This window comes from Acomys russatus, chromosome 19 (genome assembly GCF_903995435.1).
Source record: "Acomys russatus chromosome 19, mAcoRus1.1, whole genome shotgun sequence".
NCBI lineage: Eukaryota > Metazoa > Chordata > Mammalia > Rodentia > Muridae > Acomys > Acomys russatus.
In genome coordinates this window covers 52,052,696-52,168,789 of record NC_067155.1, presented here as the reverse complement: position 1 = coordinate 52,168,789, position 116,094 = coordinate 52,052,696, and the positions used below count along the sequence as shown (strand labels likewise).

Here is a 116,094-nt window from a genome sequence, read left to right as displayed (position 1 = left end):
ATCCCCTAGAGCAGGAGTTACAGACAGTTGTGAGCTGCCATGTGGGTGCTGGGAATAAATACATCTTTTAAAAAAATAATTAGAAGCAGCAGCAGCAGCTGAGCGTATGGGCAAGAAAGAGAAAGCCCACTGCTCCCCTGGACACTGCCCAGAGAGAGTATCCAGAGTCATCTCCTTCGGGCAGAACAGGAATTGCAAGGGCTAGGAAAAGCACTTTCTGTATTAATTTTTGTATTTCCATGACTGTTAACAAAACCAAGCAGCTCCTGGGACATGAAAACCATCATTAAAAGCCAGTTCTCACAACCAGTATGAAGAAACTCACAGATACCACGAAAGCTCATATCCACAAATATTTATTGAGTGCCTGGATGCAAGACGGAAGATGATATGGTCCCTGCTCTCACGGAGCTTACAGCTTCATTACTTCAGTATTTGACAAAGACTTTAAAAAACAACCACAACAAGCACTTGTCTGACCATCAGCAGCACTGTATGAAGGAGCAACTGTTTTTCACATTTTGGGTCACTGTTACAGTGAAGGTATACAGTGTAAGGAAAACAGAATTTGAGATCTGTGGTCATAGTGAAGGCGTGGTAGGTAATGTTCAGCAAATGCAGATATGGCTTGATTCCTCATGTATCTGAGGAGTGAGAGACGGGGCACGTCAGATGGGGAGAGGCGTTTAGTGAGGTCCTAAGAGCACTGGACTAGTTTAACAAGGCATTAAACTTCCATATTGCTCCTTGACAGGGAAGGAAATAATTTCTGGCATAATCTATGCAATGCCAGGGGCTTAATCAGACTTGCAACATCCAAAAGTATGCATGATCCATGGAAGAATGATTTAGCAACTAAAAGTCTCTCTACCTGTCACTTAACATCTTTAAGGATCTCAAAGACTTGCAGCACAAAGTGGCTCATTTAGAATGAGTGAAAACTGTTCTCTCTCTCTCTCTCTCTTTTTTTTTTTTGTGAAAACTGTTCTTGAGACAGATGAAACTTAAAGATTATTAAAATGTCTGGTATTTGGGTGCAGAGTTCAAAAGACAAGCAGCATTTGGCAAAGTACCTGGCTTTTCTAGGTTGAAAGTGAAACAGTCTCTTGATGGTTATAAATCCATATAAGTCTAACACCTCTTCCAGGTGTACCATCGTCTTTAGCGGCATAATCACGGAACACTTGAAGGAAAAGTTATTTTGGATAAACCAACAATAAACTATAATTTTAAAAGCCAATATTTATACTCAATAAATCCAATTCATTTATTAAAATCAAAATACTTTCTGAATTTACATTTTATGGGCTCACTTTTTACATTTTTTAGTCAACCAATAAATAAGTAACATACCAAGGATGTTCATTTAAAATCCAGAAAACCCTTGATTTTATCAAAGAGCAAAGACAACACAGACCACCTAATACAAAAGAGAACCCAATGTAGTGACTGGGATAAAAATCATCAACTTTAAAAAACCACCACTGGGTTGGGAATATAGCTCAGCGGTGGCGTTGTCTACCTGTGCAACGCCCTAGTATGCCTTTTGAAAAGAACCATGGAGCTGGAAAAATAGCTCAGTGGTTAGAGCACTGCCTGCCCTTCCAGAGGACCCAGGTTCAATTCCCAGCACCCATACAGCATCTCACAGCTACCTGTAACTCCAACTGCAGGGGATCTGACACCCTCACATAGACATATATGAAGGCAAAGCACCAATGCACATAAAATAAAAATCAGTCAATCAACAATTTTTAAAAAATCACTATCTCAAAACCAAAGTCGCAGTAACTGATGAATCTGGAAAATGCTTTTTGGTGCACACAATAATAAATGCACTGGCCTATCTGTACTGAAAGGAAATTTCCTACCATTTGGTCTTGAACTGAGGAAAGCAGGGTTGAGCCAGGGGGTGACCTAGGTCTGGCTGGCTCCAAGGCTCCCTTCCCAGCAGCGGCGCTTTGGAGCTTTAGTGCTAATGCTTTGCCTGGAGCCTTCCTGTTTAGCGCCTACATACTGGCTCTGTGAGAAGGAAGGGGCAGATCTCCATAGTGGGAGAGTTTACTTTCTATGTACATTTTAAAAGGCACTTCCCAGAAGCTGCAGGCTCACTGAGGAATTTTTTTTTTCCTAGCTGCAGCACATCCCAGCACAGAAACAGTTTGCCTCTCTTAGGTAACAGATGCCCTTTAAGACTGCTACCCTCCCTGCTTTTAGGCTCAGTTGCTTTTTAGTTGAGTGTTGGTAAGATATGCATTACTTAGGGGAGAGGCAGCTGCAAGAATTTTCCTTGGTGCCTTTCTTCACAGCTATGAAGAGAAGAAAGGAATAAAATTTCTTTTTCAAATAAGTAATTGATAGTTTAAATCTATTACACACTTCAAAACCCCAAGCATATGCTTTCTGAGAAGCACAGAAGATGTTTTGATGGCGCTTAATGCCTTTTTTGGAATAAGCCAATTACAGGCACCTAAGAAGATAACTCCTTGGCAAGATAAAGCCACCACCTCATCTGAAGTGGCAATTTCCTTCTTCTTGAGTGTGGTAGACTGTACAATAAAAGGAGAGAACAATGAGATCTGTAAAAACATTGTTAGCGTCTTCAAGTAGTCTTGTTTGTTGGTGCTGGGGCAGAACCTGTGCCCTCACATGCAAGGTAAGCGCTCTCACCACTGTGCTATTACAGCCCCAGTTTATTAAGTCTGTATGCCACATACAGGGACAAGGTCATATTTAAAAAAAAGACTATCCATGTATAAGCTCTAGACACAGGCGGTACAGGAGCTTGTTTAAAATGAACTTTTTTTTATTTTTTAAACTGTAAAATAATTTTTAAAAGGCTAAAAGAAAATTCAAAGAATAAAGGCACTTGCTTTTAATGATAAGAAATCCTGATTAAGTCTTCAACTGGCTCCTGGAGATGAACTCAAAGGTTCAGTCCCATTCGCAGGGTCCCCTTCTGCCTGAGAGTTCCCACAAGTCAAACAGGGCCCAGGCCTATGGCCAGGTGAAGCTTTGGTGAAAAAAATGCTCAAACACCACCTGAAAGCATGCTGAGACACACACGATAATGGAATTGCCCAGGTGTCTTGGCTCATTGTAACTACACAGGAGAAGCTACATAAGGAGAAAGAACTCAGAGGCAAATCAAAACCAAAACCTGAGCACTGGCCTCAGCAATCAACGAGAGCTCAGATGAGTCTGTCTGCAGATTCTGAGGACAAATATGTGGGTGCTGGGTTCGGACTGGTCACCAGAACAGAAGTGGGTGAGCAGCCCAGACAGCACCAACAATCCCAACACAAGCAGGATACTGGCTGCTCCTAGATCAGAGCAGCTTCTCCTGCCCACACAGTGCTCTTAGACAGAGCTAGGGGACGCCACCCAGGTGGCAGCTCCAGTCCGCAGCCAGGCCCTGGCAAAGGCACCGGGCTCTATCTGGATCCATCCTCTGTCTGTTATCAGGCAGAGTACACTGCTCTGAGCAGAGCGGCAGTTACTACAGCAGCTACGGTTCTTTTTGGCAAGGGTAGAGTGGTGGGTCAGGTGAGGTTAAGAGGGTGAAAATGTTCCCACGATGACTTTGGGAGCTGAGCTTTATGCTAATGGAAACTGTCTGGGGTGTGACACAACTCAGCTCATGGCAATGGATAGAAATCTCCAGCTCTCCACCTGCTGCCCTCCAGCTCTAATCCTTCTCTTTCCTCACAAAATACTTTAGGAAAATAGGTTATATGTATGCAGTTTTTCAACTCTCCAACAGTCAAATTATTACTAATTTTTAAAAATGTACTTACTTACTGGGGTGGGAAAGGGTATGAACGTGCCGCGGTGGATGTGTAGAAGTCAGGGGACAACTTGCGGGAGTCATTTCTCTCTAATGTGTGGGTAATGGAACTCAAACTGGCTTGGCAGCAAGCACTTTACCTGCTGAGCCATTTTTCTGGCCCAATTATTCTACTATATTCACTACAAGGCATATTTTCACATAGGAATTGTGTTACCATTTCTTAAAAACTTCTACAGAACTAAATGCAAACTATACTATAATTTTTTAAATATTCAGCGTGTTAGTCTATCCTTATGAAGCTGTTAAGCATTTATTTTAAAAATGAATTATACTTACAATGTACAACAAGTTTATAAAATTGGTGTGCAAAGTTCATTGTAAAAGGATAACACTACTTCTTTAGAAACAGGTTGTCTCTCCTGTTTACATGTCCTTATTGTTGATAGAAATCGAAGACTTACGCTATTTAAAAATAATGCTTTTTAAATAGTAAAATATACAAGAGGTTCCTGAGCATAACAAAAATATCTTGAAAATATGTGGCCATTTTAAGTATAAAATAGCAAGTGTAAGAATACCATGATTGTAAACCTACTGTTTGAAGGCTTATAAACAGTACAAAAGAGCTTGCCTTTTCCAAGTGCATAATTGTACATTAGTGCAAATAAAAATGTCTCAAATTTAATGGCTACCAATGTCAAAGATTTGCAGAGCTTCGCAAAATATGAAACTTCTTGAGTGTCATTCGAACTGAACCCAGTTCACGATTGATCCTTTCCAAGCGATCTTCCAAGGCTTCCTAGGTACAACGGGAAAGGTGTCATGAGACTCCACATCAAGCCCTCTGGGTCTACAGTTAACTGCCACCCACACAGCTCCAGGTTGAGAGCAAGAACACACATCAAAACGTTAGATTTTGCTTTCTATACAAATCATCTTATTGACATGATTTTCTTCTTCTTTTTTTTTTTTTTTCCCAAGACAGGGCTGTCCTGGACTCGCTCTGTAGACCAGGTTGACCTTAAACTTACAGCAATCTACCTGTCTCTGCCTCCTGAGTGCTGGGATTAAGGGCATGTACCACCACGCCTGACCATGATTTTTCCACCACACCAACCATGATTTTTCTTAAACTGAACAGTGAACTGGCTTCTCGGCCCTTCCAAATAAGCAGGGAACTTTAAGTATCCCTGTCTGCTTGGCATGGTAGCCATATAGGAATTCTGTACAGCAGCACAGGCACAAGTTGGTGACAACCTGAGAGCATTATGTGCAGAGCCTAATGGTGCTCTCCACGGGTCACCAGAGAAGTGTGCACACTGGACACAGCTGTAGGTACATACACATATTCCAAATAAACTGACAAAAGCTTCTCCCTTAAAAAATTTGCAGAGACTCCAAGAAAGAAGATTTTACAATTAATGATGAAGAAGTGCAGTTAATGATACCTGGAATATGTATTTACCATTCTAGATAATTTATTCTGTACTGAGTCAAATGGTATCCTGAAATAAAACTTGCAATTTTTAAGTTTAACAATTTTTTTAAAAGTGTTGAATATTCACTGTAGAACACTGAGAAGACAGATGAACAAAGGGAAGGACCACCCTCTCTTTCCCTGTTTCTCTTGCATTCATGCATATCCTTTTGATAAAGGAAAAACCCAGAATGGAACGTTTCAAAAATTGTTTCCTTTGAACTCTCCTGGCATGTTATAAAGTGCCTTCCAACAACATCCTCCTAAATTAATGTACAATATTCCTTCACAAGTAACACGTTTAACCAGGAATCTTTCGGTAGAAATTTAGGTTGCTTCTAATTTTGGACACTATAAATAAGGCCGCAGTACATTTCTTAAACATATCTCTTGGAGGTATCTATAAATACTGTCTTTGCAATCACTGGCAGACAGAAAAAAAAGAAGAGCTTTGGTTCAAAGAAATGCAAAATTCTGCATTCCAGAAAGTCTGTGAAGATTTCTACTTCCATCTGCATTGTCTACACTCTATGAGTTGCTTTGAAAAATAAAACCCCTGATAACCAGACATGGTGGTACAGGCTTATAATCCCAGAGTGAGTAAAGTGGAGGCAGAAAGCTGATGAATTCAAACCAGCCTAGGACCTGTCCCAAAGGATCCAAAAACTAAATCTAGTCATGTATAAAGGGGTGGCGGGGGATGGGGAAAATTTAAAAAGTGTATTAGCAGAGTTCCTCTTTTTTTTTTTTTTAACATTTATTTATTACATATACAGCATTTGTCTGTGCACCAGAAGAAAGCACCAGATCTCGTTATAATGCTTGTGAGCCACCATGTGGTTGCTGGGAATTGAACTCATGTTGGCCTTTGGAAGAGCAAGAGGTGCCCTTAACCTCTGAGCCATCTCTCCAGCCCCTTTTCTCTCTCTTTTCGCTAACTCAAGTCTCTGTAGCGGATGGGAAGATGGCTCAGCAGTTAAGAGCACTTCCTGCTCTTGCAGAGGACATGGTTTTGATTCTCACACCTACATGTTGGCTCATAACTGGCTATAGCTGTAGTTCCGGGGGATATGATGCCTTCTTCCGGCCTCCTTGAACACCGGTCACACATGCGGTGCACAGACATACATGCAGGCAAAACAATTCCAAGTGCTGGGATTAAAGACACGCACCACCACCTGGCATGAAATAATTTTTTAAACAATTAAAAGTAAAGCTGGGTTCCAGGCATGATGGTGCATACTTTAACCCCACCCTGGGTAGGTAGAGGCAGGCAGATCTCTGTGAGTTCACGGCTAGCCTCATCCAAGACAGCCAAGACTAGACAGAGAAACTCCATCTCAAAAAACAAAACAACACAAGCCATTGTTTTAGGGCTGGAGAGATGGCTCAACAGTTAAGAGCACTCGCTGCTCTTCCAGAGGAACCAGGAGCAATTCACAACTGTCTGTAATTCCAGTTCTAAGGAGTTATACTTCCAACACCCTCATACAGACATATATGCAGGCAAAATATCAACGCACATGAAATTTAAAAATAAACAATTAAAAAAATAAAGCCAGTGGTGGTGGTGGTGGTGGTGGCGGCGGCGGCGGCGACACACCCCTTTAATCATAGCACTCGGGAAGCAAAGATAGATGGATCTCTGTGAGTTCTAGGACTGCCTAGGCACAAGAGAAACCCTGTCTTGAAAAGCCAAAGATAAAAATAAAAATAAATAAATAAAATAAAATAAAGACAAGTCTGAAGTAGTGCATGCTAACCATGAATTTAACATATTGTTGATGACCTTGAACTTTTTTTTTTCAAGACAGGGTCTCTCTGTGTAGCCTTAGCTGTCCTGGACTCGCTTTGTAGTCCAGGCTGGCCTGGAATTCAGAGATCCACCTGCCTCTGCCTCCTGGAATTAAAGGCCTGTGTCACCACACCCAGTGACCTTCTGGTCCTGCCTCTATATCTCAAACACTGGACCCTATAAGTTCATTACCATATCCAGTTGTGTGTGCGTGGATGGTGATGGGGATGGACTTTACATGCTAGGCAAGTACTCCATCAACCTAGCTGTATCCCCACCCTCTGTCTTACTTTTTGTTTGTTTTTTGAGACAGGGTTTCTCTGTGTAACAGAGCCCTGGCTGTCCTGGTCTCACTGTGTAGACCAGGCTGGCCTTGAACTCACAGAGAGTTCAAGTAAAGGCGTGCACCACCACGCCCGGCCCCCCTGTGTTACTTTTTGAGACAAGGTCTAACAGCCTAGGCTGGCTTTAAACTTAGGACTGACTGGCAAAGCCTGCTGAGTGCAGAGATGATATGCGGTGCGCCACCATCTCTGCTTCAGTGAGGTTAAGAGCAGGCTGAGCGTCTTTATTGCTGCTGCATGCTACATAGGTACTGACCACGGTGCTATTCTAGAGTGAGGCTGGAAACTTTTCTCCCCTGGGCCCAGTTTTACTTTTGCACTTAAGTACATCCTCAATTCCTTGTTTGCTGTCACTTATTTTCTTAGTGACGTGGCCTTCGTGAAGAGAAACTAACTTTCAGCAGGAGCCTTGTAAGAAGAGAGCGATGACGTTCACTATATAAAACACACTAAGGATTCACCACACTTTCCCTGTTTCCTAGTAGAGTGCTGCTGGTTTCTTACGTTGGGTTTTACAAGTTATTCGATAAAAAGCTTCAGAACAGGGGATGGTGAGAGGGCTCAGCAGGTAAGATTTCTGGTCTTCAACCCCCACAACCTGAGTTTGGTGCCTGAGATCTAAGAAAAAGTGGAAAGACAGAACTGCACAAAGTTGCCCTTTGACATCTACGTATGTGTCATGGCATGTGCATGCCCTCCAACATCATGCACACCCATGTACACAATAATAGTAAAGAAATCAATGTTTAAAGGAAATTTCATGGAATGATCTGGCTGCTCTCCATGTAGCCCTTCAAAAGCTGTACCTTTAGTCAAAGAGGACAACCTTCCCCAAGTAGCGGGGGCCAGTCTTCCACCAAAGCTCTAAGTAGCTGAGGTTCCCTTGTCAGAACCTCCAGACGAGCTCTCACAGGCAATTCTGCTAGCTGGAGAGCTGGCTCAGTGGTTAAAGGCACTGCCATGGGAGGCTGGGGACTGAGCTGACCTCCACAGACAGCAGGCACACGTAAGCACGCAGGTAAACCCCGCACATAACCCAACCATCCCTGCTGGGTGTGGAACCGCAGCTCCCCAGCTGTCGCTCCCTCTGTAAAGCACAGCTGTTTTCAGGCACTTGCTAGATGGAAAGGGGTTCAAAGTCACGGACAGACGGTGAGGGAGGAAGACAACACATCACTCAGCAAGGTAAAATCTATCTCACAGGGATTTTGTTGGGCTGAGGACAGGGCCACCTAGCATGTCCAAGGCCCTGGGTTTGTCTCCAGTGCCTTACGAAACAAACAACAAAAGGCATGCTATTTACTGCCACGAACATCATTTTCTTTTCTTTTTTTGGTTTTTCAAGACTGGGTTGCTCTGTATATCACTGGCTGTCCTGGAACTTGCTCAGTAGACCAGGCTAGACTGGAACAACAGAGATCCACCTGCCTCTGCCTTCCAAGTGCTGAGATTAAAGGCATGTGCCACCACTACTCTGCAGAACACCATTTTCTTAAAGTCTAAAGGCAAAAATTAATTTTATTCCTGAGAGCAAACATATAGCTATGAAATAATTATAATTGTCAAAGACTACTGCTTTAGTAGCTATGGTGGTGTAAATAAGATGGCCCCACAGGCTCATACATCTCAATACTTGGTCCCCAGTTGGTGGAACTATTTGAGAAGGATTAGGAGAAATGGCCTTGTTATAGGAGGCGTGGCCTTGTTAGAGGAGGCGTGGCCTTGTTATAGGAGGCGTGGCCTTGTTAGAGGAGATGTGGCCTTGTTGGAGAGGGGTCTAAAGCTGCAAACACTTGCTGCCATCCAAATTACACTCTACTTCCTGTTTGGTGTTCCAGATGTGAGCACTCAGCAGCTGCTCCAGCCACCTACCTTTCACTTTGCCTTCACAGACTAACCCTCTGGAACTGTAAGCCCCAAATCAATGCCTCCGTCTGTAAGTTGCATCTGGTCATGGCGTTTTATCACAGCACTAGAAAAGGAGCTAACACACGAGCCATGCCCTTAGACTCTTCTTGGAGCACTGGCTGGCATCCAGCCTCTAATGCAGCTCCCAGCTAAGCTGTCTCACCTGATTAAGTCTAGTTTGTAAAGTGATTCTTCCTCCAGGAGAAGGCATTCGGCTTAGTGCTGCCTCAATCTGTTAACAAGAGAAAGGATTCAAATAAAAACAAAAGAATTCTAATTACTGGCAGTGAGCTTCCTGAGGCAGATGGGAAAGAAAAGATTGCAGCTGAGCACTCTCTTGTCCATTTTGGCTTAAGTTCCGTCAACAGTGTGGCTCAGGGACATTTCCCGTGTAGTTTTGGTGCCCCCCAGTATATTCCCTAGGACAGGTCTGACACAATGATGGCCTTTGTGGTGTTTGAATAAGAACGGTCCCCATAGGCTCACATATTTAAATGCTTAGTCATCAGGGAGTACCAATACTTGAGAAGGACTAGGAGGTGTGGCCTTGTTGGGGGGAAGTGTGTCACTGGGGATGCGCTTTGAGGTTCAAAAGCGCATGCCAATCCTCTCCTTGCTGCCTACAAATCTAGACTAGAAATCTTAGCTATTTCTCCAGCACCATGTCTGCCTGCATGTCACATGTTCCATGCCAAGACGATACTGTAAGACTAACCCTCTCAAACCATAAGGCAGCCCAAGCTAAATGTTTTATTTTATAACAGTTGCCTTGGCCTGCTGGGTGGTGGTGGCACACACCTTTAATCTCAGACTTGGGAGGCAGAGACAGGCAAATCTCTGGGCTACAGAGTGAGTCCAGGACAGCCAGAGCTACACAGAGAAACCTTGTCTCAAAACAGAGTCGCCTTGGCTATGATGTCTCCACTGCAACAGAACAGTGACTAGGACAGCCTTATTTTTTGCTTTTTTTGTTAGTGGTTTGGGTTTGTGTGTTTGGATTGTTGTTTCTATTGAAGACAGGGTCTCACCATATAGCCCAAAGTGGCTTGGAACTTATGATGCTCCTGCCTCAGCCTCTCAAGGGCTAGGCACAGGGATGTGCCACCATGCCCAGCTCTGTAATTCCCTTCTGACTGTTCCCTAGACATAAACATTTGGGTCAGAAAAATATTTTTTAAAATATTATGTTTGTTTTACCTGGTCTTTTTCTTTTGTAAGTTCATCAAAAAATCGCTCCGTTTCAGCTAGGGTCCTAATTTTTGCTGTATATTCAAAATCATTACCCTGTGGTGCTGCTGACACTGGCTTACACTGCTCAAGGCTAACTGATTTACTCTTCTCCCAGGCTTGTCTTGCCGATGCTCTCTTCACTCCATTTGGCAAGGGTTCAGGACAAGAACTCTGGTTAACAGGGTCATCACTTGTTTGTTCTGAAATTTTTTTTCCTGTCAGAAAAGAAAGAAATTTCTTATGTTTCTTATTACTTTTTCAGATAGAATGAATACATATCATGCTCAACCTCACTTCCTGAAAGGAATTGCTCTATGGCCTAAAACACAGCAACTTTTCTTTCTTCTCCTCCTGGTTTCCTGAGACAGTCTGCCCTGGAACATACTAAGAAACCCAAAATGGCCTTCAAGTCGTAGCAATCCTCCTGCTGCAGCTATCTGAGTGCTAGGATAAAAGATGGGAGCCCCCACTCTCAACTGAAGAATATTTAGTCTGTGCTTTATCACTAAGGAATTCTAAAAGGTTTACCCTCAGCTTAACATTTTTTACAAATTCTCTTAATGACCTAAAGCAAACTTTATGTAAATATAACTCAGTTTAAGAAAAATGTAAAAGCCAGGCACAGTGGCGCACACCTGTAATCCCAGCACTTAAGAGGCAGAGGCAGAGGCAGACAGATCTCTGTGAGTTTGAGGCCAGCCTAGTCTACAAAGAGTCCAGGACAGCCAAGGCTACATGGACAAACTCTGTCTCGAAAAAACCAAAAAGAAGAAAAGATTAAAAAGAGTAATTTATCACATTTGGGAGAATTACCCCAATGCTAAGACAGTCAGTGCAATCTACGAAATGACTTGATGGGGAGCTGTATAACAGTGTCCTGGTGATGACCAGCAGCCCCGCCCCCTCAGCATCCCCACCTGTCCACGAACACAGCAGCACATAGTGAGTGCTCAGGGAGAGGCCACCCTCAGAGCCTGGTGAAGACACCAGAACCTTGGCAAACAAATCCCTCTAACTGTACTAGTAATTTTAGGAAAAGATACCTTCCGAGTCGTCTAGAAGAAACTGGAGCTGTTTCCTTGGATTGGTTCGTTGTAATGTGGACACAGGAACAGTATCTAAATCATCCAAAAGGATATCAAATCTAGTGAATGAAGCAAGTTTCTCGTGAGAAAACTGTGAAGTGAGTTTTCCTATCTCACTAGAGAGCTGAGCCAGCACCCGGGAACTCACACAGCCACATATTTTAAAAGACAGCTGGTCGTATGGTTTTCAAAGCTGAAACTGAACGAGGCTCTCCTGACACCAAGTTCTGTTTTCACATCAAAGACTTATGCGTGGGCCATGGTGCATCACTGACCTCCATGTGAGCTTCTGGGACAGGCGGGGCATGCAGCAGGACCCCATTGGCCAGAAGGAGAAAGTGAGGCTCACTGTGCTTAGGCCATTGGGTCTAAAACCAGGAGGCAAGTCCTTTCCAGCTCATCACTCGGGGCTGGCCTACTTCAGGAGCGCATGCATCTAGAGACAGGTACCTTGCCTGCCACCCTCACACCCACTGTCTGGCACCCAAAATGTCCCTGAATCACACACCTTGTCAGGAACACAGAAAAACTCTTCTACATGTGAACTCTGTGAGGTGCTGAGGCAGCATTTAAGATCTAGCAGTAGCACGCTTCCATGGTTGAAAACTATTTTCACATTATAATACTTGATTTTTAATATGATATTCACATAAATGACATAAAGCCACAGAGTCCTCTGATAACTGAATAATCAGTAAAAGCTAGAGCCATATTGATGATTCAAAACCAACAATAAGGTCAGTAAGATGGCTCTGTAGGTAAAGGCACCTGCCTCCAAACTGATGCCCTGAGTTCAATACCAAAAACCCACATGGGGGAGAGAGAAAGCCAACTTCCAGAAGTTGTCCTCTGCTGTACACACATCCGACACGGCACACACATTCACATGTGTGGACACACACACACACATGATAAATCAGGAAAATGTTTTTTAAACCAATAATTCAATTTTTTTTTTAAACTCAACTTTACAGAGCTTACCGAATTGGACTGCTTTCATTTTTGCTAAGTAGATGACTAAATCCTGGGGACAAGTTTTCTTTAGGGGACCGCTTAGGACTATAAGCCACAGTCATGGGCGATAACATAATCTCTCTTTTTGCTAAGGAAGAAAACAAAGAAGAAATGTGGTTTTTGTCTGTATCATATTCGCAGGACTTCCCCTAATTTAAAAATAATGAAATTCCATAGCAAAACATGATGGTTTTGAAGAGGACCCAAAGTGAAAATACAACAACGCATAATTCTAATGTCAAGAGGCAACCCCTGCTGACGTTTTAGCATACCAGACTATAGTTTCAGCACTCTGACTCAAAACTGGTTTTTCAAGATTTTAGAAGTGGAAATAAGACAGAAAGGCCAGGGTATTAGTGATTGCTGCTGGCACACGGGAAATCACACTTGCCTGAGCTGTGGGAAAGTGGACACTGAGGCCATGGAAAGTCAATGCTCAGGCTTTAGAACAAGCCTGCAACTGTGAGGAGGACAGGCTACGAAAGGAGCATCTTCTCCAGCCTTGGAGTCATCTCAGTTAGTGCTTACCGGCGACAGATGCGCTCTAGCCTTTCGAGAGCTTTTGGCTTTTCTGAGTCAACTTCTTTTTTTTATGGTACTAAGGATGCTGTTCACGCTAGGCTAGGGCTCTACCACTGAGCTACATTCTAAGCCCTTTTTACTTTTCATTTTAAGACAGGGTCTTGCTATGTTACAGGCTATCCTTGAGCTCAATAGCTCAGGAAGGCCTTGAACTTTGATCCTTAGGCTCAGGTAGCTGGGATGACAGACCTCCACCTGGCATAGAAGGCTTCTTAGGCTACATTTATAGCATCCGTATACTCAGGCAATTTCACTCTCTGGTACCCCACACTCAGCATCCTCTGCTGGGACTGACAGCAAAGTGAAATAGGAAAAGCTACTCTCCCCAGCCCAAGGCACACACACATTTCTTACTTGGAGTGTTGGCTTTACGATTGGAGGGCGGGAGGGACGACGACCTTTGTGAAGCTGAACTCTGTCTCTTTGGTTTCTGCTGGGCACATTTCTCTGGGGAACGGCCTGTACTGGCTGAAGGTTCAGTTTGCCGAGGATTCACTAACTCTGCATCAGACAAACACACACACAAATAAGCCAGACCTGGTTTCCATCATCTGCTTAACCACCGCTGTGGCTGCACAAGGCCCTCCACTGAGTGCACGCCCAGCTCAGAGCACTTCATCTAGGCTGCAATAATGATCTGCAAATGTGCCGCATTACGACATAAAAAATGCTTGAGAGGGAGTTTATAATGAACACACCGCATCCTGGCTTCCTGGTGCAACTGGCGTTCAAGGTGAGGCTCACAGCGAGTTTATTTTTAGGAAGCAGGGTACTAATTTATTTACTAGGAGACACTGCTGCGGGATGCAGCACCACAGATCCAAGGGAGTTCCTGGCAGGGCTGAGAAGTGAGCGTGGTCAGAAGTAGACGGAGCAAAAGAGCCAGGCATGGTGGTGAGCACCTGTCGGCCCAGCACTGGGGAGGTGAGGCAGGAGATCAGAAACCAGGGTTATCCTCGGCAACATAGGAAGAGTTCCAGGCTAGCCGGGCTATATAAGATCTTATCTCAAACAGAGAGAGGATGGAGTGGGGAGAGATAAGGATGAAGGGCAGAGACAGAGAGGAAGACTACTGACCTAGACATGTGGGGAAAAGCGCACCTGGAAAGATCTTCCTCTTCCTCTCTACAGAAGCTCAGTAACCAGGAAAAAGGAGGAAGACAGGAAAGAGTTCTTTTTGGTTTTCTGTATTTTTTGGCACTCTGGCTTCTGTTGCATCAGCTTCTGAGTACTGGGACAATGGGTATGTACACTCATCCTCGTCTTTCTGTTGTTGTTTTAAATTTTTATTTATTTTTATTTTATATACATTGATATTTTGTCTGCATATATGTGGGAGGGCATGAGGGTATCAGATCTTGGAGTTATAGACAGTCATGAGCTACCACATGACAGGTGCTGAGAGTTGAACCCAGGTCCTTTGGAAAAACAGTCACTGCTCTTAAACACTGAGCCATCTCTCCAGCATCACCATCCCCATCCCCTCTTATTCCTCATCTTACGAATTTCAAATGATGGCTACAATTTTCCAACATGTACAAGTAAGACAAACAGATGGAGGCAAACACACTCCATAATCCAGGCAGGCTGTGATTTCACCCCTACCTTAGACATATAACTGGATTATACACCTGTAGAGTGCAGCTCATATGGCCTTTTTTTGTTTTGTTTTTTTGCTTTTTGAGACAGTTCTACCTTGGCTGTCTTGGATTCGTGTTGTAGACCAGGCTGGTCTTGAACTCACAAAGATTCACTTCCTCTGCTTCCTGAGTGTTGGGATTAAAGGTACAAGCCACCATCACCCAGCCTTCTTTATTATTTTTAATTATATGTAGGTGTATATGTCTGGACACTGGTATGTGCACATGACTGCAGGTGCCTACAGAGGTATCAGATCCCCTGGAACCTGAGTTAACAGTTAGTTGTATGCCACCATGGAGCTGCTGAACCCAGGTCCTCTGCAAGCATAATTGCTGTTAAACACTGAGCCATCTCAGTGTAGGCCTTTTAAATAATCAGAACATAATATGCAGTTTGCTTTGTTTGAAAGGTACATGCTATGCCGGGACAAAAATAAACTATTCTTAGGGGCCAGTTATCTAGGCAATGGCACTAGAGTAGTATCATAAATTAGGACTTCATTTCATTATCTGAGAATTTATCTTGCTTTATTTTTTGAGGCAAGTTCTCACTATGTAGCTCTGACAGACACGGAACACACTATGTAAACCAGGCTGACTTCAAGCTCTTGCCTCTACCTTGAAAGTGCTAGGATTTCATGCCTGGCTGAAATTTAATTTTAAAGAATATAAAATAAATTAAGGAAAAGGGCAGACACCTCTTTCCTTTAACATCAAATGAGGAAGAAAATACTAATGGGGGTGGGAGCGAGGGGGAGGGGGCGGTAGGCTAGAAAGATCAGTTAAGAGTCCTTACTGCTCTTGCAGAGGGTTTGGTTCAGTTCTCAGCACTCACACGGCAGCTCACCAACATTTGTAACCCCAGTTCCAGGGACTCCGATACCTCCATGTGCACCAGGTTCACATGTGTTACACAGTCATACATGCAAGCAAAACACTCACAGATGTAAAATAAAATTAATAAATCTTAAAATTAAAAAAAAAAACTTACTACTTGAGGTATCCTCTTTCTCTGTCTGTGTCCCCCAATTTTTAAATATTCTTTCTTCATTGAGCTCCTTTAGAGCTTTCATGATTGGCGTGTCTGGAGCGTCCCTCTGCTTTTTAATCAACAAGCTTGCTGGTGACCGTCCAAGGGAAGCGTCCTTTTCTGGAGGAGAGTGGTATCTAAAACAGAAGCCGCAACTATAACTGCTGAGGACTGAACACTGGCTTGTCTCCTATGCCAGAATGCACAGGTAACAGCCTAACCTCACTGGGAGTGCTTGGAGTTGGGGCCTTTAGTAAGAAATGGAGATTGGACAGGTCAGGAGAGAGCAGCACCTCCTAAAGAGAGAAGGGCAGGCCTGACAGGCACACATGCCGGTAACCCCAGCATTCCGGAGGCTGAAGCAGGAGGATGGTCAGAAGTTCCAGGCTAGCCTGGGACATACATCAGGACTCGCCTCAAAAACCACAACAAACAAACCCCTCTGGCCTCAGGGGGTCCCTGTACTCACATGTGCGTGCACAAACACACACAATTAAAAATGAAAATAACATATAAAACAAGGGAGAAAGAGGAGAAACTGGAGAGCACTCTGATGCACACCAAAAGCCAGGAAGTGGGCCGTCGCCAAGACCTCTGCTGTGCTCGCACCTGACCTGGAGAGATGCACAAGTGTATGTAAGCCTATGTTCATTTGTCACAGCAAACCACGCCAAGTTTACTAGGACAGTCAGGGGAATAACAGGAGAGTTGACATTTAACCCCCATATCTGTCTTATTAAACTGCAAGTAATTAAAACTGAACCTGCACAGAGCAAGCCAGTGCTGCCCAGTCCTTAACCACCCTAGCAATTGCAACCTTTCTATCAATACGGTGCCCAGCGTACATGGCTGAGCTTGCCCAGGCTATCCCAGAGAGCATTAGCCTATTGTCCTAATGACAAACCTGCGCTATGCCTCTGAGAACAGGCAGAAGCAACGCAGAACCTAGGAAGGGAAAGCATCCTAACAGTATTAGCCTCCTGGGGACGGGGAGATGGATCCACGGCTAAGAGTGCTTACTGTGCAAGTGACAAATGAAACAAAAACACATCGAGCTCGAAAATTTATGACAGTAGAAGATTAACGAGCTGAGTGTGGTGGCACCTGCTAGGATCCCAGCATACGGGGACAAAGAGCAGAGGAGCAAGGTGTCTTGTGTACACACACACACACACACACACACACACACACACACACACACAGAGAGGCTGAGCTCTGCTGAAACATATCACCCAGCTGCATCTACTCTTCAATACAATCTTGAGTGGACAACCCCCTTTCCAGGATGGGAAAGCCCCACTTCTGCAAGACAGCTGGTTCATGCCCTGTCCACTCTCCTCCAGTCCGTCCATCCTGCCTTTCACAATCCAGGAAGAACCTCGGCTCCAACTTCAAAGAGAAGGCAGAAATCCCAAGACAAGACCTGTTTCTGTCCTGCCCCCTCTTCCTTCCACAGCCCACACGGAGGGACTTTTGACTAATCTCCCTCTATGAAAGCGCTCCTCAAGCGACCTCTGCAGTCAGTCATCTCACCCAGGAACCCCGGTTTCCTCCAGCTGGTTATCCAGCTTCCTGTCCCTGGTGTCCAGAGGCTGCCCGGTGAAGATGGAGTACTCTGCTCCTGGAATCAGCCACTTCCTCCTGCTGACATCTGAGGTTGCTAGCGTGCTGAAGGGATAAAAAACATTCCACAGCATCACAAGGTTTGCATTTCAGTTAAAAACACACACACACACACACACACACACACACACACACACACACACACACACACACACATATATATAAAATGGGTGGATGCTTTCTCTGTGTACTTTATGTGGTGCGTGGCACCCAACAAGACCAGAAGAGGACATCAGATTCCCTGGGATTGGAGTTACAGATAACTATGTGGGTGTTGGGTCTTGAACCCAGATCTTCCGGAAGAGCAGCCAGTGCTCTTAACCACAAAGCCATCTTTCCAGCCCCTTGCACTTCAATTTAGATAAAACATTTATATCAAAACAACCCATCTCTAAGTTTGCTATATTTATTTGTTCAGTGACTTAGCAACTACATATGGACAACCTACCTTAAAAAATGAATTCTAGGCCAGGCAGTGATGGTGCACACCTTTAATCCCAGCATTTAGGAGGCAGAGGCAGGCAGATCTCTGTGAGTTAGAAGCCAGTTTGGTCTACAAAACAAGTTCTAATATAGCCAAGATAATACAGAGAACCTCTGTCTGAAAAAAACAAGAACAAATAAACAAACCAAAAAGAAATCCTGTCTCTTCAGTAAAGAAGAAAAAAAAAAGAATTCTATTTTAAGACTTCTTGGGGCTAGGGAGATGGCTCAGAGGTTAAGAGGGACTTCTCTTCCAGAGATTCTGAGTTCAACTCCCAGCAACCACATGGTGGCTCGCAACCATCTATAATGTAACCTGATGCCCTCTTCTGGCCTGCAGATGTACTGTAGACCACTGTATAAATAATCAAATAAATCTTTAAAAAAAAAAAAAAGAAGAAGAAGAAGACTTCTTGTTAGTTAGGACTTTTTGTTTGTAAGGGTGGGTTGAGACAGGGTTTCTCTGTGTAGCCCTGGCTGTCCTAGAACTTACTCCTTGGACCAGGCTGACCTCAAACTCAAGAGATGCACTTGCCTCTGCCTCTGAGTGCTGGAATTAAGGGTGTGCACCACCTGGCTCGTTTAAGGTTTTAAGATTCAACTGAACTATTGAACGTTCCTAAGACAGAGGAGAGTCTGGTACTCACGGTTCTACATAGCCCCCTACCTGCACTCTGGCACACTCAGTCCCCTTTTCTACACTAGCTCACAGTAAGAGATAAGGCATGGCTGTTTTCCTACTCCCTACACACACTAGCTGCACTTTCCAGTATCACAGTCACAAGAGTCATCCATCTCCTCAGAGTGGCATGCATGCACGCACACACACATGCATGAATGCACACATGCACACACACAACAATGATGAATAAATAAAATGCAAACGATAACATTTTTAAAGCCTAGCTTCCCCAAGGTTCACCTCACTTAAATAAATTAAATCAATAAATAAGCCAGCTTTCCAAGGTTTGCATCTAGCTAAGCCCTGCCCTATACTAAACTTTGAGCCAGTGCAAGGTGTGCTAGCCTATGCCTTAAACTCTAGCATTCAGGATGCGGAGGAGATGGATCTCTGAGCTCTGGGCCAGTCTGGTCTACTTAGGGCAAGGACTTAAGCAGTAACCTAGAGGCAGGAAATGAAGCAGGGATCTTGAAGGAGTGATGCTTACTGGCTTGCTCTCCAGGTTCAAGTTCAGCCAGCTTTCCTATACACCTCATGTCCACCTGCCCAGGAGTGGCACTGCCCACAGTACACTGGGCCCTCCCACATGAATGCCAATCACTTTCTGCAGACTTGCTTAGAGAGGTATTTTTTCGGCTGAGGTTCCCTCTTCCCAGATGGCTCCAGTTTGCACTGACAAAACCAACCAGCACAAAGCTATCTCATCACTAGACATGCTGTCACCACACTGGGCAACTTCCAGAGCTATCCTTGACCTCTAGACCCAGTGACTCTGTCTACAAGACATGACCAGACTCTGTCATAATCAGAGAGCCCAGCTCTAAGGAAACTAACACTCCTTATGCCCCCTCCCCTCCTTCCTGTTCCCGTTGCTGCCGAGCACCACCCCAGCAACCAGCCAGAAAGCCCACGCTCTTCCCGCTCACTATTCAATCCGATGGCGCTGGTTCCTCTCTGTCCCTCTGGACTGCACAGCAACCACCTCAACTACTCACAACCCTGATTCCCACTCTCACATCTGACCTGCAGCAGAACCCCAGGCTGGATGGATAACAGTGGCCTTACTCCCTGTCCACAGTCCCATGGCTGAGCTTTGCTGGAAAAACAGGCCCTAACTGTGCCTATGCATCAACCCAATCCTTAGCGGACACGCCCTCCCCTTGCCCTTCATAGCGGCCTTCAGTCAGGAGATAACCTCAGGCCCAACCTCAAAGATAAAGCAAAGCCTGAGAAAACCAACGCACTGTCTTCCTCTGCTCCAGCCATACTTAACCTGCTGCAACTAGTCCTCCTCTATTTCACGTCAACCCCAGGTCACATCTGACCTTTCAGAAAAGATGTCTTGATGCCCCGGGGCCTTGTTCACTGCTCAAAAGGCTCTTGGCCACTGAGCAACACCCCAGCCCTTTCCCCTCAATTTTTCAATGAAGAAACATTTCAAACATTCTTAGAAAATTACAGAGACTATTACAACAAGCACCCACCTACCTACTCTCAGTCTTAACAGATGCTTAGATCTTGGCCATATTTGTTTTTAATTGTGAGCCATAACATTGTATACATATGTATAGCTGCATTTGTTAAACAAGGGCATGCTATCCACACCCTTTAATGCTTCTCCTCAACAGTATGGTCATGATTATTCATGCTGGCGTGCAGAGCTGTCAGTCACTTCTCCAGTCTGAGTGCATGCTGCTGACTCTGTCTCCTGGTGGTAGACGCCATCTCACCAATGCTACAGTTAACATGTGGGAGAACTAACCTAAAGCAAATTTCTAAAAACACAACTAGGACATCTGGGACGTATCCATTACCTCCATTCTTTTGGCTACTGCCAAATCCCTGTCTAGGCAAGCCCTACCAACCTGCAGGTGGCCACCGGCGAGTTCCTTTCTGCACCTCTGCCAAATCTTGGAACAAATTAAATCTGGCCTGTCTGATGACAGAATTAATGTTGTTTTAACTGGCATTTTCTTGATTTCTTAGGACAATGAGCATCTTTTCATTGCTGTTAGCATTTAAGCTTCTTTTTCTGTACAGCTTCACATCTCTTTACCATTTTATCGTGGAGGAATTTGTCTCCTACTGAGTTATGATAGATCTTTTGTATTCTAAATACTTATCCTTTATTTTTGTAGTTCATTAAAACAAATTACTTACACACACACACACACAACCCACATGGGTCTTGAACTGACCATTCAAAGTTGTCCTCTGGCCTGCACACATAAGCAGTGATGAGCACATATTCGTGCACACACAATTTTAACATGTATCCATTTCTTTTAAAGATTCTAAGCATGTACAGACACAGAGGTAATGCTCAATGCACGCATACTGAGCATAAGGTCTTCTTTCGCTCTGGTCTATACCCCTTAGACTTTTCACTACAAGTACAGCTAAAGCCCTGCTGAGCCTCTTCAGTCCTATGGTTCCTTGCTCACAGCAGCCATTGCTCTCAGCTGGTGCTCAGCACTCCCATCATGGTCTTAAGACTTTGTATTTGCACCAGGCATGGTGGTACATCTGTAATCCCAGCACTCAGGGAGGCAGAGACAAGTGGATCTCTGTGAGTTAGAGGCCAACCTGGCCTAGAGATCAAATCCAGGACAGCCAGGGCTACACAGAGAAGCCTGTCTCAAAGGGGGGGGGGGGGGGGGGAAAGACTTTGCGTTTGCAAGGTCCTAAGAGATACTCAGAACTATTTACTGTACATGCTGATGTTGCTGTTCATTATGTCCTATAGGCGGTCGGAAGATGTAGCTCATTGGTCACACTGTTAACGCTAGCATTTTCCAGGCCCTGGATCCATTACCAGCTTGTTAGCAATTTTGTTGTAGTATCTTCAGATTGCTTTATGGATAACAGAAGAAATGGTTACAGCTTCCCTGGACAGCACAGCAGCTCAACTTGGAACAGACTTAAAAGAGCACGTAGTTATCTTATAATGTGAAAAGATAGTTTGACAGGAAGACCCTAGTGACTCACTTTCCTTTACAGGAACCTCCTGTCTCTGCATGTCTGGGTGTGTGTAGTGGGAGGGGTAAGCACACGCCATGGACCACTGGAGCAGCTCTGAGCACAACTTGCAGGAGTCAGGTCTTTCCTTCCACCATGTGGGTCCTGGGATCAGATTCATTTCGGGCTTAGTGGTCAGGGCCTTAACCCACTGAGCCATCTTGACAGCCCCATTTACCAGCACTTTGAAAAGAGAAAAAGAATATTCTATTTCTTCCTCAACTAGCTCCCCCCCTGCACCCCCCGACATAGGGTCTCTTTGTGTAGCCTTGGCTGTCCTGGACTCACTTTGTAGACCAAGCTGGCCTCGAACTCACAGAGATCCACCTGCCTCAGCCTCCCAAGTGCAGGGATTAAAGGTGTGCGCCACCATGCCCGGCCTCAACTAGCTTTTTATAGTTCTATATTACACTTTTTATAAAAGACTTATTATATATACAGTGTTCTGCCTGCATGTATACCAGCATGCCAGAAAAGGCACCAGATCTCATGATGATGTTGCAAGATGGTTATGAGCCATGATGTGGTTGCTGGGAATTGAACTCTGGAAGACAAGCAGTGCTCTTAACCTCTGAGCCATCTCTCCAGCCCTATATCACACTCTTAAAGTTACTACAAATTGACAGTCCAGAGGAGACATTTGTAACATCTTTTTCTACAAAGGGCAACAGAATAAAATCAAGTATTTTAGGTTTCATAGGACAGGAATATAATACATGAGCTACCTTGCTACTTTTTCCTTTAAGGCAACATCACAATAGAGCCCTTGAGCCCTGGCTGTCCTGGAACTCACTGTGTAGTTCAGGTGAGCCCTGAAGACCTGCCTGTTTCTGCCTCCTGAGTACTAGAATTTAACATTCCAGCCCCAAGTATCTCTTAAGCATGTGTGTGCATCCACACAGAGGCCAGAGGGCAACCTCAGAAGTCTTCCTCAAAAAGGCTGGCCACCTCCTTTGAGACAGGGTCTTTCATTGGCTAGACTGATGGCAAATGACTACCAGAGACCTCCTATTTCCAAAATCCCAGTGCTAGGATTAAAAGAGACACTATCACATCTGGCATTTTAAAATGTTATTATTTTATTTTATATGTATGGGTGTTTTGCCTGCATGTATGTCTGTGTCTCACATGCATGACTAGTGCCCTTGGAGGCCAGAAAAAGGGTGTCCGATCTCCTAGAACTAAAGTTATAGATGGCTGTGAGCTATCATGTCGGTGCTGGAATCGAACCCTGGTCCTTCAAAAGAGTAGCAGCCAGTGCTCTAACCTGCTGACCCATCTCTACCTAGCATTTTCATGAGAGTTCTAGGGGGCTTGAACTCAGGCCCTTGCTTGAGCTTGTAAAGCAAGTGCTTTACCAACTGAGCCACATAAGCCTCAGCCCTGCCCACACACTGAGAACTCCTCAGTCATACACACACACAAAATGGTAGCATAGGCTGGCTTTGGCCTAAAGGCCTCAACCTGCCAATCCTTTCATGGCCGGCCACCCTGAATAAGCAGGTCCCAACAAATGTGCTTCCAGCTGCTAGACATGTAGGCTGTCTTCAGTGCTCTTCAAACACACCTCTCACTCTTCTGAGTCAACACAGCCTCCACCCTGCAGATCCAACAGGCCTCATCCATCCTCACTGCCCAATGTCTCAGAGGCACTTAGTGACTGTGGCTGCTCTGGTTCCCCCCTCACTTCTAGCAGCTGTCTCACAGGCTCCTCTGCCAAACTCCTCTACCCAACAAGCATTGGGGTTCCCAAGACTCCATCCTGTACCCACTCTCACTGACTCTCAGCTCCTATCAGGCCTGGAGCTGTAAGCACAGCTGGGAAATAACTGGCTCCGAGGCCTGACGCTCTCATCTCAAGCCTGTGCTTACTGCTGCCCACTCGGCTTCTGCTTCAAGCCCATGGGAGTCCCAAGCCAAAGTCTCAGTGGTCACTCTGTCGGTCTGACCTCTTAGGTATGCTGAGCTGTCCCTCTCTTGCCTCACCAGCCACAACACAACCATGCTCTATGATTCCACCGGCAGAACCTTTCAAATTCTCTTTGCTTATAATGAAAAAAGACACTCTTATATTCCATTTATTTATTTTGTGTGTGCACTGACATGCCACATTGTGTGTGTAGAAGTCAGAGGACAACTTTTGGAAATCGGCTCCCTTCGTCCACCTGAGGTTGAGACACCTGGCTGCAAGCACCTCTGTCCGCTGAGCTACGTCCCCAGCCCACAACTTTTATTCCTATAGATACCAGACACCCAGATACCTGCTTTCCTACCACCGGGATGGCGCAACTCATCTCACTGTTTCCGTGCTTTCCTGTTTCATCTTTCTCATGGCAGGAATTTTACAAATTTGAAAGTCAGGTGACAGTGTTTCATTATACTGAAATCTTCAGGGGCCAGGGAGATGGCTGGGTGGATAATGCACTTAGCCCAAAGACTAATGCTCCCTAGAATCCAAGTAAATGAAGAAGCAGAGACAGCCAGGAAATTACCCTCTCGCTTCCACGTACACCATGGCAAATGAACACATACACGCACGCACGCACGCACCCACACACTATAGACTTTTCACATCTGTGTCAGGCACAGTGGCACACACCTTTAGTCGCAGCACTTGGGATAAAGAAGCAGGAGGATGAGGTTGGGGCCAGCCTGGTCTAAATAGCAAGTTCTGGGACAGCCAGGGCTGCACTGACAAATCCTGTCTCAGAAAACTTAAAATAAACTCTTCTAGAGGATTCTCAATGGACTAAAGGTTAAAGCCCAGACTCCTGACGATGACTTAGAAAGCCATGTCTAATTAGTCCACAGCTTCACCTAGGGCTCCGTGACCCTGCTGTGACTCTCCAGGCTGTGTATCATGCTGTGAGTGTGCAGTGTCCCCTGCAGGCCTCTGAAGTCATATGCACACTTGGCCCCTACCTGTAACAACAGGAACGAGCAGCCCCTCACAACCCTGCCACCTTGCATCCCACCGTAAAAGACCTCCCTCTGCTTTGCCTTGTTCTCAATTCAATTTTCACCTTGGGTTCCTTTGGTTTGCTCATTTTGTTTGTGACAAGGTCTTACATAAGCCAGGCTTGCTATCAATCAAGTTGTGCAGCCAAGGATGACCCGGCTGATCCTGCTGCATCCACCTCCCAAGAGCTGGAATTACAAGTGCATGCACCACCACATCTGGCTAATGTTTCATTTTTGTACTGTGGGGTTAAGTACATGTGTATGTCATGGTCACAAGTGAGGGTCAAGCTCAGGTCATCACACTTTGTGGCAATTGTCTTTACCTGCTGAGACATATCACCAGCCCTCATATTTCCTTACTTTTCAAAACATTTTATTTTTACTTTTTAATTATAGGTACATGTGTGTGTGTGAGTGTGGGCTTATGTACAGGAGTGTAGGTCCACGGAGTTCAGAAGAGGGGGTCACATCCCCTGAAGCTGGAGTTGGAAGCGACTGTTTGCTGCCAACATGGACAATGAGAACTCTGCTTCTCTAAGTAATGAGCACCCTTAAGTATTACGTCATCTCTCCAGCCCCCGACGGTTCCTTTTTTTTTTTTTTTTTTTTTTTTTTTTGCCTGCATGTACATTTGTATAAGGGTGTAGAAGCCTCAGGAAATGAAGCTACAGACAAGTGTGAACTGTCATGTGGCTGCTGGGAATTGAACCCAGGTGCCCTGGAGGAGCAGCTAGTGCTCTTAATCCATAAACACTGAGCCATCTCCCCACCCAACCGCCACCCCAGACAGGGTTTCTCTGTGTAGCCATGGCTATACTGAACTCACTTTGTAGACCATGCTGGCTTCAAATTCACAGAGAGCCACCTGCCTCTGCCTCTGAAAGTACTGGGATTACAGATGTATACCACCAGTCCCAGCACACTTTACTTTTAAATATAAAATTTTTACTCAACAAAAATATAAAAAGTGTTTTGACAATTACAGCTTAGGAAGGTTAGAAATCACAAATTAATTTTTTCTGACAGATATCGTTATAAAATAACAATCTACTTACTAATATACTTTAAACCAAAATCATAATTAAAAACTGAATTCTAAGCTGGGTGTGGTGGTGCACGCCTATAATACCAGAACTCAGGGATCAGAGGCAAAGGCAGATTGTGAGTCGAGGCTAGCCTGGTCTACAAAGCATGCCCAGGACAGCCAAGGCTACACAGAGAAATCCTATGTTGAAAAAAGCAAACACTTGGATTCTGATAGTTAATGCCATCTCCTGTCACTGGGTCATCCAGCTAACCCTGTGCTGGGGCAGCACATTCCTGCAATCTTAGCATTTGGGAGGCAGAGGGAAGAGGACCGTTGCAAGCTTGAAACCTGCCTGAGCTAGAGTACTAGGCCAACCAGAGCTACATAGTAAGATTGTCTCAAACATAAAAACTAAACCAGACAAAGATTACAGTAAAGCTAATTCTGAAAAAACAAAGGAGAAAACCACAACTTAATATAGATCCATCCTCAACTGTTTTTCCATTAACAAAAGATAAGACGTCTGGATTTTATTGCTAAGGCTTTAAGATGTTCTCCAGTGCAGTGTCTTTGTTCCACTGGGTAACAACCTGCACTCCCTTTGCAGCTCTCACTGGAGAGGCAGCTGCTAAAATGGAGTTCCATCCCTTTGCAAATTCTGACTGAAGAAGGAACCATAAAAACAATTCAAGGCTGCTTCTCCCACTCAGAAGGTTTTGTTTCCTTTTTTTTTTTAATTTTAATTTTAATTTTTTTTTATTTTTTGGAAACAGGATCTTATGTAGGCCCAGCTATCCTGGAACTCACTCTGTAGACCAGGCTCGCCTTGAACTCAGAGATCCACCTGCTTCTGCCTCCTGAGTGCTGGGATTAAAGGCTCGCTCCACTACGAGCAACTGTTTCTCTTAAAAGATGTGGGGCACAGGACAATGTTGATCTACACCCAGAAAGCTGATGGAGTTCAGGTTGTGGGAGGACAACAAAGATCAGCAGACTGGCAAAGTACTCCAGTTTATCGAAAGAAATATGTTGTTCACAATGGTGTTTGTTTTTGTTTTGTTTTTGAAACAGGGTCCTGGCTTGCCTAAAACTCTCTATGTAGACCAGGATAGCCTTAAAATCATAGCGATCCTTCCAGCCAGGCATGGTGGCACACACCTTTAATCCCACCACTCAGGAAGCAGAGGCAGGCGGATCGCTGTGAGTTCAAGGCCAGCCTGGTCTACAAAGCAAGTCCAGGATGGCCAACTACACAGAGAAACTCTGTCTTGAAAAAAACCAAAAAAGAAAAAAAATCATATCGATCCATCTGCTTCTACCTGTAAATGCTGAGATTAAAGGCATACACCACCCATGCCTTGCTGTCATCCACACTTGCGGGTCGGGGGCTAATGGCACAACAGTCCATGTGGACATTTACCTCAGTAAAAGAACAAAGACCACAGATTCTGAAATGAAAAGCCAAGATGGAAAACATGAAGAAACACTTGAAAAGATGTGAAAATCAGGCAACTTCATATAGTAGTCTCATTAAAATGCTTAGGAAGCCAGGCATGGTGGCGCACACCGTTAATCCCAGCACTCAGGAGGCAGAGGTAAGCGGATCTCTGTGAGTTTAAGGCCAGCCTGGTCTACAAATCAAGTTTAGGACAGTCAAGGCTACACAGAAAAACACTGTCTCAAAAACAAAACAAAAACAAAACAAAACAAAACAAAATTGCTTAGGGTAGAGAGACGGCTCAGAGCTCACTGCTCTTGCAGAGGACCCAAGTTCAGCTCCTAGCACCCACGCTGGGTATCTCACAGGCTCACAGACGCCAGTAACTCCAGCTCCAGAAATCGAACACCCACTTCTAAACTCAAGTGCACATGCCTGCACAAATTAAAAACAATAGAAATAAATCTTTTTAAAAATTGCTTACAGTAAATAAAAAGTTTCCTCTGTAGAAGAAGAAACCCTTTTTTGTTTTGTTTTGTTTTGGTTTTTCGAGAGAGGGTCTCTCTGTGTAGACTTGGCTGTCCTGGATTCACTTGTAGACCAAGCTGGCCTTGAACTCATATCGACCCACCTGCCTCTGCCTCCCAAGTGCTGGGATTACAGGCATGCACCACCACACCCGGTTGAAGAAAGACTTTTTTAAAAGTAAGAGAAAGACTGGAGAGATGGCTCAGTGGTAAGGAGCACTACCTGCTCCTCCAGAGGTCCTGAGTTCAATTCCCAGCAACCGCATGGTGGCTCACAACATCTATAATGAGATCTGGTGCCCCCTCCTGCAGATAAAGCACTCATCTACAGTAAATAAACTTAAGGGAACTGCTTATGGCCGCATGGAGAGTGGTGGAAGAAGAATGAAGAGCACAGAGCATGCCCAGTCCTCTCCACCTGACTACACAGCGCATGCCCAGTCCTCTCCACCTGACTACACAGCGCATGCCCGATCCTCGCCACCTGACTACACAGCGCATGCCCAGTCCTCACCACCTGTCTACATAGCGCATGCCCGGTCCTCGCCACCTGACTACACAGCGCATGCCCGGTCCTCACCACCTGCCTCTGCTTTCCTGCCTCTTTGTAGGGATGTGGATGACAGCGACAGTGACCTCAATGCACATACAAGACTATATGGATATAAGCTGGCTTCCTGATTAACAGAGGGCTTCATTAAAGGCATGCACTACTCGTCACTGCACAGATACTAAGTGAAGTCACTTACCTGGCCTGGGATGGCCTCGAGGGAGATTTAGTGCTGTGACGAAGACTCAACATGTTCTCGTGCTCCACCTGCTTCACCTGAGCTTCCAGTTTGGAGACCATCCTAGGTCCAAAGCAGTGAGACAAATGAAACGCACGCAACAGGCAGAAAACAGCTCAGCTGCCTCGTGGTACTTAGCTGTCCTTCTTCAGGAAGGCAAAGATAGCCTGCTGCCCAGAAACCTCCCTCAAATGAAGGGCAGCAAATACACTGGGCTCTGCAAAGCAGCATTTCATAGACTATAACTAAAGAAAAAAAAAAAGGGGGGGGGGAGAAGACAAGCAGGATTCTATGAAGCATGCAGGACAAATTTTAAAAAATAAGTAACGCCAGGAGTGGTGGTGCACGCTTTTAGTCCCAGCGGTGGATCGCAGTGAGTTCTAGGACAGCCTAGTGAGTCTAGGACAGCCAAGGGCAACACAGAGGAAAAAAAGAAAAAAGAAAAAAAAATCCTGAATTGTTTTTGTTTTGGTTTTGGTTTAGTTTGGTTTTTCAAGACAAGGTTTCTCTGTTTTAGGCCTGGCTATCCCAGATTTGCTTTGTAGACCAAGTTGGTCTAGAACTTAGTGATCCACCTGCCTCCGTCTCCCCGAGTGCTGGGAAAAGAGGCATGCACCATCACCGGCTGGCTTAGCATCCTGATTTTTAAGAGGCAAAAGCTAAAATATTCCTAACAACTCTCATCCCAGAGATGAGGTAGCAATTCATCCCATTTGTGCCATGTTCAGAATAAAAGCCCCCTTCAATGTCCTCACCAGAAAATAACTACCAACAACAACTATTTCCAGTTGGCTTGACCTTCCTTCGTGTGTGTGTGTGGTGTGTGTGTGTGTGTATGTGTGTGTTCACACATGCATGTGTCACTGTGGGTATGTGAAAGTCAGAGGCCAACTCTCAGGAGTCAGTTCTCTCCTTGTGGTGCCTGGGAATGAAACTCAAGTCATCAGGCGTACACGCAAATGCCCATCTCGTGCTCTTTCCATTCTTTTAAACTTCATGTATGGGGGCCAGCAAGACAGCGCAAAGAGAAAAGGAACTTGCCACCGAGCTAGAGAAGGAAGAACTAACATGACAGGTCCTTCCTCCAGCCTGGTAAGGAATGAATGGGTCAGGCAGCTGGACACCCGCTGTCCTTTTCTAAGTAAATCCTTCAGACTGAAGTGAATCTCTAACTTTGGGGTATAATTATTTTTCCTTTGGTTTCTCTGTGTAGCATTGGCTATCTTGGACTTTTTGTAGGCCAGGCTGGCCTCGAACTCACAGAGATCGCCTGCCTTTGCTTTCCTGAGTGCTAGGATTAAAGGCATGCGCCACTGCACCTGGTGCTATTCCTCTTCTTAAAGACTTAGTTTCACTAAGGTGTACATGTAGGTGTCTATGTGTAAGCACGTACTCACGGGTGCAGGAAGGAGGCTAAAGAACAAAGCTGGGCTCCCTGGAGCTGGGGCACGGGAGGTTGTGATATACCTCACGTGGTGCTGGAAGGCTGCTCTGGAAGGCTGTTCTGGAAGCCTGATGTGTGCTCTTAAGCACTGTGCCATCTCTGCAGGCCTAGTTTAGATATTTCTTATCACTGCAATATGGATCATCTATGACTGCAGCTGCCTAGGAAAGCAAGTCAGACCATGGACACTCTCCACACCAGGTCTTTAAGGAAGTGACATCTGCAAATGGCGAGTTTCATTTTCTTCCGGAGCACCAGAATAACCCAGTGAACTAGCTGGCTTCTTCCAGGTCCTTCTAGTACTGGCCATTCAGGCTTCTCATTATGCTGGAAAAAACCACATGTCTGGGGAAACGCAGGCACCTGCAGCTCAACCACCAATGGATCCTGATCACTTAAACATTTCCCAAGCTAAAATGTAATGTATTTACATGTCCAAGGATTAGGACAAAACCAGATCTCACACTGCTTTAGAAGTCCTCAGAGGAGAGTTTCTTTTCCTCACTGTCAATACAAACACAAAGCGCAATTAACAGCATGTTTTGCTAGTAAAACACTTACCTTTTCAAATCAGAAATCTGAGTGTGTGCATCAAGCAATTTGTTCTCAGTCGTGTTTAATGTATCCTGAGGGAGAAGGAATTTGCATAACTGGAGATTTGTATAACTGGAGATAAGTACGCAGATGGAAACTTTTACTTTCAAACATGTAACATAAAGCAAATGTAAGGCCAGCAGCCGGCTGTTAATTACAATGGCATCTCAAGGATGGCATTGCTGTGCAGCCAATCCAGGAAACTCAAGGGGGAAGCGATAGCATAAACACTGGTCCATCCCAGAAACTCTAACAGATGCAGCCCAATGCCTGCTCAACTAGAAGCAACCCCGCATTAAGATGGGTCTATTTTCGCTACAAACGTGACTGAAGGCTTAGCAGAATGGCACAACAAAACTGTGGTTTATTTCTGAAACAGTCTTAGCTGTAGCTACACAGGCCTTCCCAATAGCCTTGCAAAGCCACGATCCTCTACTGCATGCAATAGCCTGGCTGGAAACACTCATGGCTGACTGTGGGGCTTCACTGAGTCCAGATACAGAACCCCAAATAGCTTCAGTTAAGAATCCAGACACAGTGGATAAACTCCTACCACTCCGTAAAAAACCTAATGCTTCGAAACGTCTACCTGTACATTTGCAGGGGTGAGATGGCCATCTGAGCCTATGTAGTGCCTAAATTGTCTGCCTATTTTCATCTCAACTCTCATCAAGCACACCAGACACCCAACAGTATTTGGTAAATTAACAGCTTCCATAAACATGCCAGTCAAGTAGGACAGCCATTTGAAAATAAAGAAATCCACACAAGCAGGGTGAATGCACGAGCTGCTTCAAGTCGCTATGGGTGGAGAGTAGGAAGAAGGGCCAGGCCGTCTGCTTCACAGGCCGCTGCCCTTAGCCCTACACACGCCCAGGCAGACTCTCCCCCTTACCTTCACTCGCCCATGCTCCTTCCCAAGGGATTCATACTCTCCTAAGAGCTGCAAAGAAAACAGAGAAGTGTATCACAGAGCTGCACAGATCACAGAGGGGCAGCACCTCAAGCTGCCTGTCAGAAAGGAGAGCAGGAGCTCTGGAAAAGGGGGTGGGATGTTCCTGATAAATGCCTGAAAGCCTTTTAAGTCTGAAACAATAGCAATATAAGGCCTTGACAGAATAGTAAAATGTATTTGTACTGTCCTTAAAATTTTTTATTACATAAAATTCATATACTTTCTTATTTACTTATTTATTTATTTAATTCTATAGTGCATTGACGTTTGCCTGCATGTATGTTAGATCCTCTGGAACTGGAGTCACAGACAGGTGTGAGCTGCTTTGTGAGTGCTGGGAATTGAACCTGGGTCCTCTGGAAGAGTAGCCTGTGCTCTTAACTGCTGAGCCATCTCTCCATTGTAAAAAATACAATGCTAAAAAACCTAGCATTATTTAAAAATGCACATGGTGGTACATCCTGTGATCCCAGCATTCGGGAGGCTGCAGGAGGCTGGTAAATCTGAGGCCAGTGAGACCTTACACAACACAGTAAGAGCCCCAGAAAGGCCCAAAATGAGAACAGAACACTCTTCTATGGAAGAAAGTACAGAAATGGCTTTTATATTTGGGGGGGGGGGTTTCAAGACAGGGTTTCTCTGTGTAGCCTTGGCTGTCCTGGACTTGCTTTGTAGACCAGGCTGTCCTTGAACTCACAGCGACCTGCCTCTGCCTTCTGAGTGCTGGGATTAAAGGTGTGCGCCACCCACCCGGCCAGAAATGGCTTTTAAAATAACAGAAACGTGTTCAAAAGGCAGAAGAATTGCAGGACCTGTCACATCCTGTGCCACTAGGTGACTGCCCAAATCAGCTACAAGGTACAACTGAAAGCACACACACAAAAAAACCACACACTGTGGGAAAAGCCTAGGTTAAGACTCCTGCCTCTAGCCTTCCTACCGTCTTTTGCCTGAAACTGGATCCTGGTGCCAGGCCTGGCCCCTCCCAGGCAGGTAAGCAGCAGAGCCAACTCTAAGATCTACAGGAACTGAGACAGCTCTGCAACCCATTTCCAGGATGCCGCCCTGCCCGGCGCTACAAAGCTTCATTCTCTTTTCTTTTTCTTTTTGATTGATAGAATATCGTTTATTTAATGTTAAGAAATGCATAAGTCACTTTGTCTTATGGGACCATGTCACCTGCTCTGTGAGTGGCAGACAGGAGGTGAGGCAGGGGACAGCATGGTGTGTGTGCAGTGAACCTGGGCAGAAAGCAGGGAGGCTCCTCTCTCCTCAGTTAAGCCATCCAATGGGGCTTTAAGGAGGTTTAAGAGAGTACCAGGTGGGTTCTGACGTCCTAAGATGTTCCAGGGACACCACCTAGAGGACACAGCCACCACACATGGCAGCCAGGGAGCAGAGGACCTTCTCTGAGGAGAGTGGGGGCAGAGGCTTGGAAAGACTAAGGAATAAAAGGGTGGAAATCCCATGAAACAAGGAAATACACTGGATTTACGGCAGCTGGGTGCTGGCTCTCTAGTTGGTGATAAAAGCTGATGGCCTTGACTATAATGAGGGCACAAGAAGATGCTGACTCAGATAATGGCCCCAGGTAATCCATGCATAAGTACAGGGGTCTGGGGAGTACCATAGGATGCCCAGGTACTGAACAGTGAGCACCATTTCAACACAAGAGATGGCTCAGTGTGGGTGATGGATCACTTACAGGTTTCCTAGCCTATTAGTTGTGTAATTAAAACAAAAACAAAAAAAAAAGCATTCACATATAAAACATACCTGCCCAGGTGGATGACATGAGCATTCTGGCCCAGGATGAAAGCTGGGGAGAAAGGGTGCCAATAACAACTTCTGAAGGGGGGGAAAAGCACAGCAAAGAGAAATGAGGTCCCTCCAAGGCTGGGAGGGTGTGTGAGGAGGGGGTGGGGCACCACAGCTGAGATCCTTCAGGCAGTACAGGCTGGCTGCTGGCTCAAGGGACACAGTGTGGGGCTCTGAACATGCCACCAGCTCTCAAAGAGGTAAATGCCAGAGACAGCTGGGGTTGCTGGGTTGACTCAGAGTTTGGGAAGAAGGAAAGGGGCAAACACTGGAGGGCTGGGATCACAGGCATTATGGTGGCTCACATACCACCCGATATTTCTTCTGTAGTGATGGGTCCCTCACTACAGGCCTTGCTGAACTGGTTGGAGTCTTGTCCCCAACTTGGGGACACTGGCTGGAAATGGCACTGGCAAGAGTGGGGAAGATTGAAAATTAGGAGATAGGAATCCAATGAAACAAGGAAATGCACTGGATTTCATAGCAGCTGGGCAAACGTGAAGAGCTAGAAGAGGGACTGGCTCTCCTGGGGCTGGAGGTCCCGAGTTCCCAGAGGTGGGGTGCTGCTTAAGAGCACTTGTTGCTCTTCCTGAGGACCCCAAGTCTGTTCCCAGCAAAGCTATTTTCTAATTAATTTGAAGAAATCAATCTTAACAGAGAATGCATCTTTCCATATAGAAAAGGCTAACATTAAAACATAAGAAAGAAATGGGAGGAACAGAAGGCAGGGCTGAAAATAAAAGTACATTTTAAAAACTGATGGAAGTGGGTGGTGTGGAAAGTCATTAGAATGGGAACAGGGTATTTCAGGGAAGTCACTGCCTTGAGAGGGCTTTTAAAATCCACCAGGCCTGAAGAAATAGCTCACTGGGTAAAAGCAGTGGTTGGTCTTCCCGGGGACTCAGGTTCAATTCTTAGTTCCTACATGGTGGCTCACAACTGTCTGTTACTCCAGTTCCAGGAGGTTTGTCACCCTCTTCTGGCCTCTGAAGACACTACATGCACGTAACATACATTCAGGCAGAACACTCAATACACATAACAACAACAACAAAAACCTTTTAAAATGCTGGGCATGGTAGTACATAACTTTTGTTCTATTCTGTTTTTTCGAGACAGGGTTTCTCTGTGTAGCTTTGGCTGTCCTGGACTCACTCTGTAGACCAGGCTGGCCTCGAACTCACAGAGATCCGCCTGCCTCTGCCTCCTGAGCGCTGGGATTAAGGGTGTGCGCCACCCCGCCCAGTGCAGAAAACAAGAAAACTCCCGGAGTCAACAGTCTATTAGGCGCTCCACAAAAAACAATGAACATAGAATCAACCTGCATCATTTCAGGCAGGCAGGACCCCAAAGTCTCCAGAGGGAAGAACACAACAGGTGACAAAAACCAGCTGCCCACAGCAGCATTGCTGGATGGTGGAAGTCACGGGCCATGATCAAACTGATCAGAGCAACTGAAGCCTGTGGAATTATCTCCTATGGGCAACTGGCGCATCGCACCACCAGCCCAGCTTCCACTCAGACTCCCTGTCCATGGAATTCCATGACAACAAAGTCTTTGCAAGCAAAGAAAGAAGCATAACCACAACTACCAGGAAGACTTCAAGACAAAATGATTTCAGATCATTTAAGTACCATAACTTAAGAATCTAGATATTCAAGTCTTAGAAAGCCAGCAAGATGGCAGGTCAAAGTTGTTCTTTGACCTCTACATATGAGACCATCGAATATGTGCATGCATGTACACACAAACACACACACACAAAGTGAAAGAAATATAAAGAGAAAACAAACCTTATGAAAAAATTTACAACCTGGAACCCAGTCCAGTATCAATGTTTTACAAATCCAATTTTAAGTGAAATTAAATCAACATAAAATATTCAAACCTGGGGTTTAAAGCAATGTAAGAACATTGGCTGCTCTCTTGGCCAAAGGACTTGGTTTGGCTCGCTGCACCCACTTAGCAGCTTACAACCACCTAACTGGAGCTCCAAGGGACCCGACATTCTCTTCTCGTTTCTGTTTACATGAAGCACGTACAGAATGCACATAAATTCAGGCAAAACATTCATACACACAAAATACAAATCTTAAAAAAAAAAAAAAAAGGCAAACCTGGGCTGAGCAGACAGCTCAGCAGAAAGAAGTCTTTGATGTGCGAGGCAGCGCTCAGACTCTGGAAAGTTGTCCTCTGACCTCCACACACATGTGCCCACGCTCACATGCACACATCATATGCACACACACATAATAAAGTTTTAAAAAAGCAAACTAAGCAAGGTAGTAGAGGTGCACACCTTTAATCCCAGCACTTGGGAGGCAGAGGCAGGCAGATCTCTGTGAGTTCAAGACCAGCCTGGTCTACAGAGCGAGTCCAGGACCGGTCAGGGCTCAGTTATACAGAGAGACCATGTCTCAAAAACAAAAACAAAAACACCACCAACAAACAACCAAACTGGCTCTAAAAGACCATGGAAGGGTTCACACCACAGGCAGTACACACACACACAAAGTGACACCATTAGGGTTCTTAGACTCTTATCTGCACAACAGGATGGAGCAGGAGGGGGCCAGCAACACATAAAACCAACAATAACAAATAGTCAGGCATGGGTGTGAATGGCTCTAACTGTAGCACTCAAGGGACTGAGGCAGGGGAATCACAAGCTCAAGGCCAGGGCTACACAGCCAAGACCCTCTCTCAGAAAAGGCCCTGCTCTAAATCTGGTTTATATCATTTTATCCTGCCAGACACAGCTGCTATGGCAGCTCAAGAGGTGACACACTAGAAACAGAAAAGTGAGGGAGTTCAGCCATCCTACTACAGCTGACTTCCTGCTGCAGGGTCAGAGTGACCGCTTCCCTCAGGGGGGCATGTAGAACTTAAGAGTCTCTTAGACCAAGTGTTCCTAGAAAAGTCAGAGAGTGCTTTAGCCAAACACATTCCTGTACATTGAATGGGAAATGGGCCCCGAAGGCTTCTGCTTGAGCAGCTGGTACCCAAGCTATTGGCATTGTTTGGGAAAGTCATGGAGACTCCTAGAAGAAGTCAGTCACAGGGCTGGGCCTTGAGGCTGTATGGCTCACTCTCTGCTTTTTGAGTACAGTGCAGTGTGACAACACTTCCCCTGCCTGGAGCATGGCTTCCCCATCATGAGGGACTACCCCTCTGCAGCTGTAAGCCAAAGCCAACCCTTTCTCCCTTAAGCTGCTCTGTCAGAGGCCCCAGGCAGCAGCACAGTGCTGGCTCCTGGCGGGTACTTACATCTTGAAACATTTTGTTTTCTTGTTTCAGCCTGGCTTCTTTATCATCTGAGAGCTTGTAAGCATTCTCAAAGGCTTCCTCCAGATCCTGCAGCCGACATTTTAGCCTAATGATGGTGTTATCTTTTTCTTTATTGCTTGTTCTCATTTCTTCAATTCGTTCCTGCAAAATTTTGGAGGCGCTGCTGGCTGCATTGAAGCGTTCTCTCAAATCACTCTACACAGTAAAGACAGAGGAACGTGAAAACAGTGCTTCAATATTAGCTAATAAATTATGCTCATTAAAATAAAAATACATAACAATCTGGATATAATATGAATAAATTTTAATAAATCAAAAAATTTTTAAAAAGGAGTGAGAGACTACAGTGAAGCCAAATGTATAAGCAAAAGTTTGAAGAAAGATCCAACTGGTGACTAAGAAAAAATTTGAAAAGAATCTATCTATATTTAAAAGTTAATATAGTTATCTTTCAGTGTGTTTTTCTCATTACAATCTGTATTTTCACCATATATTATACATGCATTTTATCTTCTTTTATGGCAGTCTGATTTGTAGACTTGTCAAAATAAGGTATCTACTTCCTCAGTAAAATATTGCTGTTTACACTAAAAAATAAATAAAATAATAAATAAAACAAACATACAAATGGAACTAAGTAAGCTACTTTGACATTTTGTTATGTCCTGGCACAGAGTCTAGAAAAGACCACTCTAGTGGAACAGTTCCATGAGACACCCAAAGGTGGAGACAAAACAGCTACATAGGAATACAAGGATTCTAGGACCTACAGAGACAGTACTATCTGCAGATCACACAAATGAAGAAAAAAATAACCACAAACATCAGAGGAACTCTGAAACTGTGACTAGAATATACTGCTCAGATTAATATGCTGGGGGATGGGGGCTTCTAAACCACACTCTATGAAAACACAAATTTAAAAATGCATCTCACATGTTAGCATTCATTCAGTGGTTATGCCTGGAATCCCATACAGGTGCCAGACCATAGACTGTCAAATGTAAGATTAAGTCTAGGCCCAATGCCTCCTGTCTGCAATCTAACTGACCTGAAAGGCTGAACTGCAAAGACTGCTTAAGCATACAAGTCCAAGACCACTCTGAGCTAAAACACAGCAAGACCTCATCTCTTAAAAAACAAACAAACAAACAAAAAAACCAACAACAGAAAGAAAGATTAACAAGAAAGATCCTAATCCCTAACTTTGTGGTGGATTTTACCACTGAGAAGGAGCCAACTGAAACAAAGCAACAAAGGGCTGGGCTGACTCACTTTCTAGACATCGACCTACCTTGGTGAGGAACCAAATTCCACCCAGAATGGGGCCAGGCATGAAAGTAGAGACAATTTATAGAACAAAACGGGTATTTTCTACCAAAATTTTGCTTCTAAGGTTAATATATAAAGAATAAAATTTGGGGCTGGAGAGATGGCTATAACAGAATCTGATGCCATGCCCTCTTCTGTCTGATCCTCTTCTGTCATGCAGGCATACACGCAATAGAGTGCCCATATACACAAATAAATAAATCTAAAAATGAAAGGGCTGGAGAGATGCTCAGAGGTTAAGAGCACTGACTGCTCTTTCAGAGGTCCTGAGTTCAATTCCCAGCAACCACATGGTGGCTCACAACCGTCCCTAATGGGATCTGATGCCCTCTTCTGGTCTGCAGGGGTATATATGGGCACAGCAATGTATACATAATAATAAATAAAGAAATCTTTTAAAAAATAGTAAAAATAAAAATAAAAGAATAAAACTTCCCTAGAGTGGTGGTGCACACCTTTAATCCCAGCACTCAGGAAGCAGAGGCAGGATGATCTTTGTGAGTTCAAGGCCAGCCTGGTTTACAGAGCGAGTTCCAGAACACCCAAGGCTACACAGAGAAACTCTATCTAGAAAGAAAGGGAAAAAAAAAAGCTTCTGCACTCCTAGTCAGTAAGACTAAAAGCGCGGTGGTGCACACCTTTCCCACATTATGCCACTAGAACCAGGCCCACACGTACTTACCACTTCTATTTCTAGCAAATTATTCTTATTCTCAAGTGTTCGCACTCGGCTAGTAGCTTCATTCAATGCACTATCCAACTGGCCACATCTAAGAAATGTAAATTTAGAATCAGTTAGAAAACAAAATAGCTTACCCAGGCTGTAGTGGCGCAGGCCTTTAATCCCAGCACTCAGGAGGCAGAGGCATATGGATCACTGTGAGTTCAAGGCCAGCCTGGTCTACAGAGAAAGTTCTAGGACATCCCGGGCTACACAGAAAAACCTGTCTCAAAAAAGCAAACAAACAAAGGAACAGTTTCTCTTAAGATCATTAAACAAACCTAAGGGGTTTGCCGACATGTAGTGTAAAGCAAATTCCCCAATGTTAGGCAACACCCAGGACGCCACTTTTGTCTAAGTGTACCCCAGATAGTGCAGTACCTACAGATAACAGGGTGCAGCGGCGGTCAGAAAGACCCCTGGAGAGTATCAAGAGGAAGGAGTTTAGTTTACAACAGCCCGAGACCTTGAGCTCATTGTCAGCACCAGAGCCAGAGAGCGAAAACACGAGGCTTTGAACAGATACTGAAATATCCAGCCGTACTACGAAAAGAAGGATGGAACTGTGTCCTTCAGCAGAAACCCGGATGTGCCGTTTGTGTCTAATACAATGGCCCAGTCTTGAGGATGTGCTGGGTGAAATAAGTCTGCCACTCTATGTCAGCAACAAAGCACATCCCAGCCTCTGCAGGAGCCCGGCTTCCATTCCCACTACCCAAAAAAGAAAAGGAAGGCTAAGAACTGTGATTCCACTGGCAGAATGTTCAAGTTCAGAGACAAACAGGACAGAGGTGACCAGGGCCAGGGAAAAGAGCGCATGGAGGGGATAACTATCTAATGAGAACAGGGCTTCAGTTCTTTACTGGTGTTTTGGGGTTTTTTTTTTGTTGTTGTTGTTCTTTTTCCAACATTGATATTTTACCCTGGGGAAAGCAGGGGCTGCTGGGGATTGAACCCAGCACCTCACACATACTAGGCAAGTACTCTACCAACTGAGCTACATCTCCAGGACAGAATTTCAGGGTTGGGTTTATTGTGTTTTCATTTATTTAATGGGGACACACATGCTGTGTTCCCTTGTGTGTGTTTGTGTGTTTGTGTGTGTGTGTGTGTGTGTTGTCTGTGCATGCGCATACTCATGCGTGCATAAAGACAACTAGCCGAACTCTCTTTTTCTCTCCTTCCACCATGTGTTTCCAGGGAGGGAGCCCAGGTCACCAGGCCTGGCATCAAAATCTTCTAGAGTTTTTGCAAGAGGATAATGATTCTGGAATTGGGTAGTGCTTGATGGTTACAGAACAATTTTAATAGAGTTCAGCCACTGAATACACACTTAAGACAGTGAATTTGTTATTCAGTTTGGCATTTAAATTTTACATTTCTAAAATAGAGAAAACTGTACAAAATGGCTTGCTGTTAGTGTGGGAAAATCTGCCTGGATGTACAAGCGTGCACTACAGTTTTTGGAAGGAAATGAAGAGCTAGGCTATTGGAGTCAGCGCACAGCATCCCTCTGAGCTATTTCCCACTCAACATTAATGCACTGTTCTTTTTGTTAAATGTACACGTGTGAAGAAACTGGAGGGATCAGCTGTCATCTGAGGAACGCCGCCCATCTCCCCTGAGAAAGGGGCTCTCTTTAGCCTAGAGCTCAGCAAGTAGGCTAGAGTGGCAGGCCAGTGAGCCCCAGGGATCCTGTCTCTATCTCTGAGGCCCTGGAGTTATTAAGTGTACCACCATGCTCTCCACATCCTCATGTTTACAGTGCAAGGGCTTTGCCAACTGAGCCATCTCCCCAGCCCTGAACTACAAATTTTTCTTGTTTTTATTTTTACTTATCTCCTTTGAGATTTTATGTATGTAAGTATTATGTCTGCATACCACATAGGTATTGCAGTGCCTGGGAGGGCAATGGATCTCTTGGGACTGAAATTACAGACAGCTATTAGCTGTCATGAGAGGGCTGGGAGTTGAACCAGGGTCTTCTGGAAGAGCCAATCCTCTTACCTCCTGAACCACCTTCAGCCCTAGAATGATTTATTTTATCTTTAATCGTGTGTGTGTGTGTGTGTGTGTGTGTGTACACATATGTACACTACTGGAGGCCAAAAAAGCAGTAGACCCTCAGGAACTACAATTATAGGCAGTTGTGTGCTGCCTGACATGGGTGCTAGGATTGAACTTGGATCTTTCTGGAAGAGAAATATATGAGAAATAACTGCTAAGCCAACTCCACAGCCCCTAAATTCTGGTTCTTATAAAGAATTCTTTTGCAAATTATCACAGGCCCTCAACAAGGCCCATAACATTCAGCTAACAGGGCTGGAGATAGGGCTCTTCCAGAGGACCCAGATTCAATTCCCAGCACCCACATAGCAGCCTACCTACCTGTAACTCCAGTTCCAGAGCTTCTGACACCCTCACACAGATATACATGCAGGCAAAACACCAATGTCCAATAAAACATTTTTTAGAAATTCAGCTAGCATCTGCCGTCATGTTTAACGATGAGCAGTATGAGGAATAGGTTCACACTGCTCAGTGCCAGGTCTGCGTGAAGGACTTTAAACTCAGCCTCACAATCTTACTTTTAAAATGTTTGTGGGGGGTGGGTGTGTGTGTGTGTGTGTCACATGTGCGTACAGGCGTCCAAAATCCAAAAGAGGGCACCAGGCTATGACAGGGCAGGACAAGGCAGAGGTTCCTCCATTTGTACTCTTGCTGAGGCTGTTTCCAGGTTTAACTAGAATTTAATGGAAAATCCCATGGAAAACTATCCAGCTCTATTCTAGGAACCAAAAGTCAGGATGGCCTAGCTAACTTATCTTAGCCTTGGTTAAATTGCTTCTTTGTGTGGAACCTCCTCCAGCTGATCGCTTATCTTAGCTTCTGTTAAAACTCCTTACATCCAACTGCTTACTCTGCCGCTGCGGCTGAGATGCTGGAGGAGGTCCCTGACCTTAAAAACCCGATGTTGTGAACACTCAGGGCCACACCAACCAGCCATACACCGTGTCTCCGTGGTCATCTCTGGTGAGCTCCCATAACGTTATCCCCTGGAGCCGGAGCTAAAGCACTGACATTGGTGCTAGAAGCGCAGTAGCACACTTCTGGTTTTGGTTTTCTGAGACAGGGCTTCCCTGGATAGCCCTGGCTGACGCAGAACAGGCTGGCCTCGAACTCTGAGATCCACCTGTCTCTGCCTCAGCCTGGATTTAAGGCTCGCACCACCATGGCCAGCTGCAGTATGACTTTTTTTTTTTCTGAGACAGGGTTTCTCTGTGTAGCCTTGGCTGTCCTAGACTCACTTGGTAGACCAGGCTGGCCTCAAACTCACAGCGATCCACCTGCCTCTGCCTCCTGAGTGCTGGGATTAAAGACGCGCGCCATCATGCCTGGCTTATGAATTCTTAACCACTGAGCCAACTCTCTAGCCCCTCAAACACAGAAACTAGTAGCCATTTAATACAAAGTCTTGTTTTTCTGAAATTCTGAAAGCTAAACCACTCACTAGACAACATCTGTAGTCCCTCGTCCTCCCTTTCCAAAGGGTGTCTTTTTTTTCCTTAGAGGCACTCACTGCTGACCGGAACCTCCAGCTGTTTGCATCCCACTTAGTTCTAAGCAGATGGAAGCACCTGGTCGCCAATGGTAACCAGTGCTACAAGGAGTAAAGCCGTGAGCACAACCACACACAGGAAGGAGCAGAGCAGTTCCCATGGCAGGTCTCCTGCACTTCTGGGCCTCTCTGAGAGGCAAAACCACCTCTGTGGGCTCAAGAGAACAACAGTACTGTGAAGCTACTCATGACAGAGATGACAAAAAATAAATGTAGAACTGTCACACACAGAAGCACACCATTCTCTTTCCTTTTCTTTCCTTTTGCTATAGAGCCAGGTTTCATGACACTAAGCCCAATATTCTAACAATGAGCTATACTCCCAGCCCTAAAAGTCCCCAAATCCTTATTTTGTGTGTGCATGCCTGTGTGCATATGTGAGCGCATGGTGTGTGGCAAGGTCAAAGGACATCTTTTTTTTTTGTTTTTTTAAGTTTTTTCAAGACAGAGTCTCTCTGTGTAGCCTTGGCTGTCCTGGACCTGCTTTGGAGGAACTCACCGCGATCCACAGAGGACAACTTTTGATGTCAGTTCTTTCCCTCCTCCATGTGAGTCCCACAGATCAAGCTCAGGGCACCCGGCTAGATGGAGGAAGCGTGTTCCCTGTGTACACATCTCACCAGCCCACATGCCAAGAGTCTTACTTTTCCCAGAACTCCACAGTATTAAAGATCCCACAAATGATATTTTCCGCATATGCTAACTCCACGTTCTTTGGAATTTTATTCACATAAAAGACATGGCAAGTTATTAGAAAACAAATAAGCCAAGCTCAACTCTTTAGATATATTCACTTGTGTCTCTAGACATGCCCTGGTCTGTGTCTTTGTAACAAATTTTCAGATGCCAAGTACACATTTTTCACAGCATTTTATACCACACCATAATACGCTTTGTGGAAGAAATCTACCCAGTTGGAGAAACGCTAGCTCCACGGTAGTCTCACCTGTCTACAAGAATTTCATTTTTCTTCTTCCACTCTTCAACGGCAGAAATGTCTTTTGCCTCCAGTTTCTGTTTCAAACTATTTATCTCAGATTCATAATAAGCTCGAAGGTCCGCTACATGCCGCGCGTGCTTTTCCTTGAGGTTCTGCCTGATTCTGTTGGTAAGAGGGAAAGACGCTCTCAGGCCAATGCATCCTCTGCCCTGTAAGACGAGCAAGGGCACAGCCTCATGCTTCAAGCTATGTATGTCAGGGTCAACTGCAAAGGGTGGGCCTGTGGCAGTTATCTTCACTGTCAACATGACAGAAATAACCTAGGAGACAGAGGTGTGTCTGTTAAGGTGTTTCCAGACAGGGTTAAGTGACCCACTCTGAATGTGGGAGCATCGATCCCTGGGCTGTAGTCCCAGACTAAATAAAAAGGACAAAGAGGAGAAAGCAAACTGCGCACAGTGTCATCTCTCTGTACTTCTTGATTGCAGACATGGTGTGACCAGATGGCTCAGGCTCGCCACCCAGCCACACGCCTTCTCACCATGACGGACTGTGTCCCCTCAAACTGTGAGCCAAAATAAACCTGTCCTCCTTAAGATGCTTTAGCCTGGAATTAGGTCACAGCGATGAGACACACACCCCACAGTCATTCTCACAGCCGAGGGCAGCCTCTTCCTCCACTCACCCCAGAGAGCCCAGGAGATGCCCCGTGTGCTCTAGGCCCAGAGGCATTCGGATTAGCTCCCACTTACTAGACACCTTTGCCAACACCTTTGTTTCTGAATTTGAGACAGGGTCTCTCTGTGTAGCCCTGGCTGCCTGGAACTCACTACATGAACCAGGTTGGCCGGGAACGCAGAGATCCACTTGACTCTGCATGAAACACCAGGCCCAGCCTTTGTCAATATCTTTACCTTTCACTTCGACAAAGCTGTCAACAGTGAAAAGGGCACGTTATCTATATTCCACTAAGACTTTATATAGCACGGCGGTCCAACAGAACTCACTTTCATCATTCAACCAGACATCACAACTCTAGTAACAGTATAATCCAGTTGTTGAAATACATACTTAGACAACATCACAGGATCTTCCAGGGAAGCCAATGAAATGCATTCTGGGACACTGTTGGCTGTACCTGGAAGCTGGGACTGACTGACTGAGGCAGAAGCCACTGTGACAGTGTTTTCTTCGTCTACAGTTTTGACTGAAATATCGTTGCTAGTGATGGTGTAGAGAGAAGGGATCATGGAACTGGTCCTACTTTCACTTTGGAATGCATGGTTTTTCCAAGCGTCCACAGGTGATGCTTTCGTAGTTGAAGGGTACTTGGGGAACCCAGATACCTGAGAAGCGTTGTGACTTGCTTGTGAAAAAGAGTCAATGTCAGAGTGACTAGACAGGCTTGGTTCCAGAACGGAGTCTGGTGAAAAGGATATTCTGTCATCCAGAGCATTCAAAAAGCCATGGGGCCGAATCCCTGACAGCGGCTCCTTTGGCTTCACGTGTATGGCTGGATCGAGAGTCAGGACCTAGAAGGAAGATTGACAAACTCAAGGTGAGGCCTCGGCGCTCAGGCTGGCTTGCTACTCGTCAGGAACACAGGCTTTAGCTCTCCAGATGAGCCTAAAGGACTTAAAGAACATCCTCCTGACACTCAGTAGATGACTGAGGTTGGAAGCAGAAGTGGTGTCTGCCCTCAAGAAGCTGCTTGCTTTCCTTTTGTTGTCTAGGATAGGAAAATAACTGTCACTTCATCCCATTGCTAGCATTAAACTTAAAGACACTTAAAAGCAAACAAAAAACCAGTAAACTTAAAAAAGGTGATGTACACCTTTAATCCCCGCACTCAGGACACAGAGGCAGGCAGGGCTCTGAGTTGGAAGCCAGCCTGGACTATAGAGTGAGTTCCAGGACAGACAGGGCTACACAGAGAAACTCTATCGCAGAGGAGGCAGCAGTTGGGGTGGGGAGAATTATCACTCTTAAGATCAACACCTTATGGGCTGGAGAGATGGTTGAGCTGGTTAAAAGCACTGTCTGCTCTTCCAAAAGTCCTGAGTTCAATTCCCAGAAACCACATAGTGGTTCACAACCATCTATAATGAAATCTGGTATCCTCTGGCCTGCAGGCAGAATACTGTATAAATATTAAATAAATCTCAAAAAAAAAAAAATTGCTATTCGTTAAAAAAAAAAGCAAGCAGCTTAAAAAAAAATCCATGAAAGATTTTAAATAGATTCAAAATTGAGCCTGTCAGATTAATAATATCAGCTTTGAAGACCTTTCCAGCTATGTCTCCTCCAGAATGGAAAACTGCTTATCTCCTACCAGTAAGGATTAAGGGGATATTGGAACCTGGTTAGCAGCCCACAAATACGCGGTCCCTGACATGGTTGGGATCATGCTGAGGTCTAGTTCCCAACTGACAATGCCATCAGGAAACACTGGACCCCTAAAGAGAGCCCTAGCAGAAGGAAGTTACCTCACTTCCACACGGGACCTTTTTTCTTTTTTTTAGTTTTATTTTATTTCTCCCACTTTCATGTCTGTCTCTCTGTGTGTGTGTGTTTACTTATTTTTTGCTGTGTTTCTTTATTTTGGGGGGCTCTTTGTTTTGTGGTTCTGGGAATCGACCCCAGGGCTTTACACCTGAGCTGCATCACCAAAAGCCATTGCTTATTGAAACCTTTCTATTCTCATTACTTGATCAGAACCTACAAGTGCAAGACGGCCAGGAAGGACAGCACACACTTGGATCCCAGGCCCCAGAAGACAAGCCCAAAACAAAAGAGTTCAAGGTCACTTTCAGAAACACAGTGAACTGAAGATAGGTGGAGATACATGAGACCTGTTTTTAAAAAGTAAAAGGGGGCAGAGAGATGCCTCAGCAGTTAAGAGCACTGACTGCTCTTCCAGAGGCCCTGAGTTCAATTCCCAGCAACCACATGGTGGCTCACAACAATCTACAATGAGATCTGGTGCCCTCTGGCGTGCAGGAGTGCATGCAGGCAAAACACTGTATACATAATAAATAAATAAATCTTTAAAAAAGAGTAAAAGAATAGGCAAGCGTTGTGGCGCACACCTTTAATCCCAGCACTCGGGAGGCAAAGGCAGGTGGATCGCTGTGAATTCGAGGCCAGCATGGTCTACAAAGTGAGTACAGGACAGCCAACGCTATACAGAGAGACCCTGTCTTGATTTTTTTTGTTTGTTTGTTTTTTGTTTCTCAAGACAGGCTTTCTCTATGTAGCCTTGGCTGTCCTAGACTCACTTTGTAGACCAGGCTGGCCTCGAACTCACAGCGATCCGCCTGCCTCTGCCTCCCGAGGGCTGGGATTAAAGGCATGTGCCATGGGCTTGAAACCCTGTCTTGAAAACCTTAAAAAGGGGCTGGAGAGATGGCTCAGAGGTTAAGGAGCACTTACTGCTCTTCCAGAGATCCTGATTCAATTCCCAGCAACCACATGGTGGCTCACAACCATCTATAATATTATCTAATGTGCACTGTACACATAATAAATAAATAACAACAACAAAAAAGAAAACAAATAATTTTTAAAAAAAGAGTAAAAGAAACTATACACATACACTTGTGTGTGTGTGCGTGTATTTCCAAGACAGGTTTTCTCTGTGTAGCCTTGCCTGTCCTGGACTCCATTTTTACACCAGGCTGGCCTTGAACTGACAGAGATCCTCCTGCCTTTACATCCCTGAGTGCTGGGATTACAGGTGTACACCATCATGCTCAGCTCTTATTTCTATTTCTTAAAGAGAATACTATAAGTTAAATGTTTCATGAATATGTGTTAGGGGTTGGTCTGGTTGCTAACCAAATGAGCAGACTCTTGTACCCCAAAATGTTTGTAACCTTACCTAAAAACTCATTCCTGTTTGACCAATAAAAAGTCAACACATGGGCTGGAGAGATAGCTCAGTGGTTAAGAGTGCCACCTGCTCTTCCAGAGGTCCTGAGTTCAATTCCCAGCAACCACATGGTGGTTCATAACCATCTGTAATGTGATCTGATGCCTTCTTCTGGCCTACAGGTGTACAGGTGCAGGCAGAACACTGTATATATAATACTAAATAAATAAATCTTTTTTTTAAAAAGCCAACACATAAGTCGGGAGGTGGTGGTGCACGCCTTTAATCTCAGCCCTCGGGAGGCAGAGGAAGGCAGATCACTATGAGTTCGAGGCCAGCCTGGTCTACAAAGTGAGTCTAGGACAGCCAAGGCTACACAGAGAAACCTTGTCTCAAAAAAAAAAAAAAAAAAGAAAGAAAGAAAGAAAGAAAAAAAAAAGCCAACACAGAGAGGCAGGGCAAATAGGATGGGCGTGGGTAAGGTGTGCAGGCTTTGGAGACAGAGAGGATCTTGGAAAGGGAAGCAGTCAGAGATGGGAAGAGGATCTCAGGAAGGGGATGAGAGAGAAGGCTGCCGCTGTGAGGTGGAGAAGCAGCACAAGGCCAGCGTGGATGATTTGGCCCAAAGGAAAATCATTAGCAAGTACTTGGGTTATGGCTGGGAGGTAGCTCGACAGAAAGTATCAGAAGCAGATGGCATGGGATTGGCTGGGGCAGGGAGATATGGGAGGTAGTTTAGGGAATTAATATATTCCCTGCCCAGGTGAACCAAGGCTATTTTAAAATATAGCAGATGTCTCTGATTTTATTGATTGATAACAGGTTAGAAAATACTATCGTAATAATAAACATTAAATAGGCTATACATCTAAATTAACTACAACAAATATGTTACAAATACATCCAATCGAAAGTTTTGGGTTGGGTTTTTTGTTGTTGTTGTTTGTTGTTTGTTTTTCAAGACAGGGTTTCTCTGTGTAGCCCTGGCTGTCCTGGAGCTCACTCTGTAGACCAGGCTGGCCTTGAATTCACAGAGATCTGCCAGCCTCTGCTTCCCAAGTGCTGGGATCAAAGGCATGCACCACCACCATCCAGCCCAATGAAGTTTTGAAAGGACAGAAATCACTATCAGGTCTAGGAGAAAAGGCAAGGAAAGAAACTGCCAATAACCCCCCACACACACACACACACACACACGAGGGGGGGACACAAAATAACAGTAGGCACAGAAGCATTTCATTTCATTAAAAAATCTCAGCATTTTTACTTGTTAGATGGTTCTGTCTATGTCTGTGTGTGTTCACATGCCAGTGCCTATCCATGTGAAGGCTACAGCCAGCCACTTGCTCCATACACCTGTATTTCTGAGACAGACTCTCTCACTGGCCTGGAACTTGCCCACTAGTGTAGACAGACCATCCAGCCGAAGAGACTGCCTGCTCTGCCTCCCCAGAGCGGCAGCGAAAGGTGTGTGCCAGCACTCTAGGCCTTTCACAACAGCCTCTGCGGACGAGCTCAGGGGATGTGGCTGCAAGACAGCCCTGCCCTGACTGGGCTCCCCCAGCCGGTATTTTTGTTTCTTTGTTTTGTTTTCTTGAGCTAGGGTCTCATTATGTAGACCAAGCCGGCCTCCACCTCACAGTAATCTACCTGCCTCAGCATACTTAGTGCTAACACCTAGCTTAATTCCATTTTGAAGTAACCTTTTTAAGATTATATAGGAAATGAGAGGAGATATAATTTGAAAGTGAGCCTGACACTCAAACCTATGCTTCGCTAAGCGTTCCAGAAGTTGAAACAAGGGGCTGGAGAGATGGCTCAGCAGTTAAGAGCACTGACAGCTCTTAACCAGAGGACCCAGGTTCAAACCTCAGCACCCACATGGCAGTTCACAACTGTCTATAACTCCAAGATCTGGTGCCCAGAGACATACATGCAGGCAAAACATCAATGCTTACAAAATAAAAATAAATCAATTAAAAAAAAAAAAAAACGAAACTATTCAAAGCCGGGCATGGTGGCACACACCTTTAATCCCAGCACTCGGGAGGCAGAGGCAGGCAGATCACTGTGAGTTTGAGGTCAGCCTGGTCTACAAAGTGAGTCCAGGACAGCCAAGGCTACACAGAGAAACCCTGTCTCGGAAAACCAACAAAACAAAACAAAACAAAAAACCTATTCAGAAATTGAAACAATACAAAGTCTATGATGGCAAAGTTATCTACAATTGGAACACACAAGCACCCACGCGCACATGGGCACCCTGCATTACCTGGCTCAGTGGCCTCTCTGGGGGGGATGGTACAAACGTATTCTCCAAAGTGTCAGGTAAAGAGTGATACATGTCCTTCTCCTCCAGCTTCCAGTAAGTCAGCCCTGAGGTGCACAGAGAACAGAAAGGAGTGAGGAAGGTTCTAGACAAATAAGTCAGTCACAGGTCAATGGGAGGCTTTGTGGGTGAAACTCTTGCTACCACATCTGATGGCCTGAGTTCTGTCCCGGGAACTCACATGACAGGAGGGAGAACCGACTCCCACACGCTGTCTTCTGACCTCCACACACACCATGGTATACCCTTGTCATCTTCCCTCCAAAATAAATAAGTAAACATAGTAAGAATCTATTTCAAAACTATAAATAGCTGGGTGTTCATGGTGGTTGTGGCGGCGGCAGTGACGCACACCTGTAATCCCAGCACTCAGGAGGATCTCTGTGTTCAAGGCCAGCCTGGTCTACAAAGTAAGTCCAGGACAGCCAAGGCTACATGGAGAAACCCTGTCTTGAAAAAACTAAAATAAAATCTGGATATAATGACATCATCTGTAATCCCAGCACTTAGTAGGCAGAGGCCAGAGGGTCACCTGGTCTACACAGTGAGTTCTAGGACAGCCAGGAGTATGTAGCGAGACTGTCTCAATGAAAGAAAAAATGTAGACAGCTCCCAACAAACACCACCCTAGGCTGACCTCTACAGCCTCACCAGCTTGTATTCCCACACATGCATGTACATACATGTATCCATGTACACACACACACAAACACACACGTAAGGCTGGGATGTAGATGAGCTGAGAGAGTGCTTGCCTAGCACGCATGAAGCCCTGAGTTCCCGTATCAGTTCCCTAAGGCAGGCATGCTGGCACCCTGCTGTAATCCCAGCACTTGGGAAGGCAGTGGCAGGAGGAGCAGGATTTCGAGTCATCATCAGTTAAATAGCAAATAGCCCATTCATTTACTCATACATGCTATAGAAGACAGTTCCTTCAGTTATTATTTATGGGGATTTTTTTTAAGACAGCATTTTTTTTTTCTTTTTTTTTTTTTTGGTCTTTTTTGTCTGTGTACTCCCGGCTGTCCTGAACTCACTCTGTAAACGAAGCTGTCCTTGAATTCAGAGATCCACCTGCTTCTGCGACCCAACTGCTGGGATTAAAGGTATCTGCCTAGGGCTGGAGAGATGGCTCAGAGGTTAAGGGCACTGACTGCTTCTCCAAAGGTCCTTAGTTCAATTCCCAGAACCACATGGTGGCTCACAACCATCTATAATGTGATCCGATGCCCTCTTCTGGCCTGCAGGTGTACAGCAGGCAGAGCACTGTATTCATAATACTGGTTGTAGATTTGGTTCATAAGGTGGGTGTCTTAGCATCGCCAGGTCCCTCCTAGAGCCAGCGCACCTCTGTCCCAGTCTCTGGCTTTGTTACTTCAGGAAGGGTTCTGGGAGAACTATTTTCAAAGGATGGCAAGGCCTGTCTCACTGAGAGGCTAACAGCTAGGAGTTTCTCCCATCAGGAGGAAACATTTGAGTAGAGGAGGCAGCTGAGGCAGTCTTCCGATGAGCCGCTGCCAAACATCAGCAGACTCTCAGCACAGGAGAGGTGATCAGCTCCATGCTGCTGGGCCTTGTGGGACTCTGTAAAGACGCTGGCTGCTGCTGAGCAGTGGTGGCCTGTCATCCCAGCACTTGGGAGGCAGAGGCAGGCAGATCTCTGTGAGTTCAAGGCCAGCCTGGTCTACAAAGCAAATCCAGGATAGTCAGGGCTACACAGAGAAACCCTGTCTTAATTTTAAAAATAAATAAATAAAAGACTGGCTGCTATTCTGAGTGGAGTTGTCCCAAGCACAGAACGAGCACTTGGGCTACAATGTTGCCGACACGCTAAAGGGTGAGGGTAGGATGGCAGCAGGGAGGCAGCGGGAGCCACAGCAGGTGGTTGGAGTCCAGTTGCTGTTAAAACAGGGCTAATTCAAACTGATGAGTGGACTGCCATGTGGGGAACAGTGCTAAAACCAGGAGTCAGCACCTAAAGCCAGGAAGACAGCACAGCCAGCCATGGCTTACAGACGGACTAAACTCGCAGAGCCCTTGTGGAGCAACGGGAAAGCGCTGCAGACATTTATGCAGCTGTCTGGAAGCACTGCAGCCGCGCTGCTCCACCCATCCTTGTGGAACCTGTAACAACCCACGGCAAGCAGAGGAGAGGCACGCACGCTTTCAGAGAAGCCAGACACTGCTCAAGCTTCTCACCACACAGCACGAAACGCCGGCCAGCTGGCGGGAAAACAACCTCTAAGGTCAAGGGTTTGTAGAGAAGGCTTGGTGGCTAAGAGAACTTGCTGTTCTTCTTGAAGACTCGGGTTCAATTCCCAGCACCCACATGGTGGCTCACACATTTGTAATTCCAGTTCCAGGGATCCAACACTTTCTTCTGGTCTCCCAGGGCACCAGGCACAGGCATGGTGCACAGTCACATGTGTAAGCAAAACTCTCCTATGTACATAAACTAAAAGAAAGGGTAAATTTTTTTTTCCTTTACATTTGCATTCAGGTCATAGCACATGGGAGGCAGAAGCAGAAAGCTCTCTGAAAGTTTGCGGCCAGACTAGTCCACAAGGTGAGTTCCAAGCCAGCCAGCGTTACACAGTGAGACCTGTCTCCAAAAAAATGTAAAAATAATTCCATACCTGTCCCTGTATCTGACATCAAAGAACTTGGGCTTTCCGTTGGTTTGTTGAGGTAAAAGGCACGAGGATGTGCGGCTTCGGCAGCAAGGGCAGGCTGCAAGAGAAGAAAAGCACAGTTGGGGGACAGCTAAATGCACTGGGCACACCCAGGCTGCAGAGGGCACCGTGGAGGACGGCGGTGCAGTGCAGCTCCTCCTTCCCCGTGTCATCTCATCAAGGGTTCTGCGGCCTTTTGATTTTCTGTTTGGTTTGGTGGTAGTTGGGGGCAGGGAATTGTTTTCTGTTTTGTTTTGGTCCCTGTGAAGCTAGAGGGTTCTTAGAAGGAGCTAGAAAGCCAAGGACAGGCGTAATATATAAGTTGGGAGCCAAACTGTATTTACAGTTTGTTATCAATTTCCAGCATGAATTTGAGACATCTGAAATTAGTCACTAGGTTAAAAAAGAAATGGGGCGGGAGAGATGGCCAAGAGGTTAAGAGCACAGACTGTTCCTCCAGAGGTCATGAGTTCTATTCCCAACAACTATATGGTGGCTCTCAACCATCTGTAATGTGATCTAATGCCCTCTTCTGTTGTGCAGGTACACATGCAGGCAGAGCACTGTATACATAATAAATCAATCTTTTTTTAAAAAAAATGAACCTAGTAACCTGTTTACAGCATCACATCTTTAGGAAATCAAATGACTCAAAACCACAGCTGGATAGTATGAACTGCAAATAATAAATCACCTTTGGGTTGTTGTAGACAACATAATCCCGGGGCCGTGGGCACACTAGGCAGAATGCTCCACCCAGGCCTTCTTTTGTTTCTTTGAGACAGGCTCTGGCTTTGTAGGCCAGGACGACCTAAACCTCATTATCTTTGCCAGGCGTGGTGGTACACACCTTTAATCCCAGCACTCGGGAGGCAGAGGTAGGCGGTTCTTTGTGAGTTTGAGGCCAGACTGGTCTACAAGGCAAGTCCAGGACAGCCAAGAGTACACTGAGAAACCCTGTCTCAAAAAACCAACCCCCCCAAAACAAACAAAACAAACAAACAAACAAACAAAAAGCCATCTCATCATCTTCCTGTATTCTGGATAGCATTCCTCTGCGTGTGCGTTGGTACTGAAGACCAAGCCCAACTCGGCCATGCCAGAAAAGCATGTTGCCGTACAAGCTACGCTCTTAGCCCTTGATTCTAGGTTTTGATTTTTATCATCATATATATATATATGGGTATTTTGCCTGCATGTGTGCCTGTGTAGCACTCATGCGCTTGGTGCACACGCAGACCAGAAGGTGGTGTCAGGTCACCTGGGACTAGTATTACAGATGGTTGTGAGCCACCATATGGGAGCTGGGAATTGAACCCAGGTCCTCTGGAAGAACAGCCAATGCTCTTAACCAATGGAGATACCTCTCCAGCCCCACCCATTGGTTGTTTTTTGTTTTGAGACAGAGTCTTGCTCTGCAGTCCAGGCTGGCTTTGGTTCCTGAGCATCCTGCCCTCCTCCCTCAGTGGAGGGACTGCAGGTGGATACTGTCAGGCTCTCAGCCTTCACATCACAAAGAAGTGCCTGCTAGTCCCACAAAGGCTAAAGGTGCCCACTGTCCCTTCTGAGTAAAAAACAAAACAGTGCTGAAGAGGTGGCCCAGAGGTCGAGGGGTTAAGAGCATGTACTCCTTTTGCAAAGGGCCCTAGCTCAGTTCGCAGCCCTCACTCATATCGGACGGCTCACAACCACCTGTAACTCCTCCAGCTGCAGAGGATCCAATGCCATCTTCTGGCCTCTGTAGGTACCTGAAGGAAAGTACACACTCACACAGACACACAGGCACAGACTCACACAGAAACAGACACATCTGAGTGATGGGATTAAAAGGCGTGCGCCACCACTGCCTGGCTTTCACTGGCCTCTTCCAGGTGCTCCTCCTCCTCCTCCTCCTCCATCCTCCAGAAAGAAGAATTCCTGGGCAGTACTTTATTAGAAGGAACAGGCTACTCATAAGCCTGCTGCATAGGGTACCACTCCACCTCTTTCTATCAAGACATAAACTCCTCAGTCATCATCTGTTCCTTAGAACTCCTGACTGTCCCAATCTGGGAACGTGTCTATGGACGACCGATCAAATACTCCCAATAGCCTGGTCTACAAAGCAAGTCCAGGACAGCCAGGTCTACATGAGAAACCCTGTCTTGGGGGGAGAAAATTCAGACCTCACCCTGCTCTGAGGTTCAAGCCTTGAGCAAGGCAGGAGCAAACACATGCCATGCACTAACACCCTGCCATACACAACTGCTGGTGCAACCTTCTGAGCAAACCAATACCCACCATCCCTAAAAGGACATCCACCGAAGAAAAGGGCCACTTGAGAGTAAAAGCACGATTCAGCAAAGGCCTTCTAAACATAAGTCCTCTTAGGCAAAGATGCTGGCCTGAGCCCAGCTCAAGGACTCGCTGATGAGGAGCGCAGTCTAAAGGCCAATCTGAGAAACCCAAGTCCTTCGGCCCATTGAGAAGGAAACAAAGGGCCACAGAAACAAAGAACAACTTAGCCCTGGATAACGCTTGTGCCACACAATACACAAAGTCAAGATAGACTTCGAAGTAACTATTTCCCAGAATAAACCAGCATTGTGCAGAAGAAGCAGCTCATCAGAGGGGAATTCTGATAACAGTCCCCTTTGTGGAACAAAACTGAAAGCACTTGGGCAGACAGAGGCTCAGTAAACAGTTTCCAACTTCTGCGAACCCAGAATCCTCCAACAAAGAAATGTATCGGGCAGGCAGGTCCCACGTCACCAGCCAGAATCACCTCAAAATCACCTACAGTTCATCGACACCAAAGAACCTTGATTTCCTCAAATGATTTAATGCCTGGCATATCTGCCATGAGGAACAATGAATCCAGGAGATGATAGTGGAAATCACCCCTCTGAGGCTGGAGAAATGGCTCAGCAGTTAAGAGCACTGACTGCTCTTCTGAAGGACCCAGGTTCAATTCCCAGCACCCACATGGCAGCTCATAACTGTCTGTAACTCCAAGATCTGACACCCTCAAACAGACATACATGCAGGCAAAACACCAATGTACATAAAATTAAAAAATAAATATTAAAAAAGAAAAAAGAAATCACCCTTTGGGTTCACCCCTCCTTTGGCCACCCTAGTGGGAGTGCAGGGTAGATCAGCGGCAAGGGGCATGGTCAGCAGTGCGAGGGTGGTGGCTGCTGGCCTGACTGATGAGGACAGCCAGGCAAAGCCTGCTCTTCCAGACACACCACACAACCAAACCACTCAGGGGCCTCTTAGGGACCCCCCAGACAGGTGTCTATGAATATAAATCTCCTTCACGGGCAAACCCACCGGCTAGCAGTCACAACATCTAGCAGCAGCAGCCCGGATGAGTACACTTCTAAATCACAGGTGACTCCAACGTGCAGCAAAGTTTGGGAACTGGGAGGTAATATAAAATAGCAGTCACAACCTGAGACTCTCCCAGGAGTAAACGCCAAAAAGTCTTGGGGTTAAGACTACTGTCTGTGTGGCAGTAGACATGCACTCAGCATGTCCACACATAGAAAGGAGGATGGGCATGGTGCGGGGCTACGTCCCCATGTAATCCTAGAACTCAGAAGGCAGAGGCAGGAGAATCACAAGTTGGAAGGCAGCCTCATCTGTTTGAGACCCTGTCTTTGGGGAGTGAAGAATGAGATGTCATTTAAGTGTTAAGTTTTACAAAACAGAAGAAAGTGGGGCTGGAGAGATGGTGCTCAGAGGCTAAGAGCACTGGCTGCTCTTCCAGAGGTCCTAAGTTCAATTCCCAGCAACCACATGGTGGCTCACAACCATCTATAAGAAGATCTGGTGCCCTCTTCTGGCCTGCAGTTGTACATGCAGACTCAACACTGTATACAGGGGGCTGGAGAGATGGTTCAGTGGTTAAGATAGCTATCTGTTCTTCCAGAGATCCTGAGTTCAATTCCCAGCAACCACATGGTGGCTCACAACCATCTGTAATAGAATCTGAATCCCTCTTCTAGTTTGCATGAGACAGAACACTCATATACGTAAAATAAATAAATCTTTAAAAAAAAACATTGTATACAGAATCTTAAAAACAAAAAATAAAAAACAGAAAAAACTATTAAGTAGACAAACATTCTCCCTTTATGCCAAACAACTACAAAGAAAATAGCAATTTTCTACGCCAATCTCCAAATAGTCTCAGACTATTGTTTTAAAAAATGATATCCCACTACTGTTGGCAAAGTAGTTCAAAATAAGAGACCCACCCACAGCACTAACGGCCTCTCCAGACTACAACGACAGCAAGAGCAATGGCAGGCTTCCGTGGCTTCAGAAGCACATGCAGTTCACAGAGTTTCATTCATCTTCATCTCTATCCTCTTCAGCACCAACCTGGAGAGGCCCGTGACCTGTAGCACTAGGAAACCCACACAGTACAAGCTGAATGTGTGCTGAACCCCTGTAATCTGCACACCTGAGACTCTGAGGCAGGAGGATTAGCACGAGTTCAACACTACCTGGGCCACAATGTTAGAGTCTGACTCAAAAAAAAAAAAAAAAAAAGGGAGGGGGCGTGACACTACAAATAGAGAAATAGGTAATTCCTTTAAAAGTCTGAGCATATCCAGGCATGGTGGCACGCACCTTTAATCCCAGAACTCAAAAGCAGATATAGGCGAATCTCTGTGATCTCTAAGCCAGCCTGGTCTACATAGTAAGTTCCAGCCAGCCAGGGCTATGAAGAGAGACCCTGCCTCAAAAACTAAAATTAAATAAAAATTTCAAAAGGCTGAGGGACAGGACAGTGAGATGCTCACATGGTACAGGTGCTCACTGGCTCTCCTGACAGCCTGAGTTCAATCTTCAGCTCCTGGCTCTCAAATGTCCACTGACTTCTACATGCAGACTTAGTGTGCACACCCATAACTTATATATACAAATAAATAAACAGCAAGTGACTAGATAAAGAACAATTTAAGGGGATGGAGAGATGGCTTAGAGGTTAAGAACACTAGCTGTTCTTCTAAAGCTCCTGAGTTCAATTCCCAGCAACCACATGGTGGCTCACAAACATCTATAGTGAGATCTTCTGGTGTGCAGGTATACATGCAGCTAAAACACTATATACATAATAAAAAAATAAATCTTTGGCCAGGCGTGGTGGCCCACACCTTTAATCCCAGCACTTGGGAGGCAGAGGCAGGTAGATCTCTGTGAGTTCAAGGCCAGCTTGGTCTACAAGAGTCCAGGGCCACCAAGATAACACAGAGAAACCCTGTCTCAAAAAAAAAAAAAAAAAAGTCAAACAATTTAAAGGCAGGCATCATAGCACACTCCTTGGATCCTAGCACTTGGAAGACAGAGGTAAGTGGATCTCTGTGAGTTCAAGGCCAGCCTGCTCTACAAAGCGAGTTCAGTGAAGCCAGGGCTATTACACAGAAAAACCCTGTCCGTCCCCAAAAAGAAAAAGTTAAAGACCAAGGAACTCTTTTATTTTGTTGTTTCGGTTTTTTTTTTTTTTCAAGACAGGGTTTCTCTGTGTAGCCTTGGGTGTCCTATTACTCAAACTCACAGGGATCTGCCTGCCTCTGCCTCCCCAGTACTGAGATTAAAGGCGTGCGCCACCACCACCACACTACTGAGAAACTCTTACAACTTTTAAATTCAATTTTTGCCATAGATTAAGGTATATTCAGAGTGATCAGGACACAGCCCATTTTTTAAAAAAAGATTTATTTATTTATTATTATGTATACAGCACTCAGCCTGCAGGCCTCATTAGAGATCACATTATAGATGGTGGCACAGGTCATTTTTAAAGGACCTGACCTTCTCAGCTTGCACAAAAACCTGACCTAGGAACCTCCATGAATGACACTAAGCAGTGCTATCCCATTACAGTGTAGGCTATGACTGCAATAAACACATGCTGGAACCTTGTATCTATGACCCTTTAATGAATTGAGTTGCTGGGTGAGCAAAAAGTTCCACATGGAGCATAAACATTTAATCTTGCAGAGTACGGTGGAGTGCTACGGCGATTCCTGCTATCAGGAGGCTGGGAGGCCGAAGAGGAGGCAGCGCAGGCTATAAGGCAAGCCCAGCCACAAGGAAGAAAGACCTATTACTAATTAACAATCCAAATTGTAAAATCAGAATTGTGCAAACTTCAGCAATTTTAAGAAAGTTATTTCAAGTGCTCAGCACATACAGCACTACTTGTTGCAGCGCACTAGTAATATACACTATTTGAAGATGTGCTTTAAAGTGCTGGGAAACAGACCTAGGGACTCATGCCAGACAAGTACATGGTAGCTCACAAACACCAGTGACTCCTCAGAATCTGATGCCCTCTTCTGGCCTCCAGGGGCGTTGCACGCATGTGGTGCACTAACACGCATGCAAGCAAACACATGAAATTAAGTTAAGTCTTTTTAAAAAAGAGATTCAGCCGGGCATGGTGGCGCACGCCTTTAATCCCAGCACTCAGGAGGCAGAGGCAGGTGGATCGCTGTGAGTTCGAGGCCAGCCTGATCTACAAAGCGAGTCCAGGACAGCCAAGGCTACACAGAGAGATGTTGCCTCAAAAATAAATAAATAAATAAACAGATTCATAAATAAACAAATGAACACAACCACACCAGTCCCAGTGTAACCATCAGGAGACGTGACATCCGTGAAGAGCCCCATATCACCTACTGTTTCAGCTGCAGGCTTCTGGTGTGGCTCGCCCCCTGGCTTGGGTCTTGAGCAGCCATCTTCTGAATGTGCGTGCTTCAGCTGGTTCTGCTTCAGCTTTTGTGCCCATGATGTTATAGACTTAGTACTTAAAAAGAGAAATACAATTACTTTCTTTTCTTTTTCTTTCTTTCTTTCTTTTTTTTTTTTTTTTTTTTTTTTTTTTTTGATTTTTCGAGACAGGGTTTCTCTGTGTAGCCCTGACTATGTGACTTGAACTCACAGATATCCATCTGCCTCTGCCTTCCTGAGTGCTAGGATTAAAGGTGTGCGCCTCCTTATGTATATGGCTATTTTACCTGCATGGTATATATGTGCACCACATATGTATAGTGCCCGAGGGGCCCAAGAGGAGGTGCTGTACAACTGGAACTGCAATACAGTCATTAGCTGCCATGTGGTTGCTGGAACAGAACCCAGGTCCTCCACAAGAGCAGCCGGAGCGCTTAACTGCCGAGCCCTCTCTCCAGCCCCACATTCCACAGTCTTAAAGCACTGCACACGGGAAGAGTCGGGAGTCATTTGTACACAGGACTTGTTTACTTCAGTTCTCCACATGCACCACGTAAGAGTCAGACTTTAATGGTAAAACGTATTTGTGTCAGGGCTGGAGAGATGGCTCAGAGGTTAAGAGCGCTGGCTGCTCATCCAGAGGTCCTGAGTTCAATTCCAGCAACCACATGGTGGCTCACAACCATCTGTGACATCTGGTGCCCTCTTGTGGCCTGAGGCAGATCACCGTAAATATAATAAAGTAAATCTTTCAGTTTTTCAAGACAGGGTTTCTCTGTGTTATCTTAGTTGTCCTGGACTTGCTGTGTAGACCAGGCCGGCCTCCAACTCACAGCAATCCACCTGTCTCTGCCTTCTAAATGCTGGAATTGATCAAAGGCATGCGCCACCACGCCCGGCTAAATAAATCTTTAAAAAACCTGATTTGTGTCCAAATACATCTCATTCTGCTGTGGACCAAATAAAAAAGAACATTATCTACCATATTCTAAATGTCATTAATAAATGAGTAAACCCTTCAAATGACAGAGGAGTTTTGACCTACCTATTTGCTTTTCCACTGTATACTTCAGAAATCTTGTTTTCACCAAGAAAATTATGTTCAAATTCACCAGGAAAAGTGGAGATGTCTTCCTTTAGAGATGCACAAAGCTCTTCAGGGGTCTGTGCAAAAAAGTTTATGGCTGCTGCGCCACCTGCAGGGGCATGTGCCTGCACCCCAGGGACTGCACGCTGCCCCTGGGAAGCCACCTCGGGCTCAATGGGTGCCGTGGGCTCCTTAACCTTGTGGGCGTTCATCTCCAGGATGCAGAAGGTGCCGTAGCCACTACTCACTGAGCTGCTGTCCACATTGCAGTCTGGGTGGGACGTGGACACGTCTGGCTGTGTCTCGGGCTCCTTAGACTCTGGGTAACTGATGAAAGACTCATTTCTCTCGCTGTTTTCAGAAAAGAAGCCCATTTGGCTTTCTGAGGACACCTGTTGGCTCACAGAACTGCCGCTGCAGGAAGGCCAGGAAGCACTGCTCATCTGCAGCCTCACTAACCTCCTTATCTCTTCCTGTATTCTCTGAAAACAGAAAGGGTTAATAACAAATACATTAAACTTTTTTTTTAAATGTTAAGGCCATGTTTCAATATATGCTATTACTCTGAGTGTGATGTCTTATCTTCATAAGCAAAATTAATGAATGCCTAAGCTGTTTTTGTCTGCAAATCTCACTGATAAAAAGCATCAATGTTCAGGGCAACTCACCTGGATCTGCCTGTGGAACTGCTCCTGCTGGGCGACAATCTGCTCCTGGCACTGCCGCTCAACCACACTGAACAGCTGCAACCACCTGGCCTAAGAAATTATAAAGAATCTTCACTGAACGTAATTTTAACCTAAGACATCATAAGAAAAATGCTCTAGTAAGAAACACGCCCCCCTTCTCAGTCTGATTTTTTTCAGACACAGCCTCACTCTGTAGCCCAGGCTAACCTGAAACCCATTATGTAGCCCAGGCTGGGCTCAATCTCACAGTAATTCTCCAGCCTCCCAAATTCTGGGATTACAGGTACCAAACCTAGGAAAAACACTCTTCTTTTAGTGAAAAATTTATAGGCCAATTTAAATAGTTCAAAATAAGCATTTAGTGCAATACTACAAAAGCAGACATTTGTTTGGTTTTTCGAGACAGTTTCTTGTGTAGCCTTCCTGTCCTGGGCTCGCTTTGTAGACCAGGCAGGCCTCGAACTCACAGAGATCTGCCTGCCTCTGTCTCCTCAGTGCTAGGATTAAAGGGCTGCACCACTACTGCCTGGCTACAAAAGCAGAGGTTAAAGAATCTGGGGTTTTTGTTGTTGTTGTTTTGGTTTAGTTTGGTTTGGTTTCTTTGGTTTTTCGAGACAGGGTTTCTCTGTGTACCTCGGCTGTCCTGGACTTGCTTTGCAGACCAGGCTGTTCTCGAACTCACAGAGATCCACCTGGCTCTGCTTCCCAAGTGCTGTGAGTTCGAGGCCAGCCTGGTCTACGAAGGGAGTCCAGCACAGCCAAAGCTACACAGAGAATCCCTGTCTCAAAAAATCAAAAATAAATAAATAAAAAGAATTTATATTACACACACACAGAGACACCCCAAGGTGAACATATGAAGGTTGGAGGACAACTTGTTGAAGATTCTTTCCTTCCAACATGGTACCCAGAGGGTGAACTCAGGTCATCAGGCCTGGAGGCCAGCATCCTTACCTGCTGAGCCATCTCACCAGTCCTTTTATTTCTGGTTACTAGAGCATTAGATATAGATAGTACCAGGTACAATAGTACATACCTATAGTCCCAGGACTCACCAAGCTGAGGCTGAAGGATCTTGAAACTGACTAGGACTGTACATGGAAAGAAAAGAGCTGATAGGTGTACTTTGTGCATGTGTGTATGTGTACACATGTGTGTGCGTTCATGCATACATGCACATATATAAAAACCAGAAGGGGTGAACTTCAAGTGTTCTTCCTCAGGAGATACCCATCTTGTTGTTTTAGTTTTGGTTTCTCTCTCTCTCTCTCTCTCTTTTTAATTTATTATATATACAATTTTCTCCCTGCATGTGTGCCTGCCTGCCAGAAGGAGGCACCAGATCTCATTATAGATGGTTATGAGCCACTATGTGGTTGCTGGGAAATGAACTCAGGACCTTTGGAAGAGCAGCCAGCGCTCTTAACCTCTGAGCCATCTCTCCAGCCCCTTGCTTTTGTTTTTTCAAGACAGCGTTTTCCTTTGTAGCTCCGGCTGTCCTGGAACTTGTTCTGTAGACCCGGCTGGCCTCCAATTCCTAATTCCACCTGCTTCTGCCTCCCTAGTGCTCGGACTGAAGGTATGTGCCACCACCACCCAGCAGCCCACCTTGTTTTCTGAGACAGGGTGTCTCACTGGGACCTGAGACTTGCCAACTATGCAAGGAGTCCCAGCTCTGGCTCTAGAGCATTAGGGCTACAAGAACCACAACCTTACCCAACTTTTTATGTGGGTACTAGGGATCAAAGTAAGGTACCTATGCTTATGCGGCAAGCCCTTTATTAACCAGCTACCTCCAGCCTCTAGATTTGTCCTCAGTTCCTCATCCTTTCCCCTTATAAACGCTAATGATTTCTGTAAGTACTGAAATGTACCCAGAAGAATCTCACATCCTAAAACAGAAATAAAATAGTTTCATGCTCACTGAAGCATTCCAAGCCCTGCAGAGCTCCAAGTGCAAAGAATAGAAAGCTGATTCTCTGGAGCCCCGTGGGACTGAATTCTACTGCACTTCAGAGTCCACATTAGGTCGTGATTCCCCCAAGAGAGGTGAGCACTTCCCTAAGGAGACATGTAGCGAGACAGGGCACACACTCTCCAAAAGGACGAATCCATCTTAAGTCTGGTACCTGCTGAGCAGCAGGGGGCACAATGTGCAGTGAAGGGACACACAGTATCAACAGGAGCCATGCTGAAAACCAGCTGCCTGGCTGCCCATCTGACGCCTCCTGCTCACGGCCTGCTTGCCGTCCACCAGCCCTTCCTTAGTCTTAGGGCATGTAGTACTGCCTTCTACCTCCCAGCTTTGGAAGTGCACTGCCCTCGACCTGGAACTCTCTCTCTCCCCGTTCCTCACACGACCACTGCCCTCCCAACCCACAATCCCAGACTATCTCCTGCTCCCTCTATCCCAAGCATTTCTTTCTTGTGTCCATTTTATAGTAAAAAACTAATTCGGGCAGTTTTGTGCATACTGCCCCAAAGAAATTTACATCTGTTTCAGAAATGAACCTGGTCACTAGCTCAGAAAAGCCATTACTCTACATCTCAGTCATCAGGGCACGGATAATAAACTCCCTCTCATAGCTGCTACCTTTAGTGAGTATATAAACTGTAGAAACGCCACGGACATACTATCAACATGGATGTGGCACTTAGATACTATAGTCAAATTCTGTGCTATATGCAACTTCCATCTCCTTTATCACAGTTAGGTAGGTGTGTGTGTGTGTGTGTGTGTGTGTGTGTGTGTGTGTTTGTACATATGTGCCCAAGCACATCAGCAGGTATGCATCGCTGCAGACTGACCTTAGGCCAAGGTGAATAATAAACAAGTCTTCTACTACCTATACTAATGGTTTTTGTTTTTCTGTTGTTGGTGGTGGTTGTTTTGTTTTGTTTTTTTAACAGTTTCACTGTGTATTCCTGGCACTTGCTAGACCAGGGTAGCTTTGAACTCACAGAGATCTGCCTGCCTTTGCCTCATGAGTGTTGGATTTAAAGGCATGTGCCAACACCTATACTAATTTTTTTAACCTATGCTAATTCTTAAAAGTTAAAATAGGTTATTTTATCTGTAAATTTCACTTCAGAACAATATGAACAGCTTTTACTTTAAAAGAAAACAAAAAAAGCTATAAAAAAAGATGTCTCCAGGTCTAACAAGAGTGAGTGCAAGCTGGGTGTGGTGTCGCACCCCTTTAATTCCAGCACTCAGGAGGCAAAGACAGACAGATCTCTGTGAGTTCGAGGCCAACCTGCTCTACAAAGTGAGTCCAGGACAGCCAAGGCCACACAGAGAAACCCTGTATCAAAATAACAAAAAATAAAAAAGAAAGAAAAGAAAGAAAGAAAGAAAAAGAAGAATGCTACAAACAGTCTAATACATTACATGGCAAAGAGACAATGATTTAAATATTTACTATTTTCATCCTATAACTTATTATTGTACATATAATCCAAGTACTAAATGCTAAGGCAAACTAAGGATACTGTTGCTCTACCTACTCAGAATAAGGAAGGTTTTGTGAGCCTGATATGGTGGTGCACACCTGTGATCCTAGCACTCAGGGAGGCCAGGGCAGGCAGATCTTTATGAGTTCGAGGTCAGAGTGAGTTCCAGGACAGGCAAGGCTACACAGAGAAACCCTGTTACTGGTCACAGCTAATGAATAGACAGACACAGGAAAAACAGTTCATCAAACCTGTTTTCCCCAGACGCTGGGTTAGAACCTAGAGCCTCATGCATGCTAAGCACGTACCATGCCACTGAGCTACCCCAGACCAGGTCATCCTGTGTCTTATCAGCATCACATCACAAGGACCTTTTATAGGTCTTCCCCATTAGCTCAGTGATTGTTACGTGGAAAGACTGAAAAGCTGCCAACTACGGGCGCTCAAACCTGCAATCTGAGCCCTTGGGAAGCTAAGGCAGGAGGACCGTAATGAACTGGAGGCCAGGCAGGCTACAGGATGAATTCCAGCATCCCAGGCTAGGGTGAGAATTCCAGCATCCCAGGCTAGGGTGAGAATTCCAGCATCCTAGGGTAGGGTGAGAATTCCAGCATCCTAGGCTAGGGTAAGAATTCCAGCATCCCAGGCTAGGGTGAGAATTCCAGCATCCTAGGCTAGGGTGAGAATTCCAGCATCCCAGGCTAGGGTGAGAATTCAGCATCCCAGGCTAGGGTGAGAATTCCAGTATCCTAGGCTTGCGTGAGAATTCCAGCATCCTAGGCTAGGGTGAGAATTCCAGCATCCCAGGCTAGGGTGAGAATTCCAGCATCCTAGGCTAGGGTAAGAATTCCAGCATCTCAGGCTAAGGTGAGAATTCCAGCATCCCAGGCTAGGGTGAGAATTCCAGCATCCCAGGCTAGGGTGAGAATTCCAGCATCCCAGCTAGGGTGAGAATTCCAGCATCCCAGGCTAGGGTGAGAATTCCAGTATCCCAGGCTAGGGTGAGAATTCCAGCATCCTAGGCTAGGGTGAGAATTCCAGCATCCCAGGCTAGGGTGAGAATTCCAGTATCCCAGGCTAGGGTGAGAATTCCAGCATCCTAGGCTAGGGTGAGAATTCCAGCATCCCAGGCTAGGGTGAGAATTCCAGCATCCCAGGCTAGGGTGAGAATTCCAGCATCCCAGGCTAGGGTGAGACCCTGATTCAAACTACCACCCACCCCACCCCCAAAAAAACTCTGAAAAGTGATTACATTTGGGATGTGGCTGCTACTGAACTCTTAACCCGGAAGTCATTCTTTACACCTTATATTCTAAAAACACAAGTTTTGGTTCTAAAAGTACAATTACTGTGAAACAAAATCATCTACTGCTTAGAGTTCAATAATTATGTTTGCATTTCTACCTCCAACATAGTCTAAAAAGCAAAGAGGCTTGGCCTGTTAGCACACACTTTTAGACCCAGTACTTGGGAGGGAGGCAGAGTCAGGAGACTCTGAGATCGTGGTGGGTTGCAGGCCAGCCTGATCTATACAAAGTGAGCTCCAGGCCAACTAGAGCGACAAAATGAGACCCTTCTCACAAAAAAAAAAAAAAAAAAAAAAAAAGAAGAAGAAGAAGAAAGAAAGAAAATTGAGAAAAGGCCATCTTGAATAATATTCTGCAAAACAAAATTGCTAAGTATCCTCTTAAATGTCAATCTTTAAGGTTTTTTTTCCTGTTTGTTTTTGTAGTGTCCCCACCACCAACCTCCACATGAAGCTTCAACTGTGAGAGGTTCATAAAACTTAACTTTCCATCACAATTTTACCAAAGAAATGGATGCCATGAAAAACAGACAGCTCAACACGTGTTTATAATCAGCATTCAAAATATTCCAAGCAAAGTAGATTTCCATTTTTCAAAAGACATCTCTAGGAGCTGCCCCACAAGACTGCACTTAGTAACAGCTGTAACCACCTGAGGGTGCTGGGAACAAAGACTTGGTTCACAGGGAACGTCCAAATCTGCCCACTGCGGCCATGGTGCTCCTGCGCTATCAACGCCTGGTTAATATGCTCAGTCACTTGACTTTAGCCCCAAGGTTAAGTTATCAGGGTTTTCTGGACATAAATTTCTAACAATTCAGTAGAGCCCCACTGAAACAAAAGTCGTTTCAAGACCCCCCAAAATAAAACAAAATCAGATAGATACCTCACAAGTCTTCCAAAGCTCTGAGTCAGGCCGGCCACTGTTCTGTAGCTCTTGTGTTAACGCAGTGAGGACTTCGACTGTGCCTTGAGTGACAGGTGGCCCGGTCTTCCCTGAGAAAGAGGATACCCCATTTGTACTAAGGTGGGGACTACTTCTGTTGAAACATAAATAATTCAATGGTTTTCTTCATTCAACTGAAGTGTTGAATAATTCAGCAGTGCAAGATCTAGCAGAGCAGTACGCAACCTTGGACACCTAATCCTGCTCATGGCCCCTCCTTTGAGAACCTGACCACAAAGGCAGACAGGACACTCTCACTCCTTTATGAACGGCGCAGAGAGACCTCCTCCAGCGCGGGGGAGCGCCCCACAGCCCAGCACAATCTACAGGCAGTCGTCCCAGCTTCCCTGAATTACTCCAGAGGATCATTTGGCCCACTTTAAACAGCCCTCCATTGTGCACCAAGGGTTTTCTCTCACGTTGCCCAGAACAAGTCGAGTCTTAGTAACCAGACCCTGGTTTGCTGTGATAAGCTTATGCTTATCACAGAACTACCTTTGAGTGAGAGCTCTGCCAAGCTAATTAGCAGCCAATATTCAGGATTTATTGGCCTGTGTGGTGTGTGGTAGAACACTAATTCTTTCCAGAAGACTTCTTTTCCAAATGTGGGTCGACTCTAGATTTGCTTATAAACATCCCCAAGCACAATTCAGTACATCAAAATCTATCTAGTAGATGAAGAGGCAATTTTTTTTTTTCTTTTTCCTTTTTTCTTTTCTTTTTTTCCGTTTTTTGAGACAGGGTTTCTCTAGGTAGCCTTGGCTCACTTTGTAGAGCATGCTAGACTCCTGGACTCACATTGTAGACCATGCTAGACTCAAACTAACAGAGATCCACTTGCCTTTGCCTCCTGAATTAATAGTTTATTTTTATTTTACGTGCATTGGTGTTTTACCTACATGTATACCTATGCGAAGGTGCTGGACCCCTCACCCCTCAAATGGAGTTACAGACAGCTGTGAACTGCTATGTGGTTGCTGGGAATTGAACCCAGGTCCTCTGGAAGAACAGCCTGTACTCTTAACCACTGAGCCATCTCTTTCCTAATTTATGATTTGTTTGTTTGTCAGCCCCATATATGCTAGGCTGGCCCTAAACTCACTATGTAGAAGAGGGTGACCATGGACTTCTGTTCTTTCTGCCTTTTCCTCCCAAGTGCAGGAATTACAGTCAGGCGCCATGATGCCCAACTTCTGCTGTGCTACCAAGAGAACCAGGGGTTTCCTGCATGCCAGACAAACACTCTGCCAATGAAGCTACATTCCCAGACCATGGGCAATTTTATTTACTTATTGAGTAGGCCTGCTTTGTTTTACACACACACACAGCCCAAAATGAAAATACTAAAATAATGGCATTAAGACAAGAATAAACAAAATTTCAAGTGCAATAATATAATAAAATCTTTAAAATATATGTTGTCCATAAGAACTTTACAGAGTCTCAATAATTGAGTTTCAACATGTTGGACTTAACTGTCAGTACAAGGGAAGAAGGATACAATTCAACGACATTAATTTCATGAGAAAAGCACATTTAGGTTCCTCCAAGCAATTCAAGCACTACATTCTTTTTTTTTTTTTTTTTTTAAGATTTATTATGTATAGTGCTCTGCCTGCATATACACCTGCAGGCCTGAAGAGGGCATCAGATCACATTTGGGAATTGAACTCAGGGCCTCTGGAAGAGCAGCCAGTGCTCTTAACGTCTAAGCCATCTCTCCAGTCCCCTCAAGCACACTACATTCTAGAAGTGGGTGCCAGAGGGGCCACCAAATGAGACAAGAAGTGAAATGAGGCCAGCGTTCAGCTTTCAAGGTAGAGAGCCCTGCAGCAGGCATCTCTTCTGGTTCATTTCTCATCTCTGTACAGTCTTCTCTCACCCCACCTCACGCCATGTGGCGTTACACAGTCTTAAAGCTGCTTCAGACTTCTCACAGGGAAGGCCGAGAAGGAACAAGTTTAAAGCAGTTTATTTATAATACACAATGTCTCCAAAATGTTTATATTTAAAGCTACCTGACCCTCTGCCAAGGGTAGTAACACAAGCCTTTGTCCTAGCACTCTTAGGGGTAGAGGCAGGCGCATCTCTGAGTTAGAGGCCAGCCTGGCCAACATAGCGCGTTCCTGGACAGGCAATGCTACATAGAGAAACCCTGTCTCAACACCAAAAAAGAAAAAGAAAAAAGAAAGAAAATGCAGCCGTGTGTGTGTGTGTGTGTGTGTGTGTGTGTGTGTGTGCGCGCGCGCGCGTGTGTGTTGCACAAAGCTAAGCCATAAGCCCCAACTTTGGAAGCAGCCTCAGGAGGACTGCACAGGCTCCAGGCCAGCATGGTCTACATAGTGAGCTTTCAGTCAATAACTAACTAAATACATAAAACATTTTGTTGGCTATTGACAACTCATAGTCTGGTTTTTTTGTTTGTTTTGTGACTAACACACATTTTCTTTTTTTTTAATATTTTATTTAATTTTAATTTTTATGTGCCTTAGTATGAGTGTCAGATCTTGGAGTTACAAACAGTTGTGAGCTGCCATGTGGGTGCTAGGAATTGAACCCGGGTCCTTTGGAAGAGCAGGCAGTGCTCTTAACCACTGAGCCGTCTCTCCAGCCCCCTAACACACATTTTCAATTGCTACTTCACACACTGGTTGTGATGCTTCTGCAACATAAAATATTATACTATTAATTTAAAATGTAGAAATAATCTGGTATGGTAGCTCATTTTTGTAATCTTAACACTAGGAAGGAGGACTTCCTTGAGTCTGAGGCCAGCCTGAACTACACAGTGAGACTGTCTCTTGTTAAAAACAAAAACAAAAAACCTCTCAGCTCCGTCTCCAGCACCATGTCTGCCTGCACACTGCCATGCTTCCCACCATGATAACAATGGACTAAACCTCTGAACTGTAAGCCAGCCTCAGTTAAATGTTTTTCCTTGTTTAAGAGAGGGGGGTCGGGGGGTGGAGGAAAGAGAAATAGTTAGACAATTATCAGGAAGCAGAGAATCAAAGTTCAAAACTGTGCCTGGCTACATTATGACTCAGGCTAGCCTTGGTTATAAGGGACCCTACCTCAAAAAAACCAAATGCATGTATGTATTTTGTTGTTGTTGCTGTTGCTTTGTTTTTTTAGACAGGGTTTCTCTGTGTGATGGCCCTGGCTCTCTTGTACTCACTTTGTAGACCTGGCCTCAAACTCACGAAGATCTCCTTGTCTCTGCCTCCCAAGTGCCGATATTAAAGGCATGCATCACCATGCCTGGCCTCTGTCACCACATTTTAAAGATAGGCGTATGCGCTGCCAAATAAAAAAGCACAATGCACAGTACAGTGAGCAAAATGAATTTGGGGGATTTGCTTTTGTGAGACCACTGTCTTCCTATGTGGCCCTGGCTGGCCTAGAGTGGGCTACACAGCAACTAAGTTCTTTTCCACAGTGTTCTCCATGCACACGTACGTTTCTCTCTAAGAAATGAAAGCACCACGGAGAAATGGCTGGACACTGTTCACAACTGAATGACTGTACCTCAACAGTTCTTCATCAGAGGTGGGTTGTTTTGTGCTTTCAGGCAAGTCAGCAACTATAATAACTCTGATTAGATCAACTGGTCAGCTCTACAAGCAAAGTTATTTTGCTTTGTTGACTCATGAAAATAGTATCAAACCAATTCTTACCTACTAGCATGTAAGCTCAACCCGAGAGAACAGGGAGTTCTTTTGATATCAGGGTCTACAGAAGGTGAAGTTTTTTGTAAAGTTTCCACCAAATCAAAATTCTCCATATCGTACAAAAATTGTTAAGCTCCGTCATTTGGAAACACTTTTGCTTTTTGTGCAGGAGGAGACTGCTTCCGAGTCTTCTTCAGCCGTATCATCGCCTCCCGGCATCCTCAGCGGCTGACATGCAGCGCTGTGAAATCTGGCACACTTCCAAAGAATCTGAAAGTGAATGGGGAAACTATGTAAAAGGCCACTAAACGCACCCATGATCTCTGGACGCCTTCCAAGTCCATCGACAGTAAGAATAGCAATATTAGGGCTCAGTGGCGAAGAGCACTTGCGAGGCAAGCCTGACCTCCTACAGCTCAAGGAAGTTGAGAACTGACTCCTCTGTCCTCCATGTGCCACACAGGCATGCTCACAAACACACACATATACACAACAAAGTGAGTTAAATTTAAAATGTAAAGGGCGCAGTGGCGCACGCCTGTAATGCCAGCACTCGGGAGGCAGAGGCAGGCAGATCTCTTGGGGGGGGGCGGTGAGTAAAAATAGTAATATTATTCACAATACCCAAAATATAGAAACAACCTCAACGTCCCTCCACAGGTGAAGAGGAAAAGCAATATGGCACATCTATGTGGCGAAATATTACTGGTCCACAAGAAGGGATGTAGCAATGTGTCATGCTTCAAGTACAGAAACACCATGCTAAATTTAAAAAACAATCAAAAAGGCCAGGCAGCGGTGGCGCACGCCTTTAATCCCAGCACTTGGGAGGCAGAGGCAGGTGGATCACTGTGAGTTCAAGGCCAGCCTGGTCTATAAAAGTGAGTCTAGGACAGCCAAGGCTATACAGAGAAACCAGTCTCAAAAAAACAAAAACAAAAAACAATCACAAAAAGAGGGAGAGAAGGGGAAAAAGGGGAGAGAGGAGATCACTGCAGTATGGTTGCTTTTCATTTTAGGGTGATGAAAAGTTCTGCAATTACCTTTTCTTTTCTTTTTTAATTAAACCTCTAGATCATATGCTTCCCAAAGGATGGAGTTTATCTATAGAAATCACGTTTTTAAAGGTAATTTGTAAGAGTCCATTGTCTCCTTCAGGCAATATTTCAGAATTTTGTGTTTAATAATCAAGGTTCTAAATGCACTTATGTAATAAATGGAGCACTTTCAGGCCTGCTTCACTTATTCAGTAAGCTCTACACTGCAGAAGTGCTTGTGGACTTATAAAAGCACTGAAAGAGCTTAACCACTGCCTTTCAGGCGGTGTGCAAGAGCTATTTAACTAGCCAGGCGGTGGTGGCACACACCCTTCACTCACTCCCACCACTCGGGAGGCAGAGGTAGGCAGATCTCTGAGTTCCAGGACAGCTGGGGCGACGTGGAGAAACACTGTCTCAAAAACCAAGCAGAACAAAACAAAAGTTGGATGAACATTTCTCAACACAGAGCCTCTTCTGTACTCTCTGCATGTGTGTTAACTTCCTGAAAGATACACTACTTCCTGCCAAATTAACTAAAACTTTACTGTATCTGGATATACAGAGATAAATTTGCTGTTATAAGCCCAATCATACCTCCTCCTTCCAGAGTTAACTGATTTAAAAAAAAAAAAATGGGAAAAGCGGACGAGGAAAAACAAACAAAAAACCCACGCTGCTTACAAAACGGTTAAGTTTAGAGGCTGCATCAGGAGACCTTTCTCACATTCCAGGGCTTAAAGAACACAATCAGTTCATTCAAGTTGAAACTTGTTCCTTCAGGACAAGTACAGAGGCCAAGGGTAACCAGACCTAACTAAATGGGCTTTGCTTCCCCCTACCCCAGTGTCTAGCCCATCACCAATGACAAATGGGGTATTGAAAAATCCAGGGGCTTCCTCTTCCAACTGGCAACGAAAATACCTGGATTCAAATGACCACAAATTCTCCTGAGAGATGCATCTATAGTCTCATCCTTCCCACCCCCAGTTCCCATCCGCTGAGGTAATCCGGATGCAGGAGATTCAGATAGAAACACTCTTAGAAAATCAATGACGCCTCTCCAGGTACAGAGAAAGGCGAAGGAATTAGGAAAAGGGAAAATCCGCTGTGAATCCGAAATAAACTTGACAGAGAAGGAATAAAGGAACAGACACTTTTATATAAATATGATTTCCAACAAAAAAATAAAATAAAGATGCTTCTGTCGCTCACTGTGCAACCCTTTAGGGTCGGAGCCAGTGAGTGATGGAATTGGTTAATTTGGAAGTTGACTAGGCTTCCTCTTCGCAGGGAGGCTGAAAGAAACCAGCACGAGATGGTTTCGGGTGTTGAAGGCAGACCCTAGTCGCGGGTAGGTAGCGGGCATTGGTTTAAGAACGAAGCCGAGAGGATTCGGGCAGGAGGGATGATGGGCAAGCCTCTCACTCCACCACCACTGTGATTTCCAACGGGAACCCGGGTACCACTGCGGGGAAGGGGGTAAGCACTCACGCCCCTTGCGAAGGCCGCACTCCGATTGGGCGTCGCTGATGTCACTCAAGGGCACGAGTCTTTTCTAGGCGCACGCAACCGTAGAACCACACTCGCAAGTGGACACCGGCTAGCTTTGTGGTAGCCATCATCTCTAGCCTGTCAACGCACCCAGGGGGACCCCCGCGCCCCATCTCTGATTGGATCGTCTAGGACTCAGCCCTCGCGGCACGCAGCTCCCCTCAGGCCGCGACCCCTTACCTGACCTCCTCGCCTCTGCCTATGTGGGGATCCCCAGATTGGCCTCTCGCGACCGTTAAACTCCGAGAGGCGTGCGCGCGCCCGGCGTCTCACCGGCGATTGGCTGCTCGAGCCCGCGAGCGCAGCGCGCGCAGACACCTTCCCTAGTTCCCTGACGCCCAGCTCGCGCCAAAGATGGCAAGGCGACGCCGGAGGCGTGGGAGGGTGGGGCTTCAGGCCAAGGCCTCTGCTGATTGGTTCTCTAGAAACTGAGGGACACGACGTCTCGGTTTCTCGCATGCGTAGTTAGTGAGAATGAGTCCAGCAGGGGAGGGGCAAGCCGCCGGAGGAACGTGACGCATGCGCAGACCTGGAAAACACAGATTTTTTTTTTTTTTTTTTTTCCCCAATCTTCGGTCCACGGTGGTTTAGATCTTTGCTGAATGTTTCCGGTCGGAGGCTGGTGCAGAAACAGGTAAGCGTCTGCAAAGCCAGACTAGGGCTGGTTGCTACTGTCAGAGGCTCTGGAATGAGACCTTGAAGCTGGAACTAACTACTGACCTACTTCCGACTCGCGTCACCTAACTTACATGAGCTCTTTCCAGGACTGACCCCTGAGCTAAGTTGTCTGGACTCACTTTACCCTAAATTTAGGGAGATGGGCTGTGTGTCTCTCCAAGAACCTGGCGCGAGGAGAGGAGGAGAGTTCGCTGCCCTGGAGAAGATAGTTTCCCGGAGGCCCAAGTTTGAAAAACGGGTCAATCGATACTCAGCTACTTATTAAGTGGAATTCGTCTCGCAGCAACTCCGGTACTCGGAATAGCAAGCACGTAGTATCCTGGCCTTAGCAGGGGCTTGGGCACTGTCATTTAAGTGCGCAGGGTTGCTACTAAAAAACCAGCATGCTGGAAAGGTATTTGCCCTTGAAATGACAAACCTACCAAGAAACACCCTTTCTCATCCTCTCCTCCTTAAAATGCCCACCACTTAGCAGCAGCAGCAGCAGCATTATTGACGGTCTCACTATATAGCCCTGGCTTCCCTGGAACTCCCTGTGTAGACCAGGCTAGACTTCAGCTCAAACTTGGGTAGGCAGATATTTTTCAACAGTGAAACTTAAGTAGCCATCACAGGTGTATGCCAGATCTAAAGCTTAAATAGATCAAAACTCCATTGATCCTTCCACCCATTAATATAATGACCACACACCGAACCAAAGTCAAATTATTTTTAAGCACACAGATTTATTTTAATTTATTTGTATTTTTATTGTTTTGTGTGTCTATGTGAGGGTGTTGGATCCTGGAGTTACAGACTGCTATGAGGTGCCATGTGAGTGCTGGGAATTGAACCCAGGTCTTCTGGAAGAGCTTACAGTGCTCTTAACCACTGACCCATCTCTCCAGCCCCAACGCACAGATGTTTTTAATGACCTCATATTTCAAAATGTCTTATCACTTATTTCAGTTGGTCCTTAAATCTATGACTAATAATCTATTATTCAATCTACTAGACTCTAATAAGAGACACAGCAATCTTGCACTCAAATAAGTGAGATTTGTGAACTCCAGTCAGAGAAAGGAGTGTACCTCCTACAGGTGACTATTAAACCCGAAGGTAGCTACTACTAGTTACTAACCATACAGAAGGCATGGCCACAACCCCAGAAATGTTTTGTAAACTTGAGAGGTTTTGATCTTTTTGTTGTGCGTTTTTTTTTTTGTTTGTTTGTTTGTTTGTTTTGTTTTTTTTCCCTATTATGATTTTGGGTAGTATCATTTTTGTTGAATTTGGTTTTGGTTTTTGAGAGACAGTCTCTTATGTGCCAGGTTGACCTGAAATTGACTGTGTAGCCAAGGCTAACATTGTGCTCTTGATCCTCCTGCCTCAACCTCACGAACCCTGGGATGGCCAGCCAGTGTGCACCGCCATAGGCAGCTTCAGTATATTCTTTTCAGGTAAGTTGTAGAGAATTCCTTTTTAATGTGTTAAGTCAAATGTTCAGGAACTAGCACTATGATTAAACTGTGATTCCATTAACTGACAGATAAGGGCGTTCGTGGCATGTTTCTTACCTCAGGTAGAGCTTTCTGGTAAGGTCTCGTCCATTCCTTTTTTTTTTTTTCTGGTGTAGTCAATCCTCCTACCACTCAAGTGCTGGGATTAGCTCTGTCTCCTGTTTCATGGTCAGACTTGCTTCAGGGTTGTTACTTTGTGTCCTTGATTTTTTTTTTTTTTCTTTTTTTTCTTTTTTATAGCTAACAGTTTATCTAGGGAGCCGGCATCTTTCACAGCAAAAAATAAGAAGCATAGAACTTTAAAGCTGTAGCTTGCCTAGTGAGCATGGAAACCAATCAGGTTTCTATTTGTTTCTTTTTTTTTTTTTTTTTTTTGTTTTTCGAGACAGGGTTCTATTTGTTTCTTTTTGTGGTGCTGAGAACCCATAGCTCAACAGTTACTCTGCCCTGGGGCTACATTTCCAGCCCTGTGCCTGTTTTCTGCTGTAGTCCATACCTCCTACCGTTAGTTATGTTTCAAGCAGGGTTTGGCCTGATCAAGGCAGCTCCGTCTGTCAGGTGAAGCTGCTGAGAAGACGGGCTGTAATTTTGGCATCATAATGATCTCCTTGGCACCGGATTTCATGGACGAGAATTATGACCTGGCATTTTCATGGTTTCCAGGGATTTCTTAAATTGGAGCAAAACAAGCAAAATACTTTGAAGGTCACTTTTCTAGATGCCTTTTCGCTTTCATTTTGTTTGTTTGTTTGTTTTGGTGTTTTGTTTTGTTTTGTTTTGTTGAGACAGGGTCTCTCTGTGTTAGCCTTGGCTGTCCTGGACTCGCCTTGTAGACCAGGCTGGCCTCGAACTCACAGTGATCCGCCTGCCTCTGCCTCCTAAGCGTTGGGATTAAAGGCGTGCACCACTTTCATCTTTTTTTTTTTTTTTTTTTTTTTTTTTTTTTTTTTTTTTTGGTTTTTCGAGACAGGGTCTCTCTGTGTAGCCTTGGCCATCCTGGACTCACTTTGTAGACCAGGCTGGCCTCGAACTCACAGCGATTCGCCTGCCTCTGCCTCCCGAGTGCTGGGATTAAAGGCGTGCGCCACCACGCCCGGCTACCACTTTCATCTTTTAAAGGCCCATGAATAGTTGTTTTGCAGACTAGGCTTAGACCATCAGACCACAGTTTAAGTGGTTTGTGAGTCAAGGACTCCTCAGTTGTGTGGTTTAGGGGTTGACGTGCTAGCATTTGCGTGTAGTAGAAGCATTATGTCTGTGGCAACACACAGGGTATCATCTTCCTCTCACACGTGAGGACACATGACCATAGGAGTAGAGTAAGGGAATCCCAGCTCCAGGCATGACTGCCACAGAGTTCACACTCATCCTTCATGGTAGCACAGGCTTGCCATCCCATAACTTGGGATGCTGGAGCAACAGGATCATGGGACTAAGGCTAGCCTGGGCTATACAGGAAGACTATCTTAAAATAAGACATTGACAGGCTGAAGAGTGGCTGTAGTTGAAGGCCTTGCTACTCAAACCCGAGGACCAGAGTTTGGGTCCCCACAACTCCCCTGAAATGCCCAGTGAGCTTGGTAACCAGCCAGTAATTCCAGCCTCGGAAGGCAAAGACAGGGGAGTCCCCAGAGCCAGCTGCCTAGAGAGGGTAACCTTCCCAGCATACGCTTCGGGCCCTGGCATGCACGTGTTCACACACCCACACACGAAAATGGAAAATGAAAAGAAAGGTTGTTCTGTCTATTCTGCGGTATAGCCTTTCTGCAACAAAATAGGGAGAGGAAGACTCAGAAAGAGAAGGCTAAAGCAAACTGAGCTAACTTTTTTTTTTTTTCTAGAAATAGGAAGAACAGATTGGAGCTATTGAGAAACACACTGGGGCCAGGTGATGGTGGCGCACGTCTTTAATCCCAGCACTCGGGAGGCAGAGGCAGGCGGATTGCTGTGAGTTCGAGACCAGCCTGGTCTACAAAGCGAGTCCAGGACAGCCAAGGCTACACAGACCCTGTCTTGAAAGACCAAAAACAAACAAACAAAACACTGAGGAAAAGATAAATTTAATTTCAAAAGTCAACATCAAAAGCACACACCTTTCATCCCAGCACTCAGAGACAGGCAGCTCTCTATTAAGTTGGAGGCCAGCCTGATCTATGTAGTGAGTTCCAGGAACTACCAGGACTATGTAGAGATGATGATGGTGGTGATGATGTAAAAATAAGTCAAGCAGCCGGTTGCACACACCTATAATCCCAACACTCAGGGAGGCAGATCTCTGTGAGTTCAAGGCCAGCCTGGTCTATAAGGCAAGTCCAGGACAGCCAGGGCTACACAGAGAAACCTTGTCTCAAGAAAAAAAAAAAAGTTTTAAGATAAAAGGTTGTGTTGTTAGTTATGCTTTCTAAATGTTCCCGTTGCATTCTCATGGTATGGTTGATAAATTATAAGGTTCTTGTTAGATGCCACAGATAGGACAGGCGTAATTCTCAGTGCATTCAAAGTTTCTACTATAAAAAGATGAAAAGGAGATTGGTATTGTGTGAACTGGATATTTCTTTGTCTCTTGGCGTAGGTAGCAGCAAGCCTATTAAATTGAGACCCGACCCAGAGTGGTGTGCTTTGCCACTGTTCCCCCAGATCAAAGCAGGATTGTATGTCCCAGGCTGGCCTCAAGCTTGCTGTAAAGCTGAGGGTCACCCTGAACTTCTGATCCTCCTGCCTCCGCCTCAAGTGCGGGGGTTACACACATGTACCACCACACCTGGTTTATGGGGAGAGAACCCAGAACGTTATGCCTGCTGGGCAAACACTGCTCACTGAGCAACCCCGAGCCCTCTCTGCCCTTCTTGTGTGATGCCTACATGGAGAGGCTCACGTGGGCCTAACAGCGTGCTTCCACAGGAGCGCTGTTCCAGAGCAGGTACAGCTTTGACGTTCTTTCTTCAGATGATCCAGTTTCTCAATCCCCTTGTTGCTGTGTCACCTTCTTCAGTAGCTCAAATCAGCATTCAGTCCATCGTTCTCTCTAGAGGCCCTCCTTGCCCTCCTCTCACACTCCCTTCTGTCCTCTGCCTCCTCTCCATCCCTCCATCACAGCCCCAAGCCTCTCCTCAGACCGTCTTGCCATCCCGAGTGTCAGGATGTAGGCAATACTCCTGCTCAAAGCCCTTCGGGATACTGTAATCCAAAGTGTGGTCCCTGACCGATAGTAACGGCCTTACCAAGGGACTAGTTAGGAAAAACAAAGTCGGCCAGGCATGGTGGCATACATCTTTAATTCCCAGAACTCTGGAGGCAGAGGCAGGTAGAGTGCTTTGAGCTCGAGGCCAGCCTGAGCTACATAGTGAGTTCCAGGCCAGCTGGGGCTCACATGGTGAGATTCTGTCTCAAACAGTAACAGAAAGCAGAGATTCAGAAGAATGGAGTCTGATTGCCTGCAAGCCCGAGGTGCAAGCATCAGACTTACGAAGACTCCCCCGTGTGTTTTGTGCAAACCAAGGAATGGCCAGACTCTGCTGAGAGCATCTCGCCTCAAGTGCCCCATGGAGTTCTCACTGTATGGGTTCTTTCTGTTGAGTTTTAATGAAGTTTCTGCAAGGTTGGTACACCATGAAGGTTGTGGTTAGGGAAAACTATACCCAGTACTTTTATCTTTCTAAAGAAATACCTAAGCAGTAAATTTTTAAAGAAACGGCAGCTCTAGAGATTGAAACCCATGGGCTTTCCTAAAATGAGATGAAGATGAAATTCCCTTGCCGGGTGTGGGTGTAGTGGCAACAATTCCAGCGGAGTCCAACACAGGAGGTGCAAAATTCAGGGCCACCTTGTCTTCAGACAAACAAAAATATCCTTTAGGGGTTGTTTTAATTATGCGCGTGTATATGTGTGTGGAGAGAGGGCACAACTTCTAAGAGCCAGTTCTTTCATCACATGGGTTCCAGGAATTGAATACAGGTCCTCAGGCTCAGCGGCAAGCTGCTTACAGGCTGAGTCATATCACTAGTCCTGTTGTTGGATTTTATCATCTGCAACTTTATCTACTTACTGCAATGCTGGGAAATAAAACCCAGGGCCAGGCCAAGCAAGCAAGCACTCTACCACTAAGCAGGCTCCCAGCCAGCTTTTCTTTGTGGGGGTGGGTGTTGGGGGGGGGCGGTTAGAAACAGCACAGCATCTCTGTATAGCCCTGGCTGCCCTGAAGCTCATTCTGTAGACCAGGCTGGTTTCAAGCTCAGAGACCCGACAGCCGCTGCCTCCTGGGTGCTGGCATTACAGGCACGCGCTGCCACACTCAGACTCTCAGCCAACTCTTGATGCTTCTGAGAGGTGTAAGAGGAAGCCTCTGCTCCCATCCACACAGCACTGGGGCTGTTGAAAACAGAGCATGGCCTCTTTCGTCCCATTAGACCCTGGGACCGCTCTGGCCCAGGCCCTGCTGCAGAGATGAGGGGGCCTTCCCAGCAGCTGTAGCTTCCCAGGTTTGGGTTTACTTAGGAAGCTAAAGAAAGGAATAATTTTGAGCCAGAAAGGGTGACGAAAAGTGATTGCAAGTTCCAAATCCTGACGAGCACTATGGATAATCTGGGGCCTATCTTAGGCCACAGCCTGGGCTGTAGCAGCTACTGTATTTATAGATGCCGTATCTCTCTTTGATGTACTAACTGTGCTCCTTGAAGCCCGTGCCCGATGCTTAGTAGATCTTTACATTTTTCCCCAGACATATTCATGCTCCCTTTGGGAGGTCTGGTGGACTTAGTCTCTCTACACTTGGCCAAGCGGGGACTCGGACAATGAGAGGCTTTAACCCAAATGTCACCTGCTCGTGAATAGCTGAAGCCATCATCAAAGGAAAAGAAGGGCCAGGGAAGTCAGGGTACAAAGCCAGCCCTAAATTAAAGCCCACACTCCCTGGAAGGAATTAGGGCAGAGCTGCTGGCTGCTGGTTTCCCCTTACTAGCACTTTTTTTTTGTCATTTTTCTCTTGTATCTGTTTTAATGTCACGGTGAGCTATAATTTGAGCTGCTTTTATTGTCCCCAAAGACTTCAGGTTGCACTATGGTATCACAAAACCTGAAATCCACTCTGTATTCTTCTCTGGGCTCTGGGGATGTGGTGCCATGGGTGTGTTTGTCATTTTTAGCAGTCACTGGAGTAGGTCCAAAGCTCCAGGAGATGCTAGAAGTGTCTAGCATCGTCTGCTTGGCTGCTGGGATCATCCATTAAACAAAGCAGTCCATCCCTGAACACTGGGGCTCTTGGTGAACTCGGGTGGGTGGGAGAGCTTCCCGGGTGTCTGTCAGCTCTGAACTAGGACAGAAGGGCAGAGATTGAGCCAGTGGCTGTGACAGCTGCTGCGGCTGCTGAAAGCACCGTCCCTGCTGTCCTTTGTCTGGAAGTCTGGAACGGCCAGACTTGCTTCCTGCCTTTGTCACAGCACTGGGTATCACTGCTGTCCTGCCCGGTTAGCTCACTAACTAGCGGAAGAGATACCCAGAGAGACCCTGGGCTCGTATTCCATGGTCAGTCCACCCCAGGGACTTGAAGCTTTCCTATTACACAAAGGAATTTTGTTCTGTACATTGAAAGCAGAAAGAAGGAAAGGCCATTTTGAGCAATGATCATAGTGTCTGGGTCATCATGTATTCTTTTCTGTGTGTTTAGGATTGGTTTCGTTTGAATTGCATTTTACTTATTTATTTTGTCAGGGAAGAGGCACATGCCACACACACATCTGGAAGTCAGCGGACAAGCTTTGGGAGCTGGCTGTCTTTCTTTCCATTTGGGGTCTCCTGGAATTGAACTCAGTCCATTAGTCTCTTTTCCCTCTGAGCCGTCTTACCTGCCCTTCATTGCTCTGGATTTTGATGTACATGCCTCCACAGGAACACCTTTCAGTGTTGTCTTTTATGTTATTTTTCTTCCAAAACAGGGTTTCTCTGTGTAGCTTTGGCTGTCCTGGACTCACTTTGTAGACCAAGCTAGCCTTGAACTCACAGAGAGCCACCTGCCTCTGCCTCCCAGGTGCTGGGATTAAAGGCATGTGCCACTACACCTGGCTTCCAGTATTGTCTTAAATATCACCCATCAGTACTGTAAGGACACATTGACTGTCACAAAAAGAAGACATGGGTTGGGCTGAAGAGATGACTCAGAGGTTAAGAGCACTCACTGGCTACTCTTCCAAACATCCTGAGTTCAAGTCCTAGCAACCACAGGATGGCTTAGAACCATCTATAATGAAATCTGATGCCCTCTTCTGGCCTGTTGGCTCACATGCAGGCCAAATATTGTATAAGTAATAAATAAATCTTTTTTAAAAAAAGAAGACATGGGTTGAGAGCATACTGTCAGTCACAGAATTGAAAAGGAATATTAGCATGAGACTTGAGCACACTGTGTGTTACAGTTCATCATATTCATTTCCCATAGGAAAAGAAAAAAGGTTGCAAAGCGTCAACTCTCCTGGCTACTCAGAAGCTTGCTTTTAAACCAACAGGAAAGTGAGGCATGGTGACTTACACCTTTAATCCTAGGTCTGCATAGGAGTTCCAAGCTAAGCCAACAAAATGAGTCTAGGACAGCCAGGGCTACACAGAGAAACCCTGTCTCGAAACACCGCCCCCCCCCCAAAAAAAAAGTTCCAGGCCAACCAGGGCTGCATAATGAAAACCTGCCTCAAAATAAGAACGGGGGTGGGAGGAGGAAGGAAGAAGAGCTGGGCATAGTGGTGCACACCTGCAATCCCAGAACTCAGGAGGTGGAGGAGGAAGGTGAGAAAGTCAAGCCCAGTCTCAGATCCTATCTCAGAACAACAACAAAAAAGGGGGGGGGGGTTGGGGGTGGGGGGAGATGGGCTGGAGAGATGGCTCAATTGTTAAGAACATTTTCTGCTCTTACAGAAGACCTGGAGTCAGGCCACACATAAAGTGGCTCACAGCTGTCGGTCACTACAGTGTCAGATGTAACACCCTCTTTTGGGCTCTATGGGTACTAAGCACATATATGATGCACATACATACATGAGTGCAAAACATCAAATATATGTATATATTATGTACATATATGTAAGTATATTTAAAGGCCAAAAAAGAATTTTAAAAATAAACAAAATGCAGCCAGCTGTGGTGGCACATGTCTTTAATCCCAGCACTTGAGAGGCACAGGCAGGTGGATTGCTTTGAGTTCAAGGCCAGCCTGATCTACAAAGCGAGTCCAGGAAAGCCAAGGCTATTTAAAAAAATAAAACTCTGTCTCAAAAAAATAAAAATAGAAATAGATAAATAAAATGAAAAAACACTAGAAAGTATATCTAGCTAGCATTGTGTCTTCTTGAGGGGTTCTCCCCAGCACTCACCTGGGTAAGCACAGCAGCTATCAGCAATCAGTGGGTGACAGTGGGTTAGGGTTACACACAAGCTGAAAGCAAACATGGGCAGTTCTGTCCTGGAGGTCTAAGATGTAGTCCCAAACCCCAGAAGTCATGAGCACAGCCATCCCCATGGTATTTTTGTCTCTGATCCTATGTCAGCTGAGCAGAGAAAAGCAAATTCACCAATTTTCCAGTTGGTGAATCAGGCCTGGCTTGTGGCTCGCCCTTTCACTAGGAGACTTATTTAACCTTTGACCCCTTGAAAACTTCAATGGCCTATAAGATTGACCGTCTCCTAGGAGTTAATATTTCTGGTCCAATTCATTTGTCAGCTAGGAGATTTCAAGATTGTCTGTATCCCGGGCTTGGTGGCACATACCTTTAATCCCAGCACTCAGGAGGTGAATCTCTCTGGGTTCGAGGCCAGCCTGGTCACAGAGTTAGTCCAGGACAGCCAAGGCTACACAGGAAAATCTTGTCACGAAAAACATAAATAAATAAATAAAAATAAAAACAACTCTGATCCAGGCAGTAGTGGTGCACGCCTTTAGTCCCATCACTTCGGAGGCAGAGGCAGGAGGATCTCTGTGAGTTTAAGGCCAGCCTGGTCTACAGAGAAAGTTCCAAGACAGCTAGGGTTGTTACACAGAGAAAAACCAAAACAACAACAACTTAACCTGGAAGTTTAACTTGTTAAGAATGGGTTGGACACAGAGCATCTTCTCTGGCCAGTGCACAGGGCCAGCTCTTTCATCTTGACATCACTCATATCCTTTGTAGTGTTTAAGCCTAACAGGCGCCTTAGCAGAAATTGCTTGATTTGGTAACAAGAAGACCAGTTGGCTCCCATCCCAGGAACAGATGTTCCCATTCAAATCTGTGAAACTGCCATCGTCACAGCACAGCAGTCAGGACACTGATTGATGGTGACGTTTACTGGGTCAGGCTTTAAGTTTAGCTATCAAGCAGACTAATCCTGCCATCTTTGCACAAATGTAGATTTCACATTTAAACACTGTCCCTTGACATGGGTCCTAATTCTTCCTCTTTAATATGTCTTTATCAAACCACAGCCCTGCTTCTTTAAATGTCACACTTAATACTTCTTTCCTGAGGAACTAGCACCTTCAGGTGCTCTGAAGGTATTTTTGGTGTGTTAAAAGAAAATGTGTAGTTTCCGGTCATACCACCCTGAGTGTGCCCGATCTTGTCTGGTCTTGGTTGGACCTGTATATAGGAATACTGGGTGCTGTAGGCTGAGAAACGGGTATTAAAACTCTAGCCAACTCCAGTCTAAAGATGCGTGCCTTGCTGAGTCATCTGCTTTTGCTTGCTCCGTACATGCCCTGGGCATGAAGGGCCAGCACTGGCATTGTATAAAAGCTGTGTTTGAAGCCAGGCATGGTGGCGCATGCCTTTAATCCCAGCACTGGGGAGGCAGAGGCAGGCGGATCGCGGTGAGTTCAAGGACAGCCTGGTCTACAGAGTGAGATCCAGGACAGCTAAGGCTACACAGAGAAACCCTGTCTCTAAAAAGCTGTGTTTGGAAGCCGGGCACGGTGGTGCACGCCTGCAATCCCAGCACTCAGGGAGGCAGAGGCAGGCGGATCTCTATCAGCTCAAGGCCAGCCTGGCCCACAGATTGAGTTCCAGGACAGCCAGGCCTACAAAGAGAAACCCTGTCTTGAAAAACCAAAACCAAACCAAACCAGCAAAAGCTGCGTTTGAAGCCAGGGTGTCATTTTGAGAGCACAGTAAATAGACAGCCTCCTTTCTCCGCGCAGGTGCTGCCGTGCCAAGCCGTGTCCCCATGAGCACCTGGGCCCCGCTGCGCCTCCCTGCACCATTGCTCAGGATATGCTCGGGGAACTGGGGACTCGGGCTTCTGGGGAAGCCAGCACTGCTGTTCCCAGGAATGGCTGCCACTGCAGTGCAGGTGGCGGGCAGGAAGGATTGCCCTGCTCTGCTTCCCCTGAATGAGAGTGAACTTGAAGAACAGTTTGTGAAAGGACATGGGCCAGGGGGCCAGGCCACCAACAAAACCAGCAACTGTGTAGTGCTCAAGCATGTGCCCTCCGGCATTGTGGTCAAGGTAGAGAGGGAGTGGGGGTGCCGGGTGGATGAGGGAGTCTAGGTCTGCAGCCGCAGCAGGCTTCAGCCAAGGGGCGTGCCCATTCTGCCCCTGGTACACACTGCCAACCCAGTACAACCAAGGCACTGCAGATGTCCCAAGGTTCCTCTAGACATGAACCTCCTGCCCAGTCTCAGGAACCTGGTGCCAGGGCCTTGTAGTCAGGGCCTCGCTGCTGCCGCTGAAGTTAGCTCTGAGTCACCAGAAGTGAGAAGCTGTGGGTGGATAAGGCAGGTCTCCTGCAGCCTCTGCTCCCAAAGGCACCCCTGGTCCTCAGCATGGAACTAACTATGCTCAGCTGGTGAGGTGTCCCCTCCGTGTGCTTCTAACACATGCCCTTCTGTGGAGGCAAAGCTCACAGGACTCAGGAGACAAACTGCTCTGCACAGCAGCCAGCGTGACTCTTCCTTAAAGAAGGCAGGGGCTGGTCAAGGGTGTCACCAGCTCCCAACAAGCTGCACATGTAGGAAGTGGCCAAGTGACTTTTAGCCCAGAGTTTTAGCAGACCCTCCTGTCTCTCAAATCCCAGCTGCTAGCCAGCCGCCTCCAGGGCCATTCGCACATCACTAGAGGCCTCACAGCAGCACATGCAGCCGGAGGGACATGAAGCCAAGCACGACTTCCCTGGTACAGCCAACCCAACTGCAAATACTTCACCACCAGGGGCAGACAGTTGGCTCTGTACTTTAACTTTTTGAGTCCTGTAAGCATATGCTTATTGCCTGAGGCAGATAAGGCGCTTCACAGTCCTCCTAAAGCCAGAATCAGTCGAGACTCACAGTAGCTGCCTCAATGGCCAACGTTATTTTTGTTGGACATTCTTTTGGAATTCTCTCCTTCGGGCTGCAGCATTAGCGTCCCCTTTGCCCGTCCACTTTGCTGGGCCCTGGCCACCATCCGCTTCATGTACTGGATGTTGTGGTAAGCTGTTAGTAAAGACGCGTCTTGTCCTTGAGTTGCATCCACACTTGTGAATGGCAGATAAATTTTGGACAGAGTTTGCTCCTGGACAATTTGGAGACTCCAGTCAGTGTTTCCATAATTACTTGGGAACAGCTTAAATTAGTTTGAAAGCTATTGTTGCGGCTGGAGAGATGGTTCACCAGTTAAAAGCACTGGCTGCTCTTCTAGAAGACCTAAGTTTGATTCCCAATACCCACGTGCATAGAGAAACGTTATTTCAGAACATGGCTGTTCTGGCAAGAGATCACATCCAAAGAACTTGTAGGTCTGTGATCCGGCTGGAATACAAACATTCTTTTAATCCAGGAGACAGAGGCAAGCAGGTCTGAGTCCAAGGCCAGCCTGATATAGCGCAAATATCAGGTAAAGAAAAGCTTAGGCATGGAGATACATGCCTTTAATCCCAAATGAAAGTCAAGTTAGTTTGTAGAACAAAGCACCCATGTTTGAAAGTGATGTCTAAAGCCAGGCGTGTGCCAGCCAGCACTTGGGAGGCAGAGGCAGGCACATCTCTGTGAGTTCTAAGGCTAGCCTGGTCTACAAAGTGAGTCTAGGACAGCCAAAGCTACACAGAGAAACTGTCTAGAAAAAAAAGAAAGAAAAGGAATGAAGTCTAATTGAGTGGCAGAAAAGGTTATGAACCGGAGAAGATTTGACAGAATAGGATGCACCCAACTCTCACTAGGAGAGAGGAAAGGGAAGCTACTTAAGAGGCAGTTTCACCAGGACAGTAATAGATGAGTTGCAGAGAGGGAAATCAGGTGAAGACGAAACAAGCCAGAAGATTAGAGCAGACCACTGAGGTAGGTTGAGGCCAAGCAGAGCAATTCTGGTCCAAGAGAGAAGCCAGACTGAGTAAGTCAGCTGGGAGAGAAGTTTGAGCCAGAACAGCTTTGTTGAACCAGACAGCCCAGAGCTCAGAAAGAACAAGTAAGGGTGAGCTTACTAAGCAGTTAAGTCTCCAAGGCTGAAAACATTCTAGACCTAGGTTAGCAGAAGGAGACACTTGAGTCAGGAGAATACGTTACTTTTACACACATGGTGGCTCACAACTAGCATTAACTCCAGTCCCAGGGGATCCAACACCCTCTTCTGGCCTCAGTGGACCCAAGTCATGAACATGCTACACAGACATACATGCAAGCTCAACACTCATACACAGAAACTAATATTTTAAGCTATTGTTGCTTCTAAGTAAAAGATAAAACTTTTTTTTTAATTTATTTATTACATTTTTGCCTGCATGTACACGAGAAGAGGGCACCAGATCTCATTATAGATGGTTGTGAGCCACCATGTGGTTGCTGGGAACTGAACTCAGGACCTCTGGAAGAGCAAGCACTGCTCTTAACCTCTGAGCCATCTCTCCAGCCCAAACGTTTTGTTTTTTAAAGTCTCGCTGTCACTATGTAGAAACAGGCTGCCCTCAAAAGTGGGAGTCCCACAGCATGACTAGAATATGCTGAGACCATGGGCCACATGCAGGCAGGCTCTGGTCGTCACTGTTGCTGACTCACAGCGGCTCCTGGCTTTTCCCTCTGTGGCAGAAATGGGTAGACTGAGGGACTAGGCCTTCTTGTGCATCCCGAGACTCGTGGTTTTCACATTCCTGCCCATCACCTCTTTACAGTGCCACCAAACACGATCCGTGGATCAAAACAGAAAGATAGCTCGGAAAATCCTCCAGGAGAAAGTGGATGTTTTCTACAATGGTGAAAACAGTCCTGTTCATAAGGAAAAGCTCGAGGCTGAGAGGAGAAAGCGAGAGAGGAAGAAGAGAGCAAAGGAGACTCTAGGAAAGAAAAAGTTACTGAGAGAACTACGGGAAGCCAGCCAGCCAGAAAAGGACTGGAGCTGACGGGACGCTGGAGGTTTCCTGGAATAATGGTGGCAGTGCCTGGTACCAGCATTGTAACACTTCCTAAAGAAAGCATTCTGGAGCCGGGCGTGGTGGCGCACGCCTCTAATCCCCGCACTCAGGAGGCAGAGGCAGGTGGATCTCTGTGAGTTGGAGGCCAGCCTAGTCTACAAAGTGAGTCCAGGAGGACAGCCAAGGCTACACAGAGAAACCCTGTCTCGAAAAAAAAAGAAAAGAAAGCATTCTGGAAGTGGGCATGGTGGTTTATACCTACAGTCTCAGCACTTGGGAAAGCTAAGGCAGGAGGATTGCTGCAAGGTTCAGAACCTCATATACATAAGCAATAGCTCAGCAGTTAAGAGGACTTGCTGCAGCTAGGCGTGGTGGCACACGCCTTTAATCCCAGCACTCAGGACACAAGGGCAAGGGATCTCTTGAGTTCGAGGCCAGCCTGGTGTACAAAGCAACAGGACAGCCAGAGCTACGCAGAGAAACCCTGTCTCAAAAAAATCAAGAGGGCTTGCTGGCTTACAGAGGACTCAGGTTCAGTTCCCAGCACCTACGTCATTGCTTACGACCTACTGCCTGCAGCTGCAGCTCCAGGAGATCAATGCCGCTTCTGCCCCCCACAGGGCACACCACCCACCCACGTGCATGTGTAAGGAACATTAAGAGCCTTTTAAAAATAAATATCAACTCTTATCACTTGTTTTGGTTTTTTGTTTGTTTCTGGGGTTGGTTTGTTTGGGGGTTTGTTTGTTTAAGACAGTTTTTCTGTGTTAGTCCTGGCTGTCCAGGACTCACTTTGTAGACCAGCCTGATCTGGAACAGAGATCCACCTGCCTCTGCCTCCCAAGTGCTGGGATTAAAGGTGTGTGCCACCACACACAGCTAGCTTTTTATTTCTACATATCCTAAGTTGTGTATGTGGGGTGCGGGGCAGGTGCGCCCAGAGGCTGGAGGACTGAGGTCCTCCTAGGTCTGGAGTTACAGGAGGCTGTGAGCTGCCTGAGTGCTGGAAGCTGCTCTTGGGTCCTCTTCAAGAGCAGTATGCACTTTAAGCCACTGAGCCATCTCTCCAGCCACGGCCATCAGTTGTTCTGTTGTCTATAGCCAACAGTGATACATACTTCCAAGAATATAACCATAGGGCTGGGGAGAGGACCCATCAGGCCCTTGCTGCCTGACCCATCCTCTGACTTGTACATGTACAAATACACACACAGTAGATGAATGTAAAGAATGACACGAAAAGCCACTACAGTAAGCCAGCTTGTGAGTTGTCACTGCTTCGTGGACAGCTGGCACAGCTCTTTGATTTTGGCAGTGGTTCCAGAAATATACCCCTTTGTGTTTCTTTGGTTTTGAGACAAGAGCTATAAATAAATAATATTAAAAATCACTCATGTGTCTCAGGATAGCCTTGAGTACCTATGGAGTCAAGGATAATCTTGAATCCCTGATCTTCCTCTCCCCTCCATATTCTGGGATTATGTAACATGTCTTGAGACCAAGTCTACTAGTTTCTAGTAAAGAGAAAATGACAGGTGAATGATGCTAAGTTACCTGCTGTGCTTACTAGCTTTAACAGACAACCTAGAGTGACCAGGGAAGAGCTTTAATGAGAACTTAGCTCGATTGCCTTGTAAGTATGTCTGTGGGAACTGACCTGATAGTTAACTGAAGTCGGAAGACCCAGCCTATGGTGGGCAGCATCATTCCCTAAGCAGGAATCCTGAGGATGAGCACACTGGCTAAGAGCAAACAGCAATGCTTTTATATTGGCTGCTTTGGACTGTGAACGTGATATGGCTAGCTGCTTGAGTTCCTGCCTTGACTTCCCCAAAATGAAGAATTACAATTTGAGATTGTAAGCTAAATAAACTCTCTTCTCTAAGTTATTTTCTTCTAGGATATTTTATTACAACAGAAATGCAAGTGGAACTTGTCATGTGTGAGCAATTAGATTTAGATTTTTGAGATAAGGTCTCAGGACCTAACTAATGAATGTTTCCATCATCACCCACTGGATCTTACAGTCTTTTGGTTTTGGAGATAAGGCTTCACGTAGCCCAGGCTAACCCTGAGATCTTCCTGTCTCTGACTTCCCAACTTTGAGGTTCATTGTCCACCACCACACAAAGCTATGGATGGTTTTTCATTTGTTTAACCCACAGTTGGTAGCTTCCCCTGTTAGAACTCCACAAGTGGTGCACACCTTTAAGCCCAGCTGTTGGGAAGCAGAGGCAGGCTTCATCTCTGAGTTCCAGGACAGCCAGAACTCCATAGTGAGACCCTGTCCCTGTCTGGGGGGAAATATTGCTGTGTGCCTCACCTGTGCAGAGGGCCAGTCCATCAAGCTCTTGTAGGATGGGCAAGCTCTGCATGCTTACATCTGGAAGCTGCCTGACACATGACAAGCAGGACTCCCTTTGTTGGAACACCTAGGTCCCCCTAGATCAGCCTCCCTTGAGCAGGCAGTTATGGGACAGAAGAAATCCACAGGCAGGCAAATTTGGAACTGTAGCCAAGAGCGGCTTCAGTTTGTCTCCTTTGGCACACTAGTTTTCTGCCATGGAGATGCAGAACAGGGCCACCTCCACCAGCCTTTGAACATCTTGTGATTGGGCTCTTTGGTTCTGAGCTGCAACACTGACTGCACACCCAATACTTGTCTTTATCCAGCCCAGAGCAAAACCTGGTGCAGGACAGTTGTCACACAGCAGACACTATCCAAGTTCTGTGGACAGCACATGGACTCAATCAACCTGCTCTCCTCAGTACCAGAGCATATCACATAGTGAAAAATACTCATTTTTAAGGCAATGCTTCACTATGTATTCCTGTTGTGGCACCAAGTATGTGACCTTCCTGCCTCTGCCTCCCAAGCTCAGAAAGTGAGCGAAGGTACTCAGCGAAAGGAGATTCTTGGAGCATCACCTACCTGTGAATGGTGAAGGAGCAGCAGCGGTTCACCAGTCCAGGCACATTGCTGCTGTTGTCATCATTGTCATAACACACTTTAAATCCCAAATCTGTTTTCCTTGAGATTTAAGCACACTTCACAACCAGCTGTGCTGTGGCACCAACACATAAGATGCCTCTGGGCCAGACAGGAAATGCCCTTAGCAAAGCTTCAGTGGTAATCAAAACACTTGGGAAACCAAGAATTGTGAGATCAAGGCCAGGGTCACCATAATTAGCAAGACTGTCTTCCCCCAGGGCCGGGGATGGTGGCGCACGCCTTTAACCCCAGCACTCGGGAGGCAAGTGGATCTCTATGAATTCGAGGCCAGCCTGGTCTACAAAGTGAGTCCAGGGCAGCCAAGGATACACAGAAAAACCCTGTCTCGAAAAACCAAATCAAAACAAAACAAACTGTCCTCCCCCAAAGAAAAGCAAGCACTTAATACCCCAAGGATCCCACGTCATAATACAAACTGTTAATGAAAATAAGCTTTATTACATCAAGTAATAAATACAAAGATGCAACAGTTTCCATCATTTTCTTCCAGATGTTGTGATTGGCTCACAGTCAACATGGAACTGAGATCTACAGTCTCAGGGTGGACATTTTGCAGGGCGCTTGGTAGATTGGGTAGATTGCTCTTTCTTCTGTATTTATAACCTGTGCATTTTTAAGATTGACTTCAAAGCACTCAGTCATGCAAACACTTAAGCAGAAAGCTCCGTGAAGCAGGGTCTACACTGTACACAGGCGGGCCAGCTACTAAGCAAACGTGCTATGGTTTGCACAGTCCTCAGAGGCAGGTGAGCTCATGGAAAGGAAGTCAACCAGGGTAATGAATCCAAAGGGAGACTGAAGGGGACACTGGTATTGGGGGCAAACAATAGCTTGCTGTGAAGTGGCTTCACAAACATCTTTCAAATGCTTGGAAAAGAAAAGCTGGGTCATTCCTAACTAGTTAAAATGCACATCGTCAATAACTGCAAAATGTCTTCCCAATCCTTTAAGTGTGGGTTCAGAGCTTAATGACTGTGATAGAAACATTACTGCCATTTTGACCAAAGCGTCTCATCTCCATGTGGCAGCAGGACGGGCCTTCAGCCTGGCGGGGCTAGGACCTGGCATTACGTTCTGTTTCAGCCAAGCACTCCCGAACCAGGCTTCGGGCATGGATGATGCCTGCAAGAGAAGCACAGACGGACATGAGCCACTCACAGAGCAGGAAGACAGCAGCTAAACAGCAGCCGTGACGCCCTCATGCTGGAGGGGAATGCAGGGTCTGCATCCACACACCTGGAAAGGCCAGGCTGCTCAGGAGGCTATGATGGAGGGTGATCATTTGAATCTAGGCGTTCAAGACCAGCACATAATTATCCCTCATTAAAAAGCAATGCTATGCCCAGGTATGACGGCTCGCACCTGCAATCTCAGAACTCTCAAGGAAGAATCGATGAGTTTGAGGACAACCTCAAGTCTTTTCACATTGGTGTGACATGTGCTTGTGTGGCCTCAGTAGCTGGCTTGGGTAACACAAACTCTTCCTCATTCTTGTAGGGCCAGCAGCTCCCCTAGGATGTATCCTGCAATGGCCACATCCAAATGTACATAATTCAAACCACTGGCTTGTGGGGCGAATGTGAGCTTGCTTAAGGCTTCACAGGTTAGCATCGTCCCAAGAACTACCTCACTTCTTTTCGCTGTGGAAGCAGCAGTATTTTTCTGCCAGTTGCCATCTCCAGTTCTGTCCCATTTATACCATCTCAGAGATCCATGAACTCAGGCAAAGTCTGGCTCTCAGCTCCAGCCTATCCCACCGCTGGCCTGGCTGTCTGGAAAGAGTGACTTCAGTGCAGCCTTCTGTCACAGATCAGTAACGTCTGATCCAGGTGACCTCCATTCTCTCCCAGGTTGATTCTGCGATATTCTTTTCTTTTTTTTCCTTTTTTAAGATTTATTAAGTATACAGTGTTTTGCCCGCATGTGCACCTGCAGGCCAGAATAGGGAACCAGGTCTCATTATAGATGGTTGTGAGCCATCATGTGGTTGCTGGGACTTGAACTCAAGACCTTTGGAAGAACAGGTAGTGTTCCTACCCTCTGAGCCATCTCTCCAGCCCCTCTGCAATGTTCTTATCAACCAAGTCCCTCCTGGTCATGAATAAACACTTAATATAGAACTCCCCACCCCCCCCCCCCAGCAGCTTTGTCATGTGGCAGCATGCTGCTCAACACCCTTCACACCTCACACCTTGGGTCCCTTGCTTTCCGTGACACCATCTTCCCTTTGCGGTCACTAAAGGATCCCAAGGGGGATGGGAGCAGTCTGATGTAATGAGCAGTTTCAACTTTGTAAGATAAAAGGCTCTGACACAGTGTGGTGAGTACAGGAGCATGAGTGAACTTCAAGGGTTAGATGTTAAATGGTATATTTTGCCACCTTTTTTTCTTTTTTGTTTTGTTTTCTTTTCTTGAGGCACGGTTTCTCTGTGTAATAGCCCTGGCTGTCCTTAACTCGCTTTGTAGACCAGGCTACCCTCAAACTCACAAAGCTCCACCTGCCTCTGCCTCCTGAGTGCTGGGATTAAAGGTGTGCGCCACCACCCCGGTTTATTTTGCCACTTTTTTTTTAAATCAAAAAAAGAGAATCTTGAGATGCTCCCCCTACCCATATCAGAGGGCAGGCCATACTAAAGACATGACAGCAGACACCAAGGAACCCTGATCCCAAGGCCACCCAGTGGCCTCTGCATTCACAGCTGCCAGAGAGGCCTATAGTGTAACCCACAGAAGTACAGCTGGGAGAGAGCTCAGGCCAGTACAGGGTCCAGGAGTGAGGACTGACTGCCTTGCTCTTCTCAGGAACCCTCTGAGCCCCCTCCCCACCATAACCACCTGCTGTCCCTGTAGCTGCCCCAGCAGCTGCAACAGCACACACTTCTGAAGGGCCTGCCATTCCCTGACCACCTCCACCACCTCCCGTAGGAAACCTCTTAGCCTCCTGCCTCAGACTCCCAAATACCTAGGAGTACAGCGTCTCCAGCATGTGGCTTCAGAAGGCCCTTCAACATGATGGGCAACACTCAGCCCCCTAACTATGTCCCCTGCTCACCTCGTTTCAGTCTCTCCATGGCGCTCTTGCTGCCTGCATACGTGGGTCTGATCTCCTTCCCAAGCTCCTCAATGATGGCCAGCAGCTCTGCGTATTTACTCTGAGGCACCTGGCTATTTCCAGTTCCCTAGGACCGGAAGACAAGGGTTTGGGTGAACTGGCCCACCGCAGTGGCCCCACACAGGTGTAGGAAAAGTGACCCAAACTTGGACTCTAAGGGTTGCCCAGCTGAAACATGTCCCATAGGTACAACTCTAGAGTAGGGCAAAAGATCCTCACTCTCTGTCCCCAACTCAGAAAACATGCCAGGCTCCATCTAGAAAAACTACTTTTAGCTAGCTGGGCAGTGGTGGCGCACGCCTTTAATCCCAGCACTCGGAAGGCAGAGGCAGGTGGATCCCTGTGAGTTCGAGGCCAGCCTGGTCTATAAAGCAAGTTCAGGACAGCCAAGGCTACACAGAGAAACCCTGTCTCGAAAAACCAAAAAAAGAAAAGAAAAAGAAAAACCACTTTTGCCATCCACACAGGAAAAACAATCTGGCTGTCAAAGTGACACATCACAGGGAGCACGGGATGCATGAGGCAGAGAAGGGGAGCCTCCTAGAAGTCGTGTCCACAAAGAGTAGGAGACAGAGGTCACTTCTAGAGGACTTCAACAATCACTAAGAACCCAGGATAAGCCTAAAACTATCAAACATACCACACCCTCCCCACAGAAAGCATATACCACCAGGCTATGGCCCAAATAAGCACCCAAATCAGTGAAGGCCCTGGCTCAAGCCTCTCCTCTTCCTGCCGCAACTGGACCATGGTGGCCAGCTCCCTGTCCAGGGCTTTGGCCTGCTCCTCTCGCCTCTGCTGCCTCCACTCCCAAGCCTCGCCACCCAGCCTGAAGGCCAGGCCCTGGAGCTCAGCCTCCTGGCACATCCGCCTCCTGGCCTCCCGCTTCTCCCAGCGCCGGCGCCGCATGGCCAGGGCATTGCGCTGCCGCTCCAAGCTGCGCCTCAGCCCGTCCTCCCGCCGCCTCCGCTTCTTCAGCTTGTCCCGCTCCCGAGCCCGTGCCTCCTTCTCCTCCTGGGATAGGACAGGCTGTCTGGGCATGGCTAGAGATTGTGTACAGCCTCCTTAGCCAAGGAGAGACCTCCATGGCAACCTCGGAACACTGGCTGGGGTTTGGCCAATAGAATCTTCTTGGTAGCAACCAGGGTTGCAAGAACCCTTTTCAAGCATAGCATGTCCCCTGAAGATGACACTCCTGACCATGACCTTGGGGTCAACGAAATGGACTGATAAAGAGATCTGGGTCTCCAAGAAGGGTCACAGTTTCATAAAAAATAGAAGCAGTAGCCAGGCATGGTGGCACGCGCCGGTAATCCCAGCACTCGGGAGGCAAAGGCAGGCAGATCGCTGTGAGTTCGAGGCCAGCCTGGTCTACAATGCAAGTCCAGGACAGCCAGGGCTACACAGAGAAGCCCTGTCTCAACCCCGCCCCCAAAAAAGAATAGAACCAGTTATAAACCTAGCAGCTGACTGGGGACCACATTTATAAGCACCAGCTCCAAATCTGCTGTCCCCAATTCCTCTGTCACAACATAGAGGTCCCCAGGGAACAAGCAAAGCAACCAGAGACATGCACCTGATAGCCCGAGCAGCCCCGTGATCACTGGCCCTTTCCTGTGTCCCCATACCTAACCCTCAAGTCCCCCTGAAACAGTCCCTCAAGTGAAGAATGGGAGGCAAGCCCCAGGCATGGCTAAGACCCACAGGAGAACATGAGGACCACTCTGATCTACCTGTCCCCTCAACCCCTCCTACCAGCAGTGGTCAACCCCTCAGCATTGCAGCTGCCCGCAGGCCCTCCCATCACCCACACTAGCATACCTGGGTGTAGCCTAGCGATGGAGGCCCGTAGTCACTCAGCAGCTGACGATATTGAGAGGAGGTCGCCATGCTAGTAGAAGGTGAGTGGACACTTCCTGCATCAAGGAGAGGGAGAGGTTAGAGGTCCCCCAGGCTTGGACAGCAGTGGGCACTGCAACCAGTCATTGTCCCCACCACCATTCCCACCCCCACACCCCCACTTGTTAACTTTTGTTCACAGATACCTCACCCAACCTCTAAGGGTCATGGCCCAGGCAGCAATCCAGATGAATGAAAACAGTGCATAAATAAAAGCGGCCCCCCATACACCTCTTACCTCAGAAGACACAGCCTGCTCACACCCACCCAACAGTTGTGTCCAGCCCAACCCTTGCTGCTCCCGTCCCAGCTCCCACTCACTTGAAACTGAGAACCAGAGCCACATCCTGTGACTGGCAACTACCAACGTTGGTCTAACCTGGACTATAATTTCTTATACCTCTGTGCTCTTATGCACCCACTTCTGCTGGATCAATACATCAAAGAGAACCCACAAAGGCGTCAAGGCACAGAACCCCTGAGAGTGACAGTTGTGCCCCATGCGCATAAGGCAAGGCTCTGGAAAACAGCCTTTGTGCCTCAGACAAGCCCCACAACCCCTCTGGGCTTCCTATCCCCTCCCAAAGAAACACAGAACTCCTGTCTATGCAAAACATACAACACACACACACACACACACACACACACACACACACACACACACCACACACACACACACACACGGCTCTGCACTCCAAAGAGTCTTAAGACCCCATGCAGCACTTGAGAACACTATTCAGGTGCAGCAGTGAGAACAAAGCAGGGCCCAGAGCCCAGGACAGAGTGTCAGCTCCTGGGTGCGCAATGAGGAGGCCCCTGGCTGGAGCATGCAGACCCATAATGGCAACCAAGTGGCCATTAGGCGGGTAAAGGATGTCCTTTGAATTACAAGCAGCAGTAACCATGGAGAATTTACCTAGTCCTCCTCGGCAGCTGACCGACCACCGCCCCCAGAGCCAAACTGTCTCTCACGCACACAGCCGGCTCTGCAGACTTGGCCCCAGGGATGGACAGCTGGTGCCAGGCTGGCCAAGTCACCAGCTGCTCACTTGCTGTGGGGGAGGGGAGGGGCAGGAGGAAGGAAGTTCAGAAGCTGGGTTTGGGGGAGCTGGGAGGAGCCGGGAATCCCAGGGCCTGGCTGTAGGGTGAACTACACCGCACAGAAGCAGAGAAACAGCAAACAGCTGGCAACCCCAACACCTGTCCACTAACAGGAGCCAGCACTGGGAGGGTCTTCCTCCGTACAGAGTTTACACCCAGGTTTAGGCACCGAGTATGAATGTGGCTCCTGAGCAAGCATACTAAGGACATGGCTCCCGGCTTGGGCAACCCGAGCTTCCTCACCACTGGGGTCAAACTCCATTTCCCAAGCCTTCAGAGATGGCTCCTTTGCAGGCCTGGAGGTGGGTTCCAATCCTGCCCACTACAGGTTGTCACGCCATTTCTGGGCTCAGATAAGCTAGGGGCTAAATGCTGAAGTGGTGCTGCGCCGAGGCAGAGAGCATGTGAAGGCTTCAGGTGATTCGGCACCACATGGAAGGTGGACTGGCCGTCCTTGAAGCCCAGGGGCAACTCCTATACTCCCCACGCTTTTCACCGTTTCTCACCTCCCTGTCTCCTGGACTTGGGGTCTGTCTCAGCAGTGCCACTGCTGCCTGTAGAACCCCTGTCAAGGCCCTTCCAGGCCTCAGTTTCTCCACCTGTTGGAGGCCATGCTCCCGAATAGGTTTATCCTGCATTTTGATGCATTAGGGAACGGGGGTGTAGGAGGAATGAGGGACAGCCCCACACTGGTGGAGGTCTTCAAGCAATACCTCCAAGCCTGGCTTTCCATCACCCTGGAGGGTGGAGATGAATCTGACTGACTTTGCGTCAAAGCCAGCGCCACATTCAGTGTTGGGAAAGGTGTCTGCTCCCCTGGGGAGTCGTGGTGGAAGGGTCCTCTGTGCCACTCAATGCCCTCTCCTTTCCGAAGACAGCGGCACCTGGGCTCAGGGAGGCCAGGGAGGCGGCTCCACGTCAGCACAGCCGGTGTGGAGCATCTCAGACAATGAGCGCAGTGTGCAGGAAGCCGGGAGGGCTTGGCAGAGGCCAGGAAGCTCCTGGGGCCAGGCCCAGCTCCCCGCCCCCACGCCAGACAAAGAGCGGCCTGGGCCTGGGGAGCTGGCGGCCTTCCCGCCACTTGGGGCGCCTGTTGGGGGGGCTCTCCGGCGGGGGAGGCGGGGGCTTTGTCTAACTCCGCCACTGCCACCGCCGGCCAGGCCGCAGCTTGGCAACTCAGTGAGCAGGAGGCAGGGCTGGAGGGCGTGAGGGATGATGACAGGGAAGGCGGAGGAGCCACTGTGAGAGTCCATCTTGGATGCAGATGGCAGGGGAGAGGACGGCTTTTTGCAAAGTAATACCGGCGGAGGGGCGGGCCCCCACCAAAATGCCGGACACCTGACACCTGGAGACCCCGACCCGCCTCCTCACATTTCCCCATTGGCAAAAGAACTAGAGCTTAATACAGGTGCTAACAAGGCCAGGACAGGGCTTCAGAGTCCCAGGGGCTGCCGGCCACTGTGACTCACACCCCAAAAGGTCCCAGTGTGAGAGCCAGGGGGAACTATCTCAGGTCAAGCCCACGTCTCTCGCCTCCCTCAGGCTGGCAATGCAACCTACTGCCCTTCCATCCTAGCCACTGACCAAGAAGGCAGGGAGACAAAAGTGCTACCTGGCAACAAAGCCTGTCACCCAACCACTCGAGGTGACACAACGGGCTGCGTGCTTAAAGGGGGCTCTGTGCCCACACGTGAGCGTTTCAACTCTCCCAGGATGGCACCCTAAAACTCAACCTTTTCTAAACCTCAAAGAGCAGAGAAGTTTAAAACACAGGTCCAGGGCTTTCCGAGGTCTCTTTGGAGGGGGGTGGGGGGGCGGTTCCTGGAGTTCTGGAATCAACACATTTTGGAAGCGAGACCTCCAACATGGGTGGTATTTTTAACTCGCAGCGACCATAACCAACTCGGACATCAATTGCCCCCCCCCCCAGGCCTTAACCTCTCCTGGTACAACCCCCACTTCGCATGTTTTCGGGGGGCGGGGGCCGGTGTCTGTTCACAGCCAAATGTCTAGGAGGGTACACAAAGCCGGTGATCTCTGAAAGCCACTTTCACACCCCTACCCCGGGGTCCCTCGGGGTCCCAGGCTAGCCCCTGGCCGCAGTCGAAAGCTGCCTGGGAACTTTGCAAGAGTTTCCCGAAGGTGCCCAGCCCAGAGCTGAGAAGGGAGACCCGGTCGCCCGGGGCTTGTGCGGCGCGGCCCGCGGGACGCGTATCCACGTGGGGATTCTTGAGATGGGGACTCCTGGGGACCCGCCGCCCCAGCACGCCGCCCGCAGGGCCCACGAGGCCCGGGCACATCCAACTTCTTCCAAGGGGCCTCCCGAGAGCCCGGGGGGGAGGGGGGGGGACAGGAGCCGAGCCCGACCCCAGGCCGCCGGCCCCGCGCACCCACCGCCAGCCGCCCCGGACAGGCTCCCTTCCGGCCAGCGGCAGCCCGGCCTCCCCGCGCCGCACGACACGCGGCCCGGCCCCGGCCTGAGCCGCTCCTCCGCCGACCCCCGGCGCCCCGCGCCGCCCGGCCGCTCCCGCCTCCCGCCGGCAGGGGCCCTCGCCGAGCCGCCCAAAAAGCCTAAGGGACGGTTTTTTTTTTTTTTTTAAATGGGGGAGCTGAGAAAAAAAAAAAGCTTTCCTCGCCCGACCGCCCGCGTCCTCGCTTCCCCGCCATCCACAGCCGGTCGCTCCGCCGCTCACACCGGGGCCCGGGCCGCGGCCCCGCCGAGCGCCAGGCGCACCGCGAACTTTGGCGGCGCGGGCGACGGAATCATGGCGGCGGCGTCCGCGCTGCCCCGGCCCGGGACACCCACACACGCGCGCGCGAGCACACACGCACACACCCTCGGCTAGCTCGGCGCCTCAGACACCGCGCGACTCCCGCAGCCCCGGGGCCGCGGCCCGGGGCGCGTGAGCCCAACTTGGCGGCACTTGGCGGCGCGCGCGGCCCGCGCTCACTCACCGGCGTTGAGGGCGGCGGCGGGCATGTGCGCGGTCAAGTTCGGCTTGTACGACATCCCCGCGGGCGGCGGGCGCGCCGGGCAGAGCCGGGCCAGGCCGCGAGCGTGGCGGCGGCGGCGAGGCCGAGGCCGAGGCCCGGGCCGGGTGGCCCCACGTCCCCGCGCCCGTCCGAGCGCCCGCCGGGCGCCCGCGCACTTTTTGTTGTCGCCGGCTCGGGCCGCGCCGGCAAATATGGCCGTCCCTCACCCTGCCGCCGCCGCAGTATATCACCCATACATCGGGCGCGCGGCGCAGGGGCGGCCGCAAACTTTGAGCCCGAGCCGGTGCCTGGGCCCGGACCGGACCGGGAGGGGGCGGCGGGCGTCGAGGGGCGGCTCCTCCCGCGGCCGCGCCCCGCGCTGCGCCGCCGCCCGCAACTTGCCAAAGTTTGGGGGGCTGCGGTCCCCGCGTCGCCCCCGCCGCGCCCCGGCCTCCCGCGCGCCGCTCATTGGCCCGCGCCTTCCTCTTTCTTAAACAGCCAGGCAGGATGGAAGAAGTACTTTTTTTTTTCCCCCTGTGTCTCTTGACTGTGGGGGCAGGGATGGAAAATTACCTGGAGAAAATGGTGGCGATTGGGTTTTTTGTTTTTGTTTTTTTGGGTTTTGTTTGTTTGTTTTTTAATTCTCGTAGACCATTTGCAGATGCCCACGTCTGGCTCTGTCTCAGATTTAGAATAACCCATTCTTGACATTTATTTCGGAAGAAGCAAAAAATGTCATGTCTATGCCTGGATTAAGAAGTAGGTTTTTTTTTTCTTTCTTTCTTTCTTTTTTTTTTTTTTTTAACCCTTTGGGAACCCAAGACTCCATTGAGACTGACAAAAGCTGGATGGAGAGATTTCTCCTCCAGAAAATTCGCCCTCGAATCCACAGCATTTATGACACGAGCTCTTTGGAAGATTTCAAGGGAGCACCTACTGTGTGCCAGAAACACGGTTCTAGATGCTAAGGATGCAAGAATGAACTTGGCAAAGTTTCGACTCCCCGGAGTTGACACTCCATTTTTTTGGACCCCTCTTCTTCCCCCACCTTCCCACCCCCCCCAGCACCCCGCCCCATACACACCCCCGCCCTTCCTAGGAACTGACTGAAACGTCATCGCCAAACGTATTTGGAATCTGATGAATAACCTCCCGAAGGTACTATATTTTGGAGTTCTGCCTGAATAGTAATGCTCATCAAATTACATAAAACGCCCACCCTTTTCTGTTGTTTTTAATCGCCATGGTTTGCAGGGCTTTTTTTTTTTTTTTAATTAGTCATATTTAGACATCCTCTGTGAATCTGGTGACACGGCGTCAGCTTCTCCACTAGAGAAAAAAAAGGGGGCCACCGCGGGGTCTTATTTCCTCCCCCTTCCCCTTGGGACTAAAGGTGCGAGGGAAGGGGCCTGCCTCTCCCCCCCAAACCCCCCCCCCACCCCTGCCATCAATGGTTAGGCTAGCTCTGGCAAGGCTTTTTGGTGACATTTTTATCTTATAAAGAAATGAATGCTACCCATTCTACAATGGCTGATAAGAATATATGAGGAGCCACATACATAATTTTAAATGCTTTACTAGTCAATTTTTGAAAGCAGAACGTGACACAAAATTCTAATAATGTATTTAATGCAACCGGATCTGAAACATGACAATTTCCATTCATAATGAATGAATACACAGAAATTTGCAAGATCCTTGACTTTCTTTTTTTTTTTTTTTTTTTTTTTTTTTAAACAGGGTCTCACTATGTGTCCCTGGCTAGCTTACCATAATAAACTGTGCTGCCCTGGAACTCACAGCAATCCACCTGCCTCTGCCTCCTGAGTGCTGGGATTAAAGGCGTGTGCCACAATGCCTAACTGGTTTGTTGTCCTGTTGGGTTTTTTATTTGTTGTTTTCCCTAGCTAGCCTTAAATATCTAGGCTCTGGTGATCCTCCTGTTTTGAACTCCCAAGTAGTTGAAACAGCCAGCATGTACTGAAGTACCAAATATCATCCGCCTGCTTCTGTTGTTGCTGTTGTTGTTTGTTTTTTTGTTTTTGTTGTTGTTCCATGGGGGCGGGGGGCTCATGTTCGCCCAGAACTTGAAGCAATCCTCCTGCCTCAGCCACTCTGCTCAGATTCCTAGTCTCATGTCCTGTATTCACATACACCAAGATCTTAAGATACTTTGTCTTTAGCGGTGTAGAGGGATTGAACCCAGAGCCAGAGCTTCACACAGGCCTCGCGCGGAAGTGCTCCTACCCTGGCCTACACCACCCAACCTCAAGTTTTGCTGTTTGCGTATTTTAATTTTGAGAGTCAGTGCAGTGTATCCCAGGATGACCTAAAGCTCACGTGCATAGCTGAAAGTGACCCCGGCCTTTGGGGTTGTCCTGTATGCATCTCCTGAGTGCTGGGGTTACAGATGTGTGCCACCACATGGTCCTGGAGATGGAATCCCGGACATCATGCGTGTTACTTAGACAAGCGCTCTCCTGAGCCATCCTTAGATCCCATAGATATTCCTGAGTGTATGTGACGTCTACTCATGCAGACACGCATGTGCACATCTGTGTGTGTACCTACAGAGACCATCAGGGGACAGTGACAGTCTTGCTTTATCACCGCCCACCTCATCGAGCTCATCTCTTAGTCACTGAGCTCCTGGGATCCACCTATCTCTGCTCCCAGTGCCGGAGAGCCAAGAACATGTGGACACACCCAGCTTCTACCTGGTGGTGGAGATCCAAGCTCCGGCCCTTATGAGAACTCTTTTTTTTTTTTTTTAAATATGTATTATTTATTTATTTGTATATAGTGCTCTTTTCACATGTATGTCTTTATGACAGAAGAGAGAGGGCATCAGACAGAAGCAGGTATCAGATCCCTATTACAGATGGTTGCAAGCCATCATGTGGTTGCTGGGAATTAGACTCAGGACCTTTGGAAAAGCAGCCAGTGCTCTTAATCGCCAGGCCATCTCTCCAGCCCCCACCTCCCTTATGAGAACTCTTATCTGCAGAACCCTCTCCCAAACTGCTTAAGTCTAAATAATAATAATAATAATAATAATAATAATAATAATAATAATAATAATAATAATAATAATAATAATTTATTTAAAATTTACTTATCAGCCAGGCATGGTGTTCCCAGCACCTACGTCGACCTACGTCTCCCATCTTACATCTCTCAGCACTGTTGTTCGGCTCTGCCCTCTTCTGGCCTCCAAGGGCAATTAATGCACACAGTGCACACATGGGCTCTCAGGCACACACAGATCACAGAAACAAAACATTTGGGGGTTTTGTTTGTTTTTAATTTTATGTGCATTGGTATTTTGCCTGCATGTGTATGTGTATAAAGGTGTTGGATTCCCCCACTCCACCAAACTAGAGTTACAGGCAGCTGTGAGCTGCCGTGTGGGTGCTGTGAACTTAACTCAGGTTCTCTGGAAAAATAGCCACAATTCCCAACCTCTGTGCCATCTCTCCAGCCCCAGATTGCTTTATTAACCATTTACAGTTAATAAACATTATTTTAATAAATTGTAAAAAAAAAAAATGGTGATGGTGGCACATGCTTTTGTTTTGTTTTATTTTGTTTTTCTGTGTAGCCTTAACTGTCCTGGACTCACTCTGTAGACCAGGCTGGCTTTGAACCCACAGTGATCCACTTACTTCTGCCTCCCAAGTGCTGGGATTAAAGGTGTGCGCCACCACACTGGGAGGCAAGTGGATCTCTGTGAGTCAGAGACCAGCCCAGTCTTCATAATAAGTTCTAGGACAGTCAGGACTACATGGAATAAAAGACCCTGTCCAAAAAAAAGGGGGGGGGGTGGAAATGGAGAAGGAGTCCTTGGGTTTTTCTTTTCTGAGGCAGAGTCTCTTAGAGGCTCCTATATCTTCATGACCAGGCTAATGCTCCTGTCTGTACCCCTCAAGTGCTCGGCTTACAGATGCATGCTGCAGTCACACCCAATCCATGAGGTGCTAGGGACTCTGCTGCCTGCTAGGCAAGAACTCTATCCCGTGAGCCCCAGCCCCAGCCCAAGCTTGTTCTCCTACAAGGCTCCCCTGTTCGCGGTTCCCCTTGTACTTGTCCCCCTGAGTTTTAGGACCCACCTGTGCGTTTCTGCAGAAGAAAGCAATTGAGGTGTTTGTTCTATGCCAGAGAGTGATGAGCACAGCATCTAAGTAGAGCCAGGCAAGCCCAGTGCACTGAGCGGCACCTCCAGGTGGGCTGAGGTTCCTGACTCCTCTCTTTTTGCTATCTTACTTGTGTGTGCAGCTGGGCATACACGCACGTACACTGTTGGGTGCCCCCATCCTGAGAGGTGTTTCGTACTGGACAACACCTTCAGTTCCTTAATTGCAATAGCATCTCTTTCAAACCATGACCATAGGATGTGTGAGGGTTTGTTTTTTTATTTTTTCTTTTTCTCTTTGGGGGGTGGGGTGGGGTGGAGCTTGGTTCGAGACAGGGTTTCTCTGTGTAGCCCTGGCTGTCCTGCAACTCACTCTGTAGACCAGCCTGGTTCTTGGACTCAGAGATTCACCTGCCTCTGCTCCCCACCCCCACCCCAATGCTCAGATTAAAGGCACAAGCCAGTGCCCGGCTCTTTCTTTTCTTCCTTTCTTCCTTTCCTTCCTTCCTTTCTGGTTTTTGTTTGTTTGCTTTGCTTTGAGAGAGGGTTTCATTATATGGTGCAGGCTGTCCTTGAACTTGTGTCAGTCCCTTTGCTTCTGTCTCCTAAGTGCTAAGACTGCAGCACTTATCTACTTCATCTCAGTCTTCTACTTTATTTTATATTATTAAAAAAACATTTATTAGCTGGGTGTGGTGGCGCACACCTTTAATCCCGGCACTCAGGAGGCAGAGGCAGGCAGATCACTGTGAGTTCGAGGCCAGCCTGGTCTACAAAGTGAGTCTAGGACAGCCAAGGCTAAACAGAGAAAGCTTGCTTGAAAAACAAAACAAAACAAACAAACAAAAGATTTACTTATTTATTTACTTAATGTGCATCAGTGTTTTTTGTTTTGTTTTGGTTTGGTTTTGGTTTTTCGAGACAGGGTTTCTCTGTGTAGCCTTGGCCATCCTGGACTCACTTTGTAGACCAGGCTGGCCTCGAACTCACAGCGATCCGCCTGCCTCTGCCTCCCGAGTGCTGGGATTAAAGGCATGCACCACCACGCCTGGCTAGTGCATCAGTGTTTTGCCTGTTAGATATGTTTATGTGAGAGGATTGGTTCCCCTGGAACTGGAGTTACAAACAGTTGTTAAGAGTCATGTGGGTGTGGGGAATTGAACCCTGGTCCTCTAGAGGAGCAGTCATCTCTTCAATCTCGTGGTGCACACTTTTATCCCAGCCCTTGGTAGGCAGAGGTAGAGGAGTCTCTGTGAGTTTGAGGGCAGCCTGCTGTGCAGACTGAGCTCAAGGACATCAGGGACTACATAGAGAAACCCTGTCTCGAAAAAACCAAAAACTACAAATAAAAGAAAAAAAGAAATACAAAACTCATTGAAATTAAAGGAATTAAGTTTGAAATTAATTGAAAGACTTATTTGCCAGATGTGGCTCATGTCTATAATCCAGCATTCAGGAGGCTGAGGCAGGAGGATTATGAGTCTGAGGCTACCTTGTACTAAAATGAAAACCATGCAAATAAATAAATGTTTTTGTTTGTTTGATTGATTGATTGGTTTGGTTTTTGCAAGACAGGGTGTCTCTGTGTTAGCTTTAGCTGTCCTAGTCTCACTGGGATTAAAGGCATGCACCACCATGCCCAGTTTTGTAAATCTTTTAAAAAAAACAACAAAGACAAAAATCTGGGCTGGAGAGATGGCTCAGAGGTTAAGAGCACTGGTCTTCCAGAGGTCCTGAGTTCAATTCCCAGCAACCACATGGTGGCTCACAAGCAATCTATACAGGGATCTGATGCCCTCTTCTGGCAGGCATACATACAGGCAGAAGGTTGAACATATAATAAATTACAGGCATGGGCCACAACACACACAGCTTTGTTTTGTTTTTAACTTAAAAAAAAAATTTTATTTATGGCTGGGCGGTGGTGGTGCACACACCTTTAATCCCAGCATTCAGGAGGCAGAGACGGGCAGATCGATGTGAGTTCGAGGCTAGCTTGGTCTACAAAGTGAGTCCAGGACAGCCAAGGCTACACAGAGAAACCCTGAAAAAATATGTTTATTATTATGTATAAAGTGCTCTGTCTGCGTGTACATCTGCAGGCCAGAAGAGGGCGACAGATTGCATTATATATGGGTATGAGTCCATGTGGTTTCTGGGAATTGAATTCAGGACCTCTAGGAGGAACAGTTAGTACCCTTAACCTCTGAGCTATCTCTCCAGCTGGGCTGGACACCCAGCACCAAACCCACTTAGTGTTTTCTTTTTGATATTGTAAGTGGAATCATCTCCTCTTTTTAAGATTTCTTTTATGTTTTTATGTACACTTGGGTGCAGGTGTTCCTGGGAGTGGACGGGGGCATTGAATCCTTATTGCTGGAGCTTTAGGCATTTGTGAGCTCCTAGCATGGGAAACCCCAGTGCTCAGGTCCAGCACTGGATGCACTTAGACACTGAAACCATCTCTTCAGCCTTTGGTTTGGTTTGGTTTTTTTTTTTTTTTTTTTTTTAGATTTATTTATTTATTATTATGTATACAGTGCTCTGCTTGCATGTACTCCTGCAGGCCAGGAGAGGGCACCATATCATATTACAGATGGTTATGAGCCACCATGTGGTTGCTGGGAATCGAACTCAGGACCTTTGGAAGAGCAGGCGGCACTCTTAACCACTGAGCCATCTCTCCAGCCCCTGGTTTTGGTTTTTTGAGACACGGTTTCTCTGTGTAGCTCTGGCTGTTCTGGAACTCTGTAAACCAGGCTGGCCTCTGTCTCCCAAGTGCTGAGGGATGGAACTAAAGCTGTGTGCCACCACCGCCCAGCCTCTTCAGATCTTCTTTGTTTGTTCGTTTGTTTTTTTTGTTTTTTTCGAGACTGGCGCACACCTTTAATCCCAGCACTCAGGATGCAGAAGCAGGTGGATCACTGTGAGTTCGAGGCCAGCCTGCTCTACAAAGCGAGTCCAGGATAGCCAAGGCTACATAGAGAAATCCTGTCTCGAAAACTAAACAAAACAAAAAGCCAAACAAACAAAAAGATTTATGTCCTGTGAGAATAGATTTTCCTTTCTTTTTTTCTTCCTTCCTTTTCCAAGATAGGGTTTCTCTGTGTAGACTTGGCTGTCTTGGAATCATTTTGTAGACTAGGCTGGCCTCTAACTTAAAGTGTATGCTTCTAATCCCAGCTCAAACATTTATTTTGCATTGTGTGTGTTTATGTGTGGGGGGTAGGGAAAGTATGTACACACAGATGCAGGTACTTCTAGAGGCCAGAAAAGGGCATCAGATCACTTGGAACTCAAGTTAAAAGCATCTATTTGTGAGGTCTTGACTTGGGTGCTTGGAAAAAAAAAATCAGGTCCTCTGGAATAGTTGCAATGATCTTAACCACAGCTATTTCTACAGCCCCTCTGCCCTTTTTAAAAAATAAGATTTATTTATTTATCATATATACACAGTGTTTTGCCTGCATGTACACTAGAAGAGGGCACAGATCTCACTCTAGATGGTTGTGAGCCACTACGTAGTGGTTGCTGGGCATTGAACTCGGGACTTTTGGAAGAGAGCAACCAGTGCTCTTACCCTCTGAGCCATCCCTCCAGCCCCCTCTGCTTTTTTTGTTTGTTTGGTTTGGTTTTGGTTCTTCGAGACAGGGTTTCTCTGTGTAACACCCCTGGCTATCCTGGACTAGAACTCAGAGATCTGCCTGCCTCTGCCTCCTGAGTGCTGGGATTAAAGGTATGTGCCGCCATGGCCAGCTAGTTACCTTAATTTTTAAGATCGTCTGAGCCTGTCTGTGTGTGGGTCTGTGCATGAAGTGAGAGCAAATGCCCACAGAGGCCAGAGGCATCAGATCCCCTGGCACTGGAGTCACAGGTAGATGTGCACCACCTGATGTTCTTGGCTCATCACATGCCACTGTGATCTCAATTTTGGTCCTCTTCCCTCTTCCTGTAGGAACATTTGCCACAGAAGTTGGCCATCCTAGCCCAGGAAGATGTCACAGTCAGAGTCAGATCCCTAAGCACCCCTGTGGAGTTCTGCTTCTTCAGATGAGGTCACAGCGGCTGAGGCCCCAGGTTCCTTCTCTACCACAACAAACACACACACAAGCAGGCGAGTCCCGGTGGTGGTGGTGGTGGTGGTGATGGTGGTGGTGGTGGTGATGGTGGTGGTGATGGTGGTGGTGGTGGTGGTGATGGTGGTGGTGGTGGTGGTGATGGTGATGGTGGTGGTGATGGTGGTGGTGGTGTGGTTGTTGGTGGTGGTGGTGGTGGTGGTGGATGGTGTGGTGTGGTGTGTGGTGATGGTGTGTGGTGATGGTGGTGATGGTGGTCTGGTGGGTGGTGGATGGTGGTGGTGGTGGTGGTGTTGTGGTGGTGGCGTGGTGAGGGTGGTGGTTATGTGTGGTGTGGTGGGTATGGTTGGTGGTGGTGGTGGTGGTGGTGGTGCTGGGGTGGTGGGTGGTGGTGGTGGTGTGATGTTGATGGTGGTGGTGTGCTGTTGGTGTGGTGGTGGTGGTGGTGGTGGTGGTGGTGGTGGTGGTGGTGGTGGTGGTGGTGGTGGTGGTGGTGGTGGTGGTGGTGGTGGTGGTGGTGATGGTGATGGTGGTGGTGATGGTGGTGGTGGTGGTGGTGATGGTGGTGGTGGTGGTGATGGTGGTGGTGGTGGTGGTGATGGTGGTGGTGATGGTGATGGTGGTGGTGATGGTGATGGTGGTGATGGTGGTGGTGGTGGTGGTGGTGGTGGTGGTGGTGAAGGAGGTGATGGTGGTGGTGGTGATGGTGGTGATGGTGGTGGTGGTGGTGATGGTGGTGGAGGTGATGGTGGTGATGGTGGTGGTGATGGTGGTGGTGGTGGTGGTGGTGGTGGTGGTGGTGGTGGTGATGGTGGTGGTGATGGTGGTGGTGGTGATGGTGATGATGGTGGTGGTGGTGGTGGTGGTGGTGGTGGTGATGGTGGTGGTGGTGGTGGTGGTGGTGGTGGTGGTGGTGATAGTGGTGGTGATGGTTGGTGGTGATGGTGGTGGTGGTGATGGTGATGATGGTGGTGGTGATGGTGGTGGTGGTGGTGGTGGTGGTGGTGGTGGTGGTGATAGTGGTGGTGATGGTGGTGGTGATGGTGGTGGTGGTGATGGTGATGATGGTGGTGGTGGTGGTGGTGGTGGTGGTGGTGATGGTGGTGGTGGTGGTGGTGGTGGTGTGGTGATAGTGGTGGTGGTGATGGTGGTGGTGGTGGTGGTGGTGATGGTGGTGGTGATGGTGGTGTGGTGGTGGTGGTGGTGTGGTGGTGGTGGTGGTGGTGGTGTGGTGGTGTGGTGGTGGTGGTGTGGTGGTGTGGTGGTGGTGATGGTGGTGGTGGTGTGGTGGTGGTGGTGGTGGTGGTGGTGGTGATGGTGGTGGTGATGGTGGTGGTGGTGGTGGTGGTGGTGGTGGTGGTGGTGGTGTGGTGGTGGTGGTGGTGGTGGTGGTGGTGGTGGTGGTGGTGGTGATGGTGGTGGTGGTGGTGGTGGTGGTGGTGGTGATGGTGGTGGTGGTGATGGTGGTGGTGGTGGTGGTGGTGGTGGTGGTGGTGATGGTGGTGGTGTTGGTGGTGGTGTGGTGGTGGTGGTGGTGGTGGGGTGTGGTGGTGATGGTGGTGGTGGTGGTGATGGTGGTGGTGGTGGTGGTGGTGGTGGTGATGGTGGTGGTGGTAGTAGTGGTGGTGTGGTGGTGGTACATGCCTTTACTCACAGTGCTCAGGAGGCAGAAACAGCTAGATCTCTGTGAGATCCAGCCTGGTCTACAGTGAGTTCTAGGCCAGTTACAAAGTATGTTCTCACGTAGTGTGACCCTGCGTTAAAGGAGAACTGGAAAAATACATGATGTATCCATATCATATACTCACTTATCTAAGGCTTATCTAGCAGAGTCTCTTTACAGCCCAGAGCAGCCTTGAAGTCAATGTCCCCTGTCTCCTGAGTGCTAGGATTGCAGGACGCACCACTACCCCTGGCTCCAGTAGACACCTTTTCACAAGTGGGTTTAGAATGGTCTAGAATGTTACCATTAGCTTAATGGGCATTTTCATGGGAGTTGGATAGAGGTTAAGTGGACATCAGGAGACAGTTCACAGTTCTGAATCTGCCAGAACCCTCTCTAGGCCTGGGGGGGGGGGCACTTCTGAGCTTGCTATGCCTCTTGTTATCCTCCTGAAAACAGGGAGGGGGGTTGGTTTTTCTTTTTAAGTTACTGTTTAGTCCTAGCTGACCTGGAACTCACCATACAGACGAGGCTGGCTTTCTTTCTCTCTTTTTTTTTTTTTTGAGACAGGGTTTCTCTGTGTAGCCTTGGCTGTCCTGGACTCTAGACCAGGCTGGCCTTGAACTCACAGCGATCCCCTGCCTCTGCTTCCTGGGTGCCAGACTGGCTTTCAACTCAGATCAAGGGAGGTGTGTGTCACTAAGCCCAAATATTGGGGTTGTTTTGTTTTATTTTACGAGACAGGGTTTCTCTGTGTAGGCTTGGCTGTCCATCATAGACCAGACTCGCATTGTAGACCAGGCTGGCCACAAACTCAGAGATCCACCTGCCTCTGCCTCCAGAGTGCTGAGATTAAAGGCATGCGCCACCACCGCCCAAGCCAAATGTTGGCTTTATAATTATTTGTGTATATGTGAGGGGTCCATGGAGGTCACAGAACAACTTGCAGGAGTCAATTTCTTTCTTTCTGTTTTTGTTTTTTTCGAGACAGGGTTTATCTGTGTAGCCTTGACTGTCCTGGATTCACTTTGTAGATCAGGTTGGCCTTGAACTCACAGCGATCCACTCCAAGATGGAGTGTAGCTCAGTGGTAAAGTGTTTGCCTGGCAGGCGGAGTTACAGAACAGCCAGAGCTGTTACACAGAGAAACTCTGTCTCAAACAAAACAAAACATGTCGCATCTTTAGATCCCCTAGAGAAACTACTGCAGAAAGTGCAATGTGAGCATGGTCAGAGGGACCAGGGTTTGGCATTGGGAGTGTAAAGAAAAGCCACTTTCCCACGTGATCTCATCTGTTTGTCCTGTCAGAATAAGGTTTAGAGGACGGATCCATGGAAAAAGCATTTGGTTGCAAGGCTGAGGGCCAATATTTGGATCCCTAGAATCCACAAAATAAAATAAAGACCAAAAAGTGCTGGGTGGATGCGGCACATGGGAAGTACAAAGGAATCCCAAGGGCAGCTGGGCTCAGCGAGCGCTCGGCCTCCACACTTAGGTGGGAAAGCAAGAGAAAGATCTCTGCTGTCCACTTCTGACTTCCATACAACACCCTTTCAAGCCACGTGCCCACACAGGCAAACGCTTCCCTCAACCAATCAAAACTAAATTCACTGTTCAAGACTAACAGGAGACCCACCTCGCCATTTCATATTGGCGCGGCTCTGTAACATGGTGGTCAACAGTGGGTTCTTGTCTCGCCTAATCCAGAGAGCACTCACTGTCCAGAGTGGGCAGCTTTCAGGGAACTGGACTCCAAAAATAAGTACTTTTGCACATTTCTTTTAGCTTCTTTCTCTCCATGAAGGCCTCCACAGATGGCTTTACATCATGCTCTCAAATGACTGATAAATATTCATACTTATGGAAATGGTACTGTACATATTCCAAGCCCTCACAGAGTAACATTTGTTTGATTTTGTCTCTCAGGGGTGGTGCCCTTTGTTCAGGAGCTCTGTCCTCCTCAAATGCACACCAACTGCTTGCACACACACAAGCACACATTCTTGCTTCTTCATGGCTAATTTGTCCTGGGCAGTGGCTCACAACCAAGGGTGACCTTGTCCTTCACAGGGTGTCTGGCAGTGTCTACAGTTTTTTCTGGGCTTTCACATCTAGGGCTGAAGAAGGGTGTCACTCATGGAATATGGCGAGTGCAGGCCAGGCATGCTGTTGAACACCCTACAATCCATCCCTAGGTTGGCTACCATCACGAAGAATTAGAGCCAAGGCACCCAGGGTGACACTTAAAGTGGGTGTAGGGGACACAGAAAATGCTGAAGAGAACAAGGTCAAAGAAAACAAGCTGGTGGAAACTCAAGGCAGGAACAGGTTCTATATGAAGACTGAGCTAGTGTGTGCTTGTGTGTGTGTGTATATATATATGTGTATGTGTGTGTGTGCGTGAGTGCTCTATTTGCAGGTACACCTGCCCGCCAGAAAAGGGCATCATATCACATTATAGATGATTGTGAGCCACCATGAAACTTCTGGGAATTGAACTCAGGACCTCTGGAAGAACAGACAATGCTCTTAACCACTTGGCCATCTCTCTAGTCCCTGCTAGTGTACTTTAAATAAAGTCCAATTATTACCAGTGTGTGTATGTATGTATTAACGGCGTGCGTCAACACGAATCGCGGTGGTTTTGGTTTTTGTTTTTTATCTTAAAGACAGGGTTTCTCTGTGTAGCCTTGGCTGTCCTGGACTTGCTTTGTAGACCACAGCGATCCACCTGTCTCTGCCTCCCCAGTGCCACCACACCCAGCTAAATTATGTTTGTTTTCAAGAGAGGGCTTTTTTGTTTTGTTTTGTTCAGGACAGGCCTTTTCTATGTAGCCGTGGCTTTCCTGGAACTCAAAAGACAAAGCTTTCTATGTAGCTCAGGCTGAACTAGCGATCCTCCTGCTTTGGCCTCCTGAGTGTTGGTAATCACCCAACTTTATTAGTATTTGAAAAGCCCACAAGCAAGCAAACTATCTTTGCAGCTACTAAAAAGAGGGCAACAGGAAAACAATAGAAAATCATGCTACTTACCCAAATGTGGGGTGGGTAGCTTTTTATTTATTTATTTATTTATTTTTGGTTTTTCGAGACAGGGTCTCTCTGTGTAGCCTTGGCCATCCTGGACTCACTTTGTAGACCAGGCTGGCCTCGAACTCACAGCAATTCGCCTGCCTCTGCCTCCCGAGTGCTGGGATTAAAGGCGTGCGCCACCACGCCCGGCTTTATTTTATTTTTTTAATGTGCATTAGTGTGAAGGTGTCAGATACCTTGGAGCTGGAGTTACAGTTGTGAGTAGCCATGTGGGTGCTGGGAATTGAAACCCAGTCCTTCGGAAGAGCAGACAGTGCTCTTAACCACTGAGTGGTCTCTCCAGCCCTGGTGCATAGCTGTTGATAAACAGTGAAGCTCAAAGCTGCAGGGGAAACATGCAAAGGAAAGAGAGAAACAGCTTGACCCCTAAGTGAAGCAGGAAACTGGGCTGGGAGGCAGGAATCCTCGGACAGCTATTCCTCATACCTCTTTGGCATGAATTAAGGCAACAACTCAATTAGCTATATTTGAAAAATAATTTCTTAGCCAGGTAGTGGTGGCGCACACCTTTAATCCCAGCACTCAGGAGTCAGAAGCAGCACCATCTTTGGTCTATAGAAAGCTTAAAAACAACAAAAACCCCTATTTATTCATGATTGCCCATACACATACAAGAATAGCTTATTTATGAAGACCAGAGGGTGGTTTTCTGGAATTTCCAGCATAGGCCTTTACCCGCTGAGCCTTCTTGGCTTTACTAATAGCAGACAGGATCTTAATAGTAGGCCTGGGCAGCCTGGAACTAGCTAGGCAGAGCAGGATGGCCTAAAACTCAGAGCACTGCCTGCTTCTATGGAAAAGGTATGGGCGACCAAGCCCAGCCTGTGAAGACACCCCACCCCCACATAGACCCTCTGAACTACACACACACACAAAAACATACTAAAAGCAATTATTTATTTATTTATTTTTGTTTTTTGAGACAGGGTTAAAAGCAATTTTAAAGCAAAATTTCCTTCCTGACTTCAACTTCACTGACAGTATTATTTAGTCAACTTTTTTTTTTTTTTTTTTTTTTTTGGTTTTCTTCGAGACAGGGTTTCTCTGTGTAGCCTTGACCATCCTGGACTCACTTTGTAGACCAGGCTGGCCTCGAACTCACAGCGATCCGCCTACCTCTGCCTCCCGAGTGCTGGGATTAAAGGTGTGCGCCACCACGCCCGGCTCTATTTAGTCAACTTTTAACATCAAACCAGGTATGGTGTGGCACACGCCTTTAATCTCAGCACTCAGGAGGCAGAGACAGGTGGATCACTGTGAGTTCGAGGCTGGCATGGTCTACAGAGTGAGTCCAGGACAGCCAAGGCTACACAGAGACCCTGTCTCAAAAAACTTTTTAAGAAAAAAAGTTGCCGGGGGGTGGGGGTGGCGGAGGTGCACGCCTTTAATCCCAGCACTTGGGCGGTAGAGGCAGGCAGATCACTGAGTTTGAGGCCAGCCTGGTCTACAAAGCGAGTCCAGGACAGGCAAGGATACCCAGAGAAACCCTGTCTCAAAAAAGTTTTAACATTCCCTTTATCTTGTTCAATTAATGCTGTGACACGTGACAGATTAAGGCCCCCTTAGCTCCAAGTTTCTTCTCCCTTTCAACCTTGCCAGAGGTGGTGAATGGCAGAACAGATTTATTTATTATTATGTATACAGTGCTCTGCCTGCATATACACCCACAGGCCAGAGGATCTCATTATAGATGTGAGCCACCATGTGGTTGCTGGGAATTGAACTCAGGACCTTTGGAAGAACACCCAGTGCTCTTAGCCTCTGAGCCATCTCTCCAGCCCTGGTGAATGGCAGAACTCAGTCTTGGCTTCCACCCATCTGGCTGAAGTAGGTACTGGACCTTGTCGGTCTCTACCCTCTATGCCTGCCTCCTCTGTAAGCTGAGGGGTGCTGCTTCTATTTCATAGGGAAGGTGATGAGGTGGCTAAAACACAGATACACACAAAGAATACTAGAGGGCTGGAGAGATGGCTCGGAGGTTGAGAGCACTGGCTGCTCTTCCAGAGGTCCTGAGTTCAATTCCCAGCACCCACATGGTGGCTCACAGCCATCTATTGTGAGACCTAGTGCCCTCTTCTGGCCTGCAGGCAGATCACTGTATACCTAAGAGAGAGAAAAGGGCAGAAAAGAAAGAGGGGAGGGAAAAAAGGGGTTTCTCTGTGTAGCCTTGGCTGTCCAGGAACTCTCTTTGTACACAGTGCTGGCCTGGAACTCGGAGATCTGCCTGCCTCTGCCTCCCAAGTGCTGGGATTAAAGGTGTACACCACCACCGCCCGGCTTATTTTCTGTTTTTTGAAACACGGTCTGTGTAGCCTTGGCTGTCCTGAACTTACTTTGTAGACCAGGTTGGCCTCAAACTTACAGGGATCCACCTGCCTCTGCCTCCCAGTGCTGGGATTAAAGGTGCACACTTCCACCGCCTGGCTTCTAGAACCCATTAATTTAAATAGAGTGCCAGCATAAAAACTCCAACCTTATCAAGGGACCACAGACTTCAAGGTGAGCAAGGTTAATGACACAGGGGAACAGGTGCTCCAAATCCACACCACAACGTCACAATGGAAAAAAAAAAAGCGTATTTTATTGTTTAATTTTAAGAATTTTACAAAAACAGAAACAAAAGCCAAACAAAAATGAAAAAAAAAAAAACCACAACAAAAGCCTAAATACAGAGTACTGTCTGTGTGAGGATCAAGCGTTTCTACTTGAGGGCAAAGAGCCCTGTTCGGTGAAGCCAGTGCGCTTGTATTGCATGAGACTGAATTTGAAAGTTAACAGATCTAAACGATGGCAGCACTCAGTTCGAGACACTGGGGAGCAGGTTCCCAGAGAGGCTGAAGGCAGCAATGCGGCATCGTGGGAACAGCATGTACCCTTCATTCAGATGGACAATTCTGTGCAGAGCAGCAATACAAAAGGGAACTGAAGAAAACAGAAGCCACCAGAGAGTTCACATCTGATGTTGTTTCAAAAGGTCTTTGGACTCCTTCAGATGTCTCAGCTGCACCATGTCAGATCAGGAAGGAAGACCAGCGCCTACACAGAAAACACCCTTTGCGCAAGGAGGTAGAACCTGGCACAAGTTTTATTGCAGAGACACAACGCACCTCTCACATCCATCACAGCTGATGATAAAAGTGGTTAGTGAAGAGCACAGTTTGAAAATCAGCAAAAACTATGAACACGGTGACTTTTTTTAGTGGTGAGGCTATACCGTGTTATGTTAAAAAAAAAAAAAAAAAAGCTCCTCAGTCCCACGAAATAAAGCCAGGATTGGCTTATGCTTCCTTAGCCTCTTCAGTGCCACAGCCACTGCAACAGCAGCAAGGTCCCCCAAATCTATCTACAGGGCTCACAAGGCTGCTGACTGGGGTCTGGGTCTAACTCATCCTGCGGGACCAGCATGCCCACTCAGCCCTGAGGAGGCCTTAAGTGCAAAAAACAAAGAGCAGCCTCCCCTTCCTCTCATTCTGTACCAAATGGGTGGGTGTATCTCACAGTTAGCTGTTAACTATATCTCAGGCACCAGAGGGAGGGAGATGGAGTGAGGAGAATATTTCTGCTGGAGCAATCAATCTGTGACAGACCCTCATTTATGACAACTAAGTTCCAAAGACTCAACCAAATGTAGACAATTTTCTAAGTGTCATTAAGTCTACCAAGCTAAATGCTCACTGAAATCCTCCCTGAGAACCACAGAGGACATTTTTTGAGTGTGCAAGAACCTGTAAATAAAGCCCACTCCTATGCTCTGGGTGAGGTCAGCACCACCTCCACTGCCTTGCTGAGCCTTGCACTTATCCAGCCAGGAGTGAGACACCAACAATGAACCTGCCTTGTATGCTCCAGGTTGTGGTAGCTTCCACAGGAGAGCTGCTGTTATCCCTTTGATGACAACTGTCCTCTAAGGTCACCTGATGTGTACTATGCTTATCTCCTGGCTGCTAGAAATATTTTTTGCCAATTGTAAAAAAAAAGGGGGGGGGATTGCTGATGCTTGTTGTAAAGTACTTTGATCGTCA

The 116,094-nt window shown here is 46.9% G+C and overlaps 3 protein-coding genes across 7 annotated transcripts; 1 reads left to right on the top strand and 2 right to left on the bottom strand.

Annotated features, from left to right (window-relative positions):
* Positions 1-3,878: 3,878 nt before the first annotated feature.
* Mphosph9 (M-phase phosphoprotein 9) lies at positions 3,879-72,798 on the bottom strand. 4 transcript variants are annotated; one of them, XM_051161468.1, is made up of 22 exons: positions 69,914-70,100; positions 66,177-66,330; positions 60,511-60,600; positions 59,801-60,324; positions 58,705-58,831; positions 51,991-52,084; positions 49,298-49,401; positions 44,226-44,686; positions 43,161-43,316; positions 38,557-38,644; positions 36,522-36,737; positions 31,376-31,423; positions 30,448-30,512; positions 28,404-28,505; positions 17,429-17,563; positions 15,857-16,032; positions 13,580-13,726; positions 12,611-12,731; positions 11,588-11,688; positions 10,512-10,759; positions 9,478-9,546; positions 3,879-4,589 (listed from the first exon to the last, which is right to left on the bottom strand). In XM_051161468.1, the coding sequence occupies exons 1-22, from the start codon at positions 70,018-70,020 to the stop codon at positions 4,488-4,490; spliced, it is 3,435 nt and encodes a 1,144-aa protein (XP_051017425.1). In that variant the 5' UTR covers positions 70,021-70,100; the 3' UTR covers positions 3,879-4,487. The 4 variants fall into 4 exon arrangements, with proteins under 4 accessions (XP_051017425.1, XP_051017422.1, XP_051017423.1 ...); XM_051161465.1 differs by lacking the exons at positions 3,879-4,589; positions 69,914-70,100 and adding an exon at positions 72,679-72,798 and having other exon boundaries at positions 9,178-9,546; positions 66,177-66,286; XM_051161466.1 differs by lacking the exons at positions 3,879-4,589; positions 69,914-70,100 and adding an exon at positions 72,679-72,798 and having other exon boundaries at positions 9,457-9,546; positions 10,598-10,759; positions 66,177-66,286.
* An 11,057-nt stretch (positions 72,799-83,855) lies between these two features.
* Positions 83,856-86,997, top strand: Mtrfr (mitochondrial translation release factor in rescue). The gene is made up of 2 exons (XM_051162147.1): positions 83,856-84,137; positions 86,770-86,997. The coding sequence occupies exons 1-2, from the start codon at positions 83,856-83,858 to the stop codon at positions 86,995-86,997; spliced, it is 510 nt and encodes a 169-aa protein (XP_051018104.1).
* Positions 86,998-90,802: 3,805 nt separating this feature from the next.
* Positions 90,803-99,194, bottom strand: Cdk2ap1 (cyclin dependent kinase 2 associated protein 1). 2 transcript variants are annotated; one of them, XM_051161489.1, is made up of 4 exons: positions 99,090-99,194; positions 94,956-95,050; positions 93,075-93,201; positions 90,803-91,144 (listed from the first exon to the last, which is right to left on the bottom strand). In XM_051161489.1, exons 1-4 carry the CDS (start codon positions 99,142-99,144, stop codon positions 91,077-91,079), a joined length of 345 nt encoding a protein of 114 aa, XP_051017446.1. In that variant the 5' UTR covers positions 99,145-99,194; the 3' UTR covers positions 90,803-91,076. The 2 variants fall into 2 exon arrangements, with proteins under 2 accessions (XP_051017446.1, XP_051017447.1); XM_051161490.1 differs by lacking the exon at positions 99,090-99,194 and adding an exon at positions 95,950-96,085.
* Positions 99,195-116,094: the final 16,900 nt, after the last annotated feature.

Bases quoted from the DNA above. Each gene is read 5' to 3' on its own strand.
- Cdk2ap1 (XM_051161489.1), bottom strand. From the start codon at position 99,144: ATGTCGTACAAGCCGAACTTGACCGCGCACATGCCCGCCGCCGCCCTC. The intron at 93,202-94,955 runs GTATGCTAGTGT...TTCCGGTCCTAG, and splicing joins CATCGCTAGGCTACACCCAG to GGAACTGGAAATAGCCAGGT. The intron at 91,145-93,074 runs GTGAGCAGGGGA...CTTCTCTTGCAG, and splicing joins CATGGAGAGACTGAAACGAG to GCATCATCCATGCCCGAAGC.
- Mphosph9 (XM_051161468.1), bottom strand. From the start codon at position 70,020: ATGGAGAATTTTGATTTGGTGGAAACTTTACAAAAAACTTCACCTTCT. The intron at 30,513-31,375 runs GTAAGGGGGAGA...CTTCTCCCTCAG, and splicing joins AGGAGCATGGGCGAGTGAAG to GATACATTAAACACGACTGA. The intron at 12,732-13,579 runs GTAAGAAATGTG...TTTCTTCCTTAG, and splicing joins TCGTAAAGCCAACACTCCAA to CAAAAAGAGAGATTATGTTA.
- Mtrfr (XM_051162147.1), top strand. From the start codon at position 83,856: ATGAGCACCTGGGCCCCGCTGCGCCTCCCTGCACCATTGCTCAGGATA. The intron at 84,138-86,769 runs GTAGAGAGGGAG...ACCTCTTTACAG, and splicing joins CCTCCGGCATTGTGGTCAAG to TGCCACCAAACACGATCCGT.